Source organism: Mytilus trossulus, chromosome 9 (assembly GCF_036588685.1).
Source record: "Mytilus trossulus isolate FHL-02 chromosome 9, PNRI_Mtr1.1.1.hap1, whole genome shotgun sequence".
NCBI lineage: Eukaryota > Metazoa > Mollusca > Bivalvia > Mytilida > Mytilidae > Mytilus > Mytilus trossulus.
The window spans coordinates 23,436,575-23,580,753 of NC_086381.1; the positions used below are offsets into that span (position 1 = coordinate 23,436,575).

Here is a 144,179-nt window from a genome sequence, read left to right on the forward strand (position 1 = left end):
TCATTTTCAGATTTTCAGTCAATTGTCAGACTTTTACACCGCGGGAAATTCAGTCAATGTTCACACAATATCACTGGCAGTGGTAAATTCAAAAAACTATAAAGACTATTCTTTTAATCAATAATTTCTGTTCATTTTTTTATGTAGACTGTTCATATGATCAGCGGTTTATATTCGATTTTTCAAGATTGATTTTTTTTTTAAATATTTACCAAAGTCCGTGTCCTTCGATAAACCCATGTACAGTACATGTCTTTCTAATGACCAATCCTTCACGAATTAAATACGGTGTGATTTAACTCCATTGAATATCTCCTGTGGTGTGAAATAGCAGTGACCAAATCAGATTCCGTATACAGCAGAGCTCTTCATTTTAACAAATGTGCTCACGATCAGCCCTTTTTTCAACATTTAAAAAAATCATCTCACACTACAACCTTGAATTGATAAAGACATGTTGTTTTCTTTTGTTATTCTATGCATTGTTCAGAAGTATTTCTGCCATTTAAGAAAGGTCCTATGCTACGAGATATATATACATGTTTTTGTTTCTTTTCCTTTATGTTGTGAAGTTGTCATGGGAAGCACATGCTTTCTTAAATACATTATGGAATGCCTCGGATAATTGTTTGTTAATTAAGATACCGGATTCTTTTGACACATACATGTACACACATGTGAAATTAATGTTGTATACATTTTTTAAGAAATAATATCTAGGAAAACATGTACAGTAAAAGCATTAACCACGAAATTCTTTATTTCATTGAATAACTGGCGGTGTGTTTTCACTCTAAGATGAAAAAAAATCCCCGAAGTTCAATATTTACAGTCTAACTTTAATATAAGAATTGAACTTTTTTAGCAGATCATAGCATAATTGTCCTGTTATGCTCTCAGTGTCTCTAGGGTTATACTTGTTGAATAGGTACATTTTGTATTTATTTCTATTTTGGACTAAGTGATAGTTAAAGCCTGCGCCTTTGGAAGTCCATATCCGAAAGCAGAATTTAAAAAAAGATATCATTGAGGAATCAAAACTACCAAGTCAAATGAAAACAGATACCATGACTACATTAAAACATGAGGGAAAGAGCATACAAGTTTCATAGAAATCTAAAAATTAAGCAACATGAACTGCTAATAGAATCTTATGACTGGTAAATAAATAAAATATTTCAGAATTTCAGTAAACTGCAAGACTTATCAACTGCGGTAGATTCAGTCACATATATATTTATTTTCAGTGTTATATTCAATACTGTTAAGTCAATTGTTTTTTAAACAATAAGATCTGTTCAGTTATTTATGAAGACTGTTTAGAGGTTGTTATTTACCTATTTGTTTTCGATTTCTTAAGATGAACATCTTAAAATATTAAGTCCGTGATCTTTGATATAGGCATGTACATTAAACGTCTCTCTTTAGGAACCAATCCTTATGGAATTAAACAAGGTATAATCAAATTATATTCTTTTTTTTAATTCTTCTTTTTGTAATAATAGTGAGAAAAAGTGTTGAACCGAGCAGATTTCATATAGAGCAGAGTCATCTGACGTCGTGATATTACCGAAGAAGGATATCTGTTATCCGAAATATCTAATATTTTTTTTTCATTTTATAGTTATTTATTAAATGATGATGTTGTTCCATTTTTTACTTGTTATATATATAATATGTCTATACATTTTTTGTTTGTTTTTCTATTTCTTTTGTGAATTAAATTTTGAATTTGGAACCACATGTTGCATTTCATTAAGAACATGATTTGGATTGCCCTTTGGTTGTTATTTGTCATTCAAGATTTAAGTATACTGTTTTTCTACAAGGGATATATATGTTTTCGTTTATATTCCGTTACGTTGTTGTGAAGTTGTCACGGGAAGCACTTGCTTTCTTGAATATATTATGGAATGTTTACGATATCGGATTCTCGTGACACCTACATGTAATATTAATGTATGTATACATTATATAACAAGCAAGGTCGATGAACACATGTTACGCTATAAACTAAGACATTATTACTTTCATCAAGTTAATGGAAGATTAATTTGAGTCTAAAGTGAAAACAAAATAATCGAACTTCAAAATACGAAAATACGGTCTGACATCAACATAGGGCTTGGGCCTTATTTCAAGCAGACCATTGCATACTTTTCTTCCAATGCGCTGAGTGTCTCTAAGATTATCCTTGTTAAAATAAGCATTTTACAATTATTTTTCTGTTTATACGTAATCAGCGTTGATGATAATTAAAGTCCGAGCTTTTGAAAGTCCATATTCGAAAGCGGAATTTAAAAGACGGAACAGGTATCATAGAGACATAATATTATATAATATATATATATATATATATAAGTCTAAAAATCACAACCACAATGTTAGAATAAGATTTTTCTGCTTAAACTTTTTGTCCGTCCATCTGCGGGATTCAAACTCACACATTTGATACATTACAGCACCAATAGCTTAGCCTCATGTCCAGCGCTCTAAACCACTAGACCACAGGCTCTATATAAAAATATAACTTTAATAATCGTTGTGTTAACTTGTCACGGAAGGCGAATCTAAGGATAGACATAAGACATGTGTTTAAGCGTGTGAAGATATTATATTATTATTATATGCACAATGTATTTGTATTTGATTGCAATCTAACTCAATAATTTTATATATACCGTATGGGATAATGCACCAATTAATTATACAGTCAATAGAAGTAAGTATATCATACTTACAAGTCAAAACAAGTTGCATTCATACAATATATATATGCCCATTGGATCTCAGGGTATTATAGATACATGGTTAATGCACATATTTATATAAGTCTGAAAATTACCAAACAGGATTAAAAAAAATTGTCCGTCCCTCAGCGGGATTCGAACTCACATAACATATATTCGTATACATATGTTTTTGTTTGTTTTCCTTTACATTGTTGTGACATTATCAAGGAAAGCACCTGCTTTCTTAAATATATTTTGGAATGCCTTGCGATTGTTGTCTGTCAATTAATATAACGGATTCTCTGTGACCCTTGCATGTAATAATACTGATGCATACATTATAAAATAAACAAGGTCAATGAAAACATGTACATTAACACAAAAAAACCACGAAATTCTACTTTTCATCACATAACTGGCGTATAATTTCAGTCAAAGGTAAAGACAATCACTGACGTACGGTCTTACAATTTCACCATGCAGCCATACGCGTTTTATTATAATGTATTATATTATGTTAGCATGTTCTGTGTTCATAATTTACTTAAACTTTTCTGTTGATGAAAATACATTTGACTAAAAAAAAAAAAAAACAATTTGAAATCATCTGCCTTTTCCTATGTAGCAAAATGCCAAGAGCAACTGCTCTTTGGTTTTATATCTCTCAAATCATACGTTACTTCCAAGCTTGTTGTCATCGCATAAACCTAAAGACAGGATCAAACTGCTGACTAAAACAGCAGTTTGTTGTCCAAATATTGAGGTTGATCTTCGAAGACTATGAAGTATATCCAAAACAGTTATCTTTTAGTAACCGCATTTACGACACTGAAAATCAATCAGTAACCTGAACATTTGAAGGAATTAGCCGAATAAATAATATCATTGTCACTGAATGCAGTCATAAGTTAAATATAAATTGTGAAAATAGAGATTTGAGTACATGAAGGCATCTGCGGCTATACATTCTACAGGCATGTGCCACCATTGTGAATACATACGTTAACAAATTGTGGATTAAACGTATTATATAAAGTTCAGGTAAATAGTCATTATCCCAATATTTTTGTCTAAGTTTTCATTAAAATCCAGTATAAAATTAAACTTTATTTTCAAGTTTACAAAAAAACAAAAAACAAACAACATTCGTATTAGTACGAGTGTACATTGGGACGATTTCTAAATGGTACGACTTTTCAGTGGTACGAGTTAACTTTTCATACGAGTTAACGTGGTACAATTTTTCGGTGGTACTTGTTGACTTGATTCCGTTAGAATTTTAGAGTCATTGTTAAGTTTTATGTGTAATGTTTTGTTTACTGTTGCTATTCCTTTCGTCGTTGGACATATTATTGTCTGTTTTTCATTGAACTTGTGTTTTTGATGGCCTCTGGAAATGTTGTTTTCCATTCGTTTGCTGTGTTTGAGCTTTTGATTTTGACATTTTATAAAAGACTTCCTGTTTTTTTATTTTCATTGGGGTACGGTATTTTTGTTGCCCTTTTTAGTCGTAAGATCCTTTGAACAATTTGTTTTTAATATTAACAGGAAATTAGCAGCTATACAACACTGTCACAATTAACGTTTGCAGTTTCAATGATAAAAATAGTTTGTTATTTATAAATGTTCAAATGACGTTATTAAATCTTTGAACCATTCTTTGGATTGTGTGGATATTTTAGTGCATTTTGTAAAATAGAAAAGAATGATGTTTTTGTTGATGCATGTGATTAAATCAAGATAGAAAAAAACGGAAATTTGCATTTGTAACATTATTTGACTAAATATTACGGAGTTTGTAGTTATAATAGTACAATATTAAAGATTTGAAAATCTGTTGAATGTTACCAGTTTTACATCTGAACTAAATAAATGTCAACTAAATACTATCTAGATATGAAAGAGTGCCGATATTTGATCATATACCGCCCTCGCCAGGGCCAGTGTATATAAGTTACATAGAGTGTCCACTAGATGCAAATGATTTACTAGATTGCTACTTTTAATGGGTAAATCAGGATAGAGCTGGGTTTACGGAGGGGGATATTAGTGAAGTGTAGGACAGAACTCATTGAAGGTTTTTATTTATGTTACTACTACTCATAACCATTTTAGAACTAAGGCGCTTGATATTATGTTCTTATACGATTTTTCTCAAATTGACATTTAGGTTTTTTTCGTTTTGTGTTTATACTATATTTGCTACGATTAACTGTATCTACTCAAGTAAAAAACATATCTTCAAAAATCATTTTTTGTATACAATTGGTTACTTTTTTGATTGTGGTCATTAACAATAAATGTGATCTAACACCTGGCGACGCGTTGCAAGGTAAATGAGATAGAACCACAATGACAAAATAATGCAATAAAATATATTTGTTTTTTAACATAAGCTTTTGATTTATTCTACAACCGCCACATTGAAAAAGAGAGCCCCTACTATATTAAAATCGATGAAAGGTAAATGCGTATCAGAGTTCACTTTCAAAGGAAAATAACAGACTATCACACTTCAAGACAAACATATTTGCGTAAATTCAGAACCTGAAATAGCATCAATCGACCCACAACTTTTATTTCATAGATTTATCGTAGCAGCAGACAGTAGATATGAAGACAAATCTGAAATATTTGCTGATAAACTGTCTAGTCAACCAAGTTCTATGTTTGATTCTTCCGGATTTATGAGGCCAGCATCAACGTCAACTCTAGCGGATGCGATTTGAAATCTTGGAGACTGATGTACATAATATACACATATGTTTACAGTTATGTGGAATAGGATCCCAGTTAGGGCAACCAGTCCGGTACCCACGAATGTAGTTCTTAAAAAAAATATATAACTTTTGTTATAAATTGTGTAGTGTTATTATTTCACTAGTTCTGTAACTGAATGTAGATTTATTTGAAAGGGTAGGCTTTCTAGTTTGAATTTCTGTAAACAGTTTGATTGATTTAAATGTAATCTGGCGTCAGTACATAGAGTAAATTGCCTAAATTCTAGCCTTATTCTTTCTCGGAAGTAGACAGACTGACCCTGTTGTCAATAAAAACAAAATTGTGCAACGGAATGCCGGTCATGAGGCACTGAGATTGCACTTAGACACTTCTAAATGAATGCCTAACATGAACCAGAAGTCCCAAGGTGGCTATCAAAATTATTTATTGAACAGGACCCTATGTATTTACAATGATTTTCAATGCGTTCCAATGGGGCAATTAATTGGGTCCCCGTTCCTGTCAGAGAGCATGTTTTGAACATTTCAATCTGCAATTGTAAGCTCATTTTTGAAGTTTCATGGATGAAATTTGGCTACAGGCTTCAAAATTCAATAAGGAAAATAATGGTGTAATTATTTTTAAAATTTGAATTAAACTTTTTAAATTAAATTGAAATTTAAATTTATGAAATTTAAAAAAGTTTTTTTTTTCAATTTAAAGTTTAAAAGGGGGTCACAGAAAGGTCATAGTTGTCTGTAGTATGTATTCCTACACTTGTAAGTTAAAATGGAGGGATTTTTGAAAAATATCAGCAAATAGTATTAGAAAAAGACACAGGGAAAGAAATAATAAATGTGTTATATGGCATCAGGGGACAGTGCCAGATGGTAAATATGGGCTTATTTCTTTCTAATATCTTAATTCTGGGACCTGGAAACAGAAAAGAATCCCATAGTTTCAGTTTTAGGTTTTTAATAAGTTTTTGATAGATTGTGGATATTAAATAAATCATTTAGGTGCCACGGTTCAGTTATGAAAGTTGTGTGCGAATCCAGCTCACATTTATTTAGAGCCGCATCACACACATAGCCACATATTATTGTGTAAACTCAGAAATACTTGCCAGGGGCTCTCTAATTTTACATTTTTTTGAAGATATTTAAGGGGTAGGGCTATAATATAGCTTATAAGAGCAATTTAAACTGAATGTACAACAATTTTAGACTCCCTTTTAAAGATTTTGATGGTCCTTAAAAGGACCTTTAATTTTATCTGTATCTATGTCAGCAGTAGATGAATGGAGCTATATATATCTTCCTTGGTTTTGGAACTTTTGGAGATCAGCTTCTGGTTAAGGAAACACTAAGTGCTCTTTTAATAGTTTCACTGATTGAATTTCATTTTCATTAATGCTTCTTTCCCAAGTTGCATTTTTAAAAGTTCCTGCATTATTAACTTGTCTTTGTTATCTATATTCAGGTTGGTGAACTTGGACTAAAGTACATGGATCTCAGCCACCAACAGTTTCAATGTCCAAGAAAACACACATATAAACTAGTGGGACATTTAGAGCAGTCAAAAGTACAACAACGCACAGTAGCATTAAGCGGTCAGGAAGATCAAGGATTTCCCTCCACATCTGTTAAACTATAGGAGGTGCTGTATGACTGGTTTTAGCTACAAGTGAGAACTTCTCTGCATCTAGCCTCTTATATTGTATTTTAAATGAACTTAGCAGACTATTTGAAGACTTTGTCTCATATTTTATACCATTGTTATGGGGTATGCTTGTTTTGCATATGTAATTCTTTAAAACAGAAGATTTTTTAATTTTAATTGAAAAAAATAATATTTTTAATCTATTTTTAAACAAATTTTGGTTTCAACTAGATTTTCATACAAAGAATGAATTTATCTACCTTATGCAATTTACAGAATGTAAATATCTCTTGAAATAAAAAAGTTGTGCTGATTTTTAGCATATTTTCTTCATGAATTTAAGATTTTCTCCGATCAATTTTCTGGTATTTGAGATGTTATAGATAAGGATCTATAATTCTGTAACTGTTTGATCAATTTTTTTGAAACTTTGCACAATAACTACTGAGATGTATATCTTTATTTTAAAAGTGCAGTTTTAGGTTTGGGGAAAAAAATAAAGTCTGACAGGAATAGGATCCCAGTTAGGGCAACCAGTCCGGTACCCACGAATGTAGTTCTTAAAAAAAATATATAACTTTTGTTATAAATTGTGTAGTGTTATTATTTCACTAGTTCTGTAACTGAATGTAGATTTATTTGAAAGGGTAGGCTTTCTAGTTTGAATTTCTGTAAACATTTTGATTGATTTAAATGTAATCTGGCGTCAGTACATAGAGTAAATTGCCTAAATTCTAACCTTTATTCTTTCCCGGAAGTAGACAGACTGACCCTGTTGTCAATAAAAACAAAATTGTGCAACGGAATGCCGGTCATGAGGCACTGAGATTGCACTTAGACACTTCTAAATGAATGCCTAACATGAACCAGAAGTCCCAAGGTGGCTATCAAAATTATTTATTGAACAGGACCCTATGTATTTACAATGATTTTCAATGCGTTCCAATGGGGCAATTAATTGGGTCCCCGTTCCATGTTGTTGATGGCGGATCACTTATGCATAAAATACCATGGAAAAGTGGGTTGACATTTGGAGAAATTTCTTAAAGGTATATTGATTCCATAAAGTGTTATGATTCGATTGTTGTAGTATTTGATGGATACATGTCCGGTCCTGAAACGAAAGATGCAATGAACATCTTGAGTGAACCAAAGGAATCTTTGGGACAAAGGTAACATTTATAGAGACAACGCCTTTCAGGTAAAAAAAAGGCAAATTTTGTGGCTAATTATGAAAATAAAAAGAACTTACGGAAATGTTAAGAAGACGTATGCATTCAACCGTTATTGAAACAAACCATGCTTCAGCAGATGCAGACGTTCTGGTCGCTAAATCTGCCATTTCACACCCAACAATACTCCTTGGTGAAGATACTGACTTATTGGTACTTCTGATGTGCTATAATAATTTTGTATCTATGAATCTTATCTTAAAACCAAACCATGATAAGAAGGCATAGTCAAAAATATGGGACATAAATAAAACGAAACGAAGTCCTTCCGATCATGACATCAAAGCTGTATGGTGTAGGAAAGGTAGCTACATAAAAAAAATAATCGATAGTCAAATATTAAAGGAACTTGATGAGATATTTTTAAAAGGGTCTCTTGATGAAGACACCATAAATGCCGGGGAAAAATATTTACGTTTTTGTACGGATCCGGAGGAGCTTTGATCGAAGGACTTGACGGTCACAGTTACAAACAAAAGCTAACAGAATTTTATCTTGCAAAAAAGTGATCCAAATACACACTCTCCCGCCAACTACCGAGACTGTTGAGTGCCTCACATTATAGATTAAGGAACTATTTTCAAGTTCAGACATGAATCGGAGGAGAAGAGATAAATCCTTGTGATTTTGGTTGGTTAATTGTAAATGGAAGACTTATGCCTATCAAGACAAAAAAAGGCAACCCGCTCCACAAAGACTCCTTTCAATTATTCGTTGCAACTGCAAGATTGATTGGGATACTCGTCGCTGCAAGTATAGAAAACATGGTTTAGAATTTAAAAAAGGGACGAAAGATACCAAAGGGACAGTCACACTCATAAATCTAAAACAAACTGACAACGCCATGGCTAAAAAGAAAATAGACCAACTGACAAACAATAGTACACATGACACAACATAGAAAACTAAAGAATAAACAACACGAAGCCCACCAAAAACTATTGGATGATCTCATGTGCTCCGGAAGGGTAAGCAGATCCTGCTCCACATGTGGCACCCGTCGTAATGCTTATGTGATAACAAATCTGGTAAATAGATATGGTGGGTTTCGTATTGCTCATATCGTTAACAAAGCGTAACATATCGTGTGGTGAATATCGTGGTCAGAACTGTATAAATTCAATGAATGGTGGCATTAATTTAGAAGCTGAAGAACTTTTGTGTGACTCAAGTTAAAACAATTATTGAATGCTATTGTCAGTTATATTTTTTTTCATAATTCAAGGAGCCAACATTATCAAAATTTATCCTGATTTAGAGTAATTTCTCGCAATTTGATTGGCTGATATTGTCCTAATTAATTTCAGTACAATTTTTTATCACGTCAATTGGAATTATCTCCCTTGTACCATTGACTTAATAAAAAAGAAATTCGGAGTTGCTTCCCTTTTGTTTATTTACGTCTGCAAGATGGCGACTGGAAGCTTAAAACGTTTTGGGCAGACGACGGATGAAGAGATAATGGACAAACGCCTTAAAATATCAAACAAAAAGGCCGGGAACACCCTCAGGGAATATTTGAGAGAATCAGAAATGGACATAAGATTTGAGGAATATGATGAAGTTCGCTTGAATGAAATATTGGGGCAATTTTATATGAATGCAAGAAAACCAGACGTTAACCACTACAAGATTTCGTCACTTGAGAACATTCGATATGGATTAAATACATATTTAAGGTCGCCCCCTTACAACAAAACATTTAGCATAATAAAGGACGCTGCATTTAACGATGCTAATGTAAATTTCAAAGCAGCGACTTCAGAACTGAAAAGAATGGGTCTGGGTTCCACTGATCACTATCCCAGTATCAATGAAATTGACCTGATAAAGTTGTACAGTTTAATCTATTGTGCAACAAATACTCCATCTGGCTTGTATACAAAAGTACAATTTGACATAAGAATGTACTTTTGCATGAGGGGACAGGAGAACATGCATTTGATGACGAAAACAACTTTTGGTGTAAAGACGGACCCTGCCACAGGACTAAAGGTTGTACGAAAGATGGAGGATGAGATGACAAAAAACCACAGGGAAACTGACAAAGAAGAGAGTTCGGGAGTCATGCCAGAAGTGAAAGGTAAAATAAATTTAGCCTCTTTTTTATAAATAATAAAATAAAACATATTGCCATTATTGGGTTTAATAAATTATATATGCAATAATTGTCTTAATACAGAAGAAAAGTATCGGGTCATTCAAATTTATAACATCAGAAAATTGGGCCGATAAATAATTATTTACCTAGTGGAACAGCTTACAGGTTAAAAAATTAAACATTCATGTACGTTTACTTTTATAAATTGTTATTTGAATGGAGAGTTGTCTCATTGGCACTCAAATCACATCTTCTTATATCTATATACATTATTTGCCATGGTGTTATCATAATGTTCATCATTTAATTTCAACATATACATGTACATATATATACTGACTCCCTAACTGTGTATCAACGGGTTGGTAATTTAGAGAAAATTAAAATGGGTCAGACATTGTCAGACAATTTAGTCAAGAAAAATAATGCAATGCCAGCAAATTCTTCTACAGCAATTTTTGCATTGCCAGCTCCTGAACCAGTTTCATGTAATCAGCTGGCATTGCCTTTCACAGAAAGCAGTGCAAATGCAAATGAAAATATTCAAAGGGAAGGAGGTAGAATTGACTTTTTGAAATATCTAGATGGACTTGACCTTGCTGATGTTTTCGGTGAATACAAAGAAAACAGATGTGTTCAAAACAAAGTTAAGTCTGAAACACGTACATGTATGCAGTCAAATCCTGCCGTATTTAATGACAATTTAATGCAAATTTACAATAATCCAAAAGAGGATAAAATAATAAAGAGAAAAAAAACCTGACCACATGCACACCTTCAATAAATGTACAAACAGCTAGCAGAGTGATAAATTCCTAGCATTCAAACTGTAGGAGGAGTAATCTGGAAACGCACTACTTATGCAAGTAAAAGTTCAAATTTCTCCTAAAAGAGCACATATTAATAAAAATTAAACCCTGACCACATGCAGCACACCTTCGATATATGTACAAACAGACAGTAAAGAGAAAACTTCATATGATTTAAAGTGTTGGAAGAGTTAAGCGAAATAACTATATAGTACCCATAATGGGACGGAAAGACGGGCGGACAGAGGTTAAACACTATGTGCCCACTTTCAGTTGCTGTAAATTGCGGTGGCTTAAAGAACAGTTTCAATAGGCTGACTCAATAGATCGATATGACAGAGTTAGCTTAATCCATCGGGGTGATCTCGGGTTCCTCAGAAAGGTAAGGAGATTCTGCTCAACGTGTTTCACCCGTCGTGTTATTCGCAAAATTACAAACCGAGTGATTTGATTTTATTTGAAGTTCACATTCGAGTAAAAGATGAAGGTATTAGGGTTACGACAACTGGGATATGATCGTCGTCACATGTGAAACAGATATTCCAAAAAGTTTATATTGCAATAAGCAATTAGTGCGAGGTAGATCAGAGAATTCGATTGATTAAAAGTAAAAGATTGAAATTCAAATGATCATTAACGATAAAAAAAAATCGGATAATTCTTATTTTATAGTATTGATGCTTTGTCGCTTAGAACGATCCCCCTTCACCGATGTTCATGTGACTTAAGTGTGAGTTGATTTGAAGTGTCTCATTTGTTAACAAAAAAAAGTATTAGTCTCTTGAATTGTGTCGAGCCTGCGACATCAATGTAGCGGCAGTGAGACACAACAACGTCGTCGAAAGTGGCGTCATTTCGGAACCTTTTACTTTCGAAAAAATGTCTTGCATCGTTTCTTTTGTTGACTGGTATATATTGAGCACGTGTTAAACATGTACAACCAGATAATATTTTATTTTAAGAACATCCATGCGTATTGCAATCACCGAATGCTTACGAGATGGGTCACACGGAGGTCTCTTTGCATACGGAAAATATTTCGGGAAGTTGCTTCCTGGAAGGAAGCAATTAAAATAAAGTAAACTTCATTGTATATGAAGAATTTTCTTCTGAAAAAAAGTACATGTATATGTACATAAGTTTTATAGGGACAACTATTCATTGAGTTATAAAAAACAGATGCATCGTTTTTTTTAATTAGAGGTTTCTTAAGACTTAAAGGAGACACTGCAGACAATGTGACACTTTATTGAATATAGTATAACAATAGATGCCGTATATGATATGTATCTACAATATAATCCTAGATTTAACAGCGTCTGTTTATCACTTCAAAAAATACTGTTAGCTGTATTCATACATAAATCTAACATTCCAGTTTCTGAAATGAGGAACATATAATATACAGTTTAAAATAAGGGAATACAGTCGAACATTTTGTAAGGTAAGGAAAGAGCTGAGATACTTGAAAAAAACAAGGAAGGGTAGACATAACCATGAAAAGGGTATAAAGTAAAAAGGCAATATTTAGATTTCTAGAAGCATTTTTTGTGTGTTATTTTTGCCCCAGTAAAATGTATGAAATCAAATTGGTAGCTGGCAAAACAACTTTTGCCGCTTCTCATTATTCCTAATTCCTAATAAAACGTAATCTGGATCTTACGAAAAAATATGCAAATTTATATCATGCGAAAAATGTGTGAATGTAGACGTCTTTCTTATGTGCAGTAAAATATATGTTTTACAAACGCTTTGTGGAAACAACCGTAAAGCGAACGTCGATATGTCATCTAAGTTATATGTGTTGCTATTTTTTTTTTCTTATTATTTGGTTGACTGTTTGGATCTTCTCTTTCTAATTGGATGGAAAAAAATGCCACATTTATATCTTATTTAAATTCATTTTACTTTTGCATTAAAATTTAAGCACTCATATGCAGTAATCGAATATTTAATAAGTTCTTTGTTGGTTTTTTTTAATATTTTTTAGCTTTACGTTTTGTGTTTTACCTTTTAATGCTAGAAAAAGCATGAATTCGTCCATGATACCACTTCCGACGTCTTTCTCAGTAGCTTCAGGTTGATAGTCTGGAATATTGTTGATATGATTGTCTATCTTTGTTCTTTTCCATGGTACTCGACCTGTGAAATTTAATAGTAATTTTGAAATTCCAAATCATCAGCAATATCTCATGACTTTTTTAATGTAACTTAATCCAATCCCCCTGTGTTCTGCAGGTCTCTTTTTAAAAAAACATTTTAAGGGACGATCTTTTTCTCACATAAAAATTTATTGAACAATGATTCATATTAAGAGCAACATTGTTTTCGTATCATTTCGAGTACGATGTGAAATCCCAATAATGAGATAACAGAAAGAGAATTAGAAAAATAGCAAAAAATAATTTGGTTATATACAGTGTACATTATCTTGAAATCCTGCATACGGTTAATAAATAAGTATTCCACTTTCAGGTGTTCCAGAAGAATATGCACAAGGCTCAAACGTATATAAGTTCAAACAAGCAAATGCCTTTTTTATACATTTTTTTTTATATAATATCGCAGGAAAATCGAAAAACAAAAACACCATTTTATTAAAGTTATGAGACTATGACCTAAATGTTTTAATCATCAACAAGCATCACTTGTACCTACTAATTTTAAAATAAATTTCGCAAAAGTATTAGTGACTTTTAATATATGTATTGATAAAATTATGAGAATGAAAAAAAAATCAGTCATAAATATAGCATAAATTATGTTGATTTTATATTCTGTTTCTTACTACATTTACTTACATTTGTATTTCATATGATGTTATTACTAATGTTTGTTAATATATATTTCATTTGAATGCCCCTCTACCCAAGGATGAAGTTTTTTCACCTCTGCTAGCAGATCAAAGTTATATTGTGAAATAACAAGAATGTGTCCCTAGAACACGGGTGCCCATTCAGCACTATCATTTTTTATGTTCAGTGGACCATGAAATGGGATAAAACTCTATTTTGGCATAGAAATTAGAAAGATGATATCATAGGGAACATATGTACTAAGTTTCAAATTGATTGGACTACAACTTCATCAAAAACTACTTTGACCAAAATCTTTAAGCTGAAGCAGGACAGACCGTTGGACGAACAAACAAACAAACGAACAGATAAACGAATGCACAGACAAGACAGCATAATGCCCATTTATGGGACATAATAAAATTGCCACGTATTTTACTAAATATCATACTATACCATATGTATTCAAAAAGCTTGAACTTCCTCTTTTGATCAATCGATGGATATGACTTTCGTCACCTGAAAAAAATGTATCTCCATTAAATAACAGTACCAACGTTAGCATTATGTGAACGTTATTTTATGAAGTTTTTTAGTTTTATGTACAAAGCATTTTAGATCGTCCAAAACTCTTGTTAAGCCAACAGAAAAGTTACAAATAAGAAAACAAAACGTCTTTAATTTTAGATGAACGTGTTGGCTCCAAGTAGTATATGTATAAGTAAAACTGACTTTCTTAAAGATGATGTTTGGCAAACGTTAATTATAAGTCAAACCAATGGTGAAAAAACCTCTCGCAGTCAGTCATACAAACGACACGTGAGTAACATTGTCCCAGTCGAATATTTCTACAAACATCAAGTATATCTTAAACACTGACTTAGTTCCTTACTTTGAAGAGACACAAGACAAGGTTACAGATTCAAAACTATTTCTTGAACTAGAAAGCGATAATTAATTTATAATTACATCATTATAAACAAACAAGCTATTAAACCAAGAGTTCCAAATGGTGAAGTTGAAATCATCCCTTCGTAAATTTTACAGACGCCATCACGAGTTGGTTGACCGTTATGGAATAACCGTTTCACAAATGATATCGGATATTTTCCTTACGACGTAACTACAATCCCCTTCCCTTTCATGAATGTGACCTACCGAATTAGACTATTTACCGGATTTGTTATCACATAAAACACGACAGGTGCCACATGTGGAGCAGGATCTGCTTACCCTTCCGGAGCATCTGAGATCACCCCTAGTTTTTGGTAGGGTTCGTGTTGTTTATTCTTTACTTTTCTAACATGTTGTGTCAGTGTACTATTGTACGTCTGTTTAGCTTTTTCATTTTTAGCCATGACGTTGTCAGTTTATTTTAGATTTATGAGTTTGGCTGTCCCTTTGGTATTTTTTTTAACAAGTGGCAGGAAAATTTGTATGTATTCTGATGTTATACTTGCTCTTTTTACGTTGAGTCGTTTTTTCCTTTCTTTTGTTGTCTGATCCATCGTTTCTAATTTAAATCTAAAGCTTTTCAAAGTCTGATACTTAAAAACGTCTTCCAGAGACGTTTATCAATCTTTTAAATATGACAATAGTTGGCTGGTAAAAGGATTTTTCTTCGAATTGGAAAACAATTTTTATAAATTTTTATTTTAGTAATATTAGTGATCATGTCATGTTGGTAATTACTGGGATTAGGAATGAATTTTCCTAGCTGTGTACCCAATTATTTTGTCGTGCTTTATATTTGTGGTACCAGGAGTAATCTTATTTTTAATTTGCTTTTTTATTGTAAGCTATTAAAAATCGAGAAAAAATTTGACTGTCTTCTGAATTGGGCATTTCTCATATAAGTTGTATAATAAATCTATCATTTTATTGTTTGTCAAAATTTATTGTAAAGAGAGTTGTCATAGCAATTATGATTGAACAAAAACAAAAATACAAAAAAAATATTATTCAAGGGCATGCAGCAACTATTTATACTTTGTCAAAGCGTCATTAGGGTCTAAACAGAAAGTTGATGGACCAGGGGAAGGTCAAATAACGTCTCGTCTTTTCTATAAAAGTTCAGCTGAAGGATCTAAGACCTTGTTGGTAAATATTTCGTACGACGTGGACCTGTTGGTAACCTTCTGCTGTTGTCTGTTCTATGGTTGGGTCGTTGTTTTTTTGACACATTCCCCATTTTCATTCTCAATTTTATTATATATCCCGTCATTGTGTTGTTGGGCCATGATTAATGTGTGTTTATAAGTTTGTTTGATTTACATGATTTTGAAAGATAATATAACAATAATGAGTGCTACCCTATGTTTGACATTTTCACCTATTATGTCTCTTTGTGTTGTTCGCTCACCGTTGTCGATACAATATAATTTTATGCGAGTGTCATACATATTGGAGGTTTAGCTATCTATAAAATACACCATTTTCTACTTAAGAAAATCCATGTACCAAGTCTGGAATATGACATCTGATGTCCATTCTTTAGATGTGTTTGAGGTTGGTTTTTTTTGCAATTTGAATAGGGACTTTCCTTTTTGAATTTTCCTCAGATTTTCGTATTTTTGTGATTTTACTTTTAAGATAGTAACGGTTATATTGACATGATATACAGAAATGAAGTTTGATTGCCAATTAGAAGTACCCAACAGCTGGAAAGGACTAATGCAACTATAATTAGTCGTAATTCGACCTTCAACAACAGCCAAAACTCACTACCGTAAAGAACGTTCAAAATTGCCTTGAGACATGTTTCGATGTTACACATGTTTTTAGTGAACATCCATCTACCTTACCGCGGACAATGGATTAACATCGTAACATATGAACATCAGTTGGGAATATCTGCCTAGTTGACTCATAGTATAGGAAAAAAGCATTTATTAAAAATTACTAACACAACATATTAGTAAAACCAGTACATAATTTCAAAAATGTTTTCATTGATACAATACATATTTAGTTTTGTTTTATACTATCAAACACTAAATTAGTGTTAGTACCGATAATACCATATTATAAATATCACTTACGCTGTTGAATCTTTTAGGCTACATGTGAAATAAGAACTGAGCATCGTTATGCATGGCTGCGTTTACAACTAAAGGAATTTGCATTAGTGCTAGTATTGGCAGTTGAATTCTTTTTCGTGCATTTGTGTATCATACAAATAAAATCATCAAAGATACCAGGACTTAACTTTATATTTACGCCAGACGCGCGTTTCGTTTACAAAAGACTCATCAGTGACGAAAACATTCATTCAGACATGTATATTATTTATTTGTCTTTGGTATAAGTTTTATTTCATTTTGTGATGTTAACTAATCATGAGGAGGGATGAAAGAAACCAGAGGGACAGTCAAACTCATAAATCGAAAATAAACTGACAACGCCATGGCTAAAAATGAAAAAAAAAACCAGTTAAACAAAAGTACACACGAAACAATATAGAAAACTTAAGAATAAGCAACACGAACCCTACAAAAAAATAGGGGGATCTCAGGTGCTTCGGAAGGGTAACCGCATGTGACAACCGTCATGTTGCTCATGTTATATCAAATCCGTTAAATAGTATAATTCAGTAGGTAACATTCATTAAAGGGAAGGGGATTGTAGTTACGTCGACGTAAAGAACATATCCGATAACACCTGAAAAATGGTTTTCCTATAACGTTCAACCAACTCTTGATGGCGTCCATAAAATTTAGAAAGGGATGGTTTCAACCGTTTGGAACTCTTGGTTCAATAGATTCCTTGCTCAGCAACCCTTTATCAAGAAAACCATGATAGGAAATGCAAGCACGAGAATATCGTATCAACTGGGAGAAATATACACCGTATGCAGGTGCGGCTTGAATGTTGCTACTTTGAAATGGAAAGTTCACAATTGGAAAGCTGAAATCATCTCTTTTGTCGTAAAGTTTTGTTTTCAACCGACCCTCATTGTAAATTTTTAGATGTAAGTCAAGTTATGAGGCTTACATATAAATATGTATTTCACACAGAGCACGGTTAATTCGCGCATAAGACGAAATTTTTGTTATAAATCAATTAATCAACAACATGTATTCACAAAATTTGAAATACTCATCGATAATACTCAAAAGGTTTGAAATTTGATATGAGGCTTCTACCAAGAGTACTTTGAAGCTAAGAATACAATGTGTACTACTGACCAATCTTTTCATTTTGATGTATATTTGCATTCAGAAATGAATATTTAATTGACCTGATGTGAAGAGAACTATAAAAATAGAAGAAGTGGTAAGAACGCCAATGAGAGCACTAGTCATAATTTCCCAGTTCCGTTAAATGGAACAGTATAGTTGTAAACATCGAATAAATATATCTTGATCTATCATTAGCTTGTCCGTGATGGACAACGGTAGCGAGGAAAACAATAACTTTGTTATAAAAAAGGCAGACAAGATCTTACCGATGTAAAAATATCGATCTTAAACTTTCGTTTGACATAAATACGCTATTAAACAATTAGGGAAATGGGACTTAGTTAAAAGCATTCTATTGTTTCAATGATGGATAGTATGATTTGATATATGTCTTTGTAGTATTCACTAATAAGTGATAATGACCCATTGTATTCTTGTATTTTGCTTGTGAAATAAAGATACCGTTTTCAAACACGAGGGAAAGTAAGTAACCCCAAAGACAACAATAACTGATGTTGTATGTTGATTTACCGTTATAACGATTATATAACAATTTGAAAGCTTTTTTCAAGGTTTTTTGGCATATCAGGTTTGTTTGTTTTTCTCATACATGGTTGTAAATAAAATGAAATTCTCTGCGACTATCAAACAAGTGAGAAGTTTAGCTAGCTATAAAACCAGGTTTAATCCACAATTTTCTACATAAGGAAATGCTTTTACCATCTTTTATAAAACACAGATTTTCATACGCTTTATAAGACTGTTTGTCTGCCTGTCTGTCTCTCGCTCTCTCTCTCTTTCTTCCTGAAGCATGTTTTGAAGATACGATGCACTGTCTGGTGTTTTGTTACGGTATTCTCAATAACACAGATTGAAATGCCTAGATACAAAGATAAACCAGAAGTCGGATACTTTCGAACAAATTTATAAAAAACACTTACCTTGTATTTTATTTGTAGATTTCTGAAAAAATGTAATAAGAAACATTTTATTAACTTTAATAATACATTTTTATTTAAGGATGAACACTTAATGTGACTTTTAACCGGAGACTTTACATTGGTTGTATACATTATTAGTGTTCCAAGTCAGGAGTCTGTAGTTCTGTGATTGCCGTTGGTCGCGATATTCATATGTTGTGTACATTATATGATTTGGATGTTTTTCATTTAAATTGTTTAACATTTTGTCTTTTCTATGCCTTTTATTCTTTACTTTAATGTATGCATTTTACTAATTATTGAATGCCGAACGTTGATGTTTTCGTGTGACAGACACACACTTCGTAATTCTAGTGAGCTTGTTTTTTGTAATGTTCTAAATCAATTTTAGTTATTCGTTGTTATTCTGTGGTTGATATGTCGAAATGTTCTATTATATCATTTATGTATATATTTCTCTGTCCTAAGTGTTATTGGGTTTTTTTTTGTTCTGTGTTCCCGTCATGTAATGTTGTAATTTTAGCGGCACATTCATATTAGGCATTGTCATAAGGCACGGAGGTTTGGTTAGCCACAAAACCCGGTTCAACCCACCATTGTTTTTTTAAAATGTCATGTACCTAGTCAGGATATGACAGTTGTTATCTAATGATTGTTTCAATGTATGTTGCATTGTCGGTTTTTTTTTATTGCACTTGTTCTGTTTTTCTGTTATTTTCCTATTAAAGGTGATGTGTTACACTCGATTTTAGTTTGTGACCCTGATTTGTTTTCTCGTAATCGATCTATAACATTTGAATAGCTGTAAACTACTGTTGCCTTTAGTTATAATTGCTAACGTCTATGTCATTTGACCATGGGTGGATATATGTCTCAATAAAAATCATAAACATGTAATGTTATGATAAGGTCAGACGTTGGTGGTGCTTTGGCACTTATATGATTTACAACAAAGCGTGCTTGCATGTTCCGTTGATACATTTAAAAACTATCAATATATGATTTACAACAAAGCGTGCTTGCATGTTCCGTTGATACATATAGAAACTATCAATATATGATTTACAACAAAGCGTGCTTGCATGTTCCGTTGATACATTTAGAAACTATCAATATATGATTTACAACAAAGCGTGCTTGCATGTTCCGTTGATATATTTAGAAACTATCAATATATGATTTACAACAAAGCGTGCTTGCATGTTCCGTTGATACATTTAGAAACTATCAATATATGATTTACAACAAAGCGTGCTTGCATGTTCCGTTGATACATTTAGTAACTATCAAGAAATTTAGGTTCCATCTCCCGTAGACAGAGTTTATCTGAATAAGGGTTTTTTGTTAAAATCTTGAAGGAAAAAAAACGATAATGTCTTGAAAGTTATGTTTTTGTTTTTTATTCTTATATTTTTGTATTCTCTTTTTGAACTTTCATATACACAAATTGTATAAACATTTAAATCTCAATCGTATCGTCAGTTTGTATCCTGGCGTTTATTTCATGACCTGAAGAATTGAAGTCTGAAATTTAATCCTAGGTATCTGAGGTATACGAAGAGATCAATCTGTTGACAGACTGGGTAGGAAAGATGTAAATGAGTCAAATATTTTATTGCATTGATCGCTCTTAAACAACATTCATGTAAAACACAAAGACAAAACTGCCCGAAAGAATGTTAACAATAATTTATACTGGAAGTAAAATTCCAATCGTATATTGCAGCAAGAAGCCTGTATACACCAATGTGTAAAGTCATGTCTAACCATATAACAAGAATTATTGTTATATAAGTTTTTATTAAATGTAATTAAGTTAAACTTTCTAATAAATTGTACCTTTACGTTTTATAGATACATTTAGTCTGACAAATGGTATAAATGTATAATTAAATAATCATTTAAGGCAGACTTTAAGGATATAAATAGTACTTTTACATAATAATATGAAATGAATGATGACTTAAATGTCATTTCAATGATACTCGCTGATGTAGACGAAACGCGCGTCTGGCGTATAAAATTATAATCCTGGTACTTTTGATAACTATGGCATACATCAATAGAACCCTTTTATCGTATATGATTATTTTATCAAAGAAAATAATTGAAATCTTTCACAGCAAAGTTGCCTCAAAGAATAATCCTTGGTACCATTAATAACAAAGTTCAATTCATATCGATTCATGATGGTTCTAATGCATTACTGAGAACAATTGAAAATGTCATACATTTTTGATCTAAAGATCTTTATCATAACCGAAAACCAAATGCAGTCTAAATCAAAGAAATGAGGTAGGCAATACCAAAACATAAACCACAAAAGGACAAAATATAAAGTCAGTCAGGAAATCAGATACATGTATGCTTTTTGAAATATTTTTATAACAACAAACTTAAAAAAACCCATCCAAAATGTTCATGTCAATACCGAAGTACCGGCTTCTATGTGTTGACACTTTCTACAACTGCAGATGTAAAACTATTTCATGGGGATATGCATTTCTCTGTAAATAGTGGAGTTATCTTATCAATTGTATCTCGTAAAGCGAACGTGATCTGCATATACGTTACTTACATACATGGTTCTGAATAAACTCATCATAGATACCAGGACTAAATTTAGTATATAAGCCAGACGTGCGTTTCGTCTAAAATAAGACTCATCAGTGATGCTCGAATCCAAAAAAGTTAAAAATGTCAAATAAAGTACGAAGTTTAAGAGCATTGAGGACTTAAATTCCTAAAAGTTTTGCCAAATACAGCTAAGGTAATCTATGCCTGAGGTAGAAAAGCCTTAGTATTTAAAAAAATCTAACTTTTGTACACAGTTAATTTATAAATATAACCATATCAATGATAATTCATGTCAGCACAAAAGTGCTGACTACTGGGCGTGTGATACCCTCGGGGAAATAAATTTCCACCAGCAGTGGCATCGACCCAGTGTGTAAATAAACTCATCATAGATACCAGGACTAAATCATGACTGAGTCATCTAAGATACAATTTATGGATACTCAAGGAACATTTTACGTTATCTTTTTGTTCTGTTTCTTAAGCAAACATCAAGTGTATCTGGTTCCATGCCAAATATATATTGCAAATCATACCACACTTCCTTCTGTTAAATATAATTATTTGCGTGATTTGTGAAATTAAAAAAAAATAACTTAGCCCGAAGTCCATTTTCAAGGTTGATTTTTTTTAATCAATTAGATTTGGGAAATTATATAAGGGTGTTAATGGTATGTACGAACCGATAGATATACTTTAAGTTCACAAATAATCTGCAAAATACAAAGGATCTCATTTGTAATGTCAGAGTAGTGTGCCCGCCTCGTATGTGGATTACATGTCTAACCTGAAGTCATTAAATATTAAGTATTCTTTGTGAAATCAAAGTCTTTTTTAAACATTTGCCTTGTAGCTTAATGTTGGATTCTTCTATTTTACTTGAAATTTTTAGTGCATTTAAATAATACAAAGAACTATTTCATGTATTTATGAGGATTTTACGCATTTTAAAGAAGTTAATTGCTCGTATCATGCTAGTAGCTTTGAAACAACCAACATTTTATTTCTTGAGTTAAAAGAGAAAGTTCTCTGTAACTGTTCAAACGGAAATTGCCAGTCTTAGAAGTGATCACAGGCACCGGTAATTATCGTTTAAGCAAGTAATATCAATGAAATCCAAACGAAGGCCATTTAATTAAAACGTGTTAGTCATATGGACATCTCATAATTGTATATTCACACATTTAAGAATTTGACATGAACAGTAACAGCGAAGTGGCTCAAGTTTTTTTTGTATATAAGTAAACGATTGGGATAATTAAAGACAAAAATAGCAATGTCTTGTTATTATTCTAAGCTAAATAACTTTATAGAATTAAAGATTCATTCAGAAAAACTGTTTCACTAAATTATGAATCGAGCGTCACTGATGAGTCTATTGTAGACGAAACGTGTGTCTGGCGCAAATACAAATTTTTCATTCTGGTTACTAGGAAGAGTATAGTATCAACGGTATAAAATTAAAAAGTAGTATTATATTTTCACTTTTATGGTGTTAATCTTTAAAACAGTAAGAAAAGACAAAAACACTTGAAGGTTAATATACCTTTCCGAAATGATAATAATCTCGATTTCATTTTAGTCTATTTTTAAACGACTATTTACACTAGATTAGAAAAATTTGCTAGTGAATTTTCAGTACCCAGAGGTACAAAACTAGAAGGTTCTGACATGAATTGAATTAAATAAAAAAGGAGATGCGGTATAATTACTTATGAGATAATAGGCCAACATTTAAATTTGCCCATAATAAACCTGTGATGCTTTGCTAATTTTCATGTTGTTCTGATAGATCACGACGCCAATGCGGAACTCTACTGATCTGCTAAGATTTTTTTTAAATAATTTAAGAAAATGCACCAATTTATCGAGAAAGAAATTAATATGTTTTGTATATCTTATTGTTAATTCCTTTTAAAAAAAAACACCAAATAAATACGTTTGCTCATTTTACTCATATAATTACGCTATAACTACGCAATTCATTTCATATATTAACAGTGCTTTATTTAGAGAGGCTACTCATAAGATTATGTAAGATAATAGATTGGGACTCGCAATTCACTTCACATTAATTTTGTAATTTTTTCTTTAATGTGATTTTTTATTCATCCTGTTTCCCTCAAATTGTTACCTTTTTCTTGTGAAATATATAATAGAAAAAAAGTGATATGTTGCTTTGGACTGTAACATGAAATCAAGTTCAATGTCTCATGAATATCAATACAACACGACTGGTACAGTTTGGGAAAGATGAAACAAAATCTATCTCATTTAGTGTATACATAACAATTTAATTACATATCAAACTGCTCTGATAAGTTATTACGGAAATGAGTAGATTATACACACCAGTTGTAAATACCATGACTGCAAGTGTTTCATTTTTGAATTCATTTCACAGCTAGAAACACTGTTTGGCTTATGCTAGTGCTGATTACAGAATGAATCTATAATATTGATGAAAACCAAAAGACTTTGTTTAGAAGAAATCTTTGCTATTTGAAATAAGATGAGACGAAAATTTTATAAAATGCTATAATAGGCGAGTGATATGAGAGCCAAATATACATTTTTAATGCACCTACCTAACACACGGCTAAATTATATATCAATGGAAAGCTAAGAATATGTACTTTCCAAATATCCCGGTCGTCAAAAGAAATTATGGTGCATTTTTTTTTAAATCGGGGTCAAAGGTCATGGGTGCAATTTCAATTATTTGGATACTTGCAGTAGAAAAATCGATTTAAAACAACTGCCAAAACGAAAAATTACTATATGAATACAGTATTACTGCTGGGAAAATATACTTCTATCATAGTCTTAATAAACTTTGGTCGATTTTACCGGTAACGTATGTTACGTCACGTTTTCTTTCGGAGTCTTAAAAAGTCAACTACTAATTACACCAATTCATCGGTAGTCGCCCTTGCATTATTTAAATCTTATAAAATTTCCATATTAACTGATTGCACATATTTACAAACATATTTACTGCAAATTTGATATAAACAATCCGAGACAAAATATTTAAAGCAAGGGGGAAATATTACTATGACGTATTTTTATTTTCATAGAAAGTCCTAAGATGAACCGTAAATTACGAATTTACAATGGATGAAACGTGTGGTCTCCTGTTAGTTTGAAAGCCTACCAACCGCGTCAAGGTCGGAGAACCATATGGCAGGTTTTTTTTTTTTTTTTTTTTTACTTATTGTTGTGCTATATGTTGACATACTGGATCATACTGCAATTTCATTTACATCACTTAATCAGATATTATGAGAGTACTAACACACATTATATAAAATCTGCAACAAATAGATTATTCTGATATAAAACATCAAAAGAATAAGATCACTCATTAAGGTCAAACAGTGTTTGATTTTACCGAGGTCGGCCACCGTGTATCTTGAAATATCGAATTGATTAAACAACACTTGACATTCGGCTACTTTGGCACTAATATACCAACTTATTTTCATAACTTGCATTGCCGGTTCAAACGAGAACAATGTTATTCTAACATTGAACCTTTCATTTGGATTTCTTATGTTAACATAGATACTTTTTAAAAGTATTCCGTTATCCTATAAATAATAGAGAGTTCGGACTTTTGGGATGAGGGACTAATGGGATGTTAGACCAACAGGATGTCTGATTATTTAGCTATTTAGGTGTAGAAATATTGGGGTGTCGGGATATCATAGCTGTATTTTAACTTGTATTCTCATCATTCTCATCGTCCAGACTTGGTTCATTTGTCAACATGTTCTTACAAAGATCACTTCCTTGGCAAGGGCATAACTCAGTGCAGCAGAGGTTTTGCTCAAAGCAGACACAAGATCTACTACATATTGATTTACCTTTGCAGGAACAGACCAAATCTTGTAGAAAGTCAGATGACATCATACCAGTAAATAAAAATGGCATATGACCGTTGTTGCCTTTTTGCCAACCAAAGTCATACGGAGAACCTATGTGGGGTTTTGCTTTGTGTGATGTCATCCATACTTTTGCCTGAATGCACGCTCTCAAAACATGTTGCTTGAAAGACGCTTCGCTTGGTGGAAGGCGAACAAGAGCAGAGTCTTTGCTGGTCGCCAGTCTGACACGCAATTTATTTAAATCATTTTGACAAGATTTATACTTTCCCTTAGGATCATATAATCTTGCAACAAGATTTCTTGAGGCGTTTATTGAAATATCAAGATCAGATTGAGCAAGCTGTATCAAATCTGATAGATCATCTGACGATGTTTTCAAGAGCTTATACACAGATTTCTTCCCTATCCCAAAAATAGAAGATGTTGTATCACAACCAGTTAAAGCATGGGCTGATGGCAAAATTTTACAAGTGATATTCGACAGGGAACTGCATAAATCATGCACTGGAATATACCGCCTACCATCCTTTCCGCTTGTTACTGTTCCCATAAGAAGCCATAGCTGATCCGTGTGTTTTAGATGATGAAAATAATTGACACAAAGAACTAAAACGTCCGTATCTGAACACCGTATAACTATTCTACCCTTACATTAGAATTCCCGAACTGCTTGTCAGCATGTAGGGCATGTAATATGGTACGGGTATCTGCTTCTTCTTGTGTGCTGAACAAACACAAACAATCACTTATTGTGTCGTTGCGGATCTTTTTAACTGCCTCAGGATTATGGAATGCTCCGGCCAGATATAAAATACATCCATTAGCTAGGGCATTTTTTTCGCTGTAAAATTGTGTTGTAAATTCTACAAGGAAAGTGATGAGGGCTTGTTTGTTTTTGCTGTTTGAAAGAAACTTTTTCCAGTCAGGGATACTGCTTCCCTCGTTTACCTGATAAATTCGATGGCTTGCAGATGTTAAAGACCTTCGTTCTCTTTCAGCAGATTTAATAGAATCTTCTACATCAAATCGATCGAAGACGTCTGTGATAGTTGCTGCTGTCGAAAAATGTAGTGATTGTTGTTGAATGTAAAACATACCTAGCTCACCAAAACTTGAAAATTTCTTAGCGTCCATTGATTGAACCACACCCATACCATCTCTTATTAAGGCTGTGAGGGAAATGTCAAAAGGAGGAAGAGCAAAAGATGAACATATCTCATTTTCAAGTTCATGAGTGAGATCAGCTTTTGTACATTTTCTCATGGTACCGTCATCATGGAACAGAGAAGTAGGAATTTCGACGGTTACATCATCTCTGCACTTTGTTAAGGCTAGAGCACGTCTACAAATAAGTTCTGGGTTGATGTTTCCTTTAATTATATCACCTGATCGGCACTTCAATTTTGTCTTTTTGTTCATGTCAGTAAAAGTTTTCATGTTTGATCGTTGAATTGGATCATAGAAACTCCCTTTTTCATTAGCAGACAAAGCTTTATCAACAATTTTTTTAAGCATTGAAGTACCAGTGGTAACTGCTTTAAGTAAACAGTCTTGAACTTCTTTTGTTGCATGCAAGCCAGTTGATATATTGATTAATTCCCGAGGGTGATCTTTAGTGTCAAAAGGGTTAATCATTTTATCCTTCAGATGGCCAATTAAATCCTGCACTTGCTGTTCATCTCTTTTCATGGAAGATGGTCTACTTTCATCGTGCTTGACATCATCTTCATGAAGTAGTCCGGATCTTGCTTTCATCTCTGCGGTGAAATGTCCTACAATATGCCTTGTTAGATTCCACCTGATGAGTGCAGACTTTTTTCTTGTTATACCAACTATGCCTCCATTTCCCTTGCTGTCTTTTATCACTGTTTTTTTCTATTGCCATGTCACTCCACACCCCATTAAAAGTTCCAGTTTTCTGATGAATAGCAAACAGGCCAACACGAAAACTATTTTCAATTTCGAAAGGGAGATCAAGCATATCAAGTATATATACTGGCAGCCATCGAGAGTAGTTGTTTCTGTTAGTCACAAAAAGAAAAGGAAGCATTGAACGAGCTGAACTTAAATGGAGTGACCACAAGCCATCTCTTTCCGCTCGAATATTTTCTAGCATGATTTCCATAGCTTGAAGAAACATATTCCAGTATTGAAATGTTGCAGAAACGGAACAACCCCAGTTTTTAAAATCTTCAAGAAGAGGTGACAGATATGTCTCAAATAAAGATTCAAATTTGGTGATATTCAGATTAAACGAAGGCTGGTCATCTGAAAAGCTACTATAGCATGTTTGGAGGCTATCCCAAAACTCATCTGGTATGTTCCCAAGATGGCCATTAGATCCACACCAATCAAAAAAAGATGAGAGCCAAAGAGACATAGTAGCCTCATACACTAAAGTGAGACCTCGAACCGACCTATTAAACTGTTTCCCAGATAACATTTGACCAACCGTACCTGCTGCGTACACACCAGAATCAACAAACAGATCTGTGAGACCTCCGTCACCCCAGAGTTTTCCAACAGATGCTATGAAGCCAGATAAAGCATGGAAGCCACCTAGGCGTATACTATGATCAGGAAATTCCAAAGGGTTTGCCCACTTTATTTGCTGAGCGATGGCATATAGCTGTTGGTCAAAGGTTTGGACAGAGAACTTTTAATCGGCTTTTTTACACATGTCAACACATCTTTTCATCGTAGTATAGACAGTTGCCATGTCACTTGGTTTTGCATCAACTATAGGTGCATATGCTACAGTACTGACAAATGGACAGTGTTTTGAAATTGCTTTGTGATATCCGGTCCAAAATGGTATAATTTGTTGATCGGTGGAATTAGGGAATACTTTTGGGAACTCTAAAGGATTTCTAGATAAAAGTCTTAGAAATACCCACGAAAGGTTGGATATTTCTGCGTTTAAAACATTGCAGGAAGTAATTTGCTTATACGCATTTTCACGCCGAGTAGGTTCTACCCTTTCTTTTGGTTTACTGAAAGGAAGACAACGAATAAGGGAAGATGTTTCCTCCGTAACAGGCAGTGAAAGTCCGGGGCCACGTGCTATCCTTATATCCGCAACTGGGGGATCTGTGGGTAATTTCACTACTTGAAACACAGCCCTAGCCATTGAATGGAATGTATCTTTCCCATCTATTGTTTCTGTGTTCAGATCGACATTGTCTGCACCTTCTTGGATAAGGTTTGACCCCCCAGAAGAAGATATAATACCATGCGGAACGTATGCCCCATCTTCATTTTTTCTCATCTCATGGTCTGCCAAACTTGTTAAATATCGTCTTACTTCGTTGTATGATGCACAAAACCCATGACTGTTTAATGTATCTACAAGAGTTTTTGATCCATAGATATGATGCATTTGTAATGCTAAACCTAAATGAAAAGGAGTAAAAGAAGGTATGTTTATAGATACTATACATTCTGCTAAAGCCATACATTTACGAACCTTGTCAATAGGTATTTCGTACTCTTTATTAACTGCCGCGTGTGCGCCATCATCCAAAAGACAATACATAAATGTTTTTAAAGCAGGCGGCATAATTGCAATTGAATGATCCAGTGAAGTGTCTTTAGATAATGGATACTCATCACATTGGATAACAACTTCACTAATCTGCTTCCGTAAAATAGTAGCAGCTGCATGAAGTATTTGCTCATCACTGCAAGCAGTTTCACAATCACTGCTCAGATCTTTAAATTGGACAGACTGTATGTCACATTTTAAACGATTAGCCGTCTTTACGGCATCAGACAATGTGATAGAGCTACTATATACGATATTGGACATACCTTGGCCTTGTTGATGCTGTATGACTATCGACTGATTAAAATATGTTTTAAGCTTTTGTTGAAGCCGATATGTAGTGTAGCTTTCTCGGCAATCCTCGGGCAGAAATTGAGTAAATTTCTCAAGCAAAGTTGTTAACAAAAATACTTTCTTGTGTACAGTTAAGTCATCTTTAATTGTAGAAACAAATGTAATGAACGCTGTTTCGTGTTCAGAATTAAATTGCTCTGTACTTTCTGATTTTAAATTTTTTAGCAAATATTTCATAATGCAGGCTCCATGGTATAAAGCTTGATCAGTAAAATTCTCGTGAGTTATTTTGTAAATCATATCATTGTCAGAGATATGTGTAGCAACACTCAATACAGCTTGAGTTCTCTCATCAGAGGATACCTTATGAAGTTGTTTGACTTGCTTAAAGGCTTTACATTTACAAAATATACAAACAGACCAATCAGTTGTAGATCTATTCGCCCTCGTTGAAATATGAGTAGAGACTGGCTCAGTGGAATTAGGACTTGTAGTACACAGATTTTGTTCAGACAAAACAGAAGACGATAAGTTGTGCTTACTTGTGAAAGATTTATAGCAACTCTTGTGATATTTTGTTCTTTCAAATGGGGTGTTTTCTATTTTGTCATATTCATCGACCAGTCTTCTGTATACTTCATCTTTTCGTTTTTCCACTGCGGCGATAAAACTTGATCTTCCTTTCAATGTTGAGCTACATAGCTTCTATGTAGTAAAAACCTGACAGACTATGCATATGTGCCAATCAATGGATAGTTTTTGCTTTTTAGCAGAGGAAGGGTTTATTTTAACTGGACTATGAAAATTCGACATGACGCGGAAAATGTTCAACAATTTTCCGATACGATTCCTTATTTAGTAAAGGGTGAATTCGATAAAATTAAAAAAATATGTTTTAATTTAATTAAATCTTAATTTCGGATGATATTATTTTTATTTAAGCCAAACTAAAGTACTGGAACATTTTTAAATAGAAATAGAACCGTTTAAATATGATTTATTGCACTCTAACACTCTAACAGCACACATAAGTAACAGCACACATAAGTACACGGAAATCGACTAATACATACAGTCAAAACCCGATAACGAAGTAGATGCGGAATTCCGGAAACTATAGTAATTTTACCAACATTTTAAAATGTATAAAATTCAAAATTATAGGAACTTTTTTAATAAAATCTTGCTCTTGAATGAAAAAACGATAACTGATAAGTTATTTAGTTTGTTCTAAAACGAATTGAGTACAAAAACATTTAAGGGGGCTCGCGGGTCTAAATCAACTTTTTTTTCTAATATAGGATTTTCCTATGTTTTTCCATGATTAAACCTTATCTTATATCTAATGGAAATATAAAATAAAAATATGGGGTCACCGTTCATTTAAGCTCACAATTTGCCTCCGAAAAAAGCATACATTTTTGTTAATGTCCTTTTTTTCTGTTGAACTAATAGGAGAAATATTGGTAATATCGAAATAAAAAAAGAACTAAATTACATAAATCGTTAAAATTTTACAATTATTTAGTTTATGTACAATTTATTTGAAAACAGTAATAAAAAATATAGGTCACCGATGAGTTAAAAAAGATATTTCAATTTTAACGTCCAAAAATGACATTTTTGCACCAAAGGGAGATAATTTGGAGCTTTTTCAATGATATGAATATTTTAAAAGTCATCTGTGGACAAACCAAATCGATTTTTCTTGGTGATTTTTGTGCCATATTATGAAGTAATAGCTAATTGTGTAATAAATAAAATTTGTAATGAAAAAAACAAATATTTAATTTTTTTCCGATTTTTTATACCCGCGAGCATCCTTAATATACGTCAAATGGTAGACCTGAAAATGTTAAGATTTTGAAAATTTTCCTAAAAAATGTCAAATATTTGGAAGAAATGCAAAAGCACGCGGACTTGCAGTTTTAAATATTGTTTTTCAATAATTCAAGAATCTAATTCACTAAATTATTCTGCCAAAGAGAAGAGATAAGTCCAATTTTCTTTGCTTTAACAAGATGTCGTAATTTAAAACATTTCAAGTAATTTCTGAAATTAACGTCAATTTTACAAAAACTGCACCGTACGATTTTGTGACGACCGGGCAAAAATCAAAGTTAAATCATTATTCTTTCATTTAAAAAAAAAATTAGCCGTGTGTTAGGTGGGTGCATTAAAGTCGTTAACTAGACGTCTTTTTCAAATATTACACTCGCCTATAAGGGATATCATATCTTCCTATAAATAACTGAAACAGCACACACAGATCTAGAGTAACATTAGTAATGATAATGGAAGTTTCTATAATGAACAAAAATTGCAAATTCGTCCATTACTTATAATAGCTCGTAAATTTATAAATGATTTTATCTCATCTGGTTGTCTTGTGCTGCACAACATATGATTACTACTCCCACGACCATTATATAGGCACTATACATCCTGATTTGACCTTACCTTGTTGTCTAGTGCTACACAACATATGACCACTACACCCACTACCATTATATAGGCACTATACATCCTGATTTTGACCTTACCTTGTTGTCTAGTGCTACACAACATATGACCACTACACCCACTACCATTATATAGGCAATATACATCCTGATTTTGACCTTACCTTGTTGTCTAGTGCTACACACCATATGACCACTACACCCACTACCCTTATATAGGCAATATACATCCTGAGATTGACCTTACCTGGTTGTCTAGTGCTACACAACATATGACCACTACACCCACTACCCTTATATAGGCAATATACATCCTGAGATTGACCTTACCTTGTTGTCTAGTGCTACACAACATATGATCACTACACCCACTACCCTTAAATAGGCACTATACATCCTGAGATTGACCTTACCTTGTTGTCTAGTGCTACACAACATATGATCACTACACCAACTACCCTTATATAGGCACTATACATCCTGAGATTGACCTTACCTGGTTGTCTTGTGCTACACAACATATGATCACTACTCCCACTACCATTATATAGGCACTATACATCCTGAGATTTGTGTGGCTGAAATAAATGAAAAGGTGTTCTATAAATAGATTACATATAGCTCCATATGATTAATTTCTTCTATGATGAAGACTACAACTGAATTGTGGAGTAATAATATTATCACTTTGAGAACGAGGAGCAAGAGCAACATTATACCAGTTCCTAGATAAGTCTCCGAATCTGAAATACAATTTGTGTAATGTTTTAATTGATATGTGATAACGAAATCTTTGACTTCACAATATATAAGTTATACATAGCCTACGTTCATTGACATGTAGGACATGACCTTGGCACTTGATCTTGTGACTGTTGTCAAGGCCAGTGGTCCCTAATGTCATTGATGAAGACCCTATGGGTCTAGGACCTTTGGGTTAATAGTAACACCTGATTTTGTGTTTTTAGAAACATTAAAAAGGGATTTTGCCCATTACAGAAAAAATAAATATCTTCGGTCAAACTGTAATAAAGTTGCGTCTTAATGACCGTATATTTACCACTATTCAATATAAATGTCCCATAGGTCACCATCGTCACTGTTTTGTCAAAAAACAAACAAACAAAAAATATAATTGACACATAAACAATGCATGACCAAGTTGAACCAGTACATACATTTTGTGTTAGCGATTTGAACTGTGAATATATTATATGGTATTATTCTGATACTCTGATATTATAATGGTACTTTGTACATTGGAATTTTGCTCATATAGATTGGAAACATCACAGTCGAACAACACAATAAAGGGCACCATTCGTTTGATGGGTGTAAGCTTTATTGTGCTATTTGATAAAGGATTTACGTTTGAAATTCCTGGGAGTTTAGTTTTTTTGCTATTTAACTTTTTGATAAATAATTTAAATGAATCAGGAAGCATGAATTCTCTTGAACACACTTTGTTAAAATTCATTTACAATACGATGAAAGCATTGATTGATGTTTCACATTGGGCTGCCTGTTTATGGTTCTATCTGCGATCCATCTGTTTCAATTAAAGCTATAATCAAATTAAGTTTGTCAGATAACGACTGTTTAATTTCCAAAACAACCAAATGTTTGCCAGCATCCAACAAGTTCCCACGCAATTAACGAAATCACATGGACATTAATTCAATATGTTAAAACAATCTGAAACAATGAATGCAAATAATTGAATGAATAGTCACTAGAGTACTACATATTTTAAATATATCTATCGTACAATTTAATTGATCTTTTCAGAAAATATCTGTAAATTGAAGTGTGCATCCCACGAGTTGTCATTTGTATATCCCTTACATCCTTATATCACAGACGCAATACTATTGAAATTCCACATATACATCGTCTGGCATTTTTAATATTAAATTTAGATATAGTGGGTTTTCTTCCTTCGAGTTGCTTTATTTTTACTACATATGCAAGGTGTCGTGTGTCTAGGTTTATCAAAAAAAAAATCGAAGATTTTTTTTTTTTTTTTATTCCAAATGGAATTGGTCCTTAACTTTTATTTCAGGTATTACAGATGACATTCGAAAGTCACCTGCTGATTAACACGAGCTATAACCACATAATATTCGAAATGTATATCTTTAGTTTACTCTGAACAGAATTTTGCCACTGTTCACTTTTCTTTTGTTAATATCATGTTTATAATTTACCAACATAAAATTTTTGTTTTTTTTTAATTTTCAGTTCTCTAATTTTCAGAGATTACTATTTCCCTCATAAAATTAATTTCTGTGAATTGCAATGAGTTCTGACACTATTTGAAACTAAATTCGGTCATTTCTAAAGCAAAGTTACTACACTTATACCGGTTTTTTTTATTTGGTAAATAAACATGATTTCAACCGGCTTTTGAAAATGTAAGTAGTTTATGCATTGTGATTTCAATGAGGCGTTTTAATTCCTAAATACCAAACAGTTGGAAAGAACTATTTGGTAACATAATCACTGTTTATCATACGAATGTGTATGCCAAGTCTCATATATAAACGAATTTCACATTTTAATAATGGTATCACTTAGAACTTTTACTTTGTTCACTTTTGCATTGAGAAAATATCAGTGGTCAATAATCAACCAAAATGTTTTTTTGTTCCTTGACACAATTATGCCCATTGTGATGACAAGGAATTTCAATCGAAACCATGATTACTTTTATAATAGAAAACATCTTTAGAAACCTTTACATTTTTATGAGTTTATTTGGAATAGACGGAAAATAATAGTTTTACGATAAAAATTTAAAAAAAGATACAATACTGGAGTTATACTGGACTTCCTACCATTACTTGCATTATCTAAGTGTTAAACAAACTGAAAGGGGGGAAAGGTAATTCGATACCACAAAACAAAAAAAGAGGGACAAAAGATACCAGAGGGACAGTCAACCTCATAAATCGAAAAAAAAACTGACAACGCCATAGCTAAAAATGAAAAAAAGACAAACATACAACGGTAGGGCTGACCACCATGCTATATCGCAAAAAAAAAAAGAAGATCAAGAACAAAATGACATAAAAGTAAACATGTAGTTGGACTATTGACATTTTTCTCATTAAGTCTTATGTTTAAAAGTAAAATTTCAATCAAGATTACAGTGAATTAAGTTCTTACTTTGTCTTTTAATATTGCTCTAATTCTAAAAATATATAGTAAAAAAAAATTATTATGTCTGCCTTTAGAAATGCCAATTGGCAATTTTAGTTACAGAATTGTAAGTGGGTGTGTTGAATGATTGTAAGTAGTGCCTAATTAATATAAATAGTTAAATCAAATTTCAGTCTAATTAATTTTAAGTAATTCGATATCAAGATGTATGACGTCCTTATATCTATGTTGTGACAAGTTCCTATCGGTTTTTCTTTTGACATCATTTTATTTTCAATTGCAGTCAATTCTGGTACGCTTTGTAATTGAATTTTATTTTTATAGTTTCTTTTTTAGGAATTTCGTATAATTATGCAATACTAGTGATGATTAGTTTGAAGTTTGAAGTAAAACCTATTAAATGTTCACTCTTTATGAAATACCTATCTTGTGTTTCGTAATGTTTAGAGGTTGGTAACCTTTGTTAACAAAATATCCTTAAATTATTTAAAACGAAACGCGCTAAAAAAGCAATCGAGTAATCAAAACCTCAATTTGAAAGCAAACGAAAAACAGACGAAACCCAGTCCACGAAATGGGATATTTGTTAATCGGTTCGTGGGAAAACCATTGTGTGATTGACAAATGTTCAAATCCCTGCTGTTATAATGTTTCAATGATAATATTTTCGCACGTTCTGTTAAATCTGAGACGTCACTCCAAACACGCGCGAACTGAGAAAGGTGCACTCATTAAGAAAATTAATAGAGAATATCGCAGTCAGGGAAAGAAAAGCTATTATGATAGGACAGGTTGCCTTCATTATGTTGTAAAGATTACCATGACATCTTTTAACATTAAGATCTGAAATGAAAAGCGGTCCTTCTTAATTTATGTTATAGTTAAGGTGACTTTGGAATTTACATCCTTTCTAATATAATACTATTTATTATTGATATGTTTAGTTTAATTTCATGTTTCGTGCTGAAGTTTCCGAATAGCTGTTTAGTAACAAATATCCCGATCAGAAAAGTGAAAACTAAGGAATTTCCAGTTAATGTTCTGCTTAAAAGCATTCAAAACCCTTTTGTCGTCCCGAGGCATAAACCATAAAAGGATTAAAAGTATTTGGTAAAACCCAAATTATACACATTCTACAATCATGTAATTTTACATTGTTTTCATTTAAAGTGTTGCAATACTTTTTTTCCAGGCGTATATAGCCAAAGCAAGAATTGACACAACATGTTGATACATGGTTTGAAATGACCTCCCAACTGATTATATTAGAGTGTCAATTTGAGTGTCGTTATTAGACGAAACGTATAATCCTGATAACTAAAATGAGCAAGTGTAGTCTTCACGTGCCGGTATATACTTTTATCACCAGATAAAAGCATAAATATGACAAATGGCGAACGACAAAGGTTGTGATTATTTGTTTCCATAACCAATTAGTGAATACACATTTATATACTTATATGCACACAAAACATAACACAGCAAACAATTCTAAATCAGTAATTAGAACCCTATAAAAAGCCGGTGTGATCTCGGGTGCTCTGGACGAGTAAGCAGATCTTGTTCCATAAACCTGATACAACCATTGCGTTGCTCATAAATGTAAAACATCCGTGGTAAAGATCGTTGGAATTGTTAGGTATTCACACCTGATCCAAGCGGCTCTACATAAGTTAGTAATTGGGCTTTGATTGCTTAAAATATTGCTGTTAATGATTTAGAAAGAGATTTCATGAAGCACTTATACAACTTATGAATTGCAATTACAGCAATTGTTTTACAAATTAGGTTTGTGAATCATCCCATCTTAAGATCTTGTCTGCTATACATTTACAATGCACACATTGATTTTATCTACGATACCATTTCTGCGTGCTTGATAGATTGAACACTCCTGTTTCCAAGCTTTTAAAGTAAATAAAAAATATACGTGGTGACATTGCACTCTGAAGTAAATTCCTTATTTGCAATCAAGGTGTCACGTTATTTCTGAACAATGAATTGTAAAACAATTTAAATAGTTGGGTAAATTGACTTTTAACTAGACGTATATGATTTTGCATATGGTGTAACTTTATTACGTTGTTTTCATCGCCAATTAAAAAACAATACTCTGAAATAACACACAGCACTAATTACTATGATATGGCTCTCGTGCAATGAAGTTCTTTCCTTATACTATGCATGGAAGATAATAATCGTAAAAAATTTGTAATTACAGTTTTCAAAATTTGTTTTCACAATGTTCAATTAATGTCAAGGTACAAATAAGAGTTGACAAAGAAAAATTTAGATGTTCAGAAATGTGACTTTCATATATTCCTTGGATCAGAAAATTAAAAAAAATTACCATATAATTGATATTCATGTCAACACCGAAGTGCTGACTACTGGGCTAGTGATACCCTCGGGAACGAAACGCCCACTAGCAGTGGCATCGACTCAGTGGTGTAAACAGTTTAATACGTCAGAAGCACGTTTCGTCTACATAAGACTCTTCAGATTAAAATAGTTATAAAGCCAAACAAGTACAAAGCTTTACATACAAAACTGAAGTTTGAGCTACACTATAACTTCAACACTCCCAATCAAACATTGTCAAAACCCTTTCGGTATGTTGCAAGTCTGCCGTCAACCTAGAATATTAAAATATAGGAAAACGGGAACATGATAGTAGAGCAAGTTTCAATATTAGCCTGTCCGTATGAAAATATTACCCAGATTTAAATTCGCACGTGTTTTTTTTAAACTAAAAACTTTAATTTAATAGATCCGATGTAAAAACAAAGATATACTATTCATTTTGTTATTAATAGTTTTAACATTTCACTAACCGACTGCCTTTAGAAGCACAATCAAAAGCTGTATCGCCCTCTTGTGCAGAACAATTTTTTCATTGAAAAGATTAAAAACTATTACGAATAATTTTTATGTATCCCACAGGTAAAATTGATCAAGTTCATCACTGTTGGTGATAGATTGATTTAGGGTATTCTTTTTATCTTCTCTTCTTGGCGTGCAGGTGGCTCCTTAAGTATTTGTACATCTTTGTTTCACATTGTTTCATGGTGAGCATTACAATTTAATTTAGTTTAAACAAATTTATTTATAGTGGATTGGGAAACAAGTTTTTATATTAATTCCTTTCCACTTTGCGGGTGCGAGTGCTGCCTTATAGCGACATTAGCCTACTCTTTTTCAAAATCTACAAGGGAGTTTTACGTGCAAGAGATATGGCTCTTATTTAACACGGGTCACTCGTTTATCGCCCCCTTGCGACGGACTATCATCGTTTCCTCAAGACCATACTCGCAGATGGTTTAAAGGAGAGCCGAAAATTCAGTCCCTGAAATTTTCCTCCCGAAACTAAAATCGAACCAGGAACCTTTGTGTTAGTAGTCCGATGCACTAACCACTACACCACAGCATTACAGTTTGATCCAGACTAGTGTTTTGACAGTGCTTCCTTTTTGAGCTGTTAACCACCGATGGTATAATTTACATGGTTCAGTTTGTAGAAAAAATTATTTATAAACTTTTGGTTTCCTTTTCAGCGTTCTGTGTATTCATGTGTTTTTTTGTTTAAATGTACTTTAATCATTCTAATCATTTTTTGTGCTTTATTTTGTAATTCATTCATTTGATTGTATAGCTCAAATTTTGGGTACCATGATTGTTTAATAAAATTATCTATCTATCTATCTATTTATGCACATTCTTTATAATAATCTAAATGTTTCAACTCAATATTATCCTTAACGAATTACAGAAGATATATTGAAGAAATTCGCTTCAGACAAAAAACAAACTATCTTCACTACAAAAACGTCACACTCCTTATATAGTTATGATTCTAACCCAGACTTTATATTAAAACTATGAAAATCATTAACAAAATAAAAAGGCTTGACAAAACAAAGATAAATGACAAAAATAAATACAAAGCAATTACACACAGAAAAATAAAACATAAAAGACTCAGCAAACGAATTTTGGCGCAAGCCGGGGTGATCTGAGATTTCTGGAAATATAATCAAAGCCTGCTCCACAAACTGTGGCACCCGTCAAGTTTCTCGGATATATATACAACCCCTGTGAAAATCTTATATGGTATGTCACCTTCGAAAAGGAGAGGGTGTGTAGTTACGACAATTGTAATATGCTTCGTTATCCGCGAACGCACAGTTGGTTCTATATAGTATTACTATTGTTTGTTGAAAAACACGACCTTTGAAAGAACGTAAACAGGTTGTCGATCAAGAATTCACGCATCTTGATCATATCAGTTTCATATAATGTTTCGTTTGAATCAGATGGTGCATTATCACATGACACGATTTATTCCTCCCTAAGACAAGATACTTGATGCTACTTTTGTCATTCTTAACGAAACGAAGCAGAACCAATTATTATATTTTTTTTACTATTATAAGTTTGAAATGGGAGAAACTTGTATTAAGGCTAGAAAAGTCAAATGTTTTAAAATTATTGCGCGTTGAATGTGACTTAGATCGTATGTAGTCTATAAGATCTTAAGAATTATAAAGCATGCGCACATGACCCTAACCACCCATAGCGTAGGTAGTTTCAAACTATCGCTGAGGCCCGGCTTTGATTGCTGATAAAATAGGTGTTATAAAGAAGTTTCTTGGAGCACTCATACAACTAATAAATTTCTTTGTATAACAGTAATTGTTTTATAAATAATCCCTTCTTCATAACATGCCTTTTATACATTTACAATGCACACATTGATTTCATTTTCGAATACTGTCTGAAGATACAATTCTGTGAGCCTTTATCAAAGCTTTTAAAGTAACTAATTTGTAGTTAAGAAATAAAAGTGGTAACATTGCTCTCTGACGTAAATTCCTTTTTTTTTCAATCAAGGTGTCATTTCTGAACAAAGAATTGTAAAATATGTGTAATAGAATAATTTTCAGGACAGCGTGGACGAGGTTATGAATCGACGGTATCATATTAGATTATCGTTCATCTGTAACGCCAACAATTTGTATGTGTTATAAACATCTTAACATTGAGGTCGCCAAAGGTTCTAAACGCCGAAGTCATATAATACCATTAACTAGCAGTGAACTAAACCTTGTGTGATGTTTTAAATGTTTAATACTTAAACAGGTTGTTTTTCTTTACCCTTTTTGTTCTATTTATATCTCCAATGGAAGGCCTCTGAGTGAGCGTAAAATTACTGTTATCGATAGGCGTTGACAAACAAGTTAAAGGTTACTGAGTGAGTATTATTACCAATATACGTTTTGAGAATTTACCACGCTGTCATGAAATAATTCTAGTTGGGAAAATTAAATTTTCTTTAAACTTGTATAATTCTACACGTGGTGTAACTTTCTTGCTTTGTTTTTATCGTCAATTAAACAATACTCTGACATGATATACAGGTCTACTATAGTGTGTGATAACATTGTGTGAGGGAATTCGACGTTTGCTGTACCACTGTTCACTCCAGTGCAATTTATGACAATACCACTGCATCAATCAGAATTCGGTTTTTTGCAGTGTTTTAAGAAATGATTTTGCTTTGTTGTCGCGTATTATTTGTGAAACATTCAATATTTTAAAAAGGCGAATTTTCTGTGTTAGGTCAATGATTATGTTGAATTTTGAAGGCTAAACTTTCTACAGCCTTAAATACGCCAATAAAAGATCCAAAAACTATAACAATACATAATGACATGTTTATGAAATTATAACAAATCTATTGGTTAACAAATTTTTATTCGTTATTGCAAAATAATGAACCTAAAACATCTGACATTTTCTCCCTACCCAGTTTACCCCTATACATTTTTATGATTTTTATGATGTGGACTGGTCATTGTTATTGAATCGTAGGCAATTTGATTGGATTTAGTTATTATTAGTTTACCTTCAAACATGTTTATGCTTTTCATACATGACTATTGAATAATTATGAACGTGCATGAATGTGTACGGTAACAAAAATGACCTTCAAACTGGACACTGGACGAGTCAATATTATGTTTTATCAATGAAAGTTAAGGTATGAAAGGTAAGAAATGTCACTTATTCTATTTTCACAAAATTTTCGGAATATACAGTTGAAAGGATATTTTTTAAAAGCCTATTGTGACGATTAAAGAGAAAGTTTACAAATAATACGTTTTGTTCCATTAAACAAGTCATTTTCGTAAGAGAAATGCCGAAATATATTTTACGCACGACTACGGCAGGTAAAATTATTATTCATCATAATAAAAAAAAAGCATTTTTCAGTCTCATTGGAATATGTTGATTACAATTAATCCCAAACTTAAGAAGTAAGTAAATAAAGTCAAAATACGTCCGATCTGCCATTTCTAGATATAGGAAGATGTGGAGTGAGTGCCAATGAGACAACTCTCCGTCCAAGTAACAATTTAAAAAGTAAACCATTATAGGTTAAAGTACGGCCTTCAACACGGAGCCTTTGCTCACACCGAACAACAAGCTATAAAGGGCCCCAAAATTACAAGTGTAAAACCATTCAAACGGGAAAACCAACGGTCTAATCTATATAAACAAAAAGAGGCACATCAAAAGTCAATACGATCGTTTTAAAGTCAATTTCGTCTACCTCACAAAATCTTGTTAGGCACTATAATAGTAGTATGGCTCTGTTGCAATGTCGTTCTTTCCTTTATCATGTGTGTAGAAAAATAATTTCTGATTACGATTGTTAAAATTGGAGGGAAATATTTCAAAACCTGGTAAAATAACAGTTTATGTCTAATAACATGAGTTTTCTAGTTGTACACAAATAAGAATTGGCTAAGAAAATGTTAGATTTCAGACATGTTACTTTAAACGAATTATATTTGAATGATGGTTAAATTGTTAATGGTTTATTTATGGTTAAAGTTCATATATCTTCGAGTTTGTTTGTATATGGAGGTATATAAGTAGTATTGTAGACTAACTACAAAATTACAAATTACAAAAGCATGTGTTAACCCAAATCGGAATTTTTTTTTATTTTCTTTTCATAGAAGGTCGAAGCAAACTATGAGAAATCTTATTGAAAAATTTAGCTACACAATACATCGTTTTCGTGTGTATTTCAGTTAATGGTTACCAAATATTGTACAAACAAACATACAAAATTGTCGATCCCACTTATATAAAAAAATTTATTAATAATACAAAACACAACATAGAAAACCAAAGGACGGTTAGTCTTCAAGGACATTCTTATATCATAGCATATTTGTTGGTTATTCGCGTCGACCTGATTTTCATCCAACTGTTCTCAATTGTTTTATCAAAGGGTAAGAAATTATTGTTAAACTAATATGACCCCTTTAGTCACTCAACAAAATGACCTCATAGCTTTGTACTTACATCTACATTTCCCCAGTTTTTAATTTTTGTTTGAACATTTCTAATTAAAGGTTCCCAAAAACATAGTTCTGGATCCACCAATCTTATATTAAGTTTAATTGTTGATATATAAACCACAGTCTTATACGTATTCTTTTTGAAAAACTTAATTTTCGCTCTTAACAATATCCCATCAACCTCAGTTTGCTAAATTACAGAAGATATATTTCAGAAATTCATTAAAGAAAAAATCCTATATTCGCTCGAAGATCGCAACCTTCTATTACAGAAATAAGTCTAACCCGCATTTAAATTTTCGGCTTTTACGTTGGAGGTGATTTCAAAGTCACATTTTAACCATGCATGAATGTCCGATTTTTTGCAATGACCAATTTTGAAAGTAAATGCAAACTGAGTTTCAGAAAATATAAAGTAACTCAGTATTATGATAAAACTGTAAACAAGGGATCTGATATCTGGTATTTTTAGAAAATATATCACACGCAAAACAATATACAAGCATGAACTTAAAAATCAGTGTATTCATATAAAAAGAATTGTTTTCAAGTAAATGACAAAACTTATTTCTTTGTAATAAGGATCAGCTTATAACGCTAAACGTAAGTTTTATGACGTTCAAGCATCTGAAACAATGTTTCAACATTAGAGAAAAAAGATAGCATCAACTTTTAAACCAATTAAAAAAATTAGCAATGAAAATAGTATATTTTTTTTAAACCAAGATGTAAAAGTTATGATAGCGACATTTTAATATTAACATATTTGATTTCAAAGGGATTTCAAAAATGTAGTAAAAAAAAAGAAATATTCAGTAGTTAAAATATCAAAAGTATAACTATTCTATAAATTAATTTCAATGTAAATATTTTTTTTTTTTTTTTCATTTATTCTGTTACCATAGTAAATATAGGACTTACCTGTCTACTGTAAAGTATATTCTAGTAGCGATAATGGATTAATGACCATTTATTGTAATGCTGTGTTTGAGGAGAACTCCAATATCTGACTGTCTCTTATAATTCCCTCATTTTCTTTTAATAAATAAACTGTCATTTGCATAAATCCTGACTGAAGGCGTAATGGATGGTACTGGTCTTTTTATTCTTTCCTTTGTAATAGCATTGATTGAATTCGATTAAAGATTTGATAACCATACATTGCTATTCGACATCTATTAACCATAGTATAATACATCCATAAATGGAATTACCAAGGTTTCACTTTTTTCATTCATTGTTTTCTTTTAAGATAATTAATGCGAAATTTTATAAGACAGGAACTGACTTTAGTACAATGACTATTCTAAGAGGATAGTTTCTAAATTTGTATGTGTTTCATCTTTTTGCTCCTTTTAGCTACTTACTGTAAATTCAATTAGACAATGTATAACAAAGAGCAGAAAATAGTCTTTATCTGCAGCGATCCTGTCATTGTCACTGGTCAATAGAATCTTACCACCTTTCATTGTTATTCAATTTACGTATAAAAGAAAACAATTCTATTTTAACGTCTTTCAAGAATATATGACCAAACTTCACGAATCGTGTTTCAATAAAAATAAACTATTTCTGAGAATGTTTTAACGCAAAAGGGAATAGTCAGTAGGTACTATGATACCGCATTTAGAAAACAGCAAATATTTGTGTAATTGTATGTTAAAATTCAATTACATTCTGTTTAAGGTATCGAATTAAATTAAATGTCAAAGTTTTTGGTATCTTTTGCAAGTGTTAATTGGCCAACAAAATCTATTCTGACTCATTATAGAGTAACAAACCCAAAACATTCGTCGTTTTTAAAGCTGAAGATTAAAAGCATCATTTTGCTAGTATAATATATGTTGAAAATTTATAGCATTTAATGTTTTAACATTAAACCCCAAAACACCTTATCAAAGATATACTTGACTTTTATTCGTTAAGTTTGAAGCGTGTTTTCTTCTAGTGCCGCTCAAATGAAAACAGTTGAAAGGCCAAACCTCATACGAATTAAAATAAAATCTTACAAAATTCGTTTAAAGTCCGTAAAATGCATACAATACAGTACACCATAAGTTTTAATGAGCTTTTAAAACCGACATAAGTTGTAAAAGAAGGGCGAAAGATACCAGAGGGAGAGTCAAACCCATAGATAGAAAATTAACTGACAACGCAATATAATGGCTTTTTTTAACACTACTTTACCTATTTTGATATACATTTACATAATATAAACCTAACCGAAATACTATTTAAATTTAGAAAAAAAATATCGATAACGTAATATTAGAATCAACAACCCTTGTGTGTCAAACGTCAAGTATAATATGGCAATTTTTTGTCCTTGTTTTGAAATTTGAACAATGCCAAAGTTGAAAAGTCCAGGAACTAATTCTTCTACAAAATTGATGAGTGCAGTTTTTTTACCGTCAGGCAATTTTGAAGGGCATTCAAAATCTAGTATCTCATTGAAACATTATCAAACATTAACTAGCAAGTACCCTTTGAAATTGCTTTGTGTTTGTTATAGCTCAGAAGTCTTTATGTTGTTGTTAAGAGATGCAGACCTCAGATAAAATGTTCTATTTTCATTTACACAATGTTCATTATTCAATAGAGACACATAAGGCTCATATTATAAAGAAGAGTATTACATTGAATGTTTCATGAAATATCGAAGTAAAGTGAATTTTGTAATATACTTTCATCAATGCAAACATAAACAAAAATAATAATAAATCCCGATTAATAACTTTTCGAGATTTAACAGTTTAAATTTTGGTATGATTAAGAAAGTTTCATGTAACAACTCAAAATTACAATTTGCTATAATTATTGTTAAATCGTGCATTTTTAAGACAAAATCGAACACTATATTCTTGCGATTCAAGTACACATAATATTGTTAATGTCTTCTTGAAGTCTTAACCAAACAATCTTATTATACGTTAGGGATTTGCTTATTTTCTAAAGTATCATAACAAAACTACCAAATTCCAAGAAAAATTAAAAACAGAAAACCTCTTTAGCAATGCTTAAATACAAAGTACATACACTGCTAAAAGGTCATTAACTAATAACCATCTAAAGCACTTAATCTCAAGTTCAAATCTGTCCGATATAGAAAGTACTTATTTTCAATGTGTGCGTTATTACTGTACATATTTTGAATACTGCTAGTGAAAAGATGTAAGGGTTATGCATAACATAAACAATGCGTATGTATGTGCAGTGATTGTTTTCATATTGCACAAATTGAATAAGTTTCGTGAATCTGTTGGAGTTTCACATTGCACAAACTAGACACCCTTGATGAGATTACAAAAGAATCATCAGTGACGCTCGTATGAAAAAAAGTTAATAAAGTGCGAAGTAGAAGATCATTGGTGACAACAACTCCTAGCGGTTTTGCAAAATACAGCTGAGGTATTCTGTTCCTGACTGAGGTAGAAATGCCTTAGTATTTTAAACATTAAAGTTGTGTAAACAATTCATTTCTTATTTTAATCATATCAATGATAATTCAACTCAACACAGCAGTGCTGACTAATAACCCTCGGGGAATAAAAATCCAGCAGCAGTGGCATCGACCCAGTGGTTGTAAGTAAACTCGTCATAGATACCAGGCATTAAACTTTTCTCAGTGCTCGGAGCACAAAAATCATGCTCGAAACATGAAATCTATCAATTTGATTGGTTGATTTTCGAGTCTGAGTACAAAAAGCATGCTCGAAAGTTTTATGACCGTGAGGACAGGATTGAAATTGCATATATGCTCGACACATTCAAACAAATGAACAAAGAACAAAGGATACCAAACGAAAAGACACAGTATAAATAGTGTTGTTTTTTTTTGTAGGCAAAAATGTCGTTGATGTTCCATCAGCTTGAGTTACGATTACTTAGCAGGGCTTTCGAAAATTCACGAAGGTGCGACTTACATTTCGAAACACGTCAATTTTGAGATATATCATAAGATTATCGTTGATCATCTCAACTCGATTGATTTTCTCGATTAAGCCGGTACGGCGAAAGCGAGAAAAGCAATCGAGTTGAGATGACCAATGATAATCTGTTTATCGCTATTCAACCTATGACGACGATGTCAATTTCATTATCAACGCCACGTGCGTCTTTAGTTTCTACCGATAATTTTTCCATCTCAAGCGAGTAGCATGATGTAACAAATTTTCACGAAAACAAATCAAAGGAAAAATGCACAAAATAGCGATAATTTGTGTCTTTAAGAGCTAAAGGCGAAAGATACCAGAGGGACAATCAAACTCATTAAAAAGTTCGTGCTATTCCCCCAGTTTCTGTTTGTCATCTTCTTTTTATATATATTCAAAAATCTGACAATCATTAACTAATACAGCCTTGTGTTGTCACATATTCATCATTTGACGTTAATAAATTATAAAATTTCATATGGTTATTCACCAAATATACAAAATGTTGAGTTTGAATTTTGTCAAATATTACTTTCTTAAAGACGATGACACATTATGCTATGTTTATGTTCATCGATATCTATAAGAGCCATCCTTCATGTCTTTATTATCAGAATACAGTAAAAGGAATTAACCAACGGGGTGTTAGGATTGAAACAACATTTACAATAAAACTAAAAAAGAAAAAAATCGAGTAAATCGGACATTTTAACTATTTTAAAACATCGACAAAGACAAGATTTAATTGCAACCATGAAACAACTGATAAAAAAATCTGATTTTGTCATAGAAAAATATACGCTCTTATCGATTCAAATTGTACTTTCACTTCGTCACTTATGTATCAAAATATGTAGTTCGTTTTTGTTCAATTGCTCAACCAATTAACGTGTTTGGGAATGTTTGACAGGCCAGATATCTCTCCGGGCAAGGATGTTGTTTGCAAATGGCAGTTTATTAAAATCACATATATTGAATCAATAGCTTTACTTTATTCACCTCTCCCGAAACAATACTAGACTGTCACTAACCAAATGTGGATTACAAAAACTGTTAAATGCAAACTTTTCAAAATAATAATAAAGATTTCCCATTGGTACACATTGCGTAAGCGTGATAATGAATTAGATTTCCCTTTGATGTTCAAGTAATGAATCTGCATATGTTCAAATATAGTTCTGGTATCATTTGTGTGATTTTAATGAAAATACAACTTCTTTTGTCGGAAGAGTCTGCTACATTTGAGACTGACCTTCCATCTATTTTATTTATTTGTCTTTTTTTTCGAGCACAATTGATGAATTTTATTCAAAAATAATATTTAATTGCACTAAGAGGGATATATATATATATTTTTATCATATACATCTAATAAAAACACGAAGTGGACGTGGACGGATGCATTCCAGAAATAAGAAAGACCTTTATTACAGATTCTGAGAGTACTCAGTATAAGTTTAACCCCACTACATCATGTGTGTGTGTGTGTCTGTAACAAATCAGGAGCGTGCAATTTAAAGGTTTGAATTTTGTTATCCGGAGTATTTTATAGCTGACTATCCGGTTGGTTTTTTCTTCGTTGTTGAAGGTCGTACAGTGACCCAACTTCTATGTCGTTTGGTAGATGTGTGTAAAAAGTCATATGTTCTTGGTAAGTTTAGTTAATTCTAAACCGAGTTTGGTAGACAAACATTCAAAATAAGTGTAAGGAAAAACATGACAAGCTAATAACTGGCAATAGCGCAAGGGTTATATAGTCTTTAATGAATCATTTCGAGAATGTTGGTAGTAAATAATCATTTCTACTTTTAAAGTGATGTGTACGAAGGCGAGATTTTAGGAATGTTTTTTTACATTTTTTTTGGTAATCCACACTCGTTTAATAACAGATAACATAGTGTAATTTATTGTCTTACTTTCCATTAAAAAAAACATGTGTCCTAACCCTACCTTCCCAAAAAATAGCTGCCTACTCAAAATCTGTTCTTGTCCTGGTGTGATAATAGTTATCAAAGGTACCAGGATGAAAAAGTTTTAAATCCGATAAGCATGAAGACTAACAAAACATCTGAGACTTCAAATTCTCTTTGCCAAAATAAAGATAGTGCCTACCTAAGTACTTTGTTCCCTACCTACGGTCTCTATATTTGGGTTGGGTTTGGGCAAACCGAAATATTTTTAAGTGTGGCCTAAGTGTTTCTATTTTTTATATTCATAATTATAAATTTGACTGTTAACAAAACTTAAAATATAATTTTTGAAATACTACGGCTTTTCTACCTCAGGAATAGATTACCTTAGCTGTATTTGGAAAAACGTTTAGGAATTTTGGTCCTCAATGCTCTTCAACTTCGTACTTTATTTGACCTTTTATAAATGTTTTTATTCGAGCGTCACTGATGAGTCGTTTGTATACGAAACGCGCGTCTGGTGTAAATATAAAATTTCAATCCTGGAATCTATGATGGTGAGTTTATTTACAACCGAACAATTCAACAAATGAACGTACACGAAGTATATCATGTTGGATATTCTACAAGTATGTATATATATATTACTTGTAAAGATATTTGTATTTATGTGGAAAATAATTATTATAGCAAAACCATTTTAACAGAAAAAATAAGACCACTTTATTTTTCTATTTTTGGATTTTTTAAATGATTCATCCGAATCATCTAAAAACGATTTTTAGTCTGAAATCCAATTCTCCTGACAAAATTAGTGACATCTTATACTTAGTATTGAATTAGAAGTAAAAAGACAAGGCTAAAGGTCTGTTATAATTGGATCAAAGATCATCCCTAGAGTTACAATGTGAGAAAAGTGATTATACATCAAACAACTATAAAACGTATTACTCGTAATAGATATATTAGTTGCTATGGGCCATAGGCTATATCTTTTACGTTTTCTATTTTAATATCATAGAACAATTAATTCACGTCCTGACTAATGTATTATTCTTTTTCATTTCCACAAAACGCTGCGAATAACCTTAATTCTTATTGTACAGTTTCTGAATATTGGCCTGAGTGCACTTGGCATAATAGTTCCGATTCAAGTGTTTATTTCCTACGGAGAAGGGTTTGCTAAGTGCAATTATTTCATTGAACGCCACCTATATTTTATGTTTATGGAAAAATTCACATTTCGATCCGCATGCTGTGATATCGATTTTTTTCTATACAGGACTACTTTTTTCGGAATTGGAGATAATACCGATTCGGTATCTAGGATTTGGATATGATATTGGAAAAAAAGTCGGGAGGTTTTAATTCGGCGGTTTTCTTTGGTTACTGTCTGCCAATTTTGTTGTCCGTTTTTGGATTTTAGCCAAATCCAGACTGCTGGTTTTATTTTCATTATACGATATGTTTGGTTTTGCTTATTGATGAAGGTTATGTATACAGTGACATATAGTTGTTTGCATCTTTACATTTGTCTCTGATGGATAGTTTTCACTCGGTATCTTCTTTTTTACATTCATACATACTCATGTGTATATAACAAAAAGGGTTTGCTATATATATTTATATATCATGTATTGTAGTACGCCGCTAGATTAAAAACTGACGTGGAAAGGTAACACTTGCCCACCGAAAGCTCTTTTATTGAGAGCCCAGGTATTCGTGTGGTCTAGCGGGACGGCTGCAGTGCAGGCGATTTGGTGTCACGATATCACAGTAGCATGGGTTCGAATCCCGGCGAGGGAAGAACAAAAATTTGCGAAAGCAAATTTACAGATCTAACATTGTTGGGTTGAAGTTTAGACGAGTTGTATATTCTTATGTACACAGCCATGTATCACCATCATTGATGGCGATCCGATGGATACATCTGTTGTAGAGTTGTCACTGACTCAGACGTACTTATGAACATAATTATTTTCTGTGACTGTATCTTACATTAGTTTGTAGGATCCTTTACTATAGATAATTTAGCTGATCTGTAACAATAACATCTGCATGCCTTATATATCATGTACTGTAGTACGCCGTTAGATTAAAAACTGACGTGGAAAGGTAACACAGGTGGTCGTGTGGTCTAGCGGGACGGCTGCAGTGCAGGCGATTTGGTGTCACGATATCACAGTAGCATGGGTTCGAATCCCGGCGAGGGAAGAACAAAAATTTGCGAAAGCAAATTTACAGATCTAACATTGTTGGGTTGATGTTTAGACGAGTTGTATATTTATATATAGATAGATACATTGTTGGTGTCGCAAAAAGATATACTTCTTTCAGTTAATGGTCTAGTGACTCTTTTGGTGATTTTTTTAGCAACTGTAAAAACAAGATACATATTAAACATGTAGGTATTTGTTAGTGTAAATGATAATTTCTCTAGTGAGTTTCTCCTTGAAGCACTCTGTAGTGGTGCTGCACGATATTGGTTTATGTAATTTGTTCCAGTCTTTTACAGTTTGGAAAAAAATATAATTGGAAACTGTCTTTGCTGCATCGAATTTGTCTGTATGTTTTTCGTGGCTAGACCTGTGTTTGGTTTGCTTTAATTAGTATTTGGTATGACAATTTTGTTGTTTGTAATTCTATGGAACATATTTCATTGGCTTTTGAGTTTCCTTTCTTGTATGTTGGCCAGTGAAATGTGTTAAGCATGTTTGTTACACTTTCAGTATATTGGTATTTAGAGCATACGTATCCCGCTGCACGTCTTTGGACGATTTCTATGGAGTTAATGTTCTTTGGTGTGCAAGGGTTTCAAACAGTTCAGCAGTATTCTAGGTTTTGGTCTTAATAAGGGCTTGGTATGCATGGTCTTTGATGATTACTGAGTTTAATTTTAGATTTCTTCTGATGAATGCAAAGGTCTTATTTGTTTTTGATGTCATGTCCTGAATGTGGTTTTTTTTCCATTTTAAATTTAATAATATAGTGATGCCTAAATATTTTGTATTTTCGACTAATTCGAGTATGATACCGTGCATATTATGATAAAAATGGATACTACAATTTGTTTTCTTTGTGGTCACTCGAAGTATGTTGCATTTGTCAGGGTGGAACTGCATTAGCCAGTCTTGTTCCCATTTGATTGCCCCTTCTATGTCTACAGTGCCCTGAGGAACACCTGTTGTAACTGGTATTTTGTCAAAGTTAGAATGGTTTTCTAGTATGACTGTTTGTTTACGATTTGAAAGGAACGATTTTATTGTTCTCATACACCAAAAAAAATATAAAGTAAACGGTTGTGTGGAACTTTATCAAAGGCCTTTCCGAAATCCATGTTGATTAGATCGGTTTGTATGTTTATATCGTTATTTAATGACAGATGGTGAATAACTGAAAGTATCTGGGATTCGCAAGATATATTTGCCCTGAAGACGTGTTGCAAGTCATAAAGTATGTTGTTTGATTCAATGTGTTTCATTATGTTGCTTGCAAGAATGTGCTCTAATAATTTGCAGGAAATACATGTTAGTGAAATTGGTCAATAGTTACCAGGATGATGTTTGTCCCCTTTTTTGAAAACAGGTGTTACGTTTGTGTGATTCCATTCATGAGGAACTTTAAATTTCCTGTTTGTATAGATTTTGTAAAAATTAGAGTGAGTATGTCTGTGCATGTGTTGATGTTTCATTTTAGCACTACTCCAGTTATGTTATCTGGTCCTGTTGCCTTTTTATGATTTATATTATAAATTGATTTATAGATGTCTTTTTCATCTCTTTCTGTGACTGTTTGGCTTTCGAGAGGGAAAGGTTAATTTCACTAAAAATTATGTCATGGTCTCTTAGTGGTGTTAATGTTTCTACTCTGTTTACTAGGGATGGATTTGATATGCACAGTAGATTAAATGTGCGGTCATTTCTTGTTGGTTTGTCAACTAACTGTGTCGGTACGTGATCTTGTAACATGTATAAATTGATTTATAGATGTCTTTTTCATCTCTTTCTGTACTTGTATTTTTATTTGTTTTAATTTTTTAAGGTGTTTTCCATCATGTTTTTTCTTTATATATAATTTGTTTTTCTTATTTTTCAGTTTTTTCGAGTTTGAATCTATCCATGTTGGTGGGTTTTATTACATATTAGCTTAGTTGGTATATGTTTTTGGATACTTTCTGTTGTTTTTGGCTTAAAGAAATTCCACATATTGTCTATATCAAGTTCTAATTGGTGTTTTTCCATATGTGTGTATGTCTCTTTCAAATATTTTCATTTTTCCCCATGCAGTCTGCTCTTTTGTAAATGAACACTTTGTGTGGTGACTGTTTGGCTTTCGAGAGGGAAAGGTTTATTTCACTAAAAAATATGTCATGGTCTCTTAGTGGTTTTAATGTTTCTAGTACCCTGTTTACTATGGATGGACTTGATATCACGCACTGTAGATCAAGTGTGCGGTCATTTCTTGTTGGTTTGTCAACTATACCTGTGTGGGATTGTAATCTTGTAACATGTCTAATAGGTGTTGATGAAGAGAAGGATCTGGTTTGTTTGGTTTTACTGATGAATTTGGCCAGTCAATATTGTCTAAATTGAAATAGCCACTGAGCATGATCTTTGCACTGTTCGGCAGTATATATGTTCCTCGGTGACATCCCATTTGTCCGACAACCATTATTCCGACAGCCCATTTCTCCGACAGCCCACTATTCCGACAGCCCATTACTCCGAAAACCCATTATTTCCGACAGCCCATTATTCCGACAATGAATTTTTCTCATGTGTATGGTTACATTTTCTCTAAAAAGACCAACTCCGTTCTCTGTAGTATTTTTGATTGTCCGTTTTGATCCCAATTATTTTTTCCATGCGGGATATAAGTCTCAGTATATTGTGGTTTATACACATGCTTATTGCAACTGCTCAGTCCTTACCCTGGTCCCTCTTTCATTTTACGTGTCTCTAGTAGAGGTATTTCATTTTTCTTTACATTTTGTCGTTTGTGTGTCCACTGTCAGTCTGTGTAAGATGACAAATCGGACGAAATATGTGCTAAAAAAAGATTAGCAATTCCAATTATGAATACGGTATCGTGTTCGGGAATGTGAATCCACGAAATACGGAGCACTTCAAATAGTGATCGATCAACAAAAATTATTACGAAAAACAAATATGATGGACATGAACATTTCGGCAACTTCTATTTTTAAAAATATTCATCGGGTCGGTGACTGTTTATGACATAAAAATATACAGTCAACGTTTTTTTACTGCTCAAATAGAACGAACGAGTGCAGTATAAAGCCAATAACAACTAGTAAGCAATCTTGACACCTATTTTTCATTTAAAGATTGTTTTCAAGGAGAAAAATATTTAGATATCATTGATTTTAAGACAAGAAGTTCATATCTTAATTAAGAATCGCAATCGGTGCTCACCCCATACCCGTAGCCAGGGGGGTTCGGACGAACCCCCCCCCCCCCCCCCCTTGAAAACAAATAAGCACTGTTAAAGTCAATCTTCTGTTCGAATTGTGACTGTTAAAGTCGAGTTTGTGAGTCCAACGAACCCCCACCCCCACCCCCACCCCCCCACCCCCACACCCCTTGGCAATTCCTGGCTACGGGCCTGCACCCATTACATTAAGAATTGAAAATGTCAATTTCAAAACTCGTAATGTACAGCTAATAAAGTTGAGGATGAGCGTCATTTTTCAATCGAATGCTCACATTATCAAAATTTGAGGGATTTACTCTTTCGGCATATTCAGTCTAGCACATGTCAGTACGGAAGCCCTGGAGTGCCATGCAAAAAAAAATTCAACTTGTGCGCACAAGTTACACAACTTGTGCGCACGAGTTATTAACTTGTGCGCACGAGTTATTAACTTGTGCGCACGAGTTGTACAACTTGTGCGCACAAGTTGCACGTATTCTTATAGACATGCGCTGTTTGGCTAAAGAGACTACTTTATGGAACGCCGTAGGTCTTCAATGTAGCGAGAAATTCCGTTCTTTAGCTGGCCACTAAACAAATATATACTAGTTCAGTGATAAAGAACGCCATACTAATTTCCAAATTGTACACAAGAAACTAAAATTAAAATAATACAAGACTAACAAAGGCCAGAGGCTCCTGACTTGGGACAGGCGCAAAAATGCGGCGGGGTTTAACATGTTTGTGAGATCTCAAACCCCCCCCCCTATACCTCTAGCGAATGTAGAAAAGTAAACGCATAACAATACGCACATTAAAATTCAGTTCAAGAGAAGTCCGCGTCTGATTATGTAAGATGCTATGATGTTAGGGTTAGTACTTCGCTTTTGTAGGCAATAAAAAGACGTTGTGTTGCTTTCAATTCTATAATTCAGATCCCATACAAGTTTGCGTTACAATAACGTTACGTCAACAATAGTAACGTTGGGTACGTTTGAACAAGGTCGTGAATCTTTGACACTCCGGGCGCCGAAAGTAAAATATAAATAGAAATGAAATGAAAAGTTGACTAAATTGAAGACATATATCATAATTCATCACTTAACTTTAAAGTCTATGTATCATAAAAGAAAGAATTAATCACTTTGAATTTGAACAGTCTATTTCGATCATAATTTGAAAAGTTATTTTGTCCACTCGTGAATCTTTTGTACGGCATCTGACTTCGCCTGACGGAACATCTTGGGTCGTGTAACATCCTCCGGTTCAGATTCAATACAGTTCACTTCGATTGGGTATAATTTCGTGATTGGGCGGTTGGTGGTTCCGTTTTTAGTGCGAAGTTTTACAGTTCTGATAAGATTATCCTCTCCTTTTACGAGTTCTTCGACAACGGCGAGTTTCCATGAATTTCTTAAAGTTTCGTCATGTATTTGAACAACATCACCAATAGCTATCGATTGTTCGTTATTTCCTACACTTCTGTGATGTTCCCGTAATGAGGTCAAATACTCATATTTCCATCGCTGTTGAAAGTGGTTTAGAATGTCTCTTTGTAATTGAACACGTTTGTTAAAGTTAATTGGTTCAAAATGTCCATTGTTTTCACTAGCTGGATACGGAAGTCGCGTAATTTTTCGACCATACAAAAGATGTGATGGTGTCAGTGGTTCTGGATCCGTAAGATCGGATGAAACATACGTTAGAGGTCTATCATTGAGAGTTGCTTCGATCTCTGTTAACACAGTTTGTAAAGTCTCTAAATCGACACAGTTACTTCCTAATACTTTCTTCAAACACATTTTCGTTAACCCAATCAACCGTTCATAGAAACCACCAAACCACGGAGCTTTCTTTGTAATAAATTTCCAATTTGTTCCTGTAGAGCTTAGACTTTCGCGCACTAAATTTGAGTTTGTAAGATGTTTGATTTCTCGACTGGCTGCTTCAAAAGTTAGTGCATTGTCAGATATTAGTAACTTCGGTAAGGATCTCCTGCTTGCGAATCTTCTGAAGGCTAACATAAATGTAGGTTCTGATAAGTTATTCACAAGTTCTAAATGAACAGCTCTCGTCGACGCACATGTAAACAAACATAAGTATACCTTTGATTTTATATCATCTGTATTTCGCACATACATAGGACCAGCAAAGTCTACGCCTGTAACAGTAAACGGTATATCCTCGTGTAACCTCTCTTTGGGCAGTGGCGGTGGATCAGGTTGTTGGTAAGCATGCCCTGTTACTTTCCGACAGTTAACGCATTTTCTAAGAATAACTTTGACTCGTTGACGAATTCGAGGTATCCAGTATACTTGTCGCAAGTGTGTTACGGTAGAGTTGACGCCTTCATGTAAATGATTGATATGAGCATCCATAATAATGAGTGAAGTGAGTCTATGTAACGGAGGTAACAAGTATGGATGTTTAGCTGATTCCTCCAAAGGTGCATGTTGAATTCTCCCGCGGCAACGAAGTGCATTTTTTTCATCAAAGTACAAGTTGAATTGTCTTACAATAGACGGCTTAACTGTCACAGATTTGTTGAAATAATTAAACACTTCATGATATTCTGATTTCTGAACCGTTTGTATCCATGTCAATGTAGCATGCTGTATTTCATTAACGGTCAATTCCGACAATGTTCTATCACTCCGTGCTAACTTACAGTTTTGTATAAATCTCATCACATAGGCTGTAACACGTATTAATGTCTTCAAACTGCTATAACGTTCGATATCCATAATCTTATGTATGCCAAATTCTTGACGTTTCTGAGATGTGAGTAAGACGTGCTGTTTTTCTGAGGTTTCATTAGTGGGAATCTCCATTATATTCTCGTTTTCAACAATTTCGTTTCCGCTCCATGTTGGCCATTGTGTTTTGTCTGTTATCCACTCGGGTCCATGAAACCATAATCTGTTGTTTATGAATTTCGTTCCTGTTATGCCTCTAGTTAATAAATCTGCAGGATTTGCATCCGTCGGACAATAACGCCATTTTTGATTTTCATTTGACTCCTTAATTGCCTTGACTCTGTTTGCGACAAACTTTTTGAGTGGTTTTGTTGATTGAAGCCATTTCAAAACGATCTGACTGTCACACCAGAAGTTGATTTGTAAGTTTCCAATATGTAGATTTTGAATAAGATGTTTCGCAAGTCGAGCCCCTAAAAGGGCAGCCATCAGTTCAAGATTAGGTAGAGTGACACTTTTCAATGGGGCAACTCGATTCTTTGCCATTACTAATGAAGACTCCTTTTCTGTGACAAGATACGCACAGGTTCCATAAGCTAGTTGACTTGAATCTGTGAAAATATGTAATTCTGCTGTTTCAATGTCCGTTATTCCTGAACACTCAAAATAACATCTAGGAATCTCAATGTTCATTGCAAATTGTAGATCTTTGGTCAAATCACTCCATGTTGATTCGATTTCTTTTGGTAAAGGGCAGTCCCATGCAAACTTTTCTTTCCACAACAATTGCATTAACATCTTTGTTCTGACGGTTACGGGGCTAAGCAGACCTAGCGGATCATAAATGTTTGAAGATTGTTTTAAGATCTCACGTTTTGTTATTATCCTTTCCGTTGTTGTATTTATGTTGTTTCGAAACGAGATTTGGTCGTTGTTCACATTCCAACGGAGACCAAGAATTTTGATGTTCGTATCTCTTTCTATGCATTTTTCAGATTGGGCTAAGCGTAGTAATTCTGTGCTATTTGACGTCCATGATCTCAGATTGAATCCTCCTCTTGCCAATAAATCTCGTGATTCTCTGTAGAATTTCAGCATTTCTTTCTCATCCCAGAAGCTTGACAAAACATTGTCAACATAAATGTCGTTTTTCAGTATCTCGGCTGTTTTACAAGAATTGAGTTTGAAGTGCTTCATAAGGGTGGCATTCAAGATGTAAGGTGAGCATGTAGTTCCAAATAGAACGACTCTAAAACGGTAAGTTATCAGTGGACTGTCTGGGTCAGATGGATCACTCAACCAAAAAAATCTTGTGACGTCCCTATCTTCTTTATCCAGTTCGACATTCAAAAACGCTTTCTCTTTGTCGGTAGTCACTGCGTGCTTGTGTAATCTGAATCTAGCTAAAATTCCCGTCAAATCGTTTAACATCGGCGGAACTGACATGAGACAATCGTTTAAACTAGCCTTGTGAGGTGATTCGTGACAACTACAATCATAGACTATACGTATAGGAGTCGTAGATGAGTCCTTTTTTACTGCATGGTGAGGAATGTAGTGAATTCTGTTTGACTGGTTTCCATTTTCTGTTACCCGCTCAATGAACCCTCGGCGTTTTTGGTCCTTAATTATGTCGCCATACATTTTCAGCATGTTGGTATCCTTTTTGAGTCTATCGATCATATTACAAGTTCTGCGTAAAGTGACATTATAGTTCGTAGGTAACTCATTGAAATCATTTCTCCATGGCAGTTTTGCGGTATAGCGATTATCTTGGTAAGTTATGCATTTTGTTTCGTATTCATCATTGAAGTCTTTCATGGTGGTTGTTTCTAATTCGTCTGCTTTGACACCAATAGATTCTAAATCCCAAAACTTTTCCAGGCTGCTTTCCTCTTGCTGATGTTGAATCAGTACATTAAACATTCCTGTTGATGATTGTTCTCCTGTAAAAGTATGCATCGGTCCTGACAACAAGTATCCCAAACGGGATTTTACGGCCGTTGGCCCATCTCCTCTGATCACGTGATCCTGCACAATACTCCAATAGTAGTCCGCTCCAATTAAAAGAGAAAGTTCAAATTTCCTATCCTCTGTGACTGGGTTAGCTAATCGTAATCCTTTGAGATATGGCAGTTTTGAAGCGATGACATTTGTAACATTACTGAGGGGTGCGGCAATGCGCGGTACTATCAGTACATCCATAGGAATAAATCCGCCAGTTTCAATTTCTAAAGTAATCTTAGCCTTATCCATGTGTCTCACGTTCTGGTTGGCGTTTCCAAAAGTTGATAAACTAATTGTAGAATTTCCACAAGGTTTAAGTTGTAATTGTGCTGCTAAATCTTCTGAAATAAATGATTTCTGAGACCCTTCATCTAGTAAAATGTTAGACATCGCGCTCCGATCCTCGAACCATACAGGTGCTACTGCTGTCTTCAGAAGTATATCGGTATGTGCCTGTGCTTGTGGTGTTGACGTGTAAAACGTTGACATAGGGTTACTTTCTTCTCCATTAACATTTACTGTATTGACAGCGGCGGCATCAGCGGGAGGTACAGGTGCTTGAATTTCCTGATTACATAGAGCAGTGTGATGTCTCTTGTCACATTTACGACATTTATATCGTGATCTACATTCTGATATCTTATGTTTACCAAAACAGTTGAAACAAAGTTGTTTTTTCTTGACTATTTCGTAACGACTGGCATTATCTTTAATCTCTGAGCAATCAACAGCTGAATGGGATTTGTTGCAAAATATGCATGGCTTGGGTTTATTCGATTCAGTGTTGTTCCTGGAGTTTGTGTGTACTCTATTGACTTGTCTATAATTTCCTTTCATTGTAGCATTTGTTACAAACGATGCGGTAGGGGTTAAATTATCTGTGTTCATAGCGTGGCCAGCTTGTTGAGCGCGCAGCTCCTTACCTATAGCCTTCCGTAGTAAGTCTATGGTCCATGTACTTGTATCATGCTCTCTTGTCAATGTAGTTCTCAATTCCGGTGGTAGTTTTCTAAAGATGATGGGTGTAAGTACTGTTCCAAAATTTGTTTGACACTGTCCTAGTGATTCTAGGCCTCTAATACTAGTTTCAACTTTGTCATAGAATGTTCTGAGACTGTTTAATGACATTGTGGGGTTTGGCAAATCGACTAGTTTTTGCATATGTGCATCAATAATGATTCCTTGTTGACCATATCGCGCTTGTAGTAATGAAATTGCTTGCTCATAATTTGCGTGTGTAAGTGACAATCCCGATATGCAACTTTCCGCTTCTCCGTGAAGCTGGGCCTTCAAGTATGTGAAACGTTGTACGTTTGTCAATGATGGGTTTGTATGGACAGTAGTTTCGTACGAAACTTTCTGGGAATCGTACGAAACTACTGTCCATACAAACCCATCATTGACAAACGTTGTACGTTTGTCAATGATGGGTTTGTATGGACAGTAGTTTCGTACGATTCCCAGAAAGTTTGCCATAGAAGTAAATCTCCCGAAAAAGTCGGTAAATCTAGTTTTGGAAGTTTGTGATAGAACTTATAAGTTTCATTTAATGGTGGATCTCTGTTGATCTCATATTCTCCTTGTGAGTTTGCACTTGTCGATGTTTGCATGTGCTGATTTGTATTCTGATTGAAATTATTTGAAGATGAATGTGTTGTTCTAGTATTTTGTACGATACTTGAGGTTAATTGACTCACCGAGTCCTGAGGTGTACTTGATCTCAACTCCAAATCACATTCTTTGTAGCGGCGAATATTAATGTCTATATGCTGATTAAATTCGTCTGCATCCAAAATTTCCTGTTCCACACTTTCTGCATCCAAGGAATCCAATATTTCAGCGTCTAGTTTCTGCAAAAGTTCATGTTTACGTTCAAGGTTTTCAATGGCACTATGAATGTCCCGTCGGGTGATCTCTCCTTCGTTGATTTTCTCGTCAGTTTTGTGAATCTGTCTGGTTACGGCGCTTCTGTGGCCTCCTCTCACTGCTTTCAGCTTATCCATCGGTCACGGTACCAATATTTAAGATGCTATGATGTTAGGGTTAGTACTTCGCTTTTGTAGGCAATAAAAAGACGTTGTGTTGCTTTCAATTCTATAATTCAGATCCCATACAAGTTTGCGTTACAATAACGTTACGTCAACAATAGTAACGTTGGGTACGTTTGAACAAGGTCGTGAATCTTTGACACTGATGTCAGAAGATGTAACCAAAGTAAATAAAGAAAATGACAATAATACATAAATAACAACAGACTACTAGCAGTTAACTGACATGCCAGCTCCAGACTTCAATAAAACTGACAGAAAGATTATGATTTCATCATATGAACATCAGGCACAATCCTTCCCGTTAGGGGTTTAGTCTCATGCCATCATGACATATATGAGAAGAACATAACCCGTGTCATGCCAACAACTTGTTTTTGAATAAATGTGTTTAGTTCCGACCCAAAGACCCTATAAGTGAATCAATATTAATGCCAAAATATGCAATCTTTAATGACCTGATAACAGTATCGTAGCTATAGCCCTTATTAATAAGTCTTTTCAAAAGTTTTGTTAGCATCTGAGGTGAATATTGACACCTTTGTGCTTTATAAAGAATATTTCCATAAAAAATTGGATGTGAAATACCTAAACGTATAAGAAGTCTGCATGTTGAGCTATATTTACGAATGATGTCTTTATACCGATGATAAAATTTAGTAAATGTGTTGATAAGTTTGTGATATCGAAAACCCTGGTGTAATAATTTTTCAATAATACATGTACATAAATTTCTCTCGTTGAAATCTAAAACATTGTTACATACACGAGCGAATCGTACAAGTTGAGATATATAAACACCGTAAGATGGTGACAAGGGAACGTCATAACGGATAATTAACGATAGGAAATGAAAAATCATAAATTTTAGTATTCAGCTTTCCGTTAGTGATATAGATATCAAGATCGAGGAAAGGGCAGTGGTCATTGTTAGTATTAGATTTATTTAAAGTAAGTTCAGCAGGATAAATTTCATTAATATACATACTGAAGTCGTCATTATTGAGAGCCAAAATATCATCCAAATATCTAAAAGTATTATTAAATTTGTTTATCAGATGTTGTTTTGATGGGTCTTTGCTTATTTTTGTCATAAATTGTAACTCATAACAATACAAAAAGAGGTCCGCAATAAGTGGTGCACAGTTAGTTTTGGGTCCGATTATGACTGAGGCTTACGGTGTTATAAAGATAATTATATCATATTACTATGCTATTTAGTATTGTAAAGTCTTAATGTTGACCCATTACACCGCCGCTTCGCAAAAGTGGGAACATACCGTTTTACCTCTGTCAGTCCGTCCATTGAATCGTCCACTCGTCAGTCAGCCAGTTTACCAGTTCGTCCTTCCGTCCCATGGATATTTTCGTTGCATCTTTTTCATGAACGACATTACAAGGATTTCTGAAAGGTTTATTGAAGTCGGCTATATCGTGTGATACGTTTTCAGATTCATTACTCAACAAATTCCTGTTTAACGAACACTTTTCACATGACAGCCAAGTTGAAAATTTTCGTAACATTTTTCTCAGGAACTACAATACAATGATTTCTGAAATTTGGTTTCAAGGTTTAAATAAGTCAGGTATACGGTGTGAGGCTTTTTCCGATTCACAACTCAACATCGAAGTGCTTGCGCGGGGGCATCATCAGTATTACTGGTTGTTTTTGATTTATATGTTGTTTATATACCCTTTAATTTGGAAAATAAAATAATATTTTCAGTTCTATTCTATATACAGATTTCGAATTGAGTGTATAGAAAGTATTCGAACTACCTCAGCCTTATGTTATATATACGGAGTTATTTGTTTAAATATATTATTACGTGTATCTATACTATTGAACGAGAAGACCTCATTTTGGGTGTCGCTTCTCTTCTTTCCACAATAAATTAATATTCATGCCTCTGTGTCCTATATGTACAGTGCATAATCGCATTTGTTATCCATTCATATGATTATCCAGATTGAGTTATTTTGAGAGAAAAACGAGAAAAAAGGCGTCCGGATATGTTTCCGTACATATACTACGAATAAAGTGTATTTTCTGTCTGATATCCGTCATTGGACGAAATTTTAATTCAGATTATACCTACGGCTTGCGTTTATTGTATACTTTGAATCAAATACATATACTACGAATAAAGTGTATTTTCTGTCTGATATCCGTCATAGGACGAAATTTTAATTCAGATTAGACCTCCGGCTTGCGTTTATTGTATACTTTGAATCAAATACATATACTAGAAATAAAGTGTATTTTCTGTCTGATACCATTTTCAAACATATGTTTACTATCCACGGCGGTCGCAGAGTTTATATTAGATAGAGAGTGTCTGTATAATATACCAATGACCGCCGTGGATCGATTATTAAACTGACAATTGAATTCAAAAGAAAATACACTTTATTTATAGTAATAAATGAAAGGACCTTTTCGGGACGTCGGGAACGGGTGTTTTTAAGATCGAAATTTCAGGATTGCCGACCATTTCGGGATCAGGGATTTCTTTTTTCGAATTTCAGGATGTCGAGATATTCAATTTATATTAAATTCGGAACCTCGGGGTTTCATGTTCTTAAGACCTGGATATCGGGATCAGGACTCCTCCCGGTGCGATCCCCCCTTTTATGATTGTTCATAATATACAGATAAGCGCTAAAATTATCCATGTACATGTCATTAAAATTAATAAAGAACTAACAAAAAAGGATTTCTTTTGTGGAAAAGGAGGAGCCCAAATTACCTATGACTTTTGATACCTTTTCTGAAATTCTCCAGCCATTAATTTTTTTACAAAAAAAGAAGATGAGGTATGAATGCGAATGAGACAGCACTCCGCAAGAGACCAAAATGACACCGAAATTAACATTTAAAGGTCACCTTACGACCTTCAACAATTTACAAAGCCGATACTGCATACTAACAGCTTTATTTATTTACATAATAATGAACGAAAAAACAAATATGAAACACATAAACAAACGACAACCACTGAATAACAGACCCCTGACTTGAATGTCCATAATATACTACATGTATGTTCATAATGAAATTAACAGAAAACAAAAAAATAGGAATTTTGGAAATAAAGAAGGAGGGTTTAAAAAACATTTTCCTGTCCCCAAGTACCTATTACTTCTGATACTTTTCCTGAAATTCACAAGTCAATAAATCTTTTACAAAATTCTTCCTACAACACTTTACATACTTTCAACCACGCTCTAAATGCCCGCGATTTCGCGGGTGTGTTCTAGTAATTATTTAAACGTACAAGTTTTATTTTACCCTGATATCCATATACTTGACTTGATAAGTGTCGGACTTATGGGTTGTCGGAGTATTGGGCTGTCGGAGCAATTGGTTGTCGGACCAATGGGCTGTCGGACTAATAGGTTGTCAGACCAATGGGCTGTCGGCCGCTAATGAGCTGTCGGAATAATGGCGTGTAACCATGTTCCTCAGTGTTTCCTAACGTCAAATTGAAGCAACTTTCTATTCCCCAAAGCGTTTTTATTTGTGGTTCCAAGTATGATAAGAAAGTAAGAAAATTCAAATTTCTAGATTTCTAGTCTTGGTGACCTCAAAGATTTGTAAAGTAAGAAGCCTTCTTACTATACAAATCCTTGCTGACCTTTACAATTATCAATGAGAGTATTTAGAATTTAGTCACATGATCGGTTCGTTATCTTTTGCGTCTTTGTTGTATACAATTATATAATCTGTAAACATAGCTTTGTATGCTGAAGAATACACAAAACTGATGAATTGTCCGGTCAAAAAACCGAGCTCGGTTCAGCGGTACCTATTTTCTTTACATTATATAACAAGAGTTACCTCCCTTAGATTTTGTAACTTTTTTCTTACTTTTGATTGTTTTGTAATGGAAAATGATAAATATACGAAGGATGGCTTCGACTTCTAGTATACAGACAGCTTTGAAAACAGTAAATGCAAATATCCAGAATCAAATATCAAAGAAAACAGAGGTAACAAAAAATAAATAAAACTGCCTACTTTTTGACAACAAATTCAATGAAAGCATCATATGCAGTTTATTTAATAACACGCAGAATATTGAACTTTACTTTATGGAAATAGTGCATGTTTATAAGTAGATCCTGAGTTTCTCCTCATTGTGGACATGCTAATAAGATGCTCCTGGTGACAGTCGATTTGGTCTATATTAAAGAACAGAATTACAGGTCAAGGGTCTAACTTAAGGTTCATCATAACAAATAGACAAATATGGCCCTATTTCACATAAAAAATTACTGTGTACAGACTTACCTGTACTGTTTGGAAAGTTTAAAGGCCTAGCATCAACTAGATATATAAAAGTTAAATGCATTTTGTGCAGAAGGTGTAAAAACAAAAAAAAATGAGCATCTTGTCTTGTCTCGTATAAGCCTCCTTTAAATAGGAGCACCACCATGAGTTATGGCGTATAAAGGAGGACATTTGGAGCCTGTATCAGTACAGATTAATGTGAGCATTTGCCTACCCAATTCCCCAGCTAGTCCGTGACGGGTCTTATTACCAGAAAGTTAAACTTCCCCAAATATAATAAAATGCAATAAAATAAAACATACTATAAACTCACACACTCACCTGATTCGCTCAGTCCTCAAAGTATAAAAAAGTGCAAAACTATATATACATAAAATGGGACAAGGTCACCCCGGATGCCCCACATATGAACCATAATTTGGTATTCGGCCTTTGATTTCTCTTTGTATCCTTTTAAGTTCTAAAATTTTAACTTTCATTTTGTGGGTTGTGTTGGTGTTGGAATAGTATGAATGGAAGTTCCAAGGGTCCGGAAAGGTCATATTTGCCAGTCATGTCCTAAACTGAAACTATAATGTCCTAAACTTTTAATTTGGATTTAGGTCAAATTTTATTTTTCAACAGTAATAAATTGGGTCATTTCGTCGAGATTGACTTTCAAAATCGCCATTTTGAACATATTTTTGTTTTGTTATCGATTTCCTGTAATTAAACTGCCACTCCAATAAAGTCTTATAATATTGAGGGCCCTCTTAATAACTATATTAATGCCTCGGGGAGCTATTGGCTAATGATTGCTAATCTCTTTACCTGTGTTTTTAATTCACACCTGGCATTTAATCATAAGCTCCAAACTATTATTAAAAAGAAATAAAAATTCCATACCAACTGGCTTCATTATTTAATTACCCAACAGGTCAGACAATTGTCAATTATGATTTAAAATCAAATTAAAACTTGGTTTAATTTACGTAGGAAAAAATATTTTTTTACTTCTAACACACGTGCTTTGTTTACTATGAAATACGCATGCTTGAAATTCTCTTCCACAGATTTAGACAATTAATCGTAAATTTTAAATAATTTCATCCTAAATAAAGCTAGTGCAACTATTTTAATTAATATTTTTGCACTATTAAAGATAAAATATTAAAAAGCCGATGATTTCCTGTGATCATGGTGATTTGGGTAAACAAAACTAATTCCGGAAATGAGTCCGGAATTGTTCGTCTTACTATTGTCGCATTACATCCGGTTTGAATTTTGACTTCAGAATCGAAAGAAACAAAAGTGATAACTGAGAATATTATCGTTTTGAGTCATTAAAATCATTTTATTTTTAAACTGTTGCCTTCCCTTAATTGCTCTTGATCGATTTTTGGAAAATGGTAGGACAAATCATGAAGCAAATGCAATGCAACAGTGAAACAAGTTTGTTGATGCTACGAACATGACGATCGAGTATGAGCATACTCATAATTAGTCCAAATAATTATGACGTCTTGAAAGGCTATTATAATTTTTTTTCTTTGACGCCTTACATCGACGTCATAATGCTAAAGTCGCCATTTTCGATTGGACTTTGAGAGCATATTTTGCTCTCAACTTTGAGACACAATTTAGCCATCAAATTTTTATTGAAGGCTAAAATAAAATGCATATATAAAAATTCTACTGGATGAGACTCATTATGAGTTAGTCCAAATAATTATGACGTCTTGAAAGGCTATTATAATTTTTTTCTTTGACGCCTTACATCGATGTAAGGCGTCAAAAGAAAAAAATTATAATAGCCTTTCAAGACGTCATAATTATTTGGACTAACTCACAATGAGTCTCATGCAGTAATGTGATTTTGACAATCATTTTTTGAAAAGGGGCATCAACTTTTAAGTTGTATGAAAATGACCGAAATTAGGTGAAAAAATTTCCGGATCCTTGAATGGAACAATTGAGTTTTTCGAGAAAAAATTAATACATTTTGATTCACCGTTTACGTAACAGGAAACCAATCTTTATTTTCTTTATTTTTCACAATATAATTCAAAAGGCATAAATAAACACCATTACTAGTGTTACTTGCTTCATGTGTAATATTTAAAATCTATTTTCAATGTTATATTAAAGTTTTTTTTAACCTGACAGGAAACCATAAGAAACTGAATGCATTTTTTTAGTTTTATTTTATTGCAAAATCTGCTTAAAATAATCTGAACAGTATACTTTTTCTTAAAATCCATCTTAAATGTAACAGTATTATAAAACTCCTAAATATGTGCTTGTTTTGAAAACAATTAGTACAATTTATTCAGAATTTTCCATATTTTCTTCATTGATACAGGATACCATAATCGTTGTATCTTGATGTTTAAGCCAAAAAAATGTATTTATATTTGGTTTTGATATTCCAGTTATATACAATTTATTCCAAATCATTGGCAATGTTACATTCTTTAAATCCAGTAAAGAAAAAAACTTTTAACTTGGAATTAAAATCTTTAAAATTGGCACAATGTGATACTTGTGACCTGTACACCATCTACATGGTTTCCACATTTTAACCTACTTTAGTGGGCTAAAATCAATAAAGTACTTCCTTTCAAGTCATGCATGGTAAAAGTTTACTTCTCCTTTGACAAGTTTATTGCGTTTCTGATAAGTGTTTGCAGAACATGAATAAAAAATATTAATTAAAAACTGTGACAAGATGCCAACTTTGTACATTCCAAGTGTAACGGTATATTAACATGTATTTTTTATTAAATTATATTTATTCACCTAAAATATCCAGTAATATTTACTGCTGAAGTTAAATCAATCCAACGAGCATTGGTACAATGATAAGAGACGTAATTTCGATTGATTTTTCCAAGGACTCTTCACGTCATTATCGGGAAACAAAGTGTGTTCTAACGTCTGTCAAATATGAAATCGATTTTGTCAAGTCATTGGGCATTTATTTTCACACAGGATCGTATGTAACATTATGCACATAGGAAAAATAACAGACCACCGGCGCAATCTCTTTGACAATTGTATTTTCCTCTTTTAAACGAGACGAAACAAGTCTACAGATTATGTTTGCTAACATCCTGTTGGAAACAAAAACAATGTTTAGACCTAGTATTTCGTACATCCGGCCGTAATGGCGTTATCACATGTTAGTCACATGTTTCACGTATGACCGGAAATGATATAGAACTTAAGGACAAAAACAATTTTAATAAATAACTGGACTTCTGTTTCGTGTGAAATGTAACGCATAACGCTAACGTCATTTTCTTACTTTATTATTACGAAGATCAAAACAAGAATGTAAATCATCTCTGATTTACCTGTTTGAACATCTCGCGAGAGTTCATATTTGCATATTGTTTTTAAGAATTCTATTACAACAAAGCAGATTACATCATCTAAAATTTGTGTTACGAAATCGGACACAAAAATCACGCTACTGTTCTTACATCTGCTACATAAATACTTATAGTTCTCGGCATTTTCTTCTCACTATTCTTATTGGTCGATGTTCTTTGTTATTTGAAAGCAAAAGTTACGAATTTGCTGTTGACGATTATCTATAAATCAGTCCGCGTTATGCTCTTCGGAAGCAAAAAGTAACGCGAGAAACAACACTAAAATACGGTTGTAGAATCTTTGAAATTCGTATATATTTCAATTTTTTTTCTAGGAAAGAGTAGCATACACTTGCATGTTGATAAAAATAATGGCAACTTTAGATGTAGTTACAACTTTTCTTACAGTAATTCACATTTTATCACTTTTCTATAGTTATAGGAAACGGAGCCCAATAGCAAATTATGGTCCATATGCCCTGGCAAAATACGCTAAGGTAATAATGAGGAATCGGTTAGGACAAAATACATATCAAAACCGACACTGGCAAATGCCCTGCTGTATCAATGGTAGAGGAAAGCCGAAAAATCCTACTGAAAAGGATCTTTGAAAGAAGCTACCCATCCATTAGGAGAACAGCAAGAACTCCCAGACTTCAAATGATAGGTCTGATAGTTTCCAAAGGAAACTACTAATGGATCCTAAATGGGAAGAGCGCATGTCTCAAACAAACCTGAAAATATCTGCAGAGGTTTTCCTCAACAGGAAAATAATGACCGAAAATGAAAGTATATAATCTATGGATGATAAAATGCATCCAAGAAAACAATTTAGAAAGACTAATTTGGATGATGTTGATGGATTCTCTCTGCAAAAAGTTCATGTCTGTTCTCATCGATATCCGCCACAAACCCTCAAAGTTGATCCACAACTTAGTTCATTTTCACACCTTATGCTCATGATGCTAGTCCAAATAATTTTGACGTCTGGCAAGGCTATTTAAATTTTTCTGGGACACGTCGTAGGAAGGCGTCCCAGAAAAAAAATAGAATAGCCTTGCCAGACGTCATAATTATTTGGACTAACCTTATAATGCATTTAGGGAAAAAAATTGCCCATCAAGATCCAAAGGAGATTGCATCTTTCTGTAACACATACAATGTAATGGGGGGAAAAAATGGAAATACCAACCTACCTACCCAATTTATTCATGTCATTTAATGATGTAACCTTAAACATACATCTAATTTTATTTTTACCTAAAAAAAAGTTCAGGAAGACTTTTATTTTATATTAAAAAAAAATGTTGTATATATGTAACACTCCCAAGCGTGTCCTTCTTTCCAAACGTGTCTTTTCTCCCTAAACGTGTCCGAAATGTGCAATTTTCCCCAAACGTGTCCAGAATCATCACCCCAAAATGTGTCCGATAAATGTTATTTCGCAAAACGTGTCCAATATTTAACGCCAGAACGTCTCGTGTCTTTCAGAGTTAATACATGTATCTCCTAAATAAAATCGCTGTTGACCGTTACGGCAATTTTATGATGGGGACACAGGTGACAAAGTTTCCATTTATTAGGTTTAGTTAATTAAATATAGGTTTTTATTGAACATCATAATTCAAAATCTAATCTGTAATGGTTATTTAATTTTTGATTTAAATTGATTATTTTGTTCAGTTGCAAGTATTTCAAACTCATTGAAAGCAAACCTGCACATAATTATAAAGCTGAATTAATCGGTGACTTTGTAAATTATTTTGTACTTATAAACTTCGATGATGCTTTTGATATTTATCCGAATATTGCCTGTGGGGCGTTAAGCAGCATTTTTTTTAACTTTAGTTAACAGTTCTCTATCTGAATTTGTGTGTATTTCAAAAACTCATCAAATCATAAATTGGTTATCCGTTTTTTTTTTATATAAATTTTAGGTTTCCAGCATCACTAACGACACTCGATCAAGAGACATAATGTCCAGTGCCAAATATTTCATGCATTGGTTTTATAGATTCTTTTTATTGATCAATATGAATGTTATGTGATCAACGCCGGTTATTATAGTGGTAACCGTAATTGCAAATTTAATTTGTACTGTATTATTTCACTTTCTAGACTGTTGATGGCGTATTTCCAGTTGCAAGTATTTCATGCATGTTTTAATGATTTTACTGTTCTATACTGTTTAAATCATCTTAAACTGATGATTGCGTATTGTCCAGTTGCAAGTATTTCATGCATTTTTAGTGATAGGTTAATTTTTTTTTTTTTTTTTACATTTGTATTGTATAAATTTATTATACACTGTTGATAGTCCAGTTGCCGGTGTTTCACAATATTTAGAGAGAACTTACAAATATTAATGTGCAGAGAAAGGGACACTTCCATCCGTTAACTGTACAGTTTAACGTTACTAAACATGTTTGCTTACACTTTACATGCCACATAGCCGAAAGGACGCCCCCACTTTAACACGTTTTTTTCGGCCGGTTTAAAATAGTACTTTATCTATAATATTTTAAATGAAATGGTAAAATTAGTATACGTTAATGGAATAGGAATAACCAAATAACGCTTGATATGGCCACGTTTTTGGGATTGGACATGTTTTGGGCGTTTATACAAATCACACGCTTTGGCAATATTTTGAACTAGACATGTTTTGCAGTTCAGTGACGTCAATATGGACATGTTTGGGGGAATCGGACACGTTTGGGGGGAAGGACACGTTTCTGAGTGTTACATATATATACATGATATACTTTCCTTTATTTACCTTTTACAATGTTTTATAACTTTTGAGAAATGGTAGTATTCAGATAATAATTACACCTTATGTAAGAATCCGGGGTTTTGATAGGTTGAAAGCCAGTGAGGCAGGTGTATTTTTCACCAATTTACTGTAATCAAATGAATTTCGTTCATTTTTAACTCCGCTGGGGTATTTGCTAAGAGGATATTCCTTTTTTACCCTGCTGTGGTATTTGCCAAAAAATGCTCTATCCAACTGGACGCTTGTAACAATCATCAATACGTTTTGGTACATTAACATTCGGTGTAATCAATTATAGTATAACTAATCGCTGTATTTGTGCGCACTCGTATAATCCATGTGTCGTTCAGTCACGCATTGTCTTTTTTTTTATATTCAAATACAGCGATTAGTTATACTTTTTATTACATGGCAAATGGCTTTTTTTTTATAAAATTAATTTAGAAAATGTAAGGAACTATATCTTTTTCCTACGCATTGACAATTTGTTTTGATCTAACTTTTAATTCGCATGTGAAATTATCGGTTTTTATGGAACTGGGAAATCAATGTTATTCATTGCAACCAATGTAATAAACAGATATATCATGTTATTGAGGGGTATTTGAGAAAAAATCCTGTCTTGAGAATGAATTTCCCTCGCCTTATGGCTTGTGAAATTTTACATTCTCTAGACTGGTATTTTTCACAAATACCCCTCCTTAACATGATATATCTGTTCAATATACTAGTTAGCCTTTCGAGACTTCATATTTATTTGGAATAGTTGCCACAGTTGAATTCAAGTCAATTAGTTATCTATTAAGTGGCTTAAGGTCAAATTGTGCAGTAATAGGGCTATGTCACAGATTTTGGTAAAATTCCCATACTTGCTGCTGTCCGTTAGACTATGACTATTGATTACTGAAAATCCTAAAAATCAATGCAATTATCTCTTTAATTTTGTTAACTCAAATATTACTGATTAATTCTTTCAAAACAGGTAAACAATTTGTATAGAAAGCACATCGAACAGCGATAATAGGATACATGTAAGGTTCTTAAATTTGTCTTCTTTTGAATCATCAAATCTCCAGTTTCAAAATTAAAGATCTATGTGATCTATGTAATCATTCTGGTTTTCAAGATGGTGCATAAAACTAAATTAAAAACATACATTGTATAATGAAATTATGTGTTTTTATGACTTGCAGAAACTTTATACACTTCTTAAACTTTATACACCATTGTAATCATCAACTGCTAACTTTTGACATCTTCATGTGCTAACTTTTGACATGTTATTTGCCTATGGGCAAATATATGTCAAAACTTAGCAGTGAACTATTACAATGGTGTATAAAGTTTAAGAAGATTGGAAGAACAACCCTTTTATTTTAGAGATACATGTACACTTACATATATATATATGTAGTTCTGTAGTAAATCAAAACTGATAATGATTTACTATTAATGAATTAATTTGAAAAAGTATTTGTAAATGAATTGAACCAGTTGACATGGTTGATGAGGATTTTGAAACTATAATTTTTATATTTATTATTTTAGGTATCAATTTTGTTTTACAAAATTTTCCTATTTAAGGTATAAAACCCCCAATTTATACATTACATAGCCCCATTGCTTTCTATGTTAAATTCAGCAATTTCAAGCATTAAACATGTTAAAGGCTATCTATCATTGTCTATACATTGTAGTTCAAATAAACATAATAAAGTGGCACTTATTTCATGTCAAAACTGTACCTTATTTATTATGCTGAAAAAATCAACATACCTTTAATTATACCCCACGCAACGAGTTGCGGAGGGTATAATGTTTTTGACCCGTCTGTCCCTTCCGTCCGTCTGTCCGTCTGTCCGTCCGTCCGTCCGTCAGTCTTGTTTCTTGTCATCGCAACTCCTCTCAAACCACACAACAGAATTTCACGAAACCTTATCAGATAGTAAGGACATACTGTGTAGTTGTGCATATCGACGGGAAATTGCGATTCAATTTTTTTTCTAGGAGTTATGCCCCTTTGAACTTATTTACTATAATGTACTACTGCAACAGTTTGTCATCGCAACTCCTCTCAAACCACACAACAGAATTTCACGAAACCTTTTCAGATAGTGAGGACATACTATGTAGTTGTGCATATCGACGGGAAATTGCGATTCAATTTTTTTTCTAGGAGTTACGCCCCTTTGAACTTATTTACTATAATGTACTACTGCAACAGTTTGTCATCGCAACTTCTCTCAAACCACTCAACAGAATTTCACGAAACCTTTTCAGATAGTAAGGACATACTATGTAGTTGTGCATATCGACGGGAAATTGCGATTCAATTTTTTTTCTAGGAGTTATGCCCCTTTGAATTTATTAACTATAATGTACTACTGCAACAGTTTGTCATCACAACTCCTCTCAAACCACACTACAGAATTTCACGAAACCTTTTCAGATAATAAGGACATACTATGTACATGTAGTTGTGCATATCGACGGGAAATTGCGATTCAATTTTTTTTCTAGGAGTTACGCCCCTTTGAACTTATTTACTATAATGTACTACTGCAACAGTTTGTCATTGCAATTCCTCTCAAACCACACAACAGAATTTCACGAAACCTTTTCAGATAGTAAGGACATACTATGTAGTTGTGCATATCGACGGGAAATTGTGATTCAATTTTTTTTCTAGGAGTTACACCCCTTTAAACTTTTTTGCTTCAATGTACTTCTGCAACAGTTTGTCATCTCAACTCCTTTGAAACCACACAACAGAGTTTCATTAAATTTTGTAGATAATAAGAACATACTATTTAGATGTGCATATTGGCAGGAAATTATTTTTTCTTATACAATTTTTTTTTCTTTCACTTATTTTATTTCTCCAATGACAATGTGGGGACGTGGGGTATGTGAGCGTGCTCACTAAGGTTCTTTAATTGCATATATATTAGAGCTTACTTGTTCCCTGAAGTTTGGCAGTATTACTAGTGCAAAAAACAAGAACTTCTGATCTGAACATCAGGGCAAATTTGCCCTCCGATCAAAATTTCATTTACTTCTTTATTATTTGATTAAATCTTTCAACAAGGGTTCTACAGTGGCCCTTGGAAGTCCTCAAGCGTTCATTTGATACAAAAACCACCCAAATATATCCGCTATTGACAAAGATACAGCTATGCATAGGAACTATTTTGTTCTGTATGTTCTAATCGACCAGACTTGAATAAGTGGTTCTATACCTTAATGTATCTCCACATATACATGTATGTAGCCATTTTTCACCACTGCACATGTCCATTATTACATTGTCTCATTCATGTTATTTGTTTAACTAGTGAAAATTATTTTTAAGGGTGCTCAAAATGTGAGACTTGTTGCAGTTACAAAAACCAAACCAGTAGAAGACATTATTACAGCATACGAATGTGGTCAGAGACATTTTGGTGAAAATTATGTATGTATAAAATTTACAAAGTATAAGGTCACCTGATAGGCAAGTTTGAAATATTAACTATTAACTTGTCTTTAATATGGTTTCATATTAAAATAAACTTTAATTATAAATTTACACAGACTCACAGTCATGACAGTCAAAACCTACAAGTCAGTTTCTTACCTTTAATAGTTGATTTTGATTATAAACAACTTCAGTATGGATGCATATTATTTGCTTACAGGTTATTGCAAAAGTTACCCGTGCACTCGCATTATTTGCATTAATTAAGACCTTGCGGCTTACCATGACATGAATAATTTCTGAATTTACAGAATTTATAAAACTGCCATTTATGGTGATGTCATTTGTAATCTAGATTACCATGTTCTTAACTGTATACATGGTATGTATATTCATATGAATTATTTTTTTTAAATTTTTGTAGATCATTGAACTTGAAGAAAAAACAAAACACCCAAGAGTAAGTAATTTTGTATTAGTTTTCTGTTTGGTGATTCCATCTTTTTTTAAATCTGTATCAACTGAAGTGGGACTCAAATGAGCCCGATTATAATAATGAATTCACATTATTGTAAAAATAAGGAGAAGTGGCCTGATTGCAAATGATACAACTATGCATGAAGGTTCAATTGATGTTCATGTAATCAAGTACCGGTATTGGCAACTGTACAGCCTTCAACATTGAGAAAAAAACCTAGTCAACTAAAGAACATGTACATGATGTAGAAGGTCCTGACATGAAAAATAAGAAACATATCAATAGACAAAACTAACATTATACATTAATCATGTTAATACTGATTTATTACATTGTATTAGCATAAAATAAAGAAATTTTTCCCATACAGCATCAAAATAAATCCTCCTAAAAAACCTAAAACTGACAAAGCCAATGCAAAATAGGAAAATGACAAAAAAAAAGAAACAAACAACAGAATAGCAGTCAGAGCTCAGACATAAATAAGTCTGAATCTGCTTTTGACTCATAGAGGTCTAAATTTGTAAGTTTCAGGATTTGTCTCCCTTTAATGGAGGACAAAATACGACTTGAATAAGTCCAATATTGTTTAACAAGAAATAATTGACCAGAATCAAAAAGTTGCAAATATCGACTCCTACAAGTCGATGAGTGATCAAAATTGGTTAACTTCAAGACCCACGCATATTTATAAGGAGGTCATGCATCTAAATCAAATAATGACAACATTGAAAGTCAATGCTTTGTCTTCTAAAGAAAAATATGAATGAGAGTCTAAAAAATCGGGGATCATGTTAATTAGCCTTACAATGCAACCACCTGGAATCACACTTAATGAGGTAAAACATCTGTGTTCAGTAAGGATGTTCAATAAGATAATTAAATATAGATAGCTCAAGTCCTTGTGATTTCTCATACAGGTTTTTGATGTCATAGGTGGTATAGTGTGGCCACAAAGTAACATTAAGTTTTTTCAGCAACATAAATAGACCTAAACAAGTCTGTCATTTTCTGACTTAGATAAGTCTAAAATTAAAATAGACTTGTTTATGTCTGAGCTCTGACTGAATAGAAAACATACGAGTGAGCAACACAAAACCCACAAAACACCAGGTGATATCAGGCATGTCAGGTGTTCATGAAAGGAAGGTAGATCCTGACACACATGTTGCACACTTCAGGTTACTCATTAAAGTTTAAACCAGGTGATGATAAGTTTAATTCTTTAAGCCTTAAATTTGACAATATGCCTATTAACATGTATCATATTTGAACCTGGCTTGACCTTAAATGTTATAGAATAAAATCCTTACCTGGTATTTGAAATTCAGAAGTTTATTTACTGATACCAGTGCATTTATTTTTCTTTAGATCCAAGCCATTTGCAGAGAAATTAAATGGCATTTCATTGGGCATGTACAAACCAATAAAGCTAAAAATCTAGCAGGTAAGTTAAATTAAGCATTGCAAAAGATGACATGGTATATTTATACTGCATGTTAAAGATGTCAGGATTGTTTTGCCCATGTTTAAAGCTTGGAAGTATTATGGTATGTAATTTGTTGTGTCTCCTTTCTTTGTCAACAATTTAGACAGCAACCATAGTAACTCAAAAATGCTTTCACAAATTTTCATGAAACTTTGGTGAATTGTTTCCATTGTTTATATCTATTAAAATAAGTTCCATTTGAATTTTCATAAAATTTAGATTTTACATTACCAAATTATGGGAATTTGTTCACTAAATTTTTAGCTCACCTGGTCCGAAGGGCCAAGTGAGCTTTTCTCATCACTTGGCGTCCGTCGTCATTAACTTTTACAAAAATCTTCTCCTGTGAAACTACTGGGCCAAATTAAACCATACTTGGCCACAATCATCATTGGGGTATCTAGTTTAAACATTGTGTGGCGTGACCCGCCAAACCAACCAAGATTGCAGCCATGGCTAAAAATAGAACATAGGGGTAAAATGCAGTTTTTGCCCTTTAAGGAGGCTCGCGGGTATAAAATTTTAAGAAAAAATCAAACATTTATTTTTCATTAAAAATCTTATTAATTACCTTTAGTAGTTGTTACTTTATCATATGGTACAAAAATCGTTCCAAAAAATCAATACATGTTGGCCCCAGGTGACTTTTAAAATGTAGATATCATTGAAAAAGTTCCAAATTATCTCCCTTTGGTGCAAAAATGCCATTTTTTAGCATAAAAATTGAAATATCTTTTTTAATTCATCGGTGACCTATATTTTTTATTGTTGTTTTCTAATAAGCTGTACATAAACTAAATAATTGTAAAATTTAAGCGATTTCTGTAATTTAGATCTTTTTTCATTTCGATATTACCGCTATTTCTCCTATTAGTTCAACAGAAATAATGGACATTAACAAAAATGTATGCTTCTTTCGAAGGCATATTGTGAGCGTAAATGACCGGTGACCCCATTTTTTTATTTTATTTTTCTATTAGGTATAGGATAAAGGTCATTTAGAGAAAAATATGACAAAATCCTATATTAAATAAAAAAATTGATTTAGACCCGCGAGCCCCCTTAAAGTAAATTTTTAAGCATTTTTCGTAAATTTTATATATCTTTTACAAAAAATCTTCTTCTCTGAAACTACTGGGCCAAATTAATGCAAACTTAGCCATGATCATATCTGGGGTATCTAGTTTAAAAAATGTGTGGGGTGACCCGCCAAACCAACCAAGATGGCCACCATGGCTAAAAATAGAACAATGGGGTGAAATGCAGCTTTTGGCTTATACCTCAAAAACCAAAGCATTTAGAGCAAATCTGACATGGGGTTAAATTGTTTATTAGGTCAATATCTATCTGCCCTGAAATTTTCAGATGAATCAGTGAACCCGTTGTTGGGTTGCTGTCCCTGAATTGGTAATTTTAAGGAAGTTTTGCTGTTTTTAGTTATTATCTTGAATATTATTATAGATAGAAATAAATTGTAAACAGCAATAATGTTCAGCAAAGTAAGATTTACAAATAAGTCAATATGACCAAAATGGTCAATTGACCCCCTAAGGAGTTATTGTCCTTTATAGTCAATTTTGAACAATTTTCATAAAAATTGTAAATTTTTACTACCGGTAACATTTCCCACAGAAACTACTGGGCCAAGTTCATTAAAGATAGTGATAATTGTAAGCAGCAAGAATGTTCAGAAAGTAAGATGTACAAACATCACCATCACCAACACACAATTTTGTCATGAATCCATCTGCTTCCTTTGTTTAATATTCACATAGACCAAGGTCAGCAACACAGGCTCTTTAAACCTCTAGTTTTGATTTTCCGGATTTCTGAATATAACTCAAAAGGCTTCTAAAGCCGGACTGTTATGAAGCATTCGACAACTGAACTTTATACGTGAATTTTGGTTGAAATATATTAAATTAATGGAAAATGGTCTCGTTAACTCTGCAAAAAATATGTTTTATTAAGGTATTGCCCTTGTATCTTAGAAAGATAAAATATGTGCAATGGGAGGGACATTGGAACTCTGTTCTTTTATATTATGTAATTATACTAACTAATTTCTTTTCTTCATATCTTTTAAAGCCATTCCAAACCTTTATATGTGTGAAACTGTTCACTCTGAGAAGCTAGCAAAGAAGTTAAACAAAGAATTAGAAAAAGCAGGAAAAACTGAAAAGTTAAAAGTACTTGTTCAAGTCAACACAAGTAGAGAAGAAAGTAAGTTTTGTTTTAATGAGGCAAAAATATTACCAGGTAATTAGACTGTGCAAGGGCCTCACAGATTTTTGCACATTATTTTTCAATTTAGTTTTTCCAATTTTGGGAGCAGCTTGTCAATGATAATCTATTGTTCTCTTTGATCAGCCAATGATTCATAAAGATAAACCCATATAGTATTGCAAGATCAGGTATTTGTGTAGCTTAAAAGGTGTCTTTTTTCATATCAGCTTAGGTAGCATCCTGCGACTCTTATTTATTCTTTATATTGAATGCAAACATATATTTCTGTCACACTTTTTCCAGGAACAAATACACAAAATGACTTTATATGTGGTCGGCAGCTTTACAGTGATGAATTGCAAAGTATGAGTACTTTTCAGATTTGTATTGTTAGAGAGAGACATACTTTCTGTTTTCCAATACTTTAAATTACAAGAAGGGAAGGATGGGGTATGCTAGACAATTTACAAATACAACAACCATTATTATGTACATGCAATGATCTCCATGGTATTTTTCAGATAAGAATGGTGTATCAACATCAAAGGTTTCTGATCTAGTCAATCTTATCCGTACCAAATGTACTGAGTTAGAGTTCAAAGGATTAATGACCATTGGTTCATTTGACCACAGTTTAGCCGATGGTGTCAACCCAGATTTCGTTGTAAGTTTATTTAGTAACTGAACTTTCCTGCCTGTAACTATTAAAAAGTGACATATTGGATTGTAAACTTTTTCAAACTCCACACGTTTTAGTATTATTGGCTCATTGTTCTTAAAACCAGGGATTTTAAATTCTGTAGATCTAATTTTGCATACAACTTTTGCAGCTTAAACCTGTAAGAAGATAACTAAAAATATAAAAAAAAACATATTTTCTGAAAAACTTGTTGATTGAATTCTTTCAAAATAGATGAACTGGACAGGAGAGCCAGGAACTTATAACCAAACAAAAAAAGTAGACTCTTGTAAACCATAGGTAGTTATAACTCAATTTAGTAATTACTGTTATAGATAAATCCTAAAACTATCTATTGTGAATCGAATACCTTATTAATAAAAAGGTGTATGATTTCCCACCATTGGTGAAAAAAATCACTCTACAGAGGTTGATAGTAAGTGTATTTGAATTACATTGCATATACATGTACTTACCACTACAATATTTCTGATATTTACCTTTTGGAGAAAAAAAATGGCTTGCAACAACACATATTTAATACTATCAAATACGATACAAAAAAGACAGATTTATTAAGATTTGTTATCATGGCTATGACTAAAAATTCAAAATGTGAACTTATTTTAATTTTAGTTTCTTGTGTACAATTTGGAAATTAGTATGGCGTTTATTATCTCTGAACTAGTATATATTTGTTTAGGGGCCAGCTAAAGGACGCTTCCGTGTGTAGGAATTTCTCGTTACATTGAAGACCTGTTAGTGACCTGCTGTTGTTTTTTTATGGTCGGGTTGTTGTCTCTTTGATACATTCCCCATTTCCATTCTCAATTTTATCTAGTTAGGTTTAAATGGAATACATACAAATTGGTGGCCTTTGGCTTTTGTCTGCTCTTTGTTAGGGTAGTTGTCTCTTTGACACATTCCCTCATTTCCATTCTCACTTTTAAGGATGTCTAAAAATCTTGAAATATTAGTTTACTCGGCAAGCAATAAAAGGAACCACTGTTTATTTCAGAAATTATTAAAATGTAGAGATGACGTTTGTAGAAGATGTAACCTAAAGGTAGAGGATATAGAACTCAGTATGGGGATGTCAAATGACTATGAACATGCTGTAAGTATTAAGTGGCAGTAATCTGATTATATAATTAGTTAAAGTTGTTGTTTAAAAAAGTTAGAAAAGATTTTCATACCTTCTTTTATGATGTAAATATGGAGATGTGGTATTATTGCCAATGAGTAAAATATTCACCAAAGTTCAAATGAAATTGAGGAAAGCAATTACAGGCAACAGTGTGGATTTCAACAATGAGAACAAATCATACTGTATAGTCAGCTATAAAAGGCCCTGACATGAAAAATAGGAAACAATTCAATTGAGAAGACTAAAGATCTAATATATATAACACAGTAATTTACCAAAACAATTATGCCAGACATGAATCTGAACTAACAAATTGACTACTGGACTACAGGTATCCTGACTAAAGACAGGGACTAATGATAGGGTTAAACATTTTTGAAGGTGTCAACACTCCTCAAACCTTGGACAGTGTTGTAAAGGCACAACTGAAGAACATAATACACAAAACAATACATTATAAACAAATATGAGAAATTAAACTCACAACGATACATATAGAATGTGATGGAGATAAACATTTTTGAATGCGCCACTTTCTGGGACTGTGGTTTAAAAGTACATCAGAAAAAAATATAAAAATCAGTTGAAAAGGGTTTACTCATCTAATCAATTCAAAAATTTACAGTTCTACACAAAACCATCAATATGCTTTTCTTTATAAACAGATTGAGCTAGGCAGTACCAATGTCAGAGTAGGGAGTACAATATTTGGAGCCAGAGATCCTCCTAAACAGTCACAGAACCAGGAAGTAATACAAGAAAAAGAGGAAGAAAGCCAACAACATCAGGAAAACAATGATTCACAACACATTACCAAGGCAACAGATCAAGAGGAGGTTTTAGAGAATGACACAGCAAGACTTCAGGAACTAGCTATCTAAATCAAATCTATTTTATTGAGGAAGAATTATTATAACTATTTTGAAAGATTGTTTGATACGTGTCATGTTAAACTTAAGAACTGTTAGCAATATGCATATTGTTTATTGAGTGAAATTTACACAAATATTTTTCAATCATATGAATTAATTTAATTAGGAGAAAAATAAGTTTTACACTTCAAGAAAAACTATTAAGAGTAAATTATGAATACATTGTATGATTTCACCGTTAAGCTTTCAAAATTAAATCATCAATATATCTGTATAAATTTTATAATCAGAGTGTATAAGGGGTGGTCTTGCGTGCATGGGGGATGGGAGACACTCACATTAACCAGATTTAAAATACAGCAAATTATTTTATCAATTTGTCATGCTATACTCAACAAGCCAAGCTATCAAAATTTTGTTTTCTTGGTTTTTTTTACGTAGCTTTTAAAATGTGACAAAACAAAAAGTATTTCATGGATGTTTTTTTAAGGATTAAGACAACAAAAAGACAATACAGGTTATATAACAGTTGTTATGATTTCTTCATAAGAGAAAAAAAAAGTATTTAGCATATAATTATATAGGGCATATTTTATTTAAATTATATTTTTACTTTAAAGAAAGTATTAATTTATTTAATAGATCTAGTACATGAAGAGTCAATATTAAAAACCAATAGTTGTATGAATGAACTCAATAATTGTATATACATGATATAGGTTGTCGTTTCTGTTGTACAATTGAAGTTGTTATTTCTGCCACAAGTGCTTAGAGCCAATGAGTGCCATTTAGAACTCACTACTGTAAAATAGGCAGGTACTGATTTTATAGTGCTATATCTAAAAACTTCTAAATAAAAGTTTAATTTCAAATTATTTTGTTCTACTCTGCAAGTTTAAATTGGCTCTCATGAGTAGGATCATTATGTTTTCTTGAAGGAACTATCAACAAGCAGTAGAATTTTAAATACAAGATGAAATCATCTTATCTGTTGTACAAAGAAAAAACTAGAGATGTTCTTAAGTAATACATGGTTATAGCTCGACAAGTTAGATTCAGATATACACATATCCTGAAATATTTCCCAGTCTTCCTAAGAGTTTAAAAGTTTACAGTTGTTAAACATTTGCACTTATATTTTTGAATTATAAGTAATCACCCTTGAGTTGTAAAAGCTCAGATGCCTAATTTAGCAAATCTATGATTTCTGATACTGTAAATAAAAAAAATAAACTTTTTTAAACATTTACAATTGAAGTGTGGATTTAATTTGTTAGTGTGTTAATATTTCAAAGTTTGCAGTTATTTTAACTTTTAATTTTGTTTACTTAATATTTTTAATTCTAAAATTTAACCTTAGTCTTTGTCAAGCCTTAAACAGCAGCAGAACAAACATAGGGGTTTTGTATATGTTAGGTTGACATATACCTGTATATCTTGTCCTCAATCAAATTTTGCTTGACTCTCTTTTGATAAAACCATGTCAACCAAGTTTTTCCAATAATTTATGACCTGTTTTCACAATAAGTCTGTACAGGAAAGTATAACAGTACTCAAAAAGTGTATTTGATGAAAGTAATATTTATGTATGTCCTTGTGATATCTGTTACAAATTCATCCTCCAAGATTCAGGTGAATTTTGTTTTTTGTTAAAACTTTTGGACAAATCAACTTCATTTGGTATGTAAATTTGTTACAAATATTTCTAATAACCTTCTTCATAAAAGTTGTATAACAAAAAGACAGCTGATAGTTTTAATGTGAATTTATTAAATAGGAATAACTGTCCACTTTGCATGTTATTTGACCTTAAATCTAGAATATGAGTGTGTTTAATTATTTAAAATTAAAATAACAGGCTAGACATTTAATGTCAATTTGAAACTGAGTGATTAATTTATTCTTATGAATATGTTTTCTACATGTTCTTAATATTTAAGATTTACATTAGGATTGTGTTTTTGTATTTTTGTTGAACAATAAATCAATTTTCACAAATATTGTTCAATGTCTAAGCAATGCATAGTTACAAATAAACAGATTATTTGTTGAGTTTTGTTTTACTATTAACTGTATCAATATAATGAGGTATACAGATATGGTTCATATGGAATTTATATCAAAACATTCTTGAAGACCCATTGGTGGTCTTTGGCTGTTTTCTGCTTTTTGTTTGGGTTATCGTCTCTTTGACACATTCCCCATTTTCATTCTCAATTTATTTTACTAGACATTTTCTATAATCAGTGCTGACTGTCTATTTTAAAGCAGTTATGCCCTTCAGTATTTAAATTATGTTGAAATTTGGATTGTAAGTGCTTTCAAATGCTCAAGTCTTCATTCATCACATGCTTTTGATGAAATTCACATCCAAGGTTTAAATTAGTTATTCATCAGGCAACTTTGATAATCGGCATTGATCAACTATTTTTATCCAGTTATGTCTCTTGGGAATGTAAATTTTATGGAAAATCTTAAGTGCTCTTAAACCTCTAATTCTTGTCTGATCTTCTTTGAATAGGGGCCTCGGTGGGCGAGTGGTCTAGGTAGATACTACTGTAATCACTAGCCAGTCAACACTGGGTGTGTGAGGTTGAACCCCATTCATGCGGCTGCATTCTTCTCCAATCTTAATTGACTAGGATTGTCAGTTTTCCTATCAAAGGTCAGTAGTTTTCACCAAAAATCAAAAAATCAAATCTTCATTGAAGTGAAAACATTGAGAGGATTTACCTTTTGCAGTGGTGACAATTACTCCAATCAAGCACAACAGGAAAATCCTATCACGGTTTTCATTGCAGAACCAATTGTTCTGCATGTGTAGATTACCAGCGGTGTATATATAAATAGGAAAGTGTGGTATGAGTAGCAATGAGACAACTCTCCATCCAAGTCACTATGTATAAAAAGTAAACCATTAAAGGTCAAAGTACAGCTTTCAATATGGAGGTTTAACAAGCTATAATGGGCCCAAAATGACTAGTTCAAATGATTCAAACAAGAAAACCAACAGTCGAAACCATATGAAAAATGAGAAACAAGAAACCCTTATGCACCACACAAACAAATGACAACCTCTTTTCTACAGGCTCCTTATTTAGGACAGGTGCATACAAATTCAGTGGGTTTAACAGGGGTAGCTTTTAAAGCCTTTCAAAAATAAAGTTTATGCAAACTTGCATTGTGAGCAATATCAGACATACAATTCTTCATTTTTTAGCTCACCTGGCCTGAAGGGCCAAGTGAGCTTTTCTCATCACTTGGTGTCCGACGTCGTCGTTGTCATCTGTCGTCGTCGTTAACTTTTACAAAAATCTTCTCCTCTGAAACTACTGGGCCAAATTAAACCAAACTTGGCCGCAATCATCATTGGGGTATCTAGTTTAAAAAATGTGTGGCGTGACCCACCAAACTAACCAAGATGGCCGCCATGGCTAAAAATAGAACATAGGGGTAAAATGCAGTTTTTGGGTTATAACTCAAAAACCAAAGCATTTAGAGCAAATCTGACATGGGGTAAAATTGTTTATCAGGTCAAGATATATCTGCCCTGAAATTTTCAGATGAATCGGACAACCTGTTGTTGGGTTGCTGCCCCTGAATTGATAATTTTAGGGAAATTTTGCTGTTTTTGGTTATTATCTTGAATATTATTATAGATAGAGATAAACTGTAAACAGCAATAATGTGTAGCAAAGTAAAATTTACAAATAAGTCAACATGACCAAAATGGTCAGTTGACCCCTTTAGGAGTTATTGCCCTTGAAAGTCAATTTTTAACCATTTTTCGTAAATTTTATATATCTTTTACAAAAATCTTCTCCTCTGAAACTGCAAGGCCAAATTAATCCAAACTTAGCCACAATCATCTTTGGGGTATCTAGTTTAAAAAAATGTGTGGCGTGACCCGCCAAACCAACCAAGATGGCCGCCATGGCTAAAAATAGTACATAGGGGTAAAACACAGTTTTTGGCTTATAACTCAAAAACCGAAGCATTTAGAGCAAATCTGATGAGGGGTTTAATTGTTTATCAGGTCAAGATTTATCTGTCCTGAAGTTTCAGATGAATCAGAGAACCCGTTGTTGGGTTGCTGTCCCTGAATTGGTAATTTTAAGGAAATTTTGCTGTTTTTGGTTATTATCTTGAATATTATTATAGATACAAATAAACTGTAAACAGCAATAATATTCAGCTAAGTAAGATTTACAAATAAGTCAACATGATCAAAATGGCCAGTTGACCCCCTAAGGAGTTATTGTCCTTTATATTAAATTTGTAAATTTTTACTACCAGTAACATTTTCCAAAGAAACTACTGGGCCAAGTTCATTATAGATAGTGATAATTGTAAGCAGCAAGAATGTTCAGTAAAGTAAGATGTACAAACATCACAATCACCTAAACACAATTTTGTCATGAATCCATCTGCTTCCTTTGTTTAATATTCACATAGACCAAGGTCAGCAACACAGGCTCTTTAGAGCCTCTAGTTTTAGCTTTGTATGAAAAAATTACAACAGAAATTAGACAGACTAATTATATATAAATGATCAGCATTGTAAGATTCCACAAAACAGATTTTTCATCATGATTTTTATTCATGAAGACTATATATTGGAATGTCCTTTGTTAAATATACACATATACAAATGTGGGCAACACAGGCTCTTTAGAACCTTTTTTAATGAAATTTTTAACTTAGTTTGATGGTAAAGCCTTGAACATGTTGCATGGTCAGTGCAGATTCTCCCATTTTTATACGCCCGTCAAAATTTTGACGGGACGTATTATGGTATACAAATGTCCGGTGTCCGTCCGTCTGTCTGTCTGTCTATCCGTCCGTCCGTCTGTCTGGCATAAACATGTCGCACCGTAACTTGAGAACGACTTATCCAAATTTCATGAAACTTAACATAGTTGTTTTTTATGATGGTCAAATGATCTGTATACTTTTTGGTGAAAATCAGATCAAAACTTTTTGAGTTACGGCACTTTGTAACTAAAACAGGGGTGTGTTTTTTTCACATGTCGCACCGTATCTCAAAAACGATTCTTGATTATGGCTTAAAACTTTAAACACTTCTTAGTTATATTAATCTTAATATCTGTATACTTTTTGGTGATGATTCAATATTTTATTATGGAGTATTTTGTAAAAAAGGGGGAGGGATTTTTTACATGTCGCACCATATCTCAAAAAACGATTTATGATTTTTGCTTAAAACTTTACACATGTCTTTGTTATATTAATCTGAAGATCTGTATACTTTTTGGTGATGATTCAAAATTCAATTTTTGAGTTATTGAGTATTTTGCAAAAAAGGGGGAGTTTTTTTTTTACATGTTGTGCTGTATCTCAAAAACAATTTATGATTATTGCTTAAAACTTAACACACTTCTTTGTTATATTAATCTAAAGATCTGTATACTTTTTGGTTTTGCTTCAAAATTTTATTTTAGTGATATTTAGTTTTTTGTAAAAAAAAAAACAGGGTTGGGGGTTTACATGTCCCGCCGTGTCTCAAAAACAATATATGGTTATTGCTTAAAATTTTCTCAGCAGAAACTATTTATGATTATTGCATAAAACTTCCACACAAGACGTCGGGCGTATCATGCGCTCATGGCGCAGCTGTTTATTACAGGAGTTATGCCCTTTGGAAGGTAACCATCAGCAGAAAGACCAAACTGGATCCTGTAGATTCCTTTTATTTTTGTGGATGAAGGAAACCTTGCATGTTCATGGATATTTAATTTCATGTTTTTGTCCAAGTCTGCATACTAGCCTATGGAAAAATTTGTAATATGTTGAATGTTTAATTTTGTGGGTAATCTGTACAAACCAAATCCATGAAAAATTGGTATTTAATGAATAATTATAAAACCACAGTACATGTTTCTGCCAGTGATTGAACTAATAACCTTCCAAACTTGAGGCAAGCTCATGTACACTTCTAAAGAAGTATTCAAACAGCTCTGATTTAAAGATAATGTGACCAATTTGTCTCATAATATTTTTCATCTATTTTGGTAGTGTCCATCATGGTGCAATTCAGAAAGCAAAGGATGGGCTGGCAACCTTCTACAATTACTCGTAAAAATAAGAATATGCCAATGAGAAAACACTCCACAAGAGATTGAATGACACAGAAATTAACAACTATAGGTCACTGTACAGCCTTTAATAATGACCAAAACACATACCACAGAGTTCTTGTTTGTTTATTACAGAAGAATGAATCACACTTTTTTTGATTTCTTATTTTTATTGTCATCTCCCAGTGTCCTTCTCAGGCCTATATGATACCATGGTGCTATCTGAATGAACTTCATCATAAAATAATTATCATGTATTATATTTGTGAGACATGATGAAGTGGGACATACTCTTGGTTTGGACAGTCATTGTTTATAAATCAGATTTCCCCCCATCTAAGATTGAAATTGAATTGAACATCTGCATACGATTTGCTTGTAAATTCAGCCTTTAGTCTTGGTTTTATTTTCATACATCAAAATAGTATTTCTTTTATCAATTCTCAATTATATCGAAAAAATATATAATGTGACATCTAAATTTCATCAGTTAGATTTGCATTTATTTATTTCTAATGTATGATCATAATGAGAAAGTCATATTTCAATTTTATTGAAAAGAGCACATAATAAATATTTGAACACATCATATGGTGGCTTAGTCCTAGTCTTGTTTCTTTAATCCACTACTGTATCAGTAACTTTCTTGTTGTTCATGAATCTCAGATAGTGACCTATAGTCTTATTCTTTTGTTTCTTTATTTCACTACTGCATCAAGAAGTTTCATGTTGTTCTAAAAACTCTGTTAATGTAGCATTGTCTATAGGTATCATTAAATGTTCTATTCCATCATAACTCTGAAAACAAAGAAATAGAAAATTCAGACCAAATACACACATTGTCATCTTTTATATTGAAATATTGATATGGTTTAATAATAATATAAATATAAAAGAAAATTGGAGAGTATAATTTAATGAGGCACAAGTATATCAATCAAAGCAACTACCTAATGAGGATCAGTGTTAAATTCCATTTTCACTAAAATGTTGGTTTCTCTGAAAATCAAAATAGTGGGATGTCTTGAAATGTCAGATGCATACAGAAATTGTGGAATCTTTTATTTTTTGGTGTAAGAAATCCTAAATATCAGTCTCACTGAACATTAAATACCAGGTGTACTGTCCATCAGACAAAGATGTGTACAATTATTTTAAATCTGTCAAGCTGATGTAAACAATAGTCCAGTTCTGCAATTGAAAACCCCAAAAAATAAGCTCATACAAAATTAAAATAGCAAATGCATGTCTTAATGTCCTTAAGAAATATATGTAGAAGTTGGTGATTGACAAATGTAAGATTTTAAAATATTTATAAGAAATTGTGATACCAAGGGACCAATGATGACACAAGCCTTTTTTGCCTTCAATTTCCTTTGACATCTTCAAAGGAGTCTCCCCTTAATTGTTGCTTTTCTCCAATTACATGCATGTAATAATGCACAAGTATTTGGCAAAACAGGTAAAAGTGTCAAATTTTATTTCCCATGTTGTTCTTCAAATTAAGGTTTTTAAACAAGTTTACAGAGTTTTAAGTGACAAAACAAAGTAGTTGCCATGTAAAGTCTTTTAAGATGGGGAAATAAATGGATAAACAGACTGAATGTTCAACCTCTGCAAAGTTTGTAGGAAGGGTGCATGATACAAACATGAAGTCAAGTTAATTCAATGCACTCGTTGATAATAACTTGTTATGAAGGGAACAATGTTAATGAAAAGTGAATATATGGTCTTTTGTGGATAATTGTCTCATTGGCAATCGTACCACATATCCTTTTTTATATACTTCATTTGTATTTTATATGCTTGTCTTGAGATAGTTACCTTTTTACTCTTAATTAACTTGTGATCTTTAAATTCTACTAGTTGAGCCCTCAAGGTAAGATCACTGTTGACTAAGAAACCTTCTCGACATCGCTGGTATAAATCTTGTATAGACATACCTACAAAATATTAAAATAAATAATTTTCTGCCAAAATCATCTTTCCTTATAACTGTTGAAACATCCTCAATATAAACAAAGTTTTTTGTCTTATAACATAGTATAATCCCTTGATACTTAGAAAAAGTGAAATACATATCAAATATCATAGCAAGCCAGGAATATGACAGCTGTTTTCTGATTGGTTCATTGGAAAATATTGTTTGATAGTGTCAGTTTAAATGGACTTTCCCTTTTGAATTTACATTGAAGGTCAGTATTTTTGGAATTATATTTAGATTATTTGTCTGTGATCAATATGGCAGTAGATATAGTTCTGAAATAATGTTTCTCTTAATATAGAGAGGACACAATTTGTTCTTAATGGACAGACTGATCATTATAGGGTGATCCGCCACTAGGCTGGGCCTTTTAAATTATCATTTGAAGTAGTTGCATTTAATTGAAAACTCATAAAAAAAATTAAATTCAAATAAATTACTTATTATGATTATTCATGTAAACAACAATAGTCAACAACAGACATAGTTTGCAGATTATCATGATGCTTATAAAATGAATGAAATTGTATGTATAATAATTTTTTTATGATTTGATATTAGATTATATATACCTATGTATGTGCTGTTGTCTTTATTCTCTAATTGGTGCTTAGTCAGCAGTATAAATATATTCTTTGCATTTGGTGTCAAACTCTTCATGACATGTGTCATAGAGCTAAGGGCAAGGGAACCAGATTGTTGTACCAGTAATGAATTCTCATATGATGTCTCGTCTGTGTAAGGTAGATATGTTGTAACATCAAACCACAACCAATTAAATCTGCTACATTTACCCTGATCCCATACTGAAAAGTAAAAATTATTAAATACATACCATTCAAAGAACAAAAAGACTACAGAGCATATTATGATTTTTTTTGTAGACATATTCTCAAACATTTCTTTATTTCAGATCAACAAAAAAGACAAAATCTGAAATTTTGAAAAAGAATCTCAAAATTGTCTTGTCAGTCCATACATTTGTCGTATTTGATTATCTCCCCTTAACCATGTAAGGCCAAGATTCTATTTCCTCGTGCAAAGTATGAAAACATTTTGTAATTTGACAGATATGTGATAAGATGTTTAAACCATAGAAATAAATAACTAACCTTGGAACAAATCCATGACATACGCATCAATTCTTAACTGACTTGTGGATATAATGGTTTATATGATAGAAAGTACTCTCTGTATAAACCAGGAAGTACAGAAATACTTAGTCATTGATGTGGTCAATATAGGACATTTCTTTCACCCCTGATCAGAGTTACATGTAACTAATAAATAAAAGTAAATATTGATGGATGTAATCAAAAGTTGAACCCCAAGACTTTGCTTATAGAGTCATTGATATATCAACGGAGACAATTTGATCTGAGTTGAGGAGTACATTACTTATTTAGAGAGGCATTGATGTGGTCAATAGAAGTAATAACATGGAACCCTCTGATATGAGTTGAGGAGTACATTACTTATTTAGAGAGGCATTGATGTGGTCAATAGAAGTAATAACATGGAACCCTCTGATCTGAGTTGAGGAGTACATTACTTACTTAGAGAGGCATTGATGTGGTCAATAGAAGTAATAACATGGAACCCTCTGATCTGAGTTGAGGAGTACATTACTTACTTAGAGAGGCATTGATTTGGTCAATAGAAGCAATAACATTGAACCCTCTGATCTGAGTTGAGGAGTACATTACTTACTTAGAGAGGCATTGATGTGGTCAATAGAAGCAATAACATTGAACCCTCTGATATGAGTTGAGGAGTACATTACTTACTTGGAGAGGCATTTATGTGGTCAATAGAAGTATTAACATGGAACCCTCTGATCTGAGTTGAGGAGTACATTACTTACTTAGAGAGGCATTGATGTGGTCAATAGAAGTAATAACATGGAACCCTCTGATCTGAGTTGAGGAGTACATTACTTACTTAGAGAGGCATTGATTTGGTCAATAGAAGCAATAACATTGAACCCTCTGATCTGAGTTGAGGAGTACATTACTTACTTAGAGAGGCATTGATGTGGTCAATAGAAGCAATAAAGTGGAACCCCCTGATATGAGTTGAGGAGTACATTACTTACTTAGAGAGGCATTTATGTGGTCAATAGAAGTAATAACAGGGAACCCTCTGATCTGAGTTGAGGAGTACATTACTTACTTAGAGAGGCATTGATTTGGTCAATAGAAGCAATAACATTGAACCCTCTGATCTGAGTTGAGGAGTACATTACTTACTTAGAGAGGCATTGATGTGGTCAATAGAAGCAATAACATGGAACCCTCTGATCTGAGTTGAGGAGTACATTACTTACTTAGAGAGGCATTTATGTGGTCAATAGAAGTAATAACATGGAACCCTCTGATCTGAGTTGAGGAGTACATTACTTACTTAGAGAGGCATTGATTTGGTCAATAGAAGCAATAACATTGAACCCTCTGATCTGAGTTGAGGAGTACATTACTTACTTAGAGAGGCATTGATGTGGTCAATAGAAGCAATAACATGGAACCCTCTGATCTGAGTTGAGGAGTACATTACTTACTTAGAGAGGCATTTATGTGGTCAATAGAAGTAATAACATGGAACCCTCTGATCTGAGTTGAGGAGTACATTACTTACTTAGAGAGGCATTGATTTGGTCAATAGAAGCAATAACATTGAACCCTCTGATCTGAGTTGAGGAGTACATTACTTACTTAGAGAGGCATTGATGTGGTCAATAGAAGCAATAACATGGAACCCTCTGATCTGAGTTGAGGAGTACATTACTTACTTAGAGAGGCATTTATGTGGTCAATAGAAGTAATAACATGGAACCCTCTGATCTGAGTTGAGGAGTACATTACTTACTTAGAGAGGCATTGATGTGGTCAATAGAAGTAATAACATGGACAGGGTTTCCCCTGGGTCAATTATTTTTTTCGCCACCTCTTTCGCCAAAACAATATATTTTTCGCCACTTTATTATTTTTTTCGCCAAGTAACACAAATATATATTTCTTATAAAATTTTCCTTTTTTTCCAGCACCCCCCCCCCCCCTTCCCTCACCGCCCAAATAAGAATTGTTTTTTACAACAAAATGAAGCATCTTATCACTTATAATTGATCCCTCGTGTAAGGTGTAATCATTACATTGAAGGGTTACTCTCATGCCAACCTTTTGAATAGATTTCATAACGACAGTTTTCTTTTCTAGACCATCGTAAATAAGAAAAAATTTATGCTTGAAACATGTGTGTAACTGAAACGACTTTAAAGTACCCACTCAAATCAATGATCTATATGAAAGTTAAATGAAAAAGTTTTAAATCAGAGACCTTTCTTGATTTGAATATTTTTCGTCATAACAACAATTTTCTTTTCTGGACTATAATTAAAAGAAGGAGAAGAAGCGTAAAAAATTTGCTTCAAACATGTGCGTTGCAAAGTTGTTAATAAATCCCTTTTGTGACATGTGACAGAAGCCATTTAACCATAATTTCATTTTGTAATATCATACAATCAACACCTTTATTAATTAGTCCTTTGATGTCGATAGCTTTGAATGCAATCAGCTGATTATTGATTTTCTGTCAAAATCTTAACGAGTTCAAGGTGAATTCCGAGTCTGATCGGTAAAGTCAGAGAAACCCGTAAAAAGTAAATAAACAAGATGGCTGAAAATAAATTGTTTTATATATTTCTTTCGCCAAATTCTTTCGCCAATGACGAATTTTAATCGCCACAATTATTATTTTTTCGCAAATTGCGAAAATGGCCACCGCCAGCAGAAACCCTGAACATGGAACCCTCTGATCTGAGTTGAGGAGTACATTACTTACTTAGAGAGGCATTGATGTGGTCAATAGAAGTAATAACATGGAACCCTCTGATATGAGTTGAGGAGTACATTACTTACTTAGAGAGGCATTTATGTGGTCAATAGAAGTAATAACATGGAACCCTCTGATATGAGTTGAGGAGTACATTACTAACTTAGAGAGGCATTGATGTGGTCAATAGAAGTAATAACATGGAACCCTCTGATATGAGTTGAGGAGTACATTACTTACTTAGAGAGGCATTTATGTGGTCAATAGAAGTAATAACATGGAACCCTCTGATCTGAGTTGAGGAGTACATTACTTACTTAGAGAGGCATTGATGTGGTCAATAGAAGTAATAACATGGAACCCTCTGATCTGAGTTGAGGAGTACATACTCAGAGAGGCATTGATGTGGTCAATAGAAGTAATAACATGGAACCCTCTGATCTGAGTTGAGGAGTACATACTTAGAGAGGCATTTATGTGGTCAATAGAAGTAATAACATGGAACCCTCTGATCTGAGTTGAGGAGTACATTACTTACTTAGAGAGGCATTGATGTGGTCAATAGAAGTAATAACATGGAACCCTCTGATCTGAGTTGAGGAGTACATACTTAGAGAGGCATTTATGTGGTCAATAGAAGTAATAACATGGAACCCTCTGATCTGAGTTGAGGAGTACATTACTTACTTAGAGAGGCATTTATGTAGTCAATAGAAGTAATAACATGGAACCCTCTGATATGAGTTGAGGAGTACATTACTTACTTAGAGAGGCATTGATGTGGTCAATAGAAGTAATAACATGGAACCCTCTGATCTGAGTTGAGGAGTACATTACTTACTTAAAGAGGCATTGATGTGGTCAATAGAAGCAATAACATGGAACCCTCTGATCTGAGTTGAGGAGTACATTACTTACTTAGAGAGGCATTTATGTGGTCAATAGAAGTAATAACATGGAACCCTCTGATCTGAGTTGAGGAGTACATACTTAGAGAGGCATTGATGTGGTCAATAGAAGCAATAACATGGAACCCTCTGATCTGAGTTGAGGAGTACATTACTTACTTAGAGAGGCATTTATGTGGTCAATAGAAGTAATAACATGGAACCCTCTGATCTGAGTTGAGGAGTACATACTTAGAGAGGCATTTATGTGGTCAATAGAAGTAATAACATGGAACCCTCTGATCTGAGTTGAGGAGTACATACTTAGAGAGGCATTTATGTGGTCAATAGAAGTAATAACATGGAACCCTCTGATATGAGTTGAGGAGTACATTACTTACTTAGAGAGGCATTGATGTGGTCAATAGAAGTAATAACATGGAACCCTCTGATCTGAGTTGAGGAGTACATTACTTACTTAGAGAGGCATTGATGTGGTCAATAGAAGTAATAACATGGAACCCTCTGATCTGAGTTGAGGAGTACATTACTTACTCAGAGAGGCATTGATGTGGTCAATAGAAGCAATAACATGGAACCCTCTGATCTGAGTTGAGGAGTACATTACTTAGAGAGGCATTTATGTGGTCAATAGAAGTAATAACATGGAACCCTCTGATCTGAGTTGAGGAGTACATTACTTACTTAAAGAGGCATTGATGTGGTCAATAGAAGCAATAACATGGAACCCTCTGATCTGAGTTGAGGAGTACATTACTTACTTAAAGAGGCATTTATGTGGTCAATAGAAGTAATAACATGGAACCCTCTGATCTGAGTTTAGGAGTACATTACTTACTTAGAGAGGCATTTATGTGGTCAATATAAGTAATAACATGGAACCCTCTGATATGAGTTGAGGAGTACATTACTTATTTAGAGAGGCATTGATGTGGTCAATAGAAGTAATAACATGGAACCCTCTGATCTGAGTTGAGGAGTACATTACTTACTTAGAGAGGCATTTATGTGGTCAATAGAAGTAATAACATGGAACCCTCTGATCTGAGTTGAGGAGTACATACTTAGAGAGGCATTGATGTGGTCAATAGAAGCAATAACATGGAACCCTCTGATCTGAGTTGAGGAGTACATTACTTAGAGAGGCATTTATGTGGTCAATAGAAGTAATAACATGGAACCCTCTGATCTGAGTTGAGGAGTACATTACTTACTTAAAGAGGCATTGATGTGGTCAATAGAAGCAATAACATGGAACCCTCTGATCTGAGTTGAGGAGTACATTACTTACTTAGAGAGGCATTTATGTGGTCAATAGAAGTAATAACACGGAACCCTCTGATCTGAGTTGAGGAGTACATACTCAGAGAGGCATTGATGTGGTCAATAGAAGTAATAACATGGAACCCTCTGATCTGAGTTGAGGAGTACATACTTAGAGAGGCATTTATGTGGTCAATAGAAGTAATAACATGGAACCCTCTGATCTGAGTTGAGGAGTACATTACTTACTCAGAGAGGCATTTATGTGGTCAATAGAAGTAATAACATGGAACCCTCTGATCTGAGTTGAGGAGTACATACTTAGAGAGGCATTTATGTGGTCAATAGAAGTAATAACATGGAACCCTCTGATCTGAGTTGAGGAGTACATTACTTACTTAGAGAGGCATTGATGTGGTCAATAGAAGTAATAACATGGAACCCTCTGATCTGAGTTGAGGAGTACATACTTAGAGAGGCATTTATGTGGTCAATAGAAGCAATAACATGGAATCCTCTGATCTGAGTTGAGGAGTACATACTTAGAGAGGCATTTATGTGGTCAATAGAAGCAATAACATGGAATCCTCTGATCTGAGATGAGGAGTACATACTTAGAGAGGCATTTATGTGGTCAATAGAAGTAATAACATGGAACCCTCTGATCTGAGTTGAGGAGTACATTACTTACTTAGAGAGGCATTGATGTGGTCAATAGAAGCAATAACATGGAATCCTCTGATCTGAGTTGAGGAGTACATACTTAGAGAGGCATTTATGTGGTCAATAGAAGTAATAACATGGAACCCTCTGATCTGAGTTGAGGAGTACATACTTAGAGAGGCATTTATGTAGTCAATAGAAGTAATTACATGGAACCCTTTGATCTGAGTTGAGGAGTACATTACTTTCTCAGAGAGGCATTGATGTGGTCAATAGAAGTAATAACATAGAACCCTCTGATCTGAGTTGAGGAGTACATTACTTACTTAGAGAGGCATTAATGTGGTCAATAGAAGCAATTACATGGAACCCTCTGATCTGAGTTGAGGAGTACATTACTTACTCAGAGAGGCATTGATGTGGTCAATAGAAGTAATAACATGGAATCCTCTGATCTGAGTTGAGGAGTACATACTTAGAGAGGCATTGATGTGGTCAATAGAAGCAATAACATGGAACCCTCTGATCTGAGTTGAGGAGTACATTACTTACTTAGAGAGGCATTGATGTGGTCAATAGAAGCAATAACATGGAATCCTCTGATATGAGTTGAGGAGTACATTACTTACTCAGAGAGGCATTGATGTGGTCAATAGAAGTAATAACATGGAACCCTCTGATCTGAGTTGAGGAGTACATTACTTACTTAGAGAGGCATTGATGTGGTCAATAGAAGCAATAACATGGAACCCTCTGATCTGAGTTGAGGAGTACATACTTAGAGAGGCATTTATGTGGTCAATAGAAGTAATAACATGGAACCCTCTGATCTGAGTTGAGGAGTACATTACTTACTTAGAGAGGCATTGATGTGGTCAATAGAAGCAATAACATTGAACCCTCTGATATGAGTTGAGGAGTACATTACTTACTCAGAGAGGCATTGATTTGGTCAATAAAAGCAAAAACATGGAACCCTCTGATCTGAGTTGAGGAGTACATTACTTACTTAGAGAGGCATTGATGTGGTCAATAGAAGCAATAACATGGAATCCTCTGATCTGAGTTGAGGAGTACATTACTTACTCAGAGAGGCATTGATTTGGTCAATAAAAGCAAAAACATGGAACCCTCTGATCTGAGTTGAGGAGTACATTACTTACTTAGAGAGGCATTGATTTGGTCAATAAAAGCAAAAACATGGAACCCTCTGATCTGAGTTGAGGAGTACATTACTTACTTAGAGAGGCATTGGTGTGGTCAATAGAAGCAATAACATGGAACCCTATGATCTGAGTTGAGGAGTACATACTTAGAGAGGCATTTATGTGGTCAATAGAAGTAATAACATGGAACCCTCTGATCTGAGTTGAGGAGTACATTACTTACTTAGAGAGGCATTGATGTGGTCAATAGAAGCAATAACATTGAACCCTCTGATCTGAGTTGAGGAGTACATTACTTACTCAGGGAGGCATTGATGTGGTCAATAGAAGTAATTACATTGAACCCTCTGATCTGAGTTGAGGAGTACATTACTTACTCAGGGAGGCATTGATGTGGTCAATAGAAGCAATAACATTGAACCCTCTGATCTGAGTTGAGGAGTACATTACTTACTCAGGGAGGCATTGATGTGGTCAATAGAAGTAATAACATTGAACCCTCTGATCTGAGTTGAGGAGTACATTACTTACTCAGGGAGGCATTGATGTGGTCAATAGAAGTAATAACATTGAACCCTCTGATCTGAGTTGAGGAGTACATTACTTACTCAGGGAGGCATTGATGTGGTCAATAGAAGTAATAACATTGAACCCTCTGATCTGAGTTGAGGAGTACATTACTTACTCAGAGAGGCATTGATGTGGTCAATAGAAGTAATAACATGGAACCCTCTGATCTGAGTTGAGGAGTACATTACTTACTCAGAGAGGCATTGATGTGGTCAATAGAAGTAATAACATTGAACCCTCTGATATGAGTTGAGGAGTACATTACTTACTCAGAGAGGCATTGATGTGGTAAATAGAAGCAATAACATGGAACCCTCTGATATGAGTTGAGGAGTACATTACTTACTTAGAGAGGCATTGATGTGGTCAATAGAAGCAATAACATGGAACCCTCTGATATGAGTTGAGGAGTACATTACTTACTTAGAGAGGCATTTATGTAGTCAATAGAAGTAATAACATGGAACCCTCTGATCTGAGTTGAGGAGTACATTACTTACTCAGAGAGGCATTTATGTGGTCAATAGAAGTAATAACATTGAACCCTCTGATCTGAGTTGAGGAGTACATTACTTACTCAGGGAGGCATTGATGTGGTCAATAGAAGTAATAACATTGAACCCTCTGATCTGAGTTGAGGAGTACATTACTTACTCAGAGAGGCATTGATGTGGTCAATAGAAGTAATAACATGGAACCCTCTGATCTGAGTTGAGGAGTACATTACTTACTTAGAGAGGCATTGATGTGGTCAATAGAAGCAATAACATGGAACCCTCTGATCTGAGTTGAGGAGTACATTACTTACTTAGAGAGGCATTGATGTGGTCAATAGAAGCAATAACATGAAACCCTCTGATCTGAGTTGAGGAGTACATTACTTACTCAGGGAGGCATTGATGTGGTCAATAGAAGTAATAACATGGAACCCTCTGATATGAGTTGAGGAGTACATTACTTATTTAGAGAGGCATTGATGTGGTCAATAGAAGTAATAACATGGAACCCTCTGATCTGAGTTGAGGAGTACATTACTTACTTAGAGAGGCATTTATGTGGTCAATAGAAGTAATAACATGGAACCCTCTGATCTGAGTTGAGGAGTACATACTTAGAGAGGCATTGATGTGGTCAATAGAAGCAATAACATGGAACCCTCTGATCTGAGTTGAGGAGTACATTACTTAGAGAGGCATTTATGTGGTCAATAGAAGTAATAACATGGAACCCTCTGATCTGAGTTGAGGAGTACATTACTTACTTAAAGAGGCATTGATGTGGTCAATAGAAGCAATAACATGGAACCCTCTGATCTGAGTTGAGGAGTACATTACTTACTTAGAGAGGCATTTATGTGGTCAATAGAAGTAATAACATGGAACCCTCTGATCTGAGTTGAGGAGTACATACTCAGAGAGGCATTGATGTGGTCAATAGAAGTAATAACATGGAACCCTCTGATCTGAGTTGAGGAGTACATACTTAGAGAGGCATTTATGTGGTCAATAGAAGTAATAACATGGAACCCTCTGATCTGAGTTGAGGAGTACATTACTTACTCAGAGAGGCATTTATGTGGTCAATAGAAGTAATAACATGGAACCCTCTGATCTGAGTTGAGGAGTACATACTTAGAGAGGCATTTATGTGGTCAATAGAAGTAATAACATGGAACCCTCTGATCTGAGTTGAGGAGTACATTACTTACTTAGAGAGGCATTGATGTGGTCAATAGAAGTAATAACATGGAACCCTCTGATCTGAGTTGAGGAGTACATACTTAGAGAGGCATTTATGTGGTCAATAGAAGCAATAACATGGAATCCTCTGATCTGAGTTGAGGAGTACATACTTAGAGAGGCATTTATGTGGTCAATAGAAGCAATAACATGGAATCCTCTGATCTGAGTTGAGGAGTACATACTTAGAGAGGCATTTATGTGGTCAATAGAAGTAATAACATGGAACCCTCTGATCTGAGTTGAGGAGTACATTACTTACTTAGAGAGGCATTGATGTGGTCAATAGAAGCAATAACATGGAATCCTCTGATCTGAGTTGAGGAGTACATACTTAGAGAGGCATTTATGTGGTCAATAGAAGTAATAACATGGAACCCTCTGATCTGAGTTGAGGAGTACATACTTAGAGAGGCATTTATGTAGTCAATAGAAGTAATTACATGGAACCCTTTGATCTGAGTTGAGGAGTACATTACTTTCTCAGAGAGGCATTGATGTGGTCAATAGAAGTAATAACATAGAACCCTCTGATCTGAGTTGAGGAGTACATTACTTACTTAGAGAGGCATTAATGTGGTCAATAGAAGCAATTACATGGAACCCTCTGATCTGAGTTGAGGAGTACATTACTTACTCAGAGAGGCATTGATGTGGTCAATAGAAGTAATAACATGGAATCCTCTGATCTGAGTTGAGGAGTACATACTTAGAGAGGCATTGATGTGGTCAATAGAAGCAATAACATGGAACCCTCTGATCTGAGTTGAGGAGTACATTACTTACTTAGAGAGGCATTGATGTGGTCAATAGAAGCAATAACATGGAATCCTCTGATATGAGTTGAGGAGTACATTACTTACTCAGAGAGGCATTGATGTGGTCAATAGAAGTAATAACATGGAACCCTCTGATCTGAGTTGAGGAGTACATTACTTACTTAGAGAGGCATTGATGTGGTCAATAGAAGCAATAACATGGAACCCTCTGATCTGAGTTGAGGAGTACATACTTAGAGAGGCATTTATGTGGTCAATAGAAGTAATAACATGGAACCCTCTGATCTGAGTTGAGGAGTACATTACTTACTTAGAGAGGCATTGATGTGGTCAATAGAAGCAATAACATTGAACCCTCTGATATGAGTTGAGGAGTACATTACTTACTCAGAGAGGCATTGATTTGGTCAATAAAAGCAAAAACATGGAACCCTCTGATCTGAGTTGAGGAGTACATTACTTACTTAGAGAGGCATTGATGTGGTCAATAGAAGCAATAACATGGAATCCTCTGATCTGAGTTGAGGAGTACATTACTTACTCAGAGAGGCATTGATTTGGTCAATAAAAGCAAAAACATGGAACCCTCTGATCTGAGTTGAGGAGTACATTACTTACTTAGAGAGGCATTGATTTGGTCAATAAAAGCAAAAACATGGAACCCTCTGATCTGAGTTGAGGAGTACATTACTTACTTAGAGAGGCATTGGTGTGGTCAATAGAAGCAATAACATGGAACCCTATGATCTGAGTTGAGGAGTACATACTTAGAGAGGCATTTATGTGGTCAATAGAAGTAATAACATGGAACCCTCTGATCTGAGTTGAGGAGTACATTACTTACTTAGAGAGGCATTGATGTGGTCAATAGAAGCAATAACATTGAACCCTCTGATCTGAGTTGAGGAGTACATTACTTACTCAGGGAGGCATTGATGTGGTCAATAGAAGTAATTACATTGAACCCTCTGATCTGAGTTGAGGAGTACATTACTTACTCAGGGAGGCATTGATGTGGTCAATAGAAGCAATAACATTGAACCCTCTGATCTGAGTTGAGGAGTACATTACTTACTCAGGGAGGCATTGATGTGGTCAATAGAAGCAATAACATTGAACCCTCTGATCTGAGTTGAGGAGTACATTACTTACTCAGGGAGGCATTGATGTGGTCAATAGAAGTAATAACATTGAACCCTCTGATCTGAGTTGAGGAGTACATTACTTACTCAGGGAGGCATTGATGTGGTCAATAGAAGTAATAACATTGAACCCTCTGATCTGAGTTGAGGAGTACATTACTTACTCAGAGAGGCATTGATGTGGTCAATAGAAGTAATAACATGGAACCCTCTGATCTGAGTTGAGGAGTACATTACTTACTCAGAGAGGCATTGATGTGGTCAATAGAAGTAATAACATTGAACCCTCTGATATGAGTTGAGGAGTACATTACTTACTCAGAGAGGCATTGATGTGGTCAATAGAAGCAATAACATGGAACCCTCTGATATGAGTTGAGGAGTACATTACTTACTTAGAGAGGCATTGATGTGGTCAATAGAAGCAATAACATGGAACCCTCTGATATGAGTTGAGGAGTACATTACTTACTTAGAGAGGCATTTATGTAGTCAATAGAAGTAATAACATGGAACCCTCTGATCTGAGTTGAGGAGTACATTACTTACTCAGAGAGGCATTTATGTGGTCAATAGAAGTAATAACATTGAACCCTCTGATCTGAGTTGAGGAGTACATTACTTACTCAGGGAGGCATTGATGTGGTCAATAGAAGTAATAACATTGAACCCTCTGATCTGAGTTGAGGAGTACATTACTTACTCAGAGAGGCATTGATGTGGTCAATAGAAGCAATAACATGGAACCCTCTGATCTGAGTTGAGGAGTACATTACTTACTTAGAGAGGCATTGATGTGGTCAATAGAAGCAATAACATGAAACCCTCTGATCTGAGTTGAGGAGTACATTACTTACTCAGGGAGGCATTGATGTGGTCAATAGAAGTAATAACATGGAACCCTCTGATCTGAGTTGAGGAGTACATACTCAGAGAGGCATTGATGTGGTCAATAGAAGTAATAACATGGAATCCTCTGATCTGAGTTGAGGAGTACATTACTTACTTAGAGAGGCATTGATGTGGTCAATAGAAGCAAAAACATGGAACCCTCTGATCTGAGTTGAGGTGTACATTACTTACTTAGAGAGGCATTGATGTGGTCAATAGAAGCAATAACATGGAACCCTCTGATCTGAGTTGAGGAGTACATTACTTACTCAGAGAGGCATTGATGTGGTCAATAGAAGCAATAACATGGAACCCTCTGATCTGAGTTGAGGAGTACATTACTTACTCAGAGAGGCATTGATGTGGTCAATAGAAGCAATAACATGGAACCCTCTGATCTGAGTTGAGGAGTACATTACTTACTTAGAGAGGCATTGATGTGGTCAATAGAAGCAATAACATGGAACCCTCTGATCTGAGTTGAGGAGTACATTACTTACTCAGAGAGGCATTGATGTGGTCAATAGAAGCAATAACATGGAACCCTCTGATCTGAGTTGAGGAGTACATTACTTACTTAGAGAGGCATTGATGTGGTCAATAGAAGCAATAACATGGAACCCTCTGATCTGAGTTGAGGAGTACATTACTTACTCAGAGAGGCATTGATGTGGTCAATAGAAGCAAAAACATGGAACCCTCTGATCTGAGTTGAGGAGTACATTACTTACTCAGAGAGGCATTGATGTGGTCAATAGAAGCAATAACATGGAACCCTCTGATCTGAGTTGAGGAGTACATTACTTACTTAGAGAGGCATTGATGTGGTCAATAGAAGCAATAACATGGAACCCTCTGATCTGAGTTGAGGAGTACATTACTTACTCAGAGAGGCATTGATGTGGTCAATAGAAGCAATAACATGGAACCCTCTGATCTGAGTTGAGGAGTACATTACTTACTTAGAGAGGCATTGATGTGGTCAATAGAAGCAAAAACATGGAACCCTCTGATCTGAGTTGAGGTGTACATTACTTAATCAGAGAGGCATTGAGGTGGTCAATAGAAGTAATAACATGGAACCCTCTGATCTGAGTTGAGGAGTACATTACTTACTTAGAGAGGCATTGATGTGGTCAATAGAAGCAATAACATGGAACCCTCTGATCTGAGTTGAGGAGTACATTACTTACTTAGAGAGGCATTGATGTGGTCAATAGAAGCAAAAACATGGAACCCTCTGATCTGAGTTGAGGAGTACATTACTTACTCAGAGAGGCATTGATGTGGTCAATAGAAGCAATAACATGGAACCCTCTGATCTGAGTTGAGGAGTACATACTTAGAGAGGCATTTATGTGGTCAATAGAAGTAATAACATGGAACCCTCTGATATGAGTTGAGGAGTACATTACTTACTTAGAGAGGCATTGATGTGGTCAATAGAAGCAATAACATGGAACCCTCTGATCTGAGTTGAGGAGTACATTACTTACTTAGAGAGGCATTGATGTGGTCAATAGAAGCAATAACATGGAACCCTCTGATCTGACTTAAGAGACTCAGTATATTCTGTGTCTTCTCCCCTCGTAACATCATACCATCTATATTATTCATTACCAAATAAAAATCTCTGTAATCTGAAGAAAAAATACAAAATATGGTTAGGAGTAGAAATCATTTGCATTTTCACTCTTACTGGTTGTTTTTTTAAATGTTAATGTCAATATGAGATCTATGTTACTGTATTTCTGTATTCAATACTGTTCTATTTAATTTTCAATTTTGGTACTTAATTTAATAAACATTTTAAAATAATTTAATTTTGGATGTGACACATCTTCTGATTGGCTGAGATAATTTTGTTTATCAGCTCATAGACAACATTGTGTCATGTGACCGCTACTTTATCAACCTTTTTTTTTACAATTAACTCCTTGAAAATGGTATTTAGAATTAAACTATAACAAAGGAGTGTCATGACTGTAATATTTTTTCTGTCTATTCGAAATAACATAAACACACATCTTCTGATTGGCTGAGATGATTTTGTTTATCAGCTCATAGCCATCATTGTGTCATATGACCATGACTTCATCAACCTTTTTTTTACGATTAACTCCTTGAAAATGGTATTTAGAATTAAATCATAAGGAATGACTGTCATGACTGTAATATTTTTCTCTCTATTCGAAATATAATAAACAAGAATGAGTCCCCAGTACAAGGATGCCCCATCCGCTCTATCATTTTCTAAAGTCAGTGGACCGTGAAAATGGGGAAAAAATCTCTAATTTGGCATTTAAATTAGAAAGATCATATCATAAGGAACATGTGTACTAAGTTTCATGTTGATTGGACTTCAACTTCATCAGAAACTACCACAACCAAAAACTTTAACCTGAAGCGGGACATACAGACAGAGGGATGGACATAGGAAGGACAAATGCACAGACCAGAAAACATAATGCCCATAAATGGGACATAAAAATGTGATGAAAAGTGTTAGATAATCTGCTAAGCTTGTTATTCAGTGTGCACCATATTTTATGTTACTTCTTAAATATTACAGTCATTCCTTAAATACCATAATGGTTTTAAAACATTTTGTAACTGGATAAAATTATCAAATTTGTTTTGTTACAATTTTTTCTTTTCTAAAGATCCTTTATAACAATGTCTGTACACTCTGAAACCTACCTTTTGATTCAAATTCTGATTTGATATAATCTACTTGGTCTAACGGTCCTTTAAAACTAACTTCTTTCTCCAATATTTCATCTGTTATTGAATTCAATATCTGTAAAAAGTAAATTAAATACAATAACTGAAACATACTAGTTGAATTCGAATGTATTTACTGTATCTGGTAGTATTGCCTTTTCTTTTTCAATTTTCATGCATAAACTTGTCAAATAAAGACATAGACCAAAATAGGGAGACTTAATACTTCTTACAAATATTACCAGATTACATTCTTTTGACACTTTTATGGTCAGAATGGTATGATGTCAGAGTTCAAATTTATCAAGATTTCAGGGATCCTTTTGATGTATTGAAAGTTTTCTTTAAAAGTTTAAACCCAACACTCTAAAATACAAACCAACATACTTAGTATTTTGCATACATCATATGGACATTCAATTATAAAGGACACATGTTAAAAAATATTAAAAAAACCAAAAGAATGCCACACTCATACTATCATTTTTCAGTGTACTGTGAAAATGAGGTCAAAACTCTTAATTTCGCATAAAAATTCACCCCTCCTGCATTTATATAAATAGAATGTACCTCAGGGATAAGTGCCTTCACACATGACAATTAGTACTAGAACGTCAAAGCCGTATAAGAAACTTACTTACAACATGACCAAATAAAATATCTTAATCTAAAGGTTATTAAACAAGGTGTGTGATAACCCAATTGCCTGCTGATGATCTCTCCCTTGCCACTATGCTTTAAGTTGGGTTGTTGAAGAAAGGGGAGATAACTTACATGTTTGACTGTAAGGCTAGGGAAATATCCAATACTTTAATAAATCATGTTGATGAAGGGGAGATAACTTATATGTTTGACTGTCAAGGCTAGGGAAATATCCAATACTTTAATAAATTATGTTGATGAAGGGGAGATAACTTATATGTTTGACTGTCAGGCTAGGGAAATATCCAATACTTTAATAAATTATGTTGATGAAGGGGAGATAACTTATATGTTTGACTGTCAGTCTAGGGAAATATCCAATGCTTTAATACGTTATGGTGTGGTAGTAAGGGGAGGTAACTTACATGTTTGACTGTCAGGCTAGGGACATATCCATTACTTCAAAAGTTATGTTGTGGAAGTAAGGGGAGCTAACTTACCTGTTTGACTGTCAGGCTTGGGAAATATCTAATGCTTTAATAAGCTATGGTGTGGTAGTAAGGGGAGCTAACTTACCTGTTTGACTGTCAGGCTTGGGAAATATCCAATGCTTAAATAAGTTATTTTGTGGTAGTAAGGGGAGGTGATGTTTCAATAAGTTATGCTGTGGTAGTAAGGGGAGGTAATGTTTCAATAAGTTATGCTGTGGTAGTAAGGGGAGGGAATGTTTTAATAAGTGATGTTGTGGTAGTAAGGGGAGGTAATGTTTTAATAAGTGATGTTATGGTAGTAAGGGGAGGTAATGTTTCAATAAGTTATGCTGTGGTAGTAAGGGGAGGTAATGTTTCAATAAGCTATGCTGTGGTAGTAAGGGGAGGTAATGTTTCAATAAGTTATGCTGTGGTAGTAAGGGGAGGTAATGTTTCAATAAGTTATGCTGTGGTAGTAAGGGGAGGGAATGTTTTAATAAGTGATGTTGTGGTAGTAAGGGGAGGTAATGTTTCAATAAGTTATGTTGTGGTAGTAAGGGGAGGTAATGTTTCAATAAGTTATGCTGTGGTAGTAAGGGGAGGTAATGTTTCAATAAGCTATGCTGTGGTAGTAAGGGGAGGTAATGTTTCAATAAGTTATGCTGTGGTAGTAAGGGGAGGTAATGTTTCAATAAGTTATGCTGTGGTAGTAAGGGGAGGGAATGTTTTAATAAGTGATGTTGTGGTAGTAAGGGGAGGTAATGTTTTAATTAGTTATGTTATGGTAGTAAGGGGAGGTAATGTTTTAATAAGTGATGTTGTGGTAGTAAGGGGAGGTAATGTTTTAATAAGCTATGTTGTGGTAGTAAGGGGAGCTAACTTACCTGTTTGACTGTCAGGCTTGGGAAATATCAAATGCTTTAATAAGTTATGTTGTGGTAGTAAGGGGAGGTAATGTTTCAATAAGTTATGCTGTGGTAGTAAGGGGAGGTAATGTTTCAATAAGTGATGTTGTGGTAGTAAGGGGAGGTTATGTTTTAATTAGTTATGCTGTGGTAGTAAGGGGAGGTAATGTTTCAATAAGTTATGCTGTGGTAGTAAGGGGAGGTAATGTTTCAATTAGTGATGTTGTGGTAGTAAGGGGAGGTATTGTTTCAATAGTGATGTTGTGGTAGTAAGGGGAGGTTATGTTTTAATTAGTTATGCTGTGGTAGTAAGGGGAGGTAATGTTTCAATAAGCTATGTTGTGGTAGTAAGGGGAGGTAATGTTTTAATAAGTGATGTTGTGGTAGTAAGGGGAGGTAATGTTTTAATAAGCTATGTTGTGGTAGTAAGGGGAGGTTATGTTTTAATAAGTGATGTTGTGGTAGTAAGGGGAGGTTATGTTTTAATAAGTGATGTTGTGGTAGTAAGGGGAGGTAATGTTCTAATAAGTTATTTTGCGGTAGTAAGGGGAGGTTATGTTCTAATAAGTTATGGTGTGGTAGTAAGGGGAGGTAATGTTTTAATAAGTGATGTTGTGGTAGTAAGGGGAGGTAATGTTCTAATAAGTTATTTTGTGGTAGTAAGGGGAGGTTATGTTTTAATAAGGGTGCAATCAACAGTTTTTTTCTATGACGTCATATTTTTAGGGACCATCTATAATTGACCCTTAGTGGTGCTAATGTTAATGAAGATACTTGTATAAAACTAGATATCATTAGAACCAGAATTTTCTCTAGCTTATAATGAAATAAAAATAAATTGTACTTTTAATAGTACCAAAAAGTTTTATCCAGAGAAAATGGGAAAAACATTGCCTAATCTATGCATAAAAAACATGAAATCAGGCCATGTGCACACACATGCAGACATGATACATGCACATTTTTTATATTCAAAACTGTATGAATTTCATAGGTTTTTACCTGGTCTTTCTAAAAATTTATGCTTCAGGCTACGTTCGCCTGCTCCGAAAAGAGCTACAGTGGGTGCAAATAAGTTTTGCACTTTTCACTGCCAAAAAAACAGGATGTTTACAGTTTGTCTCCCCTTAAAACATGTGTATTTAATCTAATTTTTAAAAATTATTTTAATCATTCAACCTGTTTTAATTGAAGCTAATTAACTTATTTTTACAATCAAATATAAAAAACATGATACTTTTTTACCAATTGTGTTGATAAAAAGGGACTTCCCTTCAAGTCTATTTTTAGTCGGGGAATAACCCCTAGTTTTTTATACGAAACTGTTTATAGCACCCTTAAGCAAAACCTTGTATGCGATATATAAAAACTTCTCAGCTTTTATGAATCTGTACACAATATCGATTAAAATGATGTCTTACTTTAAGGACTGTGACCCCGAATGGTGAAACTACAGCTAATTTTATATGTCGCATAGTTGTGGTATTTTGGCCAGTGGCAAATAGTTTAACTGGCATATTCCAAACATTTCCTGTATCCTATTGTCATCAGTTTATTTAAAAAGAAAAAACATAAAATTGGGTTTCTTTTGAATAAATAGAATAAAAACTGTAAAATAAGCATAAATAAAGTTACTTTAAACATATTTTGTCCCTATTATTATATGAACTAAGTTGTAGCTGAGTTGAGAAAAATATTGAAATAGTGTATTTCTTTTATATGATACTTGGAGCCTTTTAACTATAAAAAGTACAAAAAATATAAATTAATGAAAAAAAATCCATGTTACACTAATCAGTAGTACAGGCCAAAGAAGAAAAAATCAACACTTTGCATGTGCAACTTTTGGTTCCATATATAAGAGAGAATTAATAAAAGTATCATGACGTCGCAATAAGCTGAAAAACTTCAAAATTTGAACAAAGTCTGGTTTTCTTATATCTGGTTGCTATGTACAAATCTGTAATATTTGCATTAAATATACCAAACTGATGCTTTAAAACTAATGTACACATGCCATACAATATTTTTCAGAATTGTTTTAGTCCATTCACTAACACATTTCTATGTGAAAACCTCACTATATTATATGTTTGTCCCTTTAAGGGTGCAATCAACAGTTTTTTTCTATGACGTCATATTTTTAGGGACCATCTATAATTGACCCTTAGTGGTGCTAATGTTAATGAAGATACTTGTATAAAACTAGATATCATTAGAACCAGAATTTTCTCTAGCTTATAATGAAATAAAAATAAATTGTACTTTTAATAGTACCAAAAAGTTTTATCCAGAGAAAATGGGAAAAACATTGCCTAATCTATGCATAAAAAACATGAAATCAGGCCATGTGCACACACATGCAGACATGATACATGCACATTTTTTATATTCAAAACTGTATGAATTTCATAGGTTTTTACCTGGTCTTTCTAAAAATTTATGCTTCAGGCTACGTTCGCCTGCTCCGAAAAGAGCTACAGTGGGTGCAAATAAGTTTTGCACTTTTCACTGCCAAAAAAACAGGATGTTTACAGTTTGTCTCCCCTTAAAACATGTGTATTTAATCTAATTTTTAAAAATTATTTTAATCATTCAACCTGTTTTAATTGAAGCTATTTAAAGACCGGGTCTGGGGTATAAATAGAAGCCAATAAGAAAAATGAAGGGAAATTCAAATTTCTTAGCAGGTTTCATGTTTGGGAAGCATTTTTATATTTTACTAAATAAATAATTGAAATTTTTGCTTAATATTAATCTCATAAGTGCAGTATATACTCATGAAAAAATGTAAGCAAAAATAAAGTAATTTGATAAATTAGTTTTTATGTAATTATAAAATAAAATTCATAAGTGGCCAATATTTTGAAATTCAAATGGTTTGATTGACTCACTTGAGGCGGAGCTTCCTAATGTTTGTAAACATAACAGCATGCTCATGCTATAGTAAAAAAATAAATGAAATCCCTACCTTTTCCTAATCACAGACAAGATACAATCCTCACAAAGATCCAAGAATATTTGAAACCAGATTAATTCCTTCATATTTACAATAGTCACCACCTCAGAATATTTTTAGTTTTTAAAAAATCCTCAAAAATGTTTGAAAATGTGTAAATTGGATAAATGACATAATTCACAAATCGAATATGTTTATATATCTATTATATGAATTATTATTCCCACATGTGGCCCATGTATGGTACATTTGGTAAATTTGGTAACCAAGATCTTACTAATTTAATGACACATTTTGGCATCAAGTCTCGCCTATGATAGATATAGTTCCTTCTTCTGGGATTCTGACGGAGAGCTGCACGTTTTCGTTCTAGATATCTAGGGTCCTGCCATACTCTTCTATGGAAGAGATTAGTCCAGAAATATTTATAGTCAGTTTTTCTCAAAGAAGAGTTTCTTGTGTGTGCCATTTGTACTTCACTCTCCCACCACATTTGTCTGTTATTTTCATGTGTTATGCACGGTTTGCATAAACAGTATGGACATTCTTCAAAGTTTTCATTTTGCTCTATCAAAAATTCTTCAAAATCTTCTGATTCTCCTGCCTCATTAGTCTCTTTATTTTCCTCTTTGTTTTCTTTTATTTCAATTTCTGTATAATCCCAGTTATTATGAGAAAATAAATTATAAATAGTTTCTTTTTGTTCTTCTGTAACTTCAAGAGCTAAGATAGATTTTTCTTGATTTACACTGTCATCCATTTTCAGTTGATAGCATAGATATGACCAGAAAATTTGCCCTCCAAAAGTTTGACCCAAATGCTCCAAGAGAAAGTAAAATAAAAGGAACAACTTGGGGGGAAATAAATAATATTTTTTAATTTAAAGATACTAATTCCTGTTTGTAACTGCTCTTTTATTTTGTTTTAAATAAAATAAAATTTTCTCAGTTAAAAACTTTTTATTTAGTTGTTTGCATACTGTTATACTTGGGAAATAAATCCTGAGAGAACCTCAAGAATTTATAAACCCTAGCATCATAAATTATCTCTAAAAGAATGTCCACTGTTTTGGAGGGAACTGATGTGTATGTTTGTGTAATATCACATTTCTGGACAAGTGCAATCTACAAAGAGGGATGGAGGATGTAACCCTATCCTGTTATATGATATGTCATTATAGTGATAACTGATTAATACATAAAAAAAAGAATTTTTACATGCATCTTTGAAATAGAATATAATAATAAAATATCTATAAAAGACATGATGTTTAGATTAAAATTATTTTTTTATTCTCAGAATAAAAGTTTTATCTGCACCACTCCCCTTTCCCCAAATTAACAATGAACTCATCCATAGTCTCATGTATTCTGTATGGGGGTCAACTACTGGGTAATTAGTAAACAAATCTATAAAGACAAAAGTATGGCTAGTCCACAAAAAAAACGTAAAAGAACCCCAAGTTTCAGAATAGAGTTTTCAGGAAGTGAAGAAAAGAAGGCTGAAATTCTTGAGAAAATACTGAAAATTAGGAATATATTGACTCAAAGGTTAAACAAACCTTCAGGAAATTTGGACGTCTTAGAAACTTTATTGGAGATGTGGTCTAGTCAGGAAGGGGTGGATGTATCTGATGAACAATCAATTAATGTACCAGATCCAATACCAAGTACCTACGTTAAAGCTAAGAAAAAAGATGTTAACCAAAAAATATTCATGTGTGCTGAGGACTCACTAAAACGTTTCAAAGAAGTGGTAGAATCTCACTCCAGATATTGCAAACACAACCTAACTATAGAGAAATGGACAAGAAGAGGACATGTAATAATGACAAGAATGAAATGTGAATCTTCTCACACGTTTCTGTGGTCTTCTTCGCCATACATGCAAAACAAGGAGTACTTGGTGAATAACAGAGTCCAACATGGTTTAATCTGTAGTGGAATGTTGCCATCCCATTATACCAAGTTTGTGGATGGTGCTGGAATTGGGAAAATCAATAAGGAAAAACGAAATAAATTCTTCAATTCGTATGAAATTCACATCCAAACAGAATACAACAAATCCACCACAACAGCCTTACTTGAAGAATCAGCCTCATATTATGATGACAAATTTGGAGAAATAGATATTTTAACTGATGCAAGACATGGCTGGCGTAAAAACGCTAAAGATGCAAGTATTGTTGCCATTGGTGAGAAAACACATAAAGTTTTATCTTGTCAACATGTTACCAAAGCTGATGATTTTGTGTCTCAAAGACATGAACGTATAGGTACTGATAGGGTATATAAATATTTGGCGGAAAAGGACGTTGCTGTAGGTGTCCATTGCCATGACAGGAATTTATCTATTAACAAATACGTTCGTGAAGAAACTGATGCAATTAATCAAAACGATACATGGCATTGTGTTAAAGCAGTAAAATCAGCACTGAAAAAAGTTGCATCTGGAACAGCAAAATCTGAAAGAAAAACATGGTCCTTTCAACTAAGCGACAAAGTGGAAGCTGTCTCAACTCATATTCATTGGGCAGTCAGAAATTGTAACAATGATCCAGAGAAATTAAAGTCATCAATTCTGAATGTAGTTGACCATTACAAAAACATGCATTCATCTTGTGATCCTTCCTCTCGATGCAGATCTGATGAAAATTATGAACCAAAAAGAATTGCTTTGACTGATCCAGTGGCCGAAAAACTGTTACTTGGAGTACTTTTAAATTCTACCATTTTTAAATATCCTCAGGATTATGTTTTAGGAAAAGACACATTTTATGTTGAAAGTTTCAACAACGTTATAAATATTTATCAGGATAAGAGAATTGCGTTCGGTGACAAACAGTACAATGCACGTTCAAACTTGGCTGTTTGTCAATGGAATGAAAATGTTGACAGGGACTATACCTCTATTTCAAATCCGCGAAATCCAAGAACCCCTAGAAGTGTAAGAGGCAAGAAAAATTATAAAAAGAAAACATTTAAATTTCGAGGAAATATATGGAGAACTTTTGTAAATGTTGTTTATTCAAGGAAAAGAACCAGGAGGAATTAATTCTTAAATACTCATAACTTTATAATTAAAATTTCACATTTAATGTTTGAAATTGTTTTATTTTCCACTTTTACTTTTAATAACTGGATGAATTTAAGTGTGTATTTTAAATATATGATATATTGTCAGTGTGGAATTAACAAATAGTGGCTGTTGCATGATTCATACTGCATTAAATGAATGGTTAGTTTAAATCTCTTTCTAATTGATTAGCCATGTGCTCTGTATATAAACAAACTATTTTTAACACAGATTATGATAACACACTGGCAAGCTCCTCCTCATTTCCATATTGGCTTAATCACTTACCACCTGGTAAAATTTTCAGGTCAGACCCGGTCTTTAACTTATTTTTACAATCAAATATAAAAAACATGATACTTTTTTACCAATTGTGTTGATAAAAAGGGACTTCCCTTCAAGTCTATTTTTAGTCGGGGAATAACCCCTAGTTTTTTATACGAAACTGTTTATAGCACCCTAAGTGATGTTGTGGTAGTAAGGGGAGGTAATGTTCTAATAAGTTATTTTGTGGTAGTAAGGGGAGGTAATGTTCTAATAAGTTATGGTGTGGTAGTAAGGGGAGATAACTTACATGTTTGACTGTCAGGCTTGGGAAATATCCATTCACAACAACATGTGATAATTCTGATAACATGGTCTTCCTGAAATCTTCTAGTAAAGTTCTCTTTGATCCTAAACCATGCAGCAGAATGTTGAAATTATTGCTACAAGTATACAATAAATTCTATATTATTAACTAAAGTTTATAATTTCAGTAGTAATGAAATAAATATAGATCTACCACTGCAACAAGTGTGATACAATATTTATCCACTTGGACAGTTAAATTTTCAAGTTTTAAATGTTAGGCTTGTTGAGCATTTTAGATAATTAAAATTTAATTGTCGAAAGTGGATAAATATCGTATTACATGAGTTGGTGGTGGAATCTGTTTCTCTTATGATTTTTAAACAATATGCAGACATACCTATTGCTTCTTTTCAATTGATCTACAAAAATATGCTTTCTTTCTATGTGACATCATCAGGCATGGTTGCCTTTTTTCATGCCGTCATAATAGGATATTCAGAATAAAGCAAGAAAATTTGACATCATGATCGGATTTTCACCAATGAAGAACTGACATCAAAAGAACCACACATTAATTAAATTTTTTTATGCAATGGGTGCAGCAAGGGATAAATTGACAAAGAGTTAAACAAAAAGCTCTGTAGAATGTTCATGTCCAATACAAGATCATGCTTTAAATTTTTATCAACAAACTTTCCATCATGAAACTACAATTTCAGTCTATTTAAAGGTACAATGACCTTGACCTTTTATCTATTGACATAAAAGCCATAAGGAACTTTGTTTCTTTCCTAGGAATATTTGCCAACAATAGACGTATTTACACTTGTATGCAAATTTGTCCGCCATTACATAACATCACACAGGTTCCCATAAACTTTGACTTCATAATTCAAAACATATGACGTCCCAAATAAAAAGTGATTGTTGCTTGAAGTCAAAAGGTTATTCAGAGGTGATATAAGGTCATTCGGAGGCAAAATACAGCTAAATACCAAACGTGTAAATACGTTTATGTCTGATGAAGGTTTATAGTCATACGCTTTCTACGCTTTCATTTGGGAAAAAAAAATTGTTGACCATAAACCTATAAAGGGTCAATCTCATCTCATGGGCCTTTAAAAGATTGGTAAATATGTTCTCCGTGTTGAAGGCTGTACTTTAACCTATAATGGTTTACTTTTTAAATTGTTACTTGGATGGAGAGTTGTCTATTGGCACTCACACCAAATCTTCCTATATCTACTTATAGTTCAAAAGATTATATCTGTTTTGTGTTTTTTCCCTTGTAGGCAACTATTCCTCATTCCAGAATAACTTCTTCAAACATTTTCATGGACAAAAGGTCAATATGACTTTTATATAAAATCATTGTCAATGCCAGGAAATCTGCAAATCCTTAAAATCAAAAGACATTGCTCCCCTTGGTGGAAATGTCAATTGTATCGGACCGTCTGTCATTTTGGTAAGAACCTACCACATTTGATACATCCACTGATTAAATAAGCTCCTATGTTCTGTATACATCTGTGTGCACTCTTTACTATGACTGGAGGGAATTTTATGTAATAGCTGTGACAGAGTCTCCTGGTCCATTTTACTTGTACCTAATTTAGCCAAGGTCCTGTCTGAGGTAGCACAGGGTCCTTCTGAGTGGAGATCAAAATAGTCCTGGACCATTGATGGCTGAAATAATTAAATGAAATGATATTTCTTAATGGATAAATTTTAGCCAGTTTTCTTTATGGAAAATATTATTAGATTTATAAATGTTTAGCAATAACTGGCATTTTATGACAATAACTCAAATAAGAAGTGAACAGACAATTTTAGAATTTTTCACCCCTTTCAAGATATTTGTTTGCTTTAACAATTTCTTTCTTCTATTATTTTTTTTATCAAAACACAAAGGAGCAGAATGACCATATCAGTTATGCAACTTATTTAGTATTGCTATGTTTATTTTATTACTGTTTCCAGTTTTGTTCAGGAACAACAAGTAAACTATGTTTTACTATGTTGATCTACTTGTAGTTCTTGCCTTGTCATGATTGCTGGTAATTTTTTATGCTTTAATTATTTCTCTATCTATGATGCTTTAATTTTCTCTCTATCTATGATGCTTTAATTTTCTCTCTATCTATGATGCTTTAATTTTCTCTCTATCTATGATGTTTTAATTTTCTCTCTATCTATATTTTACACCTTCATGACCTTATTGCTATTTATTGCAATCATGATACTTTCTGAAACTACACAACTTTCCATGATGTAAAACTCCAGTTGAAGCTATCTGGGGCCCTGTTTTAACAATGTTTTTTTTAAAAATCTTTATACTATCATAAATGCTTCAAACAAAGCAATGTTATGGCTTTGACTTGTGTTTCAAAGAATTGGATCATAATCAATCAAAATTTCAAAATGTTCACTTTCTTAAATTTTTCCTCCCTCAGTTCATTACTGATACCCTTTCAAAAGTATATAAAAATAAATTGTTTAAAAACAAGATATCAGAAAATTAAAAATTTTCGGAGGTTTAATACAATATATATATGGACATATTAAATGAAAAAAATTTGCAGAAAAAAAGTTATGACTTAGTGTTAGACAAACCAACTCTCATATGTTCCGGGTTGTTGACACTTCTAAATGTTTACAAAATTATCATGATTATTATTTATTTTATGATTACCACATCAACAGTGTCTTCATGCTGACGATGATTCCTTTTTATACTTGATGGTGTTTTGCTACCACCAGATGGAGTTTTTGGTGTAGATGGTTTACTGCCACCAGATGGCGTTCTTGAAGTGAGTGATTTATTTCTGCCACTAGGTGTAGAATTTTCATCACTGTCCAAATCATCTTCACTATCTCCTGATGAAAAACTTTCTTCAGAATCGGAAACTGTAGGAATTTAAAACATTATAAATATGTATGTCATGTATTATATGAACATGCTGAAAATGTATAAACATTTAAATTTAAGAAGATTGACCCCAAATAGTTGTTCAATGATGTAGACAGGAGATATATGTCTATATTTAAACTATGAAATTGTATCGTATTGAATAGATAAATATAGGCAATACCAAGGGCCGTCCATTTTGTGTTATCTATCATTCATATCATTGCAAAAACCTGTAGACTGGTACACTTTTCCTATTTGTGTAACATACATAGTCTTTCCCATAAACCTGTAGACTGGTACACTTTTCCTATTTGTGTAACATAAATAGTCTTTCCCATAAACCTGTAGACTGGTACACTTTTCCTATTTGTGTAACATAAATAGTCTTTCCCATAAACCTGTAGACTGGTACACTTTTCCTATTTGTGTAACATAAATAGTCTTTCCCATAAACCTGTAGACTGGTACACTTTTCCTATTTGTGTAACATACATAGTCTTTCCCATAAACCTGTAGACTGGTACACTTTTCCTATTTGTGTAACATAAATAGTCTTTCCCATAAACCTGTAGACTGGTACACTTTTCCTATTTGTGTAACATAAATAGTCTTTCCCATAAACCTGTAGACTGGTACACTTTTCCTATTTGTGTAACATAAATAGTCTTTCCCATAAACCTGTAGACTGGTACACTTTTCCTATATGTGTAACATACATAGTCTTTCCCATAAACCTGTAGACTGGTACACTTATTATTTGTGTAACATAAATAGTCTTTCCCATAAACCTGTAGACTGGTACACTTTTCCTATTTGTGTAACATAAATAGTCTTTCCCATAAACCTGTAGACTGGTACACTTTTCCTATTTGTGTAACATAAATAGTCTTTCCCATAAACCTCTAGACTGGTACACTTTTCCTATTTGTGTAACATACATAGTCTTTCCCATAAACCTCTAGACTGGCACACTTTTCCTATTTGTGTAACATACATAGTCTTTCCCATAAACCTCTAGACTGGTACACTTTTCCTATTTGTGTAACATACATAGTCTTTCCCATAAACCTCTAGACTGGTACACTTTTCCTATTTGTGTAACATACATAGTCTTTCCCATAAACCTCTAGACTGGTACACTTTTCCTATTTGTGTAACATACATAGTCTTTACCATGTAATAAATACATATGAGGTTAACATGTTTGTTGTTGTTTTATGACTCTTGTGTAGATTGATATACAATGTGTATTACAATTATTTCATTTCAATTTGTTTTCATTTTTCAAAGGTGGTAATTCAGGGAACAAATAGGAAACTGATTCAATGACAACAGTATTAAATTATATTTAACACAATATAAAAAAACAGATACATTTGGATAATTATCGATAAATATTTAATTCATTAGTTGTCGTAGGTTTCTATTTGTCATATTTGTTTTTCATTTATTGTTTAACTTTATTGAGTCTCCCGCTTAAAATGAGAGGTTGTCAGGTATATCTAAATCAAATTGGTACTATACCATAAACTATGAAACAATACATGTTTTTAGGTATATCAAGTGGTAATTACTATCTTCATTAGTCTATACCTTCTAATTGCCTCTGTCTCAGTCTGTATGGTGTGGTAGCTTCTGGACGCTTTACTTTACCTTTTCTTTTAACTGGTGTCTTTTTATCTGCCAAATATGGAGAGATTTACTAGGTATACATGCATAAAATATGTATCAAGTAATTCAGAAATAGTAGATATAATATCTGGATGTAAATATATGCTGTCCCTTTGTTTTGACTTTTATTGAAATGACCCAGTTTGTATTATCTACTAGATTTCCAACCGCATCTTTTACTGTAATATTCAAACTTCTGATACTAGAGATTTGTATCTCTAAAACGTTACAAATTCTATCAAATTGTTTAAATAAAACATACCTTAGTATACCCCATAAACCAAAATCTAAACAACAATAAAGACATTCATACCTTTATTTTTGTATTTTCAATGCACCTATGGATAAATTAGACAACTAATTAATGAATATTTTTTTTGATAAACCCCTGGTATAAGTACATTGTATTTAGAAAACAGAAAGTTGGATTTCAAAACTTATCAAACCTTTCAGCAGGTTAACATGAATGTTAACTCCAAATTGCATGATTCTCTGTTCATAGTTTCTTAAAATGTGACAAAATTTTCTTTTGATCATTATGTTTTAGAATATTTATTCTGTAAACAAAACGTTGATGGGATCTGAACATGATGAATGTGAAAATGTATCACATGGTACAGCCTGCTTACATGATTATTGTAATCAGATGTCAGGATACTCTTCACAAGAAAAATCTCTCAAAAATTTCAGAACAGGCCATTATGTACAATAAAAAGCAAGTATTTTTTAGAACTGGAAGTTGATGAGAGATGAATGAGATAGATCTGATTCATGGCTACCTATCAAGAAATATAAAGAAGGGACACAAGAGAAACAATACACACTGCATCCTGGATGTAAGGTATATAATAAATGAAAAAATTGAGAATGGAAATGGGGAATGTGTCAATGAGGCAACAACCCTTCCATAGAGCAGATCATATAAAAGATTAACTCGAATAATTCAAGCCCTTTCCATGTCCGATTTTCTCCCACACGAGGGCTTGAACTCCTTATGATCATTGACCGCGTCGCCTGCTCTCTGTGAGAGAGAGCCAATCGGCGGCGATCAGGATAATGAGTCTGCGCAACTGTCTTGTAATTGTCTTACCAAACACGTGTGTTCACTTAACACAAATCCGATAATAATTAATTAACATCAATTAACATCAGTTAACATCATTTAACATCAGTTAACATCATTTAACATCAATTAACATCTGGAACTCCTCCTTCCTTAGCTGCCAATTTAAATCAAAATTCCCATATTGCATAGCGGCGTGAATTTTCCGGTTGACGGTCTTGGTCGAGAAAGACGTTCAGGCGTTAATGTAGCCTTCGTAGATCAGCGGAATATAACGACTGAATTATTCGGGTTAATAAAAGATGAGTCCATTCTGCATTTTGTTGTATTCAATTCTTTTCGTTTTTATAAATTGTGTATTTCATCATTGTTCATAAGCTAAGCCAATACCACAAATATCATGAATATATTTAGATCTCCCTTATCTATTATTATCGTACCTTTTCCTGGTGTGACATTCTCATTGAGATCTTTGACTTTTTTCAGGATTGACTTTGGTGTTCTCGACTCAGAAGCTTCAGAATAAAAGTTAATTTACATGAAACTTGTACATAAAAAAGACCTGTAGGTGATCTTACATATTGTGGTAATAGTTTAAGTTAGGTAGATCATGTAGATAGGATATATATACATTTATTTTATTAAGAAATTATAAAATATTGCTTTTAAAGGGAGGCTTTTCAGGTAATTAAGGTTTTTTGTATAGGAAAAAGAGGAATATAGTTCATTTGTATAAGAGTTCTTTCTATTCATATGTGTATTTCTTTCAAAGTATAATACATCATTAACTGAACAAATATTTTCTAATCATATAAATAGGCATAGCTCGAAACAAAGTACATTTTGGTTAGCTATTAAGGCCATGGTTTTTTAATTTGTTGGTTTGCGGATCCACCGACCGGATTTTGACGATTTTCAGAATAAAAATAAAATTAACTTTTCATGCTTTTGTATTCCCGCCGACCCTTATCAATGCATTATCCCTGAAAAATAATTAAAATTTTCTTTTTTTATAAAATGAAATGCATTAATTATTAACAAAGTTGATATTACTTTCTGTTGTGAAAAATAAAACTTCCAATTTACGTTTCTAAAAATAGACAAATCAATTATAACTGACCTTGAAATGTCTTTTGCGCAAATAATTTTGCGGAATGAAACCTGTGTTGAAAACCTATTACAAAATAATTTTGTTTCCCTTATTTGTCATCAGTCCGTAAGATGCATCATCTCAGAGAAATAGACTTGTCCAAATGTTGACAGGTGGAATACATCAATTAAAGTACTGAATATTAACAAATCATATGAAATTTTCTTGTTTCATAAATATCAATCATTGGGATAAAAACCAATTTGCATGACAACTGATTAACCCGATATTTTCGTTTTTCCAGTGGACGAGTCTATAACGTTTTTCGACATGTGTGTTGAAACTTATTTTTGTACGACGTTTTTTCATTTTTTTTCTTTATCAGTTTTTGTGATTGAAGATCATTGTTTACCAAGTTTTCTGGAATTGATTGAGAGCTACGCGAATCTGTTTTTCTTGTTTGTTAAATGACGATTTAATTTCGTCTTTGTCTGTGCAACCTCCCCCCCCACTTTTTTTACAGGAAGTTATAAAACCATGTCATGCGATGTTCATGATCACTGATCAATAATATTTCATCGAACTAAATGTTAAGAAATGATGACAAAACAGCAAATAAGACAAACATTTTGTTAGTATGGTGAAATATATATTTATTTTGCATATTTTTCTGTTTTGAAAGATATCTTTTTTTCTTTTTATTCCGACCGACCGACCCGACTTTTTTTATGGGAAAATCTGTAAACCAACAAATTAAAAGAACGTGGCCTAAACAAATTCTTTTATTTTTGCATACTGCCTTAGTATTTTAACAATTAAAATTCCACTGAAGCAGTTTCCTTTATATAAAGTATCACTACATGTATTATGTATTACCCTTTGCAGCCATCTGTCCAGATTTCTTTGGTGTTCTGAATTGAAATAAGTCTGTTCCTACCAATACATTGCCTTCCTCTAGAGCTATAATGAAATAATAAAAATTAAAATTGTTATAATTTCTTTTTAATACACACATATTGAAGACAGAAATATACACAGTGCCTACCAACATGACCAAATAAAATATAAGGCCCCCCCAAAAAAGTATGTGTGTTTTCTGTACCCCTACCTACCCTAAAGTTTTTTTTGCCATTTTTTATAAAGCTCTATTAAAGCCACAAAGTTGCTCCCATAGACTCAATGTAAAAAAATAAATTAAAAAAAATCCTTACCTACCTACATGCACATTTTACCTACCCTGGGTTATTTTTAGCATGTGACAGTTAACACACTTACTTTTTTGTTTGGCCTAATTCGAAGCCTCTGTCACTAAAATTTATAAATTAAAACAATTCTTATGTCAAACCAGCATATTTAACTGCCCCACATTATGTTTGTGTCTGTCCCAGTCAGGAGCCTGTAATGTGTTGTGCATTTGTTATTTCAGTGCCTTTTATAGCTTACTTATGCTGCATGTGTTTTGCTCATTTTGAAGGCTGTATAGCATGTATATATAGTGACCTATGGTTGCTAGCTTCTGCATCATTTGTTCTTTGTCAATGTTTGTCCTGAGTTGTGTCATAGGCAATCCTAACACACATCCCTTATTTTATATGAAATGTGTCACCTGCAGTTTCAGTCTCTCATATAATCATGATATCATATAAGACATAAAACAAAGTTATTTTCATCAGTGGAGAAAAATGTGAAGAAAATTTAAATGTATTAAATAAACTGAAAAAAAAGTACCGGCATATAGGAAATATACATCTCTCTGATCAGAAAAGTGCTCACAAGTTACCACCCATTACTATCAGGCAGCTGACCAAAAATAAAGTCCTTCTGTAAGAAGCAGCGGGGGAAAATTTGGCTGTGCACAATATATCTCAGACTAACTGATGAACTGAAGGACAGACAAGAATAGACCAACGCTCTGTGTTGAAGACCATACTTTGAACTTTAAATATAATGATTTACTTTTATAAACTGTGACTTGGATGGAGAGATGTCTTATTTGCACTCATACAACATCTTCTTATATCTATAGCTGAACTAGACATACATTGTATTGTCCTTGATCTAAATAAGATGTAAACTTACTTTAAATGTAAATAGTTTGTACAGAGAGAATGATCATGAAGATAGCAAATCTTAAATAATTAACTTACTGCTTGGTGCTTTGATTTGTGTTTCATCTTCATCCTCACTGACCTCTGGGGTGTCTTCTCTAAGGTCCTCTTTATAATTAAGTTTGTCTTTACTAGGAGTATTGGATTTACTTTTCTTTCCTATCAAAATAATTATCATAATTGATAAACACAAGATATACATGTACAAGGTTGGTGCTGAGGTAAATTCTAATTGGGAATTATCACTTTTAAAAATAGTGTTAGGCAACCACTAACATGACTAACATGATTAACCTCACCACAACCTGTGTGTGCCTTTCCTAAGTCAGGAGCCATTAGTTAAACATGTTAAATGGTTATTTTTTTTGCTGTGTATAATAGTTGTCTTTTTGTTCATTGTTTAGGTATTATATCACCAAATCATGGTACGTCACATCCAGTTGTATACAAAAATAGGTAGAAAAAATATTATCTTGAATTTGACAGTTGTAGGTAATATTTTAATCCTACATTTTATTGCATTAAAACATTTCTGTTTCATTAACATATGTTTTATGTATTTCAAATCACAATTATATTCGTGCCCATTCATGTTTGCCCCCTTTCATGTTCGCACCCTACACATTTGCACCCAAAGTCCATTCGCACCCTACACATTTGCACCACAAATTTTACTTAAACTATCATATACTATATGTACATGTTGTATCTTTATATCTGTTTTTTGTTGTTGTTAAAAACAAATAATAACGAACGAGTCAAAATTTTAGTGGTTTTGTGTTTAATAATTTGTAAACGAGTTTTGGAAAGTGTATTGCTAAAAATAATAAGCCATAATAATGTCATACTTGTCCAATCAAACATGAGATCAAAGGAGAGTAGCTGTTGAAAACAATTATCTTTCATGTTTTTTTTAAATCTTCAATGTTTTAGTCATCAATGGTCATGCCAACACAAGACAAAGCTAAATATATATGCAGTTCTTTACATCAAAGCAAGTTAATTAAGGTACCAGGTCCGTTCGCGCCCAATACATTTTGGCACCCTTCAAGTTCGCACTCGAAGTCCGTTCGCACCCAATTTTAATCAAATTACAGTTGAACAATTAGAAAATCGTGATTGTTGTTTTAAATTGCTTTGATGTAAAAATACTGCATGTATTTAGCTTGGTATAAGTAAAACATTGAAGATTTTAAATGAAAAACACACAAGATAATTTTTTTTTTTTATAGCTTTGACCCATTGATCCAAAACTATGGAACAAAATATAAAAGCAAGACACTTTCCAAAATATGATCAACTTATTCAACACAAAAAAAAACAGTCAGAATCTCACTTGATTTTGAAGAAATGAAATAAAGATATAGTTATACACTAACCGAAATATGATTTATAAGGTTTATTTTGCACAAACAAGAAAGTTGTCTTACTTTATTGTGTGACAATGACAACAAATACACATACTTATAGGAATACACTTGCCAAAACTTGATTACAAAGTTAATATAAACCCCAAACCAATAAAAATTGGGTGCGAAAGTGAATGGGAGCGAGCGTGATAGGGTGCGAACGTGAATGGGCGTGAACAGACCCGGATTCGTTAATTAATCATCAAATCAATATTTTAAAAAAAATATATACAGTAGATTCCACTTAATTGCATACCGCTTAATAGCATAATTCGGTTAATTGCATAGTTTTCTCCTGCACAAAACCATTTCCCATTCATCTAATGTTAAATTGTCCGGTTATATGCATAGCTCTACAAGTGGCCTTTCGGTTTATTGCATAGAAAATTATTGCCGTCTAGATATGCTTAGTTAAAACTGACAAGATTTTTGACCGGAAACGGCAATTTGGTAAGTATAATTTGCTTGAATGCATCCTTATTTTCGTTATTATTACATATTTACTTTTGTGTTATTCATATAAATTATTCCGGTTATTTGCATAGCCTATTTGTCAGACAAAATTATGCGATAAAGCGGAGTATGCTTATATCCGAAATGCCAAATAACAATCAAATATAACATCGATAGACAGATCAGGACCTGAAGAAAGATGAACTTCTGTAATCATGGTAATACACATACAACATACTGAATGTTGATTTATTCTAATAAAAATTATATGTCTAGTGTCATATGTGTTATTTTATTTTGTTCCTTTAAATAAAGATTATAAACACATTTTGTTTTAGTTTTAGTTTATTTGGGTTCCGACTTTCCTTTACCTGGGATACGAAAATAAACTGTTCTAAAAATAGATTTGTTTCTATGACCCATATGTACAATGTACATAAAGTGTGAACAGACTTTGGGGGCTAACATGTGAGGTGCAAATGTGTAGGGTGCGAAAGTATATCAAATGCGAACAGACCTGATACCATCAGAGCCTGTAATTCATTTGTTGTTGGTTCATGCATGTTATGTCTGTATATTAGTTTTTCGTAAATGTTTTGTAATAAATTAGGCTGTTAGCTTAATCAATTGAATTGTTTTTATATTTGAGTCATGCCTATCACGGTGGACCGTGCGTCTATCGTATGGGTATTTGTTTTTTGAAAGCTGTAAAGTTGCTTATAATTAGACGTCACTTAGATGACTGCTTACATCAACTTAATTTGAACTTTAGCTGATACTTATCATACCAACATTTAGTCCAAATCTTCTAATATCTTTATCATAAAGTGCAAAAAAAACAAGCTATCTCTCATAATCATAATATGGGGTCAAGTAGGATAAACGGTACTGTAGTCCCTTCGGAAGAACAGAGTAATAAATCGGTTTAACTTTAGAAGTAAATCGGTTTATATGAACATAAATTGACAGACTGACAGGTCGACAGGTTGACAAGTGTTAAGGTCGACAGGTTGACAAGTGTTATGGTGGACAGGTTGACAGTTTGATAAGTGTTAAGGTCGACAGGTTGACAAATGTTAAGGTCGACAAGTTGACAGGTTGACAAATGTTAAGGTCGACAGGTAGACAGGTTGAAGGGTTTAATTTTACAATTAAACAAGTAAATAAAAGTACATCATCCATTAAGTAAAATAAAATTAACTTCAGTTTTTAATCTTTTTTACAAGTATTGACTTGTAACTTTTATATCTGTTCGCTGTCAACCTGTTTACCATTTGTACATTTTACATTTCTCAAAATGAAATTGTCAACCTGTTGACTTGTCGATCTGTCTACCAGTCACTAATATTAATACTATTTTACACTTTATAAATGCTCTGAAGTTGTCAATCTGTCATTTTGTCAACTTGTCAACCTGTCGACTTGTCAACCATACCTTACTTGTTATTATATTAAATTATCAACTTCTCAATCTGTCAACCTGTCGACTTGTCAACCTGTCAACCACTTATTTCAACCATAACATTTTTAAAATTGTCAACCTGTTGAATTGTCAACCTGTCAACCACTTATTCCAACCATAACGTTTTTAAAATTGTCAACCTGTCGACAACATACATATGGCGCGATGCCGTGACGGATTGTCTTTTATTTTATAACCGTGACTATGCAAAGACAACATGACCCCCCAAGAAACTCTTACCCTTTCTAGAAGACTTTTCATGCGCGTCTACTATATGCTGAATAACGTCTTCGTCCGCAACAAAACTGACAGATACACATTTTCTTCGTGGACGACTGTTCATTTTTCTATTTCCCGCAAAGTAACTCTTTAAAATAAAGGAGCACAAATGAAAAAAGGATAAAAACCTAACGTATGTTCCGGAATCGGTTCTTTAAGTGACGAAATAAATTTCAGAGCATCTTAAATATTAGAGATTGGTGAAAGTAAACTTTGAGTATTTTTTTGTAACTTAATATTATTATTATTATAATTGCTTTAATATTTGATATTTTAGTTGTTGTTTTCCAGTGTGTATTGGACAATACTTAGCAGAATACGATAAACAAAAAAATATTATTATTATCTTTTTTTCAATCAATCTGACAGACTGACATGGTACCCCTTATAATCATTCCGGTCAGCTTATACAACTGTGTATAGTTTATCAGAAACAGATCTACAAACTAAGTTTAACATTGATCACTGATCTATTAACGAAGTTAAAGTCAGATGAACTCTATTTGAGGGCATGTAACCAATACACTAAATATAGGTGTATTTATCCTGAAAATAAGTGAGAAATTTATGATTACATTTTTTTAAGCAGTCACTAAAACATAAAATGAGGGCATTCGCAACGACTATTGGCATGCATATCACAAATGGAAACGGAGTGACGTAAGGTATCTGCAAACAATGTATTAAACATCAAGTAGATATAGGAAGATGTGGTGTGAGTGCCAATGAGACAACTCTCCATCCAAATAACAATTTAAAAATTAAACCATTATAGGTTAAAGTACGGCCTTCAACACGGAGCCTTGGCTCACACCGAACAACAAGCTATAAAGGGCCCCAAAATTACTAGTGTAAAACCATTCAAACGGGAAAACCAACGGTCTAATCTATATAAACAAAACGAGAAACGAGAAACACGTATATATTACATAATTCTAACATGACGTCCTTCAAACGCTTTGAGTACATACCCGTGGTAAAATTTGAATATATTGCATGGGCTGTTCCGATCGTACTCCCACGTCATATGCTTTTTTTATGAATGAGTTTGCGACGTCATAAAACGATGACGTTAGAATATGGGAAAATACACGCTTGTATTACCGAAAATCATCACAACATGGAAACGTAAACAAACGATGCTAAAATGTGTTATAAGCCATATTTGTTAAAACATTTAAGACAAATAAATAGATTATCATTTAAATTAATTAAAAACTATCTATATATGTTACTTTAAATAGTTTAAGCATGTCACCAATTCAGTTTGCTCCGTTCTTTTACGCCAATTTAATAGTGTGTTTATTTCTAGGAATGGCAAATATTTGCCTCAACCTAGAGCGCTTCGATCCAAAAGAATTGCCGTATTTGACCTATTAGAATCGAAATAATTCATGGGGGCTTGAATATATCTAGATTTTACCACGGGTTGTCCCTTTATGCCGATATTTTACCCCTCGCTATCGCTCAGGGTAAAATATTTGTCATAAAGGGCCAACCCGTGGTAAAATCACGATATATTCAAGCCCCCATGAATTATTTCTTAAACAAACGACAACTACTGTACATCAGATTCCTGACTTAGGACAGGTGCAACATTTGCAGCGGGATTAAACGTTTTAATGGGCCCAAACCTTCTCCCTTTTTCTGAAACAATAGCATAACATCACAACATAGAAAAACATACGATAAAATATCAATTGGCAGACTTAACTCAATAAAAAAACGTATGATTACACAATGAACGAATAAATTTGATCTGCGATATCTGAATACAAATGCACAGTTAATTAAATATTAGAGACAAACATTCATGACCAAAAGGCTAACAAACAAATTCAAACACACTGAGAAATATTTAACCAATCAATGTTCACTTTAAAAAAAAACCGGTTTTTTATATAAAGGTCTTTTATATTTTTAAAATATAAGTATTTATACAAATAGTTTACTCTGCAAATATGCCAGATCCCCATGTGTCGCATAATGATACGGTTTGTCGTAGACAAAACAAAAATTAGAAGTTATATCATTATGTCAGTCATGTGTCATTTAACACAATTTTGAAATGTTTTAGTAATTTAACTTTTTTTAATAATGGCACTAGTCATACCTCCTCAGCGTTTTATACATGCAAATCATAGTGCATATAAATGCATTTACCATCGGAGACCAGGCCTCTTTAAAGTTATCATGCCTATTTTGATCGACTATTAATCCCATTTCCACACACATAATGTAAAAATACACACATTTAACAAATATAAATATTCAGCAAAAAGTTATTGGTTGTAATGATTTTTTTTAACATTTTCATGAACTTTGCCTATTTCAAGAGATCAGTTTAAAAAAGGATATTTTCTTTGAATATAAACATGTGGAAAAAAACAAGACATTTTTAAGAAATCTATGGCTTTCATGAATTATTTCTTAAATCGTTTGTTTTGTTTCCCTGGTTCCCTGATATGATTCCCTTGTGACATTGATAGAGACACAACTTATATTTGACCTTTACAAACAAAAGTAGTCCAGGTGAACGGAACGGAATTCTACGATATAATTTTTAACGAAATTTCATAGTACATGTAGTAAAAGTGGGAGCTTTAGCTTTAAAAAGAGTTCTTATGAAAAAGTGTGGTGTCCATATTATATAAGATAAGATAATATAAGAAAGCTTTATTTTGATTCGGCATTAATTAGTACAAATATACACACAAGCTATTAGGACAGTCTTTATGTTATTTATATGGTTTTATATTCGGTCAAAATACCGAATATCAAAACATATGAATAACTTAAAACATTCAATAAAAAAGAAGATGTGGTATGATTGCCAATGAGACAACTATCCACAAAAGACCAAAATGACACAGACATTAACAAATATAGGTCACATCGCATAGTCAGCTATAAAAGGCCCCGATAAGACATTGTAAAACAATTCAAACGAGAAAACTATCGGCCTTATTAATGTAAGAAATGAAAGAAAAAGTAGTTTGACATGTAAACAACCTGTAATACAACATTGAATCCCACATACATAGAAAATTTGAAAGATTTTTTTTTTACCGTAACAGGTTGACTTCACCTGTGGAATTTCCAGAATATTTACATATTAACTGAAAGAATATTTAGTTTTTTTTTCATTCACCAAAGGAGTAGGTCCAGTAAGACCCTTTTTGGCCCAAAATATAGCAGTTTTACAAAATTGTTAAACTGTAAACTTTTAGTTATTTATTGCACAGTAAAATGCTTCTGCTACATAAATAAGGGCTGTTTTTGACAATACATTGCACATATATCGGATACTAGCACCATTAAGTCATGCTAAAAATCGAGTACTCGTTGACATCCCTTCATCATACAGTAATGAACCTGGATATATATATGAATCAATAATCTGCAAGGATAAGGAAGAAAGTTGATACTGCCAGAAACATCAAAAACATTATTGACATATATTTAAAATACACATTCATCTTTAAAGTGTTGGGGGGGGGGGATGAGATTATGAGCTACAAGATCACAAAGTTGAAGCCACAATACGGTAGGATGCTCTAACATACCAAGATTGTAAAATTTAAAATATATATGTCAAATGATTCTTCCTCAAAGTGTTTGGGAACAAATTGAGATTGTGAGATACAAGATAACAACATTAAAGGCACAATACGGTAGGATGCAGGCCCATTATTTTAAATCTCCCGTTAAGTCTTTAAATTGTCTGTTGTCAATGAATAGCTCAGATTTTAACACAGCCAATTAGAATCAACCAAATAACTGTTTTTTTCTAATGTGGTATATAAAAATAAGTGGTAATCATGTAAACCTACTAAACAGAGATTTCTAAAGTGGTACTTTATGTTTACTGTGATTAACATCTTCCAAGGTAGTTGTCAAGTATTCCTCGGTATCCTTTTGTATTAGCTAATATGCAGGACCTCAAAAAACATTTCTATTTCTTTTTTCACTGTTTCAAGTGTTTATAGCGTTCTTACTCAACATATTTATTTATAGATTAATCCAACATGTGTTTTTTTAGATTAACCCCTAGCTTAAATTTTCATTTTTTTGGCACTAACTCAGCCAATATGTGTCATTTTTGTGACAACCCCAATATGTGTTATTTCTGTGACTACTCCAATATGTGCTTTTTTTGGACAAACCAATATGTATCATTTTTGGAACTAACCCCATATGCGTCATTTTTGGGAACCATACTAATGACATCAATGACCGATTAATAAAGGCAACAGTATCTGTTCAAAACTCTTAAATCGATTGAGAAAAAAACCCAAACAAATCCGGGTTACAAACTAAAACTGATGTCATCTGACAGACTGACATGATACCCCTTATAATTATTCCAGTCAGCTCATTAAGTTGACCTATTGCTTATAGTATCTCAGAAACGGACCTTATCATGTAACATAAGTTAGACATTGATCGCTGATCTATTAATTAGATTGAAGTTAGTCAGGTGATCTCTTTTTGAAGGCAAGGAACCAATAAACCAAATGTAGGTATCATATTCCTCAAAATAAGTGAGAAATTCACATGACAATTAATTTAAGCAGTCACTGAACCATAAAATGAGGGCAATGACTATTGGGCATATGCGAGATTGAAACGTTGTGACATAAAGTATCTGCAAACAACGTATGAATCATCCAGATCTTTTATCTTTTGAAATATAAGTCTTCATACAAAACGTTTACTCTGTCAAACAAGTTAGATCCCCATATGTGTCGCATAATGATACGTTTGTCGTAGACAAAAACAAGGAGGTATATCATTCTGTTCAATTGTCAATAATTTTAACACAGTTTTGAAAGGTTTTAGTAATTTAACTTTTTTTCTTCAAAATAATGGCACTAGTCATACCTCCTGCTTTTGATACAAATCACAGTGCATGTATTTATCAGCTGAGACCAGCCCTCTTTAAAGTGTTCAAGTCAATTTTTGATAGACCATTAATGCCATTTTCACACATATACACATATGTGACAAATAGAAATATTCAGCAAATATATTATTTGACAAAATGTCATCGATTGTAATGATTTTTTTTAACATTTTCATGAGCTTTGCTTATTTCAAGAAATAAGTTAAAAAAAATATATTTTCTTTGAATATTAATCTTAAATCGTTTGTTTTGTTTACCTGGTTCCCTGATATGATCTGCATATTTCATTGATAGACCCACAACTTATATTACACCTTTACAAACAAAAGTAGTCCATGTTAACGTTCCATTCTACGATATTAAAAGTGGCAGTTTTAGTTTTAAAAGGAGTTCCTATGGAAAATTGCGGTGTCTATATTTACAGTAGTGCATCTTTTAATAGCAGTAGACAAAGTATACCATGTCGCACATGTTTGATTCAATACAAGATGATTCTTATTTTGCCTTGGCTGTCAAAATTATTATATAAAATTAATCCCGTTTTGCCTTAGTACAAATTTTCACGTTAAAAAGAATTGTTCCAAATAAAATAGAATATTATGGTAAAGTTTAAAACTTCTGGTACTTTTGAACGTGTAGAGAAATAATCTTATGCAAAAGGGGGTGGCACCTTTTATAGGTTATACATTATGGAAAATTGGCAAATGAAAAAGACAAACAAGTGCTCTGTCGTATTTTAAATGCCAACTGTTGTAATAAAGTCAGTAATATGTTTAGAAGTAGCTGGCATTGAAGTCATTTGCAAATTAGATAATGGAATGATCGCATGCCATATATGAAAAGTTCGTTAAAACGTCGTTTTTTTAACCTATCCGACTGGGTATGTATTGGTAATATTCACAGAAATGGACATTAGATACTTGACAATGCATTTATATGGATCTATATATTTCATTGACACATATTTACTTAACAATTTTATTGCTGGATCTGTTATTTCATATTTTTCCATGCTATTCAACCTTTTCGTTTTTTTAATATTGTGCCGGAAAAACCTGCGTTCACCTGCAACAATACTAATGCAGAGTTTAGCCGTAGCAGATTTTCTGACAACGGTTTCTTCATATGGACTTCAGCCATTGTTCAATTCGCAATATGAGGTTTTAAGCGGTGTTGATCGTAGTGTATACTTTAATCGTATTAACTATCTACCATATCCATATTGTTCTTTGGCTTATCATCTATCACTAGCATCGTTCACATGCCACACTGTATCCTACACAATCACAACATGTCTTGGGATACAGAAAATCATAGCCATCAGGTTTCCAATCTGGACAAAAAATCAACTGACCAACAAAAAAGCTGTGTTTTGTGGTGTCGTATGCTTCCTTTTCTCTATAACGATCAGCCTTCCACGACATTTTACCTTATATTTCACTAAAATTGGTATCATGGATCAATGTTGGTTTGGCATGCTATCATATTCACCATTGGAATACTCATCTGTATATTACCTGATGATCCAGACCATTCTTGTCACAAGTTTTTGTCTTGTCATGCTGATGTCAACAGTGTATATCCTGTACAAATTTGCCACTAAAAAGTTCGTGAGTCGGATGACAGAACAGAGGAGGCGGGAAAGGAGATCTGTTATGATGGTAATCATAATTCCGCTGTACAGATGACAAAGAAACGAATGTGACACAAGAAATTGTAATCCACCGTTTAGATGAGACAGAAATGAATTTTATTCAATAGCCTGAAAAAAAGCCGACCAAATATTAATGCGGATGAAATGAATTTGCATAAATTGATTACAGAAAATTTGAATTTTGATACGTCAAACTATAAAATCGACACTCAAACACAAAAACAAAAATAACTGACATTTTTAAAAGAGATGCAGGTGCTTACCACAAATAATTGTTGTCTTTTTGTGTGAATACTGTTTGATCATGTTGATCGGACCTGACTCTGATGTATGAGTTCTCAATAAATCTGTACATGGTAAAATAAACGCCGTTCAATCTTCACTAATACTTTGAGAACATTGCGATAGATAGGGGCATATTATTTCATCATTCTACAACTGATACGTTGGTATTACAAAGTGAAACAATAGTACAATGTTTCCTATATAACTGCATTTATTTGTGTAATGCTTGGTCTCTATGATGACTTTTAAAAACAAACATAAACAATGTAGCTGATACTGTATTTTTTTTAATAACGAAATGCGTATCTTGCGACAGCTTAGTCATACAGCTACAATGGAATACAAATATTTGGTTTGGACGTTTAGTTGTAGACAACTTATTTCTAACACATCCTTATTCCTTCTTTTGTTATTTTTAATAACGATACCTGGAATTGTGATACTTAGGTTAACTTGTCAATCTTTTATTTAAACTTATAATATAAGGCTACACCTTGATATTGTTTTCATTTGTATATATATTTTGTTAAATGCTTTAGCAAACAATAAATTAAACTAAAATGCCAATATAATTGATATTCATGTCTTCGATTGGTTGTTTTAATCTGGATTCCCTTCTACCTTAATTTTGTGGATAAGCAAGAAACTCTTTTACATGGTACTAATTTAAAATATATCATTTCAGATAGAATGAAATCTTCGGAAAATAGATACTGAACTTTAGGGAGTTTTTGAAAAATTCAAGGTGCAAACCTCTAAGAAATCCTCACCCCTACCAACTCCATGAAACACACAACTAAACAACATCTAGGCATACAAAAGGTAAATAATCATTACAAAATTTTAGGAATGCGTAACATCTAATAAGAACTTCAACTGCACTAAATCTATAAACTTTTACCGCCTTTGATTGAGAATATAATTTTTACTGTCATTTAACTTTTCGTGTACTTTTTTCGTGTTTTCATTATGTCCAGGAGCATATATTTCATGCATGTAAAGCACAAAAAGTGATATAGACTCGTATTTATTAGTGAAACCATTTTGTTGATCTATAATTATCTTCTTTTTGCTGTTGTTGACATATGGTGTTGTTGGCTTGTCGTCTCACAGATGTATACTCAACTTTCTTTCATATAAATAATGAAATAATAAAACTATATGAGAAAAAAGGATGTGGCATGATTGCCAATGTGACAACTATCCACAAAAGACCAAAATGACACAAACATTAACAACTATAGGTCACCGTACGGCCTTCAACAATGAGCAAAGTCCATACCACATAGTCAGCTATAAAACGCCCAAATAAGACAATGTAAAACAATTCAAATTAGAAAACTGCTTTGTTTTGAAATAATTGATCATTTAGCAAAGAGTAAAAGCCTGTATAAATATCCCAAGCTTGTGACATTAAACAACATGACTGTGAAGATAACTTATGCAATACACAAACATAGGAAGATGAGGCATGATTGGTAAAGTGACAACTCTCCACCGGAGACTGAATGACAGATAAGACTCCATTTCAATATTAATATTATTATATCAGTTATTTCCAATTTGTATCCGACAACGTAAAACATGTCAAAAGATTCATCTTTAAAGAGTATGGAAGCAAATTGTGATTTCGCGAGCGACAAGATCACAAAATTGAAGCCACAACGTGGAAGAATATCTAATATATCAAGATTGTAAAATTTTAGATACACATGTGAAATTATTCATTCAAGGTCTTTCGGAACAAATTGAGATTACTTGCTACACTATCACAAAATTAAAGCCACAATACGGTAGGATGCAGGTCCATTATTGTACATCTACCTTAAGTCTTTAAATTTCCTGTTATGTCAATGATAGCACAGATTTTAAGATAGCCAAATAGGAGAAACCAAATACCACTTTTTATGCCCCACCTACGATAGTAGAGGGACATTATGTTTTCTGGTCTGTGTCTCCGTTCGTTCGTCCGTCCGTCTGTGCCGCTTCAGGTTAAAGTTTTTGGTCAAGGTAGTTTCTGATGAAGTTGAAGTCCAATCAACTTGAAACTTAGTATACATGTGCCCTATGATATGATCTTTCTGGTTTAAATGCCAAATTAGAGTTTTGACCCCAATTTTACGGTTCACTGAACATAGAAAATGATAGTGCAAATTGCAGGTTAAAGTTTTTGGTCAAGGTAGTTTTTGATAAAGTAGAAGTCCAATCAACTTGAAACTTAGTGTACATCATAACATCATTCTAATTTTAATGCCAAATTAGAGATTTTATTCCAATTTCACGGTCCACTAAACATAGAAAATGAAAGTGCGAGTGGGGCATCCGTGTGCTGTGGACACATTCTTGTTATCAAATAATTCTAAAGTGGAACTAATTGTTAACTGTGATTAACAGATTCTAAGGTGGTTGTCAAGTATTCCTCAGTATTCCTCAGTATTCTTTAATTTTGTATCAGCTAATATGCAGGGCAGGACCTTTAAAAACATTTTCATTTCTTTTTTTACTGTTTTATGTGTTTATTTTAGCGTTTTACCCAATACGTGTCATTTTTGTGACTCGCCCAATATGTGTAATTTTTTAAATTAACCCCTAGTTTAAATTGCTATTTCTGTGACTACCTATATGTGTCATTTTTGGGACTAACTTCATATGTGTCCTGTTTGGTGTTAACCCCATATGTGTCATTTTCAGGACTACCCCAGTATGTGTCATTTTTTCGGACTAGCCCTTTTTTGTCATTTTGAGACTACCCCAATATGTGTCCTTTTTGGGACTACCCCAATATGTGTCATTTTTTGGACTACCTCAATATGTGTCATTTTTGTTACTAACTCAATATATGTCATTTTTGTGACTTAATTATGCAATATGTGTCTCTTCTGTAACATTTGTACATGCTTTTCATACATACTTTTTATGTGATTATCTCCCTTTATCAGCACAACTCGTGTATGGTCGCTGCAGAATTTTGCAATTTTTGGCGTATTATTGTCCACCACACTGTAAGTTATGATATTTTTGTATTATTATGTATATTTTTATATGTACCGCTAGTTCCATCATGATTTCTATGACGATTTGAAGTAATTTCACGTAAAAACCTTTGCAAACAACAGATTTTGATTTTCATACTTTGTATCATTTTTCGGGCCTTTAAGCAAGTTAAATACATTCTGGTAGTCCAATTCCCTTTTTGTGTAAGTATTTGACCTGTATCGCCCTTCAAAATTTGCATTTTTTGCTTTTAAAGTGTCCCCTTTTTCAATCAAATTTCTGATTTTGTATTGAGAATTGAATTTTTTACTACATTTGTGTTTGTAAAATTACTTAAGGTTGTTTTTATTTTATCTTTTGTAGTTTTTACCTTTTGCCATCCAATTAAGATGTGTTTGGAGAACTTTGCGCTTTTTTATTGCCTGTTGGATTCAACCGGTTGAAATAATTGTCACCTCCGGGAACGGACAGACTAGTGTCATTTTATTTTTATAGATGAACCCAATATGTGTCATTATTTAGATTAACCCATAACTTAAATTGTCATTTTTGTGACTATCCCATGCCAATATGTGTGTTTTTGTGACCACCCAAGCTTTTTCATTTCTTGGACTAACCCAATATTTGTATTTTTTTGTGACTGACCCAATATGTGTTATTTTTATGACTTACCAAATATGTGCTTAAATTGTCAAATTTGCGAATATCTATGCCATAATGAACTTACCCAATATGGATATTTGTTTGTCACAATTGTATGAACATGTAAATACTAGACAAAAATGATTTGATGAACACTCTTAACAGAAAAAAATACTGAAATAAAATCATTCCTTAATAATTGATTTAGGATGTAACGTGCCTTCTGATGTGCCTACGTTATCATTTTTGTTATGAGCCCATAGACATAATTAAGTCATGTGACCGTGACGTCATCAACGTTTTTTCATGGTTTTCTACGTATTACAATGGAATTTAGAATTAAATTATAAGAAATGACTGTAATATTTTTTCTGTCTATTCGAAATAACATAACAAATGGGGTGCACACTGTTAAATAACCAGCTACGAGCTTTATTCAGTGTGCACCAAATTTTTTATGTTATTTCTTCATAGACAGAAAAATTATTACAGTCATTCCTTTGAATCAACATTTTTGTATGTACTTATATATCTACCAGGATTAAAAATTTACATATACGCCAGACGCGCGTTTCGTCTACAAAAGACTCATCAGTAATCTCAAATCTAACAACGTTTAAAAGGCTAAACGGATTATCTCTAAAATGCACATAAACATAATAAGTTTTTAAGACATTAAAAAACAATTAATAAACATATCAATTTTTCTTCTATTGACGAATTTTTGATAAGATAGATAAATGTACATGTAACTATATATATACTGGTCTTGATCTGTCTTCTACCTGATCCTACCTGTTTATCATTTTACTGTTAAAATTTTCTCTATTCAGAGCTGGCTAACCTGCTGCTGAATTGTCTTCTTTTTATTTCTGGCTCGTTGTGCTTCAATTTTGCATGACTATACTGTGCTATACTAGTCAACAAAAGAAACGATACACGACTTTTGATTAAATTGATCAAACACCATTTAATATAAAACAAAATGAGATCCACTATTTTAAAAACTTTTCATTTACCATGTATGTGCAGATAATTATGAAAATCAAAACTTCAACTTTATTTTGAGGAAAATTAAATTAAATTTCAAAGAACTAAAGAAAATCAAAATTGTTTAAAGACATTCAATATGCTAATCAAGTTTTGTTCATGTTGTAAATTATGGGTTAAGATATTGTTTTTTTAAGTGTTTTTTCTTAAATCTAAAAAAAATAAAAGAGATAACATGTGTTTTCGTCTCAAATCAATGCTTTACACATGAAAACACCACACTGTAAATTTGGAACTTTTCAGATTAGTTTTAAGTTTGATAACGTTTATTTGGATTGCACTTTACACACATACTGTGTATGGTAAATGAAGGTATAATGTATTATTATACATTTTACCAATTTCTAATAGGATCGAATTTCGCTTTATAAACGAAGAAACTGTATGATTTTTAAAAATAAGTTGATGGCAAACATTGTCTTTAACTTTGAACGAGAGTTTGGCATCATTATAGTTGGAACTTCTCTTTTTAAAATTTTTGTTTTTTGGTAAATTTTGTCCAAAACAAATATTTTCGCCCAATGATGTCATGGAAGCAAAAAATAGTTTTTTGTTAACTGAATTAATGTTTTGTGGTTATGTGGTATTAATATCTTCAATATTGGTCGTATATAATGGAAACTTCATCTTGAATTCGAAAAAAAAGATGTGTATAGTTTCTTTCGTTGACTACTTTATATATAAATTCTTTTTGATTGCCAGTGCTTAATAGTTTCCGTGCTCACCAGTCATCAGGCTGACTTTACTTCGTTTTATTTGTTAGTTAATGCTAGTGTAGAGTATGCTTAATGGAGGGAATTACATAGGGCCAATGAATCTGGAGTCTCGAAAATCAATATGTACACTGACCCTTTTCTTCAAATTTGTTTTCTCATGAAAATGGGACATTTCATTAAAAAGTCAGTTAAAGCTCTTATTTTTGATTTGTTATCATATATATGCATACCAAATAATATACAAAAAATGCAAACATTAAATTGAAATTTACCTACTTGATTTTCTCCTAGATTTCTCTGATTACGAATTTTTGAAGGGGTCATCCCTTTGTCAATGTTTATATATGAGAAAGGTGCTACTTGATGAGCTCTATAATTGTAATAGATTTATTGCAATTAGCATTGAAGAAAACCCTATATCATCATAATATATGTAATATAGTAAGCGACAACATATAATAAAAACAGAAAGCATAATAATAATAAATAAAAAAACAAAATACATTAGTAGTACCTTATTTTTGTTTTCAATGATGCATCATAGCTTTATTATAAAAGCATATTATTATGCTTGATGTTTGATAAATTTCAGCACAGTTGATTCATCAATATATTATTTACCAAATATCTGTGACGTCAAGCTTTGGTTGCTGAGCTTTTAGGTCGATTAATGTGTCTCTCTTATAAGAAATTCTATAATGGAAAAAAAATTGAAAACCGATATCATAAATTGATTTTAAAGTGCAAGTCCAATATTTTCAGACGCTATCCAAGCATTTTCTAACCAAAAAGAGTACAACAGTAATGTTTAAACGCCTTATTGTTTGTTAAATGCGTCACCGTAATTATTTATGCAGTTCCCAAGTAAGTTTATTGAATTCCGTTACTGAAATAATTAAAATTACCTACACGATAATACTACCACAGATTATACTATTGCTCAAAATGTTAAGTGAGGTTTTTATCTTTCTTTTATTCATAGGTAAGTTCAGTAATTATAAATATTTTGTTAATTGTTTTTATCACAACGAAGAAAAAACATACAACTGTAACCTTATAGTCTTTCCAAAATGAAACAGCCGAGACAAACGTTAAGAGTATAATATCTTTTGAGTAATTGAAATGAGTTGTGAAAGAGTGGCAATAGCTATCCAACTTATTAGTCAAAAATAATCTGCCAACACCATATCATAAAGAAAGATCAAAAGAAAAACACAACAGCATACAAACCAAACTTTAACATAGAAAACTGAAGACTGAGTACCTGGACAAGACTTAAAATCACGAACCCAAATATAAGTTAATATAAGATGCTTCGAAAAGGTCAGCAGATCCTGTTCCACATGTGACACCCGTCGTGTATATGCTAAATAACGTTATTACTTGTACATGAATTCAAAGCTAGATGGATAAATGAAGTTTGAACAATGCCAAAACTGAGAACGTATAAAACTTCTAAATCCGAATTCTAAACAGAATATATGTAAAAAGACATTTATCAAGGGTACAACGTTCGGCTATTGCAAGGGTTCACTCTGTCACTCTTCCATTAGAAACTGAAAAAGGTCGTTACAGAAACATACCACTTAATCAACGTATATGTAAATTGTGTAATTCAGGTTCTATTAAAGGTAAAACACATGTCCTCATCTCTTGTGACCGTTATACTGAGGCACGAAAATGTTATAATAGTCACCATCTATTCATTCAATAAACTTTGATGAACTATCTCCAAACGAAGTCATTTAATACAGTAATTTTTAATGCTAATAGCAAGCTTGTATCAAACTTAATTTTAGAATGAACCAATATAAAACGTGAGTATATATTACTGTTTAAGGAGTCTGTTGTTAATATAATTGTTATCTTACTCTGTTTTATTGGAAGTTAGAACAGGATAGTGCACCACAAGACTATTTGGCTGACTGAATCTGTATGTAAATACTCAATGTACATTATATCCTATATATTCAGGTAGCATTTTAATAAACTATTTATTCATTCATGTATGTATGGAATCAGAACAAAGACAATATGCACTATTACATTTGTAACCCTCAACCTTTACAGTGCAGCATAAGGGTATACACCAAGCATTGTTGAAAACTTCACGAAGTCTATAAAACTCATATCATTACATTCTTTAATTCTATAGATTACTCATTCCAATTTTTCTAAATTTTATAATAATACCATTTTTTGTCCTTTTTGAAGGTGTTATATTCAGTGATACTTGTTATAACTCGTTGTCTTATCCATACAACACCTACTGTAGTGGGTACTGTAGCGGTATATATGGACGGGAACATTGTGACTACCATAGAGACTATGTTATGAAAGTATTAACTTCCTTTAATCTAATTCAACAATAATTTACAATAGTGAACAAATAATGCATAAACATCTTTTCATGTTTCACCAATGTAACATAAGCGTTACATGACAAAATTCGTGTGGGTTACTCGCTAATTTTTTGTTAATAGAGTTACCAGAGATCACCTTCCAAAAGCCAGTCCGTGAAGGGTTATAATCCAGTCATAAGAATGGATCTTTACCCTTGGCAGGCGAAAATGTAGAGATGTAAAATGTGAAAGTGTTTTTTTTTTATATTCATCAATATAGGGAGATGAACTTCAATGAGATAATAAATCTAATAGCACTGCAATAACGACATGAAATCATTAAAAAAAGAAAATGATCCGGAGGTGTGTATCTTTATTTCACAACAAACCATTTACAGTGGAATGGTACAGAAAACACACTATCAGTATCAGATCTACATATATGAAAGAGATGACAGCCCGGATCACATGAACTTTTACTAACAATGGATTCTAATAATTGTAAAGTTCGAAAGTATCGATTTTCTTTTACAGGTCATACGATCTACAATTTTAAGTGTATTTGGACGTTTTGAATAAAAAAAACTCTTGAATTAATAAATTTCGAATGTTAAAAATTTCCTGCATGACATTATGTAATGGATATTTTGCCATATTCCCTTTCAAGGATATATTGTTCTAAACTTACAGAGTTAATTGTTTCATTGGTTTCTAAAATGTCAAAATAAGTCCCAATTCAATCTTGTATTCAAATAATCGGTAACAAACTGATTTTCACGTTTTTCAATTTTATTAAACCAATGTTGTTCGTATTGATCTTTCATACTTTTAACAAATTATTTGATAAAGAGATTCTTTTCCACAAATAAAAAAGTTAAAAAGTCCAAATCGCGGTCTTTTGAAAGCCAGCTTAGACTATTAAACAAAATATCCCTTCCGTTTAATTAAAAAAGACAATAACAGAAAAAAATGTCACATGCCCTAAATTTACAAACCACTTTATATGTTGGAGCAGATTCAATATTATCTCGTAACAAATCGCAATTCAAGAAGGATGCCGAACATCTTATTTCGATTAAGATTGTATACAATACTTTTTACAGTTCCGGAGGTGGCATAGCGGGATTGATTATAGGTGTATTGGTAGCAGGAGCCATTGTTGTTGTAATTGTTGTAATATGTATAAAAGGAGGCTGTAACAAAGGTAGACCAGGTAGAATAATGACAACAACAGGTACAGGCATAGGAACCAATGTGGCTGTCACAAACACCAGTCATAACACAGGTAAAATAGCTGTTACAACCACCAGTCATAACACAGGTAAAATAGCTGTTACAACCACCAGTCATAACACAGGTAAATAGCTGTTACAACCACCAGTCATAACACAGGTAAATAGCTGTTACAACCACCATTCATAACACAGGTAAATAGCTGTTACAACCACCAGTCATAACACAGGTAAATAGCTGTTACAACCATAAGTCATAACACAAGTAAATAGCTGTTACAACCACCAGTCATAACACAGGTAAAGAGCTGTTACAACCATAAGTCATAACACAAGTAAATAGCTGTTACAACCACCAGTCATAACACAGGTAAAGAGCTTTTACAACCACTAGTCATAACACAGGTAATTAGCTGTTACAACCACCAGTCATAACACAGGTAAATAGCTATAACACCCACCAGTCTTAACACAGGTAAATAGCTGTTACAACCACCAGTCATAACACAAGTAAATAGCTGTTATAACCACCAGTCATAACACAGGTAAATAGCTATTACACCCACCAGTCATAACACAGGTAAATAGCTATTACACCCACCAGTCATAACACAGGTAAATAGCTGTTACAACCACCAGCCATAACACAGGTAAATAGCTGTCACAACCACCAGTCATAACACAGGTAAATAGCTATTACACCCACCAGTCATTACACAGGTAAATAGCAGTTACAACCTCCAGTCATTACACAGGTAAATAGCTGTTACAACCACCAGTCATAACACAAGAAAATAGCTGTTACAACCACCAGTCATAACACAGTCATAACACAGGTAAATAGCTATTACATCCACCAGTTATAACACAGGTAATTAGCTGTTACAACCACCAGTCATAACACAGGTAAATAGCTGTGACAACCACCATTCATAACACAGGTAAATAGCTGTTACAAACACTAGTTATAACACAGGTAAATAGCTGTTACAACCACCAGTCATGACACATGTAAAAAGCTGTTACAACCACCAGTCATAACACAGGTAAATAGCAGTTACAAACACCAGTCATAACACAGGTAAATAGCTGTTACAACCACCAGTCATAACACAGGTAAATAGCTGTTACAACCACCAGTCATAACACAGTCATAACACAGGTAAATAGCTATTACATCCACCAGTCATAACACAGGTAATTAGATGTTACAACCACCAGTCATAACACAGGTCAATAGCTGTTACAACGACCAGTCATAACACAGGTAAATAGCTGTTACAACCACTAGTCATAACACAGGTAAATAGCTGTTACAACCACCAGTCATAACACAAGTTAATAGCTGTTACAACCACCAGTCATAACACAGGTAAATAGCTGTTACAACCCCACCAGTCATAACACAGGTAAATAGCTGTTACAACCACCAGTCATAACACAGGAAAATAGCTGTTACAACCACCAGTCATAACACAAGTTAATAGCTGTTACAAACTCCAGTCTTAACACAGGTATAATTATAACTTAAGCGGCATTCGTATATGCTATAGTGGTAACGGGTTTTGAAAGGCGAGGACGATGCCTTTCTGTTGGTTTCATGTCCGCAAAGCTTTTCACAATGAGGTAAACAACATTGTAGAACTGATATTTGTCAAAAAAGAAATATCTGTTTAAATAGATGTACCGCTTATAATTGATTACTTATGCTTTAATTGGTGTCTAAAGAAGACAAAACTTAAAACTGTTGTTCCTACTAGATGACAAACACACTTAATTAAAAAACCATATACCCCAAAAGATGGCTTAATTCTATTTTGTGATATTACTTATTAACAATTTCTAGATACTAAGTTGCGTACGCCTTTGTCTTAACTCTTATATATTTATAAATTGCTTAATCCAATGTATACATTTTTTGTTAGACATATTTGTACACTTAAAATTCATAAAATGTCAATCAAATTTAAGTTTTAATTAAGAAAATGCCTGTTCAAAGTAAGAAAAATGACAGTTATTATCCATTCTTTGGATCCTGGCGTTGTGAGTTTATTCAATTTATGAGTGTGACTGTCCCTCTGGTATCGTTCGCCCCTCTTTGATGTGTTTTATCTTTTGATTTTGCCATGTGATTAGGGACTTTCCGTTTTGACCTTCCTCGGAGTTAGGTATTTGTGATTTTACTTTTTAAACTAAAAAAGTACGTTTTCATTCTTACTTTTACCCTTACAAGTAATCGTATGATTATAATATTAATATC

The 144,179-nt window shown here is 33.2% G+C and overlaps 4 protein-coding genes across 5 annotated transcripts; 1 reads left to right on the forward strand and 3 right to left on the reverse strand.

The window, feature by feature from the left end:
• Nucleotides 1–12,489: 12,489 nt before the first annotated feature.
• LOC134685342 (uncharacterized) lies at nucleotides 12,490–64,904 on the reverse strand. The gene is made up of 7 exons (XM_063545032.1): nucleotides 64,797–64,904; nucleotides 43,398–43,588; nucleotides 32,438–32,519; nucleotides 19,175–19,196; nucleotides 14,509–14,571; nucleotides 13,268–13,399; nucleotides 12,490–12,638 (listed from the first exon to the last, which is right to left on the reverse strand). Exons 3-7 carry the CDS (start codon nucleotides 32,501–32,503, stop codon nucleotides 12,589–12,591), a joined length of 333 nt encoding a protein of 110 aa, XP_063401102.1. The 5' UTR covers nucleotides 32,504–32,519; nucleotides 43,398–43,588; nucleotides 64,797–64,904; the 3' UTR covers nucleotides 12,490–12,588.
• Nucleotides 54,936–59,582, reverse strand: LOC134684398 (uncharacterized). Its single transcript, XM_063543681.1, has one exon. It carries the CDS (start codon nucleotides 59,580–59,582, stop codon nucleotides 54,936–54,938), a length of 4,647 nt encoding a protein of 1,548 aa, XP_063399751.1.
• Nucleotides 64,339–83,271, forward strand: LOC134685341 (pyridoxal phosphate homeostasis protein-like). Of its 2 annotated transcripts, XM_063545030.1 has the most exons (9): nucleotides 64,339–64,495; nucleotides 70,268–70,291; nucleotides 74,278–74,379; nucleotides 74,807–74,842; nucleotides 76,232–76,307; nucleotides 78,438–78,572; nucleotides 79,097–79,239; nucleotides 80,273–80,371; nucleotides 81,067–83,271. In XM_063545030.1, the coding sequence occupies exons 1-9, from the start codon at nucleotides 64,397–64,399 to the stop codon at nucleotides 81,280–81,282; spliced, it is 930 nt and encodes a 309-aa protein (XP_063401100.1). In that variant the 5' UTR covers nucleotides 64,339–64,396; the 3' UTR covers nucleotides 81,283–83,271. The 2 variants fall into 2 exon arrangements, with proteins under 2 accessions (XP_063401100.1, XP_063401101.1); XM_063545031.1 differs by lacking the exon at nucleotides 70,268–70,291.
• Nucleotides 83,272–87,908: 4,637 nt separating this feature from the next.
• LOC134685343 (origin recognition complex subunit 2-like) lies at nucleotides 87,909–126,236 on the reverse strand. The gene is made up of 13 exons (XM_063545033.1): nucleotides 126,060–126,236; nucleotides 122,535–122,654; nucleotides 121,264–121,347; nucleotides 119,738–119,812; nucleotides 118,157–118,243; nucleotides 116,345–116,559; nucleotides 115,130–115,338; nucleotides 113,654–113,786; nucleotides 105,005–105,104; nucleotides 103,801–103,944; nucleotides 89,928–90,161; nucleotides 89,196–89,314; nucleotides 87,909–88,169 (listed from the first exon to the last, which is right to left on the reverse strand). Exons 1-13 carry the CDS (start codon nucleotides 126,160–126,162, stop codon nucleotides 88,086–88,088), a joined length of 1,707 nt encoding a protein of 568 aa, XP_063401103.1. The 5' UTR covers nucleotides 126,163–126,236; the 3' UTR covers nucleotides 87,909–88,085.
• Between the last annotated feature and the right edge of the window lie 17,943 nt (nucleotides 126,237–144,179).

Excerpts from the sequence above, each read along its gene's own strand:
- LOC134685342 (XM_063545032.1), bottom strand. The coding sequence starts at position 32,503 with ATGTATAGTGCCTATATAATGGTAGTGGGAGTAGTGATCATATGTTGT. Across the intron at positions 19,197-32,437 it reads GTGTAGCACAAGACAACCAG|AAATCTACAAATAAAATACA; the intron begins GTAAGGTCAATC and ends ACATTTTTTCAG. Across the intron at positions 13,400-14,508 it reads AAGCTTTTTGAATACATATG|GTCGAGTACCATGGAAAAGA; the intron begins GTATAGTATGAT and ends TAAATTTCACAG.
- LOC134684398 (XM_063543681.1), bottom strand. The coding sequence starts at position 59,582 with ATGTCATTAAACAGTCTCAGAACATTCTATGACAAAGTTGAAACTAGT.
- LOC134685341 (XM_063545030.1), top strand. The coding sequence starts at position 64,397 with ATGATAAATATACGAAGGATGGCTTCGACTTCTAGTATACAGACAGCT. Across the intron at positions 70,292-74,277 it reads TTGATGGCGTATTTCCAGTT|GGTGCTCAAAATGTGAGACT; the intron begins GCAAGTATTTCA and ends ATTATTTTTAAG. Across the intron at positions 74,380-74,806 it reads GACATTTTGGTGAAAATTAT|ATCATTGAACTTGAAGAAAA; the intron begins GTATGTATAAAA and ends AAATTTTTGTAG.
- LOC134685343 (XM_063545033.1), bottom strand. The coding sequence starts at position 126,162 with ATGAACAGTCGTCCACGAAGAAAATGTGTATCTGTCAGTTTTGTTGCG. Across the intron at positions 121,348-122,534 it reads ACAAATCAAAGCACCAAGCA|CTCTAGAGGAAGGCAATGTA; the intron begins GTAAGTTAATTA and ends ATTTCATTATAG. Across the intron at positions 115,339-116,344 it reads ATGAAGACACTGTTGATGTG|CCATCAATGGTCCAGGACTA; the intron begins GTAATCATAAAA and ends TAATTATTTCAG.